Source organism: Seriola aureovittata, chromosome 13 (genome assembly GCF_021018895.1).
Source record: "Seriola aureovittata isolate HTS-2021-v1 ecotype China chromosome 13, ASM2101889v1, whole genome shotgun sequence".
Taxonomy (NCBI): domain Eukaryota; kingdom Metazoa; phylum Chordata; class Actinopteri; order Carangiformes; family Carangidae; genus Seriola; species Seriola aureovittata.
The window spans coordinates 18,632,164-18,753,197 of record NC_079376.1 but is presented as its reverse complement, the minus strand read 5'-3'; the positions used below and the strand labels follow the sequence as shown (position 1 = coordinate 18,753,197).

General features: G+C 39.2%; 7 protein-coding genes across 19 annotated transcripts; 2 read left to right on the top strand and 5 right to left on the bottom strand.

Moving 5' to 3' along the window:
- Positions 1-23,971: 23,971 nt before the first annotated feature.
- ldlrap1b (low density lipoprotein receptor adaptor protein 1b) lies at positions 23,972-56,934 on the bottom strand. 4 transcript variants are annotated; one of them, XM_056392985.1, is made up of 10 exons: positions 56,698-56,934; positions 42,197-42,339; positions 41,063-41,175; positions 37,172-37,286; positions 35,744-35,816; positions 31,149-31,244; positions 28,470-28,603; positions 28,087-28,121; positions 26,235-26,266; positions 23,972-25,493 (listed from the first exon to the last, which is right to left on the bottom strand). In XM_056392985.1, exons 1-10 carry the CDS (start codon positions 56,780-56,782, stop codon positions 25,447-25,449), a joined length of 873 nt encoding a protein of 290 aa, XP_056248960.1. In that variant the 5' UTR covers positions 56,783-56,934; the 3' UTR covers positions 23,972-25,446. The 4 variants fall into 4 exon arrangements, with proteins under 4 accessions (XP_056248960.1, XP_056248961.1, XP_056248958.1 ...); XM_056392986.1 differs by having other exon boundaries at positions 28,509-28,603; XM_056392983.1 differs by lacking the exon at positions 26,235-26,266.
- A 3,733-nt stretch (positions 56,935-60,667) lies between these two features.
- maco1b (macoilin 1b) lies at positions 60,668-73,710 on the bottom strand. 2 transcript variants are annotated; one of them, XM_056392982.1, is made up of 11 exons: positions 73,325-73,710; positions 71,770-71,911; positions 69,420-69,546; positions 68,022-68,145; positions 67,514-67,692; positions 66,565-67,117; positions 64,863-65,021; positions 64,325-64,507; positions 64,069-64,189; positions 63,101-63,275; positions 60,668-62,989 (listed from the first exon to the last, which is right to left on the bottom strand). In XM_056392982.1, exons 1-11 carry the CDS (start codon positions 73,402-73,404, stop codon positions 62,787-62,789), a joined length of 2,046 nt encoding a protein of 681 aa, XP_056248957.1. In that variant the 5' UTR covers positions 73,405-73,710; the 3' UTR covers positions 60,668-62,786. The 2 variants fall into 2 exon arrangements, with proteins under 2 accessions (XP_056248957.1, XP_056248956.1); XM_056392981.1 differs by having other exon boundaries at positions 66,565-67,120; positions 73,325-73,709.
- Positions 73,711-74,584: 874 nt separating this feature from the next.
- rhd (Rh blood group, D antigen) lies at positions 74,585-77,755 on the top strand. The gene is made up of 10 exons (XM_056394231.1): positions 74,585-74,814; positions 75,048-75,228; positions 75,444-75,594; positions 75,725-75,863; positions 76,006-76,178; positions 76,340-76,477; positions 76,559-76,686; positions 76,769-76,848; positions 77,097-77,170; positions 77,323-77,755. The coding sequence occupies exons 1-10, from the start codon at positions 74,664-74,666 to the stop codon at positions 77,347-77,349; spliced, it is 1,242 nt and encodes a 413-aa protein (XP_056250206.1). The 5' UTR covers positions 74,585-74,663; the 3' UTR covers positions 77,350-77,755.
- On the bottom strand, positions 77,537-81,429 carry tmem50a (transmembrane protein 50A). The gene is made up of 7 exons (XM_056394232.1): positions 81,333-81,429; positions 80,697-80,800; positions 80,338-80,450; positions 79,640-79,707; positions 79,274-79,366; positions 78,978-79,038; positions 77,537-78,318 (listed from the first exon to the last, which is right to left on the bottom strand). Exons 1-7 carry the CDS (start codon positions 81,427-81,429, stop codon positions 78,273-78,275), a joined length of 582 nt encoding a protein of 193 aa, XP_056250207.1. The 3' UTR covers positions 77,537-78,272.
- Positions 81,430-82,259: 830 nt separating this feature from the next.
- mgst3b (microsomal glutathione S-transferase 3b) lies at positions 82,260-84,119 on the bottom strand. Its single transcript, XM_056393531.1, has 4 exons — positions 83,876-84,119; positions 83,624-83,746; positions 83,258-83,330; positions 82,260-82,599 (listed from the first exon to the last, which is right to left on the bottom strand). The coding sequence occupies exons 1-4, from the start codon at positions 83,999-84,001 to the stop codon at positions 82,499-82,501; spliced, it is 423 nt and encodes a 140-aa protein (XP_056249506.1). The 5' UTR covers positions 84,002-84,119; the 3' UTR covers positions 82,260-82,498.
- A 1,072-nt stretch (positions 84,120-85,191) lies between these two features.
- On the top strand, positions 85,192-88,655 carry rsrp1 (arginine/serine-rich protein 1). Of its 8 annotated transcripts, XR_008829356.1 has the most exons (7): positions 85,192-85,415; positions 85,852-86,419; positions 86,538-86,716; positions 86,787-86,843; positions 87,172-87,736; positions 87,986-88,063; positions 88,203-88,249. XR_008829356.1 is itself a non-coding variant. In XM_056393223.1 (6 exons), exons 2-6 carry the CDS (start codon positions 85,873-85,875, stop codon positions 88,359-88,361), a joined length of 1,020 nt encoding a protein of 339 aa, XP_056249198.1. In that variant the 5' UTR covers positions 85,193-85,415; positions 85,852-85,872; the 3' UTR covers positions 88,362-88,655. The 8 variants fall into 8 exon arrangements, 4 of the variants coding, with proteins under 4 accessions (XP_056249198.1, XP_056249199.1, XP_056249202.1 ...); XR_008829353.1 differs by having other exon boundaries at positions 87,172-88,063; positions 88,203-88,273; XR_008829354.1 differs by lacking the exon at positions 88,203-88,249 and having other exon boundaries at positions 87,172-87,264; positions 87,503-88,063.
- A 2,499-nt stretch (positions 88,656-91,154) lies between these two features.
- syf2 (SYF2 pre-mRNA-splicing factor) lies at positions 91,155-96,991 on the bottom strand. Of its 2 annotated transcripts, XM_056393229.1 has the most exons (7): positions 96,932-96,991; positions 96,514-96,612; positions 96,146-96,271; positions 95,794-95,911; positions 93,594-93,684; positions 92,916-93,014; positions 91,155-91,631 (listed from the first exon to the last, which is right to left on the bottom strand). In XM_056393229.1, exons 1-7 carry the CDS (start codon positions 96,947-96,949, stop codon positions 91,466-91,468), a joined length of 717 nt encoding a protein of 238 aa, XP_056249204.1. In that variant the 5' UTR covers positions 96,950-96,991; the 3' UTR covers positions 91,155-91,465. The 2 variants fall into 2 exon arrangements, with proteins under 2 accessions (XP_056249204.1, XP_056249203.1); XM_056393228.1 differs by lacking the exon at positions 96,932-96,991 and having other exon boundaries at positions 96,514-96,648.
- Between the last annotated feature and the right edge of the window lie 24,043 nt (positions 96,992-121,034).

The window sequence follows — 121,034 nt, the reverse complement described above, 5'->3', positions numbered from 1 at the left end:
GCATGAAAATGTCAAGAAGCAACATATTGTAGTAAGGCATATAAATATCACGGTATAGTAAGGCTTGAAAATGTCAAAAAACGACATAGTATAATAAAGCATAAAAATATCACAGTATAGTAAGGCTTGAAAATGTCAAAAAACGACATGGTATAGCATGGCATAAAAATATCACAGTATAGTAAGGCTTGAAAATGTTAAAAAACGACATAGTATAGTGAGGCATAACATGTCTGAAATTGCCATAGTATAGTAAGGCATAAAAATGTCAAAAAGCAACATAGTATAGTATGGCATAAAAATGTCAAAAAGCAACATAGTATAGTATGGCATGAAAATATCACAGTATAGTAAGGCAAAAAAATGTCAAAAAGCAACATAGTATAGTAAGGCATAAAAATATCACTGTACAGTAAGGCTTGAAAATGTCAAAAAACGACATAGTATAGTATGGCATAAAAATGTCAAAAAACAACATAGTATAGTAAGGCATAAAAATGCTAAAAGATGACGTAGTATAGTAAGGCATAAAAATGTTTAAAAAAACGACATAGTATAGTATGGCATAAAAATATTACGGTATAGTAAGGCTTGAAAATGTCAAAAAACAATATAGTATAGTAAGGCATGAAAATATCACAGTATAGTAAGGCATGAAAATGTCAAAAAGCAACATAGTATAGTAAGGCTTGAAAATATCACAGTATAGTAGGCAAAAAAATATCAAAAACAACATAGTATAGTAAGGCATAAAAATATCACAGTATAGTAAGGCTTGAAAATGTCAAAAAACAACATATTATAGTAAGGCATGAAAATATCACAGTAAAGTAAGGCATAAAAATGTCAAAAAACAACATATTATAGTAAGGCATGAAAATATCACAGTAAAGTAAGGCATAAAAATGTCAAAAACCAACATAGTATAGTATGGCATTCAAATATCACAGTATAGTAAGGCTTGAAAATGTCAAAAAACAATATAGTATAGTAAGGCATGAAAATATCACAGTAAAGTAAGGCATGAAAATATCACAGTATAGTAAGGCACAAAAATGTTTAAAAAAACGACATAGTATAGTAAGGCATGAAAATGTCAAAAAGCAACATATTATAGTAAGGCATATAAATATCACGGTATAGTGAGGCTTGAAAATGTCAAAAAAAGACATAGTATAATAAGGCATAAAAATGTCAAAAAACAACATAGTATAGTAAGGCATAAAAATGCTACAAAACGACATAGTATAGTATGGCATAAAAATGTCAAAAAACAACATAGTGTAGTAGGGCATAAAAATGCTAAAAAACGACATAGTATAGTATGGCATAAAAATGTCAAAAAACAACATAGTATAGTAAGGCATAAAAATGCTAAAAGATGACATAGTATAGTAAGGCATAAAAATGTTTAAAAAAACGACATAGTATAGTATGGCATAAAAATATTACGGTATAGTAAGGCTTGAAAATGTCAAAAAACAATATAGTATAGTAAGGCATGAAAATATCACAGTATAGTAAGGCATGAAAATGTCAAAAAGCAACATAGTATAGTAAGGCTTGAAAATATCACAGTATAGTAGGCAAAAAAATGTCAAAAAACAACATAGTATAGTAAGGCATAAAAATGCTAAAAAACGACATAGTATAGTATGGCATAAAAATGTCAAAAAACAACATAGTATAGTAAGGCATAAAAATGCTAAAAGATGACATAGTATAGTAAGGCATAAAAATGTTTAAAAAAACGACATAGTATAGTATGGCATAAAAATATTACGGTATAGTAAGGCTTGAAAATGTCAAAAAACGACATAGTATAGTATGGCATAAAAATGTCAAAAAACAACATAGTATAGTAAGGCATAAAAATGCTAAAAAACGACATAGTATAGTATGGCATAAAAATGTCAAAAAACAACATAGTATAGTATGGCATGAAAATATCACAGTAAAGTAAGGCATGAAAATATCACAGTATAGTAAGGCACAAAAATGTTTTAAAAAACGACATAGTATAGTAAGGCATGAAAATGTCAAAAAGCAACATATTATAGTAAGGCATATAAATATCACGGTATAGTAAGGCTTGAAAATGTCAAAAAACGACATAGTATAATAAGGCATAAAAATATCACAGTATAGTAAGGCTTGAAAATGTCAAAAAACGACATGGTATAGCATGGCATAAAAATATCACAGTATAGTAAGGCTTGAAAATGTCAAAAAACGACATAGTATAGTGAGGCATAACATGTCTAAAATTGCCATAGTATAGTAAGGCATAAAAATGTCAAAAAGCAACATAGTATAGTATGGCATAAAAATGTCAAAAAGCAACATAGTATAGTATGGCATGAAAATATCACAGTACAGTAAGGCAAAAAAATGTCAAAAAGCAACATAGTATAGTAAGGCATAAAAATATCACAGTATAGTAAGGCATGGAAATATCACTGTAAAGTAAGGCAAAAAAATGTCAAAAAACGACATAGTATAGTATGGCATAAAAATGTCAAAAAACAACATAGTATAGTATGGCATAAAAATGTCAAAAAACAACATAGTATAGTAAGGCATGAAAATATCACAGTAAAGTAAGGCATGAAAATATTACAGTGTAGTAAGGCTTGAAAATGTCAAAAAGCAACATAGTATCGTAAGGCATGAAAATATCACAGTAAAGTAAGGCAAAAAATATCAAAAAACAACATAGTATAGTATGACATAAAAATGTTTAAAAAACAACATAGTATAGTAAGGCATGAAAATATCACATTAAAGTAAGGCATAAGTGTAATGCCTTACTTTAAAGTAAGGCTTGAAAATGTCAGAAAATGACATAGTATAGTAAGGCATGGAAATATCACAGTATAGTAAGGCATAAAAATGTCAAAAACCAACATAGTATAGTATGGCATAAAAATATCACACTGTAGTAAGGCTTGAAAATGTCAAAAAAACGACATAGTATAGTGAGGCATAACATTTCTAAAATTGCCATAGTATAGTAAGGCATAAAAATGTCAAAAAGCAACATAGTATAGTATGGCATAAAAATGTCAAAAAGCAACATAGTATAGTAAGGCATGAAAATATCACAGTATAGTAAGGCAAAAAAATATCAAAAAACAACATAGTATAGTGAGGCATAACATGTCTAAAATTGCCATAGTATAATAAGGCATAAAAATATCACAGTATAGTAAGGCACAAAAATATAAAAAAACAACATAGTATAGTACGGCATGAAAATATGACAGTATAGTAAGGCAAAAAAATATCAAAAAACAACATAGTATAGTAAGGCATGAAAATGTCACAGTATAGTAAGGCTTGAAAATGTCAAAAAATGACATAGTATAATAAGGCATAAAAATATCACGGTATAGTAAGGCTTGAAAATGTCAAAATATGACATAGTATAGTATGGCATAAAAATATCACAGCATATTAAGGCATAAAAATATTTAAAAAAAACATAGTATAGTGAGGCATAACATGTCTAAAATTGCCATAGTATAGTAAGGCATAAAAATATCACAGTAAAGTAAGGCATAAAAATGTCAAAAAGCAACATAGTATAGTAAGGCATGAAAATATCACAGTATAGTAAGGCAAAAAAATGTCAAAAAGCAACATAGTATAGTAAGGCATAAAAATATCACAGTAAAGTAAGGCATAAAAATGTCAAAAAGCAACATAGTATAGTAAGGCATGAAAATATCACAGTAAAGTAAGGCATAAAAATGTCAAAAAGCAACATAGTATAGTAAGGCATGAAAATATCATAGTATAGTAAGGCAAAAAAATGTCAAAGAGCAACATAGTATAGTATGGCATGAAAATATCACAGTAAAGTAAGGCATGAAAATGTCAAAAAGCAACATATTATAGTAAGGAATAAAAATATCACGGTACAGTAAGGCTTGAAAATGTCAAAAAAATGACATAGTATAGTATGGCATAAAAATGCTAAAAGATGACATAGTAAGGCAAAAAAATGTCAAAAAGCAACATAGTATAGTAAGGCATGAACATATCACAGTAAAGTAAGGCATAAAAATGTCAAAAAGCAACATAGTATAGTATGGCTTGAAAATATCACAGTATAGTAAGGCAAAAAAATATCAAAAAACAACATACTATAGTAAGGCATGAAAATGTCAAAAAGCAACATAGTATAGTAAGGCATGAAAATGTCAAAAAACGACATAGTATAATAAGGCATAAAAATATCACAGTATAGTAAGGCAAAAAAATATCAAAAAACATCATAGTATAGTATGGCATGAAAATATCACAGTATAGTAAGGCAAAAAAATATCAAAAAACGACATAGTATAATAAGGCATAAAAATATCACAGTATAGTAAGGCTTGAAAATGTTAAAAAACGACATAGTATAGTATGGCATGAAAATATCACAGTATAGTAAGGCATAAAAATGTCAAAAAGCAACATAGTATAGTAAGGCATGAAAATATCACAGTAAAGTAAGGCATAAAAATGTCAAAAAGCAACATAGTATAGTATGGCATGGAAATATCACTGTAAAGTAAGGCATAAAAATGTCAAAAAGCAACATAGTATAGTAAGGCAAAAAAATGTCAAAAAGCAACATAGTATAGTATGGCATGAAAATATCACAGTAAAGTAAGGCATAAAAATGTCAAAAAGCAACATAGTATAGTAAGGCATGAAAATATCACGGTATAGTAAGGCTTGAAAATGTCAAAAAACGACATAGTATAGTAAGGCATATAAATATCACGGTATAGTAAGGCTTGAAAATGTCAAAAAACGACATAGTATAATAAGGCATACAAGTATCACAGTATAGTAAGGCTTGAAAATGTTAAAAAACGACATAGTATAGTATGGCATAAAAATATCACAGTATATTAAGGCATAAAAATATCAAAAAACAACATAGTATAGTATGGCATGAAAATATCACATTATAGTAAGGCAAAAAAATATAAAAAAACGACATAGTATAATAAGGCATAAAAATATCACAGTATAGTAAGGCTCGAAAATGTTAAAAAACGACATAGTATAGTATGGCATGAAAATATCACAGTATAGTAAGGCAAAAAAATATCAAAAAACGACATAGTATAATAAGGCATAAAAATATCACAGTATAGTAAGGCTTGAAAATGTTAAAAAACGACATAGTATAGTATGGCATGAAAATATCACAGTATAGTAAGGCAAAAAAATGTCAAAAAGCAACATAGTATAGTAAGGCATGTAAATATCATAGTAAAGTAAGGCATAAAAATGTCAAAAAGCAACATAGTATAGTAAGGCATGAAAATATCACAGTAAAGTAAGGCATAAAAATTTCAAAAAGCAACATAGTATAGTAATGCATGAAAATATCACAGTAAAGTAAGTCAAAAAATATCAAAAAACAACATAGTATAGTATGGCATGAAAATATCACAGTATATTAAGGCATAAAAATATCAAAAAACAACATAGTATAGTGAGACATAACATGTCTAAAATTGCCATAGTATAGTATGGCATAAAAATATCACGGTATAGTAAGGCTTGAAAATGTCAAAAAACAACATAGTATAGTAAGGCATGAAAATATCACAGTAAAGTAAGGCATAAAAATGTCAAAAAGCAACATAGTATAGTATGGCATAAAAATATCACAGTATAGTAAGGCTTGAAAATGTTTTAAAGAAAAGATATAGTATAGTATGGCATGAAAATATCACAGTATAGTAAGGCATAAAAATGTCAAAAAGCAACATAGTATAGTAAGGCATGAAAATATCACAGTAAAGTAAGGCATAAAAATGTCAAAAAGCAACATAGTATAGTATGGCATGGAAATATCACTGTAAAGTAAGGCATAAAAATGTCAAAAAGCAACATAGTATAGTAAGGCAAAAAAATGTCAAAAAGCAACATAGTATAGTATGGCATGAAAATATCACAGTAAAGTAAGGCATAAAAATGTCAAAAAGCAACATAGTATAGTAAGGCATGAAAATATCACGGTATAGTAAGGCTTGAAAATGTCAAAAAACGACATAGTATAGTAAGGCATATAAATATCACGGTATAGTAAGGCTTGAAAATGTCAAAAAACGACATAGTATAATAAGGCATACAAGTATCACAGTATAGTAAGGCTTGAAAATGTTAAAAAACGACATAGTATAGTATGGCATAAAAATATCACAGTATATTAAGGCATAAAAATATCAAAAAACAACATAGTATAGTATGGCATGAAAATATCACATTATAGTAAGGCAAAAAAATATAAAAAAACGACATAGTATAATAAGGCATAAAAATATCACAGTATAGTAAGGCTCGAAAATGTTAAAAAACGACATAGTATAGTATGGCATGAAAATATCACAGTATAGTAAGGCAAAAAAATATCAAAAAACGACATAGTATATAAGGCATAAAAATATCACAGTATAGTAAGGCTCGAAAATGTTAAAAAACGACATAGTATAGTATGGCATAAAAATATCACAGTATATTAAGGCATAAAAATATCAAAAAACAACATAGTATAGTATGGCATGAAAATATCACATTATAGTAAGGCAAAAAAATATCAAAAAACGACATAGTATAATAAGGCATAAAAATATCACAGTATAGTAAGGCTCGAAAATGTTAAAAAACGACATAGTATAGTATGGCATGAAAATATCACAGTATAGTAAGGCAAAAAAATATCAAAAAACGACATAGTATAATAAGGCATAAAAATATCACAGTATAGTAAGGCTTGAAAATGTTAAAAAACGACATAGTATAGTATGGCATGAAAATATCACAGTATAGTAAGGCAAACAAAATGTCAAAAAGCAACATAGTATAGTAAGGCATGTAAATATCATAGTAAAGTAAGGCATAAAAATGTCAAAAAGCAACATAGTATAGTAAGGCATGAAAATATCACAGTAAAGTAAGGCATAAAAATTTCAAAAAGCAACATAGCATAGTAAGGCATTAAAATATCACGGTACAGTAAGGCTTGAAAAGGTCAAAAAACGACATAGTATAGTAAGGCATAAAAATGCTAAAAAACGACATAGTATAGTATGGCATAAAAATGTCAAAAAACAACATAGTATAGTAAGGCATAAAAATGCTAAAAAACGACATAGTATAGTATGGCATAAAAATGTTTAAAAAAACGTCATAGTATAGTATGGCATAAAAATATTACGGTATAGTAAGGCATGAAAATATCACAGTATAGTAAGGCATTAACATGTCAAAAAGCAACATAGTATAGTAAAGCATAAAAATATCACAGTATAGTAAGGCAAAAAAATGTCAAAAAGCAACATAGTATAGTAAGGCATGAAAATGTCAAACAGCAACATATTATAGTAAGGCATAAAAATATCACGGTATAGTAAGGCTTGAAAATGTTAAAAAACGACATAGTATAGTATGGCATAAAAATATCGCAGTATAGTAAGGCAAAAAAATGTCAAAAAGCAACATAGTATAGTATGGCATAAAAATATCACGGTATAGTAAGGCTTGAAAATGTTAAAAAGCGACATAGTATAGTATGGCATATAAATATCACAGTATATTAAGGCATAAAAATATCAAAAAACAACATACCGTAGTATAGTGAGGCATAACGTCTAAAATTGCCATAGTATAGTAAGGCATAAAAATATCACAGTATAGTAAGGCAAAAAAATGTCAAAAAGCAACATAGTATAGTGAGGCATAACATGTCTAAAATTGCCATAGTATAGTAAGGCATAAAAATATCACAGTATAGTAAGGCAAAAAAATGTCAAAAAGCAACATAGTATAGCATGGAATAAAAATATCACGGTATAGTAAGGCATAAAAATGTTTAAAAAACAACATAGTATAGTAAGGCATGAAAATATCACAGTAAAGTAAGGCATAAAAATTTCAAAAAGCAACATAGTATAGTATGGCATGAAAATATCACAGTATAGTAAGGCAAAAAAATGTCAAAAAGCAACATAGTATAGTAAGGCATAAAAATGCTAAAAGATGACATAGTATAGTAAGGCATAAAAATGTTTAAAAAAACGACATAGTATAGTATGGCATAAAAATATTACGGTATAGTAAGGCTTGAAAATGTCAAAAAACAACATATTATAGTAAGGCATAAAAATATCACAGTATAGTAAGGCATGAAAATATCACAGTATAGTAAGGCATGAAAATGTCAAAAAGCAACATAGTATAGTAAGGCATAAAAATATTACGGTATAGTGAGGCTTGAAAATGTCAAAAAACGACATAGTATAATAAGGCATAAAAATATCACAGAATAGTAAAGCATAAAAATGTTTAAAAAAACGACATAGTATAGTAAGGCATGAAAATGTCAAAAAGCAACATATTATAGTAAGGCATATAAATATCACGGTGTTGTAAGGCTTGAAAATGTCAAAAAACGACATAGTATAGTAAGGCATAAAAATGCTAAAAGATGACATAGTATAGTAAGGCATAAAAATGTTTAAAAAAACGACATAGTATAGTATGGCTTGAAAATATCACAGTATAGTAAGGCAAAAAAATATCAAAAACAACATAGTATAGTAAGGCATAAAAATATCACAGTATAGTAAGGCTTGAAAATGTTAAAAAACAACATAGTATAGTAAGGCATGAAAATATCACAGTAAAGTAAGGCATAAGTGTAATGCCTTACTTTAAAGTAAGGCTTGAAAATGTCAAAAAACGACATAGTATAGTAAGGCAAAAAAATGTCAAAAAGCAACATAGTATAGTAAGGCATAAAAATATCACGGTACAGTAAGGCTTGAAAATGTCAAAAAACGACATAGTATAGTATGGCATAAAAATGCTAAAAGATGACATAGTAAGGCATAAAAATGTTTAAAAAAACGACATAGTATAGTAAGGCATGAAAATGTCAAAAAACAACATATTATAGTAAGGCATATAAATATCACGGTATAGTAAGGCTTGAAAATGTCAAAAAACGACATAGTATAATAAGGCATACAAATATCACAGTATAGTAAGGCTTGAAAATGTTAAAAAAAACGACATAGTATAGTGAGGCATAACATGTCTAAAATTGCCATAGTATAGTAAGGCATACAAATGCTAAAAGATGACATAGTAAGGTATAAAAATGTTTAAAAAAACGACATAGTATAGTAAGGCACAAAAATATCAAAAAACAACATAGTATAGTATGGCATGAAAATATCACAGTATAGTAAGGCAAAAAAATATCAAAAAACAACATAGTATAGTAAGGCATGAAAATGTCAAAAAACGACATAGTATAATAAGGCATAAAAATATCACGGTATAGTAAGGCTTGAAAATGTCAAAAAACGACATAGTATAATAAGGCATAAAAATATCACGGTATAGTAAGGCTTGAAAATGTCAAAATATGACATAGTATAGTATGGCATAAAAATATCACAGTATAGTAAGGCTTGAAAATGTTAAAAAACGACATAGTATAGTATGGCATAAAAATATCACAGTATATTAAGGAATAAAAATATCAAAAAACAACATAGTATAGTGAGGCATAACACGTCTAAAATTGCCATAGTATAGTAAGGCTTGAAAATGTCAAAAAACAACATAGTATAGTAAGGCATGAAAATATCACAGTAAAGTAAGGCATAAAAATGTCAAAAAGCAACATAGTATAGTAAGGCATGAAAATATCACAGTATAGAAAGGCTTGAAAATGTCAAAAAACGACATAGTATAGTATGGCATAAAAATGCTAAACGATGACATAGTAAGGCATAAAAATGTTTAAAAAAACGACATAGTATAGTAAGGCATCAAAATGTCAAAAAGCAACATATTATAGTAAGGCATATAAATATCAAAAAACAACATAGTATAGTATGGCATGAAAATATCACATTATAGTAAGGCAAAAAAATGTCAAAAAACGACATAGTATAATAAGGCATAAAAATATCACAGTATAGTAAGGCTCGAAAATGTTAAAAAACGACATAGTATAGTATGGCATGAAAATATCACAGTATAGTAAGGCAAAAAAATATCAAAAAACAACATAGTATAGTAAGGCATGAAAATGTCACAGTATAGTAAGGCTTGAAAATGTCAAAAAACGACATAGTATAATCAGGCATAAAAATATCACAGTATAGTAAGGCTTGAAAATGTCAAAATATGACATCGTATAGTATGGCATAAAAATATCACAGTATAGTAAGGCTTGAAAATGTAAAAAAACGACATAGTATAGTATGGCATAAAAATATCACAGTATAGTAAGGCATGAAAATGTCAAAAAGCAACATATTATAGTAAGGCAAAAAATATCAAAAAACGACATAGTATAGTAAAGCATAAAAATGTTTAAAAAACAACATAGTATAGTAAGGCATGAAAATATCACAGTAAAGTAAGGCATAAGTGTAATGCCTTACATTAAAGTAAGGCTTGAAAATGTTAAAAAACGACATAGTATAGTAAGGCATAAAAATGTCAAAAACCAACATAGTATAGTAAGGCATAAAAATGTTTTAAAAAACGACATAGTATAGTGAGTATACCATAAAAACATCATAGTATGGCATAAAAGACATCATGGTATAGTAAGGCATGAAAAAATCATAGTATAGTATGGTATAAAAATTTCAAAAAATATCATATTATAGTAAGGCATAAAAATGTCAAAAAACAACATAGTAAATTATGGCATAGAAATGTCAAACAATATCATAGTATATAATGGCATAAAAAAAGTCTTTCAACTTTCTCAATATGAGGTAAGAGCTCTAACTACTGGACCACCGAGTTACCCCATAACAATGTTGTAGTAAAGTACGCCATAAAAACATGGTCTAATAAGGCATAAAAATGTCAAAAAACAACATAGTATAGTAAGGCATGAAAATATCACAGTAAAGTAAGGCATAAAAATGTCAAAAAGCAACATAGTATAGTAAGGCATGAAAATATCACAGTATAGAAAGGCTTGAAAATGTCAAAAAACGACATAGTATAGTATGGCATAAAAATGCTAAACGATGACATAGTAAGGCATAAAAATGTTTAAAAAAACGACATAGTATAGTAAGGCATCAAAATGTCAAAAAGCAACATATTATAGTAAGGCATATAAATATCAAAAAACAACATAGTATAGTATGGCATGAAAATATCACATTATAGTAAGGCAAAAAAATATCAAAAAACGACATAGTATAATAAGGCATAAAAATATCACAGTATAGTAAGGCTCGAAAATGTTAAAAAACGACATAGTATAGTATGGCATGAAAATATCACAGTATAGTAAGGCAAAAAAATATCAAAAAACAACATAGTATAGTAAGGCATGAAAATGTCACAGTATAGTAAGGCTTGAAAATGTCAAAAAACGACATAGTATAATCAGGCATAAAAATATCACAGTATAGTAAGGCTTGAAAATGTCAAAATATGACATCGTATAGTATGGCATAAAAATATCACAGTATAGTAAGGCTTGAAAATGTAAAAAAACGACATAGTATAGTATGGCATAAAAATATCACAGTATAGTAAGGCATGAAAATGTCAAAAAGCAACATATTATAGTAAGGCAAAAAATATCAAAAAACGACATAGTATAGTAAAGCATAAAAATGTTTAAAAAACAACATAGTATAGTAAGGCATGAAAATATCACAGTAAAGTAAGGCATAAGTGTAATGCCTTACATTAAAGTAAGGCTTGAAAATGTTAAAAAACGACATAGTATAGTAAGGCATAAAAATGTCAAAAACCAACATAGTATAGTAAGGCATAAAAATGTTTTAAAAAACGACATAGTATAGTGAGTATACCATAAAAACATCATAGTATGGCATAAAAGACATCATGGTATAGTAAGGCATGAAAAAATCATAGTATAGTATGGTATAAAAATTTCAAAAAATATCATATTATAGTAAGGCATAAAAATGTCAAAAAACAACATAGTAAATTATGGCATAGAAATGTCAAACAATATCATAGTATATAATGGCATAAAAAAAGTCTTTCAACTTTCTCAATATGAGGTAAGAGCTCTAACTACTGGACCACCGAGTTACCCCATAACAATGTTGTAGTAAAGTACGCCATAAAAACATGGTCTAATAAGGCATAAAAATGTCAAAAAACAACATAGTAGAGTAAGGCATAAAAATTTCATAATATAGTAAGGCATAATAATGTAAAATAATAACATTGTATAGTAAGGCATAAAAATGTCAGGACAGCAGCTCACCACCGCACTTGCAATTTATCACTCATCATCTGTAGTATTCGGTCATTCATCCATTCTTCACCAGATTGTTCTGCTCTTTACAGTTGTAGTTACTCTCTCAGCCACCCTGATTAGTTAGTGTGACTACAGGATTATCTTGTGATTCAATTATCTTCCCGGTGTTTTGTTTCTATTTACTCTTTGTTCTCCTGTGCTCCAGAAGACTTTCTCATTTGTTGGCTGCAGCTCCTGCCATACTACACTGTCCTACCCCACACCAACAACTTGCTTTTGATCTCCAGTCGTCCCTCGTGCTTCCAGAGTGTCTTTACTCACCTGCCTCTGGTCTCAAGTGTCTGCCATACTCCTGCCTTGTGTTCTCACTTGCATTGTTATTGCTGGTGTGTTCTGTGTTTTGTCTCTGCTCTGGGGTCCAACATCAGTTCTGACAAAACGTAACACCTTACCATACAATGACGTTTTATTACCCTACTATACTATGATGTTTTTTATGCCTTATTATACTATGACTTATGACTTTTTTATCTGACATATATGTCCCTATATATATAAATATATACCTATATTTACATACTGTATGTGTTACCCATAAGAGGATATTGAAGAGACCCATGAGAGATATAGATATGAAATACTCAGAGGAATGCAACTTTATTAAAACAACATGCTTATTAAACTTATATATATTTGTATATGATTTTTCAATAATTTCTTATTAAATGTAAACATACCGGTGTATCTTTTGTATTTACATATATAATATGAACATAAACCGACAGGCTTTGGGATGGATATATATTTATGAAACAAATGTGTATAAAGCAAACAGACATACTAAAATACATGTTTCTATTAGCTAGACATACATGTCAATATATGATCTTGTTCCAATTTTTATCAGGTTTCATATGTAATTTTTACATGTATAGGCTATTATAGGCTATACATATAGCATTTAACTTATATGTTTCATATATGGAAATTCAGCACATGTACATACATTACATTTGCCTATGGACTTTCCTTAATGTAATTCCCTATTCCTTATCAACATCTTATTTGTTAATAAACCGTTTGGTTGACAGCATTAAAAAGTCAATCTCTTTGGTTTAGAGGGGTGTCAGAGTTGGTGCGTCCCTACCAATGTTTAGACCAAACCCACAGCCTTGTGTGAATGAAACATCACTACATTTGGATATCTAGCTATAACACAATCTTCACAGTGAGTAACATTAGATTGCTGCCTGCTTACTTCCTGTTGTTTTTTCATTGGTGGAGGTGATCACACCATTTGAATCACCTCATGTGCTATATATATACACAGACACGTTCTGATAATTACATCACTATAAACTTGTCACAGGACTTGCCTTATAAACTTGAGGTCAGACTCAGTACAGTGTTTCTTAATTTAGTATGTTTAAGTTAGACTAAACAACAGGGGGGGGGGGGCAGTGACAAAGTACATTCACTTGAGTACTGTACTTAAGTATATTTTTCATTAACTGTACTTTCTATTTTTTTGGAAATGTATGACTTTTGTTCTACTACATTTAACATACAAATATTGTGCTTTTGACTCCATTAAATTTCTATTAAGTAATAGTTACTTTGAAGTACAGCGTTTAGCGTGTATAATTTATTTTATTTTATTTTGAACATCAGTCATTAGTTTCTATAACTCCACAGTGGAACAATACAACAATGCATTGATCATGACATACTCCAGTACTTTAAATCAAGTACAAATTTGACTGAACAACTTTCTATACCCTGCATCTATACTTTGACTCAAGTGAGTTGTGTCCTTTATCCACCTCTGCTAGACAAGGCCATGCTCTTGCTGCCAGGAACAAATGTATTGCAGATTATTTCCCAAAACTTCAATAACCTCTTTACACATCTCACCATCCTTTATCATCCTTTATTATTTATGTGTTTACTACTTTTACAAACGACTTAACACTTTAATATTATCTAGACACAGAGAGTAAGTGGGGCAGTTGAAGTAGTCAGTGCAGGATTTATTTTTAGCATTAAAAAAATTCCTCATCTTTACTTCCTGTTACCAGTTTGCTCAGACCACAAGTGTGCTCCACCTCACGCACCTTCACTGGCTGACGAATCACCAGATAATAAAAACACACCTCTTTTGCTATAGAAACCTACATGTACATTTCACTACAATAAAAACATAAACAATTCTCATTCTCAATTTTTATTTTTTTTTCAAGAAAAGCAAGACAGTGTCACATGATTTGATTAATGATGAATAGGTTAAGATTAAAAGACATTATGACTGCACATAAATATCTCACAGCATTATACAATCAAATACAACAACAGTACATCTTCTCTATATTTTCCTCTACAAAAAAACTGCATGGGATACAGTTACATATATTATTGCATCCAAACCCTATAGTGTAATTATATGCATATATAGTTTATAATATATAATCAAAATATCTTTCAGAATATAAATATAATATAAATATAATATATAAACATATAATAAAATAATAATTTTATAAGTTACACCTGGATATAAATATTAGGTATAATATAATATTTTATAACATTTAGTGTTGTATCTAACAGTATGAATATTAAATATATATATATACATATATACTATTATATTTAAAGCCATCTGTGTGTCTCTGTGCGGAGGTAAGTAAATGCTTCAGATACACATTAAGAAGGGTCGCTGTAATGCTACAGAACACTCAAAGGGCACTCCCTGGTGCTGCATTACGAGTCTCCTAGCTTCCACAGCTTTGGTTCAAGTTAACACCACTATATATGGCTCTGACTATATCTGTGGAGGTTACTGCATTGCTACTGGGCTTTGGTCCTCAAAGTGCACTCGCTGGTGCAGCAAAGAGTCTGTCGGCTTCCACAGCCTCAAGAACTATTCAACTGTGCACCGATACATCACAACTGGCTACTGGCTGTGCAGTTTTGACTGTTAAAATACTGTTTTTGTTGTGTTTGCAACACAACAACATAAGACATAGCTTAACTGTGGTTTTGAGGGGAATCTGCTGTATCACTTCCTACAGTAAGGCACATAACAATGATTTTGGCCAAATGTAAATAATAGTACATCAGTAATAAAGAACACACTGCAACTACAAGATTGTGTTGGGAAACATTAAAAGAATAACTGCAGTTTTCAGCAGTAGATATAGATTTAAGGTTGTTATAGTGAATTATCTGAGAAACTAAATGGCAGTCTACATTTACATACTCTAGGACATTACATTAAAAATGGAAGGCACATTCCCAGGCCCAGAAAATGTATCACATCATGACACCACTGTAAGGGATCAAATGGAAAGATGAATCAGATAAAAAGTCATTATATCTCCTGTTAAAAGAAGCGGGTCTCTCTAATTTTCCCCTATCTCCACATCAGGGTCAGTTTTCACAGCAGTGTAACGGCTTTCTCGGTATTTGTAGATCAGGAAAACAGCCAACAGCAGGACGGCAAAAACGACAGCAGGAATGATAACTGCAATGTGGGAGCGGTAAGTCGCTGTTAGGAGACATTAGAGTTTGACAGTTAATCTACCAACAAAACAGTATTTTATTTCAACTCAAAATTTCAGTAGTTCATTCAAATAAGACGATTATCAAAAAGTACAAAAATCTTCTTTCATCTTACTACAATTTTTACATATTTTGAATGTAAATCTACACAATAGGGAGCCATGTAATTATCGTTGTCTTACTGCAAGGAGTGATGTCATCACATGCACTTACAGAGCACACACACAGACGCAGTGGAGAAAGAGTGAGCTGGTAACCACCATGCAAACTGGTAATACAGATGTGTCACATCTCGTCTGCAGGTTGGTGCGCCTCTAAAAGTGTCAAAGCCTCTGTGTGAGACGCTTCGATCTCTGATTGTGCGTTTTAAAACTTATTTAGAAGCTGGTTTCACTCTTTCATCCCAGAGCGGAGTGTAGCAGTGGCATTTCTGGTGTAACAGTACCGTGCTGGACAGGTGACAGGCTACAGTGTCTGTGCTCTGAAAGACGTTACAGCAGGAAAAGGGCGAAAATTAGTGTGTTCACCTGGTTTTTGTGTTTACATTAATGCCGATCGGAGCCAGAGAGTGTCTACTGAAGAGTCAACTGACCCGGTAGTGAATTACGATTGGACCCTTTTCCATTGCGGACAAAAGCCCAATGTTGACTGGTCTTAGAGAGTTTTTTGACCAGTGGAAAAGTGGCTTTACACTCCTCCATCAAGCACTTCAGTAATATTAAATGTTTGGGAGGAAACATGGGGTTGGCTACTTTTGTAAAAATGCAGTTTCTCCATATTGATTAAGAAATCTGCAGCTGTATGTTTGCAAATTCAGTGTTCCCTCTGCTGTGGGGTGGTGGGTACCTCTACCTGCTCTACCTTATCTGGTGATAATAATGATGGATAAAATCTGTAAAGGTAAGAGAAACCATGCTACCTGAAGAAGCAAATGTAGCTTCTTCAAAAACAGCCAACTGCTGTCTGTTATTTATGAATGGAAAATGCTTGAGGGCAAAAGTCTGTGGTGTCACACAGGAAGTACAGACGAAACAACCTTTCATTATCAATGTCACACCCTTAGACTGCAAAACATAAAGAGTGAGAGATTGACCTCACACACCTCAAATCATTTATAATGACTGATTTGTTTTTTTTGTTAAATGTTCCTGTCTTTTCTAGCATGTGACGCATATCTGGTACAAACGTAACTGTGCTGTAATTTAAGAGTTTTAGTTCATCCCTACCGATGATTCTCAGCGATGACACCTTTGCCTTGCAGATGGCTGTAAAAACAAGACATTTTTACATCAGAACATTGGATGAATAGTAATATTTCACTTTAAAATGAATGAAAGAAAAAAACAGGTTATGATCAAAGGTAAGTGATAGAACCAAATCTTTACAATGGCAATGGAATTAAACACAGTAGCATTTACAATGCCCCTCACATAAGGAGTAACAATATAATACAATACTTACTGGTGCAGTTTGCCATGTAAGATGCAACCTACGGAGAAGAAACAAAGAGACAATACTGAGATTATTGTTGTCTGGAGGTCTGCAGAATAATGGTTCTTATTCTTATTACTTCTGAAGTCTAAATTATCACAGCTTATCTGTGGTGTCATTATCTGATTCTCAATGAAAACAAACTGAACTCTTCACTCTCTTAAGCACACAATATTTTAGGCCTAAAGCAGTTTACTCACATAAATCAAAGAATCTTGCTCCTCACTGTACTTTTTTTTTTACATTTCTAATATTTCTGCATAAATAAAACTTAATTAATTTCATGAGTTAGTCAGTGTGCAGTAACATTTATTCACATTCAAAGTGTAATACCTCTGAGATGCAGTTTCGTTCGTAGACGATCCAGTCAAAGCATCTTGGGGTGATGAGAGTGCTGATGTTGTTACTCAAAACCAGTTCAACATTTTTCCCCTTGTGATGTGCAAGCACAGTGTGCTAAAGTCAACATAAAACAGGGAAAAAATAATCAGTCCATCACACAAACCATTTAACAAAAATCTTTCGGCTCAGGTGGACACAAAGAAATGCTCAAAGTAAGCTCAGCTATCATTCAGCAGATAAATAATAATATACTTGTGAGCCATATAACTACAAATGGACATAAGAGTGATATTTCACTAATCAGCTAATCTGCCTTTTCAATGCAGTTAATTTGACATATTATAACATGGCACTTAACATCAATAAGCACGTTATCCTAATTTAATATTATTATGTGATAATAATAATAATAATAATAATAATAATAATGCAGTTACAATTGTGTTTTTCTTGCTGTGACAAATTAAGACATCTGTGATGAGAAGCATGAACCCATGCTGCATGTCAGATAAGTGACATGAACACTGAGCTAAACTATTCTGATTAGATCAACTTACATTTGTGCCAGTTGTGTTGGCCCAAGAATGCTGGCATTGAGATGCGTCCACATGTGGAATGCTGTAAATAGTTTGGTCATTCCCCTGAGTGACTTTGCAGGCCTGTGCACTGGCCAGAAAAACAACTGAGGACGAAAAGACATATACAGTACATCACAAGAAGACAGATTTGTTTATGAAATGCTCATAGATCTATGCTAGTCTAGACAGACTTACACAGACTTCATTTGTGTTCCTAGCAGAGCAGACACTGTAAACAAGTCATTCACTTGCCCAGCTCGGTGCTGGTAAACCAATCTTGCTAAAAGCTCACTGTTTGTGTCCGTGTGTGTTGTCTGAAACTGCACGTGGTGACACCACTGCTTCCGGGTCCGTAGTGGACGGTCAAGCCACTGAGTAAAAGCCATGAGCTAACGTGGGTTGTGTTTTCAAACAACTCTCGAGTCATAACAAAACCTCACATGAACATAGACCAACAATAAAAACATCTGATAAGAATTAACTTTATCGACATTAGGCACGACATGCAGCTTACATATTTTACATAGTTTGAATAAAATAAATTAAAAAATAAATAAAATAAGCACCGCTTACATACTTAGAAAACAATTTCCGTGTCCAGTTTCCTACACTGTAACTTCAACACTACAGGTAACATGATCTCATTGAACACAGTTAACACGCTAGGCTAATGCTAAAATAATATCGCTATGATCAGCAGCTTCCCTCGAAAATACTTTCACATCGTTCATTGTGTACACTTAGATAAAATAAGCTGAGCAGTCTCCTCGTATCTGAGTATGACTGAATGGAATTTTAACACATGGATCACGGTGGTGGTGCAACCGAGTCAATATTTCTGAGTGAGCAGACTAACTTTCGGTTTTTACACTAAAGTATTTTTGCTCTTTGTTGTGCAGTTTACAGGCTTTGATTTCAATTAGTCATTTAAATGAATGAATTACTCACATGCAAATGACAGTACAGCGATACTCCTCCAAGAGGTAGACATGCTTCTCCTAGCCAGCGACTGAAGAACTGATGACTTCATATTGCGTCAGCGACTTTATACCCTTTTTTTTTTCTTTTTCTTCTTCCTGTGACCTTTTTTGGAAAACATTCACATATACTGTACATAGAATAAAAAACATGTGCTACAAGACTAATGATAGTAAAAATAATAATAATAATAAAAAATAATAATAATGGAAATAAAAGGATATAAAGAAAAAAATATAAATGGCAAATTGGAAAAAAACAACTACAGTAGAATAAAACTGTGGGATAAAAAAAAATAGATACCATATTATTCATCTTTAAAGAGTTCATCATAAAGTCTTATTAACAAGGTCAAGAGTCTTAATATATTCTCTTTTTTTTCTCTCTTCTTTAAAAAAATCCCATAAAATTGGGGGTGACCTTTGTTACTCTACATTTATGTATATGAAATTTACCATAAAGGATCATCAAATTAACAATGAATGCAATGTCATAACTAATATGTTCAGAATATGTAATGATGTTTTTATATTCAATATCGAAATTATTTTTACTTTTACAGATTATGTAATTATTTAATCGAGCCCAAAAGGTAACTGAGTGTGTACATTGATTCGGGTTCAATATTACAAAAATTGCTTTTATTTTCGATGTCTTAATATTTGGAGAAATATAAATTTGTTGGATATATATTGTGTCAAATTTTCCTTTAGGAAAACATAACATGAGGTATAACAGAGTCTACTGTTGCTTACACAGTGTCCTTGATTGTCTCTGCTGTTACTCTTTTTCCATCAATGATAGCCTCAGGGCGGCGCCATGGAGTTTTCTTCCCCTCCTTGCATGTTTTGTCAAGTGGCCAGAGCTTTTGCCGACATTGTCTCTCCCAACATGTCAAATCCTCTATGAGTTGAAGCTTCTCCTTCATCACTGTGGTGTTTCTTGAAGCACTCCAAATTTTTTGTCAGAAGATGTGCATGGTGAACTCTATTATCACTGGACGTGAGCTCCCATCTTTCCTGTGACATCTGATCTGTTGTACAGTATTGATGAGAAAACCTAGCTTGTTTTTTTCATCAGGGGCAATTTGACCATGGATTTCGAAGACTTGCTGTCTTGTTTCCTCTGCTGAATCATTGACAGCTTCAGGGACTTTGAACAGCTTTAGATTCCAGTGCTGACTGTAACATTCAGCTTCTTCAATCTTCATCTGTTGATCCAACAACTCACAGCATGTGCCTTTTCATTCATTGTCTTCATTTAGTGATCTATCCCTTCGACATCTTCTCTGACAGCCACGATATCTGTGTTTTATATTTTTTGTTCGAGTGTTGTAAATCTGCTTGTCAACTCCTGGATGGCTTTTAGTACGTCAGCATTGGACACTTTCTCCTCCTGGTTGCTTGGACAGAGTTTTTTGGGATTTGGACTCGACACTGGATTTTCAGGTAAAGGTGAGCAGAAAGGGAGCATGTTTTCATTTTCAATGTTGTTGTAGGTTGGTTAGCTAAACTTGGCTATGATTATCTAGTTTTGTACTTCTTACGAAAAATCCTTGTATTGGTCTAATGACTTTATCAAACTTTTCTATCAAACACCAGTCCTTTAGGTTGACATCTCATTTTTTTTTTTTTATATCCAATTAAAGCAAAAGGACTCAGAACTAAAGAGACCTCAAAATAATACATACACACCGGCCGCCATCTTGCCCAGCCCCAGCTTTTTATGCTCAATACCAAGTGGCAACCCTCCATGGCATCACCCATTGGTTTGTGAACTGCCGTTTTATATACAGTCTATACTCACTACTATGCAATCTACTCACACAGAGTTGTTTAGGAAGTCGCACACTTTGACCTTCAAAATAAAATCCAATAGGGGAGGGTTACTTTATAAGAGGTTGACACCTGCAAGTGTGTCACTCTCCTGCCAACTGATATCAAATAACACACTGATGTCGGCTCTAACATTCATCTGGTGTGTTTTAAGTACTGCACTGGCCTTAAGGAGACAGCTTTGCCTGTTGTGGAGGAACAAACATATTTTTAATAGTACCCTTATTGTCTTACTGCATCTTCACCAGTTATATCCAAGTAGTACTCATGTTATAAAAATGTTTTCTTCCACTCCTGTCCAGCTGTGGTAAATATGATCAGGTGTCTCCATCTCCTCACCAGACATCAAACCTTAGACATCCAAAAGATAAACAAACTCCAGATATTTGTTTTAGGCAAAAATGTGGACAAAACTGTCTCCTTATGTCCTTTGGTAACTATTTCATGTTAGGGGTAGATTCCCATATAAGCTTTAGAGGCTTTCTGCCCAGCCCTGCATATGGCAGGCATACATGTTTGGTTTGACTTGTCATTTTAAATTTGCATGTGCAAAATGGAAACATGTCCAATGCTGATTAACAGTGAAGTCAGCTAAAATACTTCAGAAACTGACACCACCATCCAGTGACAGCAAGAGAAATGCACAGAGTTAAGCTTGTATTTCAAATTAAAAAACAGTCAGTTTGATCCTGAACCTTGTAGATATTTACACTAATTTCATGAACTGGAATTTTCTATTTTCTTCATCACCTTAAGGTAGCTAACAAGCTAATGAACCTAGGTAAAAAGCTAATTAAGTTAGCTAACAAGCTAATTACCCAGACAACAGAGGAGGTAACTATTTTTAAAAAGTTTGAAAGACATTTAAGGATTTATATTCTTACCTTTTCCATGTTTGTGTAGCCACTAGCTAGCAAGTTGTCCAACAACTGTGGGTGCTGTGTGAGCCTGTGGATTTGTCGTGCTAGCATGTGTTGCTCTGTGAGTGCAGGACTGAAATGATGATGAATATTAGGTCATACAAAAGAAGGCACTGGCAGAAGTGGGGCGATGCACTGCTGGGGAGGGGCCCATCCACAAAAACGTGTTTTAGCCACTTTACACCCCTTATATATCGGGGCTCGTTAGCGACCTTTGAGGCAGATTCAACCATATGTTGAAATCAAATTGTTTCTTCTGTTCTGGACAAAGAATAATGACCATCAATAAACAAGGAAATGGTATATTTTTGTCGTTTATGACATCATCATCTTACACATGGGCCGCTGTCACAGTCACTGCTCATGCACAAATGTTTATCTGCAGAGCTGCTGTCATCAAAAACCTGTGTATTATAGAAAATGACAACCACTTGCTGGTCATTATGTTACTGTTGTATTTGCTCATAGACAACAGCGCCATCAACTGGAAAGAAACAGCATTAACTGCTGTCACTTGTATCCAGGCGCCCTTGAAAAAAAAGGTTAGACTCCTAAATAGCCCCACACATTTTTTTTAAAGAGAAAAACATTAGAAAAACAATTACGTCTCTGCTGGACTCTTGAACACACTTTTCCAACATAGACTGTCAAGGTTAGGGTTTTTTCCGTGTGAGCCCCCAAGTAACTATAGGAGTTGACTTGTTGAATGGTATGTCGATGGATTTTAAGTTGCATTAGTCTGAAGACCTGCTGTGGTGAACACATCCACTGTGTTGAAATCAGATGATTCTGATATGATACAGAAATAAGAGAACCAGTTAAATCTAGTTTTAAAGATTAAAAATGAACTAAAATTATGTTATATCATTGAATGAAGCATATATCCTCAGACACAATTCTGTGTATTTTGCACATGGGATTTTAATTTGCAACTTTCTGACCTGAATTCTGCTTGCTATAAACATTAATTTATATCATCACAACCAGCAGTACAATGCCTGCAGGTGCTCACACGCACCTTCACATCTTTTGGTCACAAATGCAATGAATTACAGATTGTGACGAAGGCTCTGAAACACCCGTTTGTCTCCATGGATGACCTGGTGAATGAGATGGACACCAGCTTGTAGTGAGTGACTGGGTTTTGGTATCCTGTGTGACACCATGATCATCTGATTCAATATTCAGTAATAACACACAGATGCTAAAACACTAGTTATGAAAAGAAACAGACCAGCCAGTGATCTTCCAAACACAAAACATTGACCTATAGGCTATATGGAACTATTTACCTTTATTATTGATTAATCTGTCCATTCTCCTTTATTACTAGACTGTTTGGTCCATGAAATGTCAAACAATAAATCCATCATCATAGACTAATAATTTCAGGTTTAATCTCACCCATGGTTTTAATTTACTCTGTTTTCAGCCAGTTACTGCCACAACACAATACTTTGATGTTATGATAATTCTACAATAAAGTACCTCAGTGTTAGATGTGTTTTGAAGGAATAAGATACCTGAGAGATTGCAACGTTAGCCAGTCGCTCAGCTTGCGTTTTTGGTCAAAATATCTCAGGCTTTTTTCTTTGTGATAATTGCTCATGTTAATTGGATTTATGATATTCAAAGAAAATTTTTTTTTTTTTACAATGCAGTACACCACCGGTACCAATGCTAGGATGCTCTGCTTTTGGACTGTTTGTCCATGTATGAGCTTAACATGTTTCCAAACTGTTGCTGTGAGCTTCCAGACATCTCAGCAAATAAGAGTTGTCTGCCTGACTAGAAATAGTTCAGAACAAACATTCACTGCTAGAATATTTCTTCCAAGCTTGTGCACTGGTCACCAAAACTAAAAATGCAAGAATATAAAAAGAGGAAACAATGATATAATGAAGCTTTTGGGACAAGACGTACATTAGAGTTTACAAAAAAATCAAAAATCAGATTTTGGAATAAACATAACACACTTACATATTTAGCTTTTATTGAAATTTATGTAAATTAATGAATTAAATTATATTCATACATAATCAAAATGTCAAAAATAACACAGGGAACCATACCCCAAAAAAATAGTAAACTAACAAATGCAACATTATAATTTAACAAACAGGGGTAGATTGCCAATAATTAACAAACTCAACCCCTTGGACTTCATATTTTGCTTGTTCAACTATTAATCACACTTGATTAATGAGGCCTGTTGACATAATCAAAGAAAAGACTAATGTTAAAGTCAAACAAAACAACTTCCAATCCAAGTCTTGTCCATGATTCTGAAACATTTCAGTCAAACCAGCATCATGAATTCACTGTGATTTAAGTTAAAACAATAAAACCTGAAAAACTCCAAGGAGAAGAGCGAATCGAGGCACTGCATATAAGCCTAAATAATGAGTTTGATGCATTCTGACATTAAATTCCCTTACATGAAATGTGTGCTTTTAAAGATGGATGAATGCTGAGTGCAAAAATAGATTTTGCATTAGAAAAAAAAAAGAAAAAAAGATTGTCACCTTGTTGTCATCCATTTTCCACACAAACACTCTTTGAACAACACATACACACATTTTTTAAAGCTTTTGCCGCCAAACAAAAGGCTGATGCTTTTAAGCACATAGGTAGTAACTTAATAGTTTTGCAGAATATTAAAACTGGTGCATCAGTGGCCTTCACCAGTGAGTTTTAGTCTTTAATCCAGTTACATTTCTCCAACTCTAAGTGAATAAGATATGTGACAGCACAGCACCCTTGTTGACCTTTAACTCAATTAAAATGTTCCACACTCGGCTCCTCATGATTCTGATATATCAGTTTGTACATTTATATACTGTATATCTCCACACACACACACACACACACACACACACACACACACACACACACACACACACACACACACACACACACACACACACACACACACACACACACACACACACACACACACACACACACACACACACTTTCTGTGTACAATGTATACAAGTACATACCACACATTACAAACAGTGAATAGGTAAACAGACACAAAAAGGAAGTAATACACTGACTGTAACAAACATTAAATAACTGCATGTTTTTCCATAGAAAAGGGAGTAATTGGTTTGTATTGCTTTGGCCTGTTCTGTGAGCAGCCTGCTCATGTTATCCTCCTCTGGTCGTGTTGATGCAGAAGCATCAGAGAGCCGCTAGACTGCACCACTGAGAGGACTTGGCAGCAGCGAGAAGGTGGGAATCCTTACTTATGTCACAAATGTCTGTTTTGTTACTTTTCTTCTTTTACCACCTTTTCTCCTCATCTTTCCCTGTTTTTCCCTTCTTGGCGGAGGCTTCACATTAGCACCCAAAAGTGTCTTTTTGTGCAGTGAAGTCTGTGTCCTCTTGGTCCCATTTGCCTGGGGACAGGCACTCTTCAGTGTTGAAGTCCTGAGGGTTTACCCCAATGTCCAGGACCTGGGGGTTAGTGCGAGACTCAGCGAGTCTGGAGGAGCAGACAAAGAGAGACGATTCATTAGTAACCTCTTTGATGAAACCTGGGTAGTGATTAAAATGTTTTTTTATTATAAATAACAATGCATTACATTTAAATAGCTTGTGAACAATGACATGTACAGAGTGTACACAAGGTATGGACATAAATGTGGATTCTAAGCATTCCTATTTGTAATGAAGAACAAAGAATCATGATTTTAAAAAGAAAGAAAGAAGCAAAGCCATATGTGGCCAGATGTGGCAATGAAATGATTCCCTTTGTGAACTGATAATAGCAAGCCAACATCATACAACATGCCTATTTAAATACATGTTAGACCCGCAGTACATACAGAACACACACCAAATTCATTCATCAAGACATCTCTTGTTCAGTGTCATGGCACTAACAGAGTGCTAAGCTGATGAGTGTGAGGCAGAGGCACAGAAAACATTTGTGATGAAGACATGGACACACTGGAGGACTAATCAGGTTCTGTGGCAGAGAGCCTCGACTTATGAAGCTCAGGGATGGATCAAACTGTGGAAAGACAGTGGGAAGGGGGTTTCCCCCTTTCAGTGAGTCAAACAAAGGTTCTGAACTATGTTAATGGTATATCACCTTCAATGAAAATGTGCAACTACATGTGTCTTGAATATTCTGAAATCCAGGCAGATGAGCAGGCTTGAATGTTGGGTTGACTAGGGGAGAATGAGGTGAAGTGACTACATCCATTTATGATTCTGTTACCTGAGTAGGATTCAAAGCTATCCAGACTGTGGCTGGGGGTGCAAAGGAAACATCACAAGTCAGGCAACATTTAAACTCCAAACTCTTATAATAAAGTGAATGGACAGTTTGACTTTAAGTCCAAATGCTGGTGGATTTAAGGCCAAAATTAGAAAACAGGCCCATTTTCTCTTTGCATGACAGAAAACACATGTAGACCATATTGACTTTTTCCTCTTTTTGATCAACAGGCACTTCAGAGGCGTTTACATCTACAGCCAGCAGATGGCAGTGCAGTCTCTCAAATAGCAACAAAAATGATCTGAACAGGAATTTATCTGCAGTTCACATCAAAAAAGTACAATTACAGATTGCTCCTGTAAGAGAGTGAAATGTCACTCATCAAAAAAATAAAATTTAGGAAAAAACACTTGGAATCCAAGAATAAAACTTTCATGTTGTGGGAGCAGATGTTTTGTCTGCCTGTAAGCCTGTTACATGATCTCCAAGGTGTTTACACAGTGTGCTTTGATCAAATTTAGGACGGTATAATCTATGATTCAAAAGCAATGAAGGATAAGAAAAAAATCTTTCCTAGTCTCAAAGTATCTGTGTCTGATGTATCTGTTTCTCAAGCTTAATATAAATTACACCCTATGGCCAATAATCTCTCATGTTTATAGTCATCTTGTCTGAAATATTATTACGGGGAGTTCACTCAGAAAGGCACATTTATGTAACTAAGCTATAAACAATCCATTAATCTGGAATTAATTTCAATCCCTATGCTAAAGAGTATGTGCCACACACCAACCATCAGGTGCAGTGAAGATAATACAGACACTGTCATTCTGTAATATTCTCATTCACAGACTCATGAATTGTTTCTGCTGCTTCAGCTTCTCCTCGTGGACAAAGACATCAACCTGTCCCTCAGCTCCCTAAACTTCCTTCAAGTCCAGAAATCTACATGTGGATGCATCTCTGTTTATGTAGGCAGCATCCTCATTAATCACAGAGCGGCAGCTTAACGGCATTAGGGTGTAATTACATTGTGTGCAGACAAATAATCATCTGATAACAGGGCTAAAATGGCCTCCTAATGCTTGATTAAAGAGACTGTGGAGCCCATTCTCCCCTTCACTAAATGGAAGTGAGAGAAAAAGACGACCGCTGTCGAATTAGCAGAGGGAATGAAAAGCAGAGCCAAAGGAAATAAATGCACTAATATAAGGTTGAATGAGTCTTTATGGCAGTCTGGAACAAATAGCTGTAAACAGTTGCACTGTGCAACCTGACAGCAGACCACCACAGCTTATCTGAGTGCTGCCGATACACACTAAATTGAAACATTAATCACACTGGATTCCAGCTCCATTCTGATTGGTTTGTTGACGACATAGACAGAGTTTAAGGAGTTCCAAACAGCTCAGACAATGGACTTTCCTGTCAACCTTGAACAAAATTATGAGACCGGATCTTTTCCTTCGTTTTTTTCCTAATGCTGCAAAATAAGTTACTTTCCTATGGTTTTGTGATATAAATACCAAGCAATGTGTCCCTCAGCAGCACCCATTGGTAATCACAGGCTACCCAAGCTCATATGAAATCAATGTGGAGGCCTGAGATGATGGCAAACTGAGCCTACAAAAGCAGTGTGACTCAGGGAGGGTGTCGGCCGTGCCAGGGCCTGTAAACTGAGCCTGTCTCCTGTCTGTGGGAGTGCACAAGGGTGAGCCGAGTGGAGGGAGAGGCAGTGTTTATTACAAGAGCAGCCCAAACCACATGCGGCTATTTCCAGAACAGCAGCTTGTGTGGCTGTTCAGCAGACACCGGACTTTGGCGGAAAACCTAAATCCATACTGGTTCTCACCTTGAGAAAGCCTCGTCCAGACCGTCCTCCAACTCCTGCCACAGAGAACATACACATATTTGTTAAAGTTAGTGTCTTGAGTGATGATAACAGTTCTTACTGATGAGATGTTAATACACTCACATATGAACACAGTCACCTTTAGCCACTTTTCCTCTAACCTACAATGGTCTTGGGAGGTTAATGTGGGCTACTTGCAGCCCCACACCCTCTCCAGCTATGTGACCATTTCATGAGGCCAGTTCTGTTCAATAGGCTATTGTCTAACTCAGCATCGCAGCAGTGCAGCTGCAGAATCCACTCCCCTGCACGTTATCCCTCTCTTCCTATCTTATCTAACCTAAACAGCTGAATCTCACTGACCAGCCTGACTCTTGTCTTACCCATACAGTATTGTTGTTCTCTGTTGCCTGATTATGCACCATAAAGGGATCCGATTCGGCCTGCTTTGTTCCTGAGTGGACCTGTGCCACGTTAGCTCCCTCGGCCAAGTCTAGAAGTTTCCCCGTGGCTACCTCTGCAACATGAAACAAACAAGCAAGATTTGAGTTTTACATATAAATGCATTAAAAATCACATGCAACCTTTCAAATCACCCACTACATTCAATTCCTATATAGTTTAAAGAATGCACTGTGTAGTGGAGTCATAACAATGAAGATACATTTTCTCCACATAATCGGCTCCTGCGATTATCATAGCCTCATGCAACAGTAAACAGCAGGATGCATACACCAAGTATAATGCCATGGTATTCATTAAGGTCCCCTTTTTCCTCTAATGTATCTCATTAATGCAGCCGTCTGTGGATTGTCACTTTGTGATAAGTGAGCATGGAGTAACCTCCTGACTTGCACGTCTAACCCCGGTGATACGGCTGATCTGTAACGGGATTGGTTTGTAATGGCCCTGCCTCATGATAAATGTGTGTCAATAATATGTGTCGACTGTAATTTCTGTCGAGTCTTTAGGCTAATGTGTTCCGCTGAGAACAGTAAAACTTCAATGACTCTTCTGATGCTAGCACAACCTCACTCTGCTATGCACACACCTCACTGCTGAAACCTGGCTATCCTTAACTGACCTTTTCCTCAACATCTATGTTCCTCAAAACACTGGCTCATAAAACAACTGAGTCAGCATGCAAAAGCAATTCCATCCAACCTGCCCCTTCTGTCAAGACCGGCTCAAAGGCGTTTAGAGTACTGTGCTGTTATGCAATATTGTGGGGCTGGGACTGTCATTCATGTGGAAAAGGAGGGAGGCTCAAGGCTCGCCTGATGGTAATGCCCTGGAGTTAACAGCTTAGGTGTTTGCTAAGGTGGAAGTGAGGCTCTGGGAGCAAACAACCGGCCGGCATATTTAACTAGAGCTGCTGCGATTAGTCAATTGATCAGTTAGTTGATTGAAAGAAAATTAATCAACAACTATTTTAATAACGGTTTGTTTGTTGTTTTTCAAGCAAAATTCTCAAATGTGAGAATTTCTTGCTTTTCTTACTCATTTATGACAGTTAATGAATGTCTTTAATAAATTATGTGACAATGACACTTAACATTACTTTTTTTAAACTAGTGATTGATATTTTAATTATAATCATAAGCCCTACATTTAACCCTGTGAAGAGGGGCAGGAAAAACCTGACAACAAACAAACACAGGAAGAAGTGGCATTTATATTTTGTATCCACTGTAAGACGCCTGGCGCCAGGAGAGAACTGAGAGTATCATGTCTCCTGAATAAAGCTGAATCACGGCTGACAACACCACTGAAGCTGACAGTCCCTCTGACTCAGTGGCATGCCATTTGATCAGCTACAGTGAAGGGTACATAAATGTAACCTTGTGATAGCTCTAAAACTCTGCTGTCCCCAATCACTGCTTTAGGGCTGGCAGTGAAAACCCCTGTCAGGAGAGAAATGCTCAGCCTGTTTCAAAAGGCACTCAGATGCTTCTGCAGTACTGTGTATTACTCTGCTGTACAATTACGCCAATTTGCTTTACAGAAATCCAGTCCACTGGCAGCTCAATGACCCACAGGATGGTGAGTGGGATAATGTTAGTCCAAAAACACACACCAAGCCTCTATGTTACCAGAATCTGTTTCTATGTCCGACTTTGTTGAGTCTTCTCATTGGGGATCATCCTTAAAACCTGTGTCGGTCATAAAATGCTACACATCCAGGGCCACAGCCACAGATAAAGTATCAGAACAGATTTAGAGAGATCCCTCTCTGGCTGGAGGCCACCGCGCCAGGCAGAGGAGGAAGCTCAGTGCAAAGCTGATGTTTTCAGATGCAAAAAAAATACTGCCTCTGTCTCAAACAGAAACCTCCAGTACCAAAAGGATCAGAGGAAACTCTAAGAGTGGCCGCTGGCGTTTTAAGTGTGACAGGAAAAGGGCATGCACAGACAAACAAACAAAGAAGAAAGCATTGTGAGGCATGAGTGTACAGACATTTAGCCGCAGGCAATAGGATGCTCGTCATCTCATTTCATCTTAGGCTGTGGACAATATGTCGAGCTAATCATGCCTTAAGGTCATCTGGCTCAGTGGATGTCAACAACATGCTTCGAAGGTATGAACTGTGTCTTAAGTTGAGGAATCTTGGGAAATCTGATGGAACACTGGGGACACAGAAAATGTGGGCCACTTTCATGCTTTTTACACAAACAGAGTGGGACAGAGTAAGACTGTGTGTCCATGAAAAGTTCTCCATTATCATAAAATGTCAAGGAGATCGCTGAACCAAGATTTGTTTTTAATGGATCCTCAATGCAGCAAGGGGGGGTTTAATATTTTCAAATTAAACAGAGCATCATCATTACCATTATCATCATACATAATCACCTAAAAATGTCATTTGCTGTTCATTGTAATGATGTTAGTGAGAAGGAATAACAAAGAGAATGCAAATTGTTGTCAGCTGACCTGCAGCCTTAATATAGGCCAACCTTTGACAAGTGGCTGAATACTCTTCCTTCCCCTGAGGCTACGACTGCAGTGACGGAGAGGGTGAGGGAGAGAGAGAGAACGATGTGATGATGGGTGACATGACTCACCTCCTCCCTTCAGGCTGCCCAGGCTGGCCGAGCTCTCTGACTGAGAGTTGCTGGCTCCTTCCCCGTCTGAACCTGACTTCACTCGTTTCTCTTTCTCTGTGCAGGGGGAACGGCGAGGGGTAGAGAAAGACAAAAAGAAAAAAAGAAGCATGGGCATAATTCAGTAACTTGTAACCACACAGTGAATGCCCTCGCGGTGCAACCGCTGAGGGAACTGTTTACTTTTATAGCAGTTGAAAATGTGCGTATTAAAATGTTTCACTAAGCAAGCATATAATGTGTGTAAACAAATTGGCAGCAGCAAATTGGCACGTAAGGTTAAGGCCATTAATCAAGCCATCTGTCAGCTGAAACTTAAAAGGCCTGCCTGGGCTTCAAAGATGGGAACACACTTCATATTTTACGCAGCGGTAAGTACAGCAGCATTCAAACAGAGTAGGCATGGCATCTGGGTCAGACGGATAATAGGCTTTGCTCGCTCTAAACATTCTCACCTGCTAAGAAAGTGGTTTAAAACACAGTGCAGGTTACTAAGTGCAACTGAAAACAGCTTTCATTGTGCTTCCTGTACAACACCGCTCTGTTGCACTCTGGACTAGTAGAGTAGTTTGAAGGATGGTATTTGTCAGCAGAGTTACTTACTAGGGATTGTGTTCAAAGTTAGGACTAAAAACACTTCTACTTCAGGACGGGACCAGAGGCTAGTTTATGGATTGTCCAACGCTTATTTTAACCACGAAGCAGGACTACTGCTTGGACAGAGACGCAAAACTCAGAGTGCAATAGTACGTCATGATACTTCCTACCAGATCTCACAGTTTTGGTTTGAAATATTAGTTTTAAAAATTGATGATTAATTATAAGATGATATTTATAAATGTGCCATATAGTAGACTGTGAAAAATAAACATGGCCTAGTAAGTACATTAAAACAGGAGGCCATTAGTCTCAGCTGCATGAAATCTGCCCCATTCAACCACATACTTTCACAGTTCCCTTAATAGTGCAACTTGCACATTTTGCACAGGAACATGTTGCAAACCCTCTGAGTGTTGTGGCACAGTGCTCCATGAAGAACTACACCCTGTCAACTACACCCCTTGTTAACTTGCCCAACATGTGGGGAATAGTCATTTCTGTAAGCTAACATATTGTTAAAGTGAAATGCACTGTAACAATATGAACATACAGTATATTGCTATGGTGCATCTATGGTGTCTTCTTTCAAATATCATAGCTCATACCGGCACATACCACATAACTGTAACATCCATGGTTCAATTATGGCTATGGATGGATATTTTTGTTGCTGTTGTTATAGCCTACATTCTCTCCCCCTTGTTTCCTGTCTGCATGATCACAGTTTTATTTATTACTTCCGAAACTGTTTCTTTTGAGAAATTCATCACTGCTGCTGCTGCTCAGCTGCATTTTGTGTGGCAAATGTGATGTTGTGAGGACATCAGTTCCTGCAGGCTCAGCATGTGATTTCCTGTGGATCCAACTCAAGGTCAGTCTCAAATATTATTCCATTTCTGTCAAAACAATCTTTCTATAAGCTTATTATTATTATTATCATCATCATCAAGCATTCCAAAAATATCTCTCCTCTCTCTGAATATCTCTGTGTGAACACCATCTCTTGGCACCTTTAAACAGACCTCCTCTGGAGCTCTTTCAAATATCAGCAGAGACAGAAGTGATTTCCTAACAGGAGTGTATCGATTCTCCAAATCCACGGTTCGGTTCAGACCTTAGTTTTTGAATCATAGTTTGGTTCATACCCCGGTTTTGCTGTCCGGCACTGCGAAACAGGTTCATGGAAAATTGTATTATGATTTTGGTCTTGGTTTCAGAATCATTATCTCCCTATTTCCTAAAAATGTTCACAACTAAGCTCCTACTCCTTTGTCCTAAAAGTAGAATAAAAAATGTATCAGAGGTTTCGGGCAGTTGGGAGCATTTTCCTACTCTGCAATGCTTGATAAATACAATACATTTGTTTTGAATGACTGATGACTCTGAGTTTACTCATAAATGCAAACACCCATCACTGTCTTAACTAAAATATCACTCCTCCCCATGAAGTGATGGTTAGGGCTGATGCTTAAACGAATCCAGAAGCCACACAGGAAAACGCAAGACCTTCTGCACCAGTGTGATAACTCCCTGAGGGGCCAAGATGCTGACCCACTCTAACTACATGGCTGGAGATTAAATGTCCATTTCCGTCTATCCTAAAGAGACCTGTTTACTGCAAGGAGGTGTTTTTATTTCATCACCATCCTTGGTCTGAAAAAAAAAAGAAAAAAAAAAAAGACATCTCATTTCCCATGAGCCCAGGTAGCTTAGTGATGGCAGTGTTTCAAAAGATTTCCCCCAGCACCTGTTCTCTGCTCATGGCCTTTCCAGTGTGTAGTTTTCACTGTGACTGGAGCTCAAACTCCTGCTAAACATGGAACCAACTCAAAGATATGCAAGTTCAAAGCTAGCTGCAGTGTTTACAGGGAATATTCTATCAACACGGATTTATGAACAGAGATGGGAGGTGTAATATACGGAGGAATGTGGGTCAGGAATGTGTGTTGGTCTGTGGAGAAACACTGTGGGTGGTGCAGGGGAGTTTGTAAAAGAAAAAAATACAGATACTGCAAACTAGAGAGACATAGGGTAGATACCCTTTCTTCCTGCCCTGATCCTCAGGGGTCTTCTAACTTTAATGAAAGAGACTCAAAAGGATTTTTTTTCCTCTCCTGATCTCACTTTCTTCTTCTGTGCCACAAGAGAACGCCACTACTTCTTTCTGAAAAAACAGATTCCTCCTTTCCCCTCCATAACCTCCCACCAGCTAGGCATCATTTCTCATTCATCAGAGAGACTGTACTGAACTGTAAGAAAGCAGTTCTACAAATTAAAAGAAATACTAAACCCACCTAGAAAATGAAGATGTTGAGAGGTGAAGAACAGTGAGAAAAGGGGGAAAAAAGATGCATTGGTAAAGTGTGAGATAAATAGAGTAAGGTTAAAGAGTGAGGAGGCAGTATGCACTAATTTGCAGATTTTATATTCAGCTCAAAAATACAAACAGCCAAATGAAGAGGCGTGAGGCAGGGGCCTCTGGCCTTGATCTTGGAAAAAATAATCCACCCCCAAAATGGAAATATGCACACATTAAAACATTCTTAAACACCACAGTAGAACAAGAAGACGGGGTAGAAATGTGGAGTGAATGAAAGAGGCGGTTGGAATTTTCATACAGTGAGAGTGTGCGTCTCTAAAGGACTGAATAAATAAGCTCGCCTTCGCACGAGACAGAATCAATGGCACCGACATTGAATCTGTCAGGGGGTTGAGCTCCCACTGACACACGCATACAATCATTTTCCTTTCTCTCTTACACACTTGCCATCCCAACACCCCTTTCTGCCCCGCCTTTCATCCTCTCTTGCCCTCTCTCCTTATCCCCATCCCCCCTTTCCTTTGCTCTCCTCCTCTTCACTCCTCATAATAAACAGAAGCGAGTGCTGGAATGGGGGGAGGAGAGGGAGAATGAAATAACTCGACTGGTGTGGGGTGAGGGGGATTAAGGTGCCAGGTGCACAACAAGACGGACAGCAACAATGGATAATCACAAAATTCAAAGAGCACCAACACAGCAACATGCATGTAAAAGATGAGGAAGATGGGAGTGGGGGGTGGTGTTGATGAGGAAACCAATATTATGTGGCAAAAGCTGCTCATTTACACTGGAGTCACACATGCAGTAAATTACATGCATGTTCTGCTGAGCTGTACAAAAGAATGTGTGTGACACGTCCTTACACAGCACTTTGATTACGTGTTGTGCTCACTGTGGTGCCTGATTATCTCCGTACTGTGCACTGCTATTGAGGGTGCTCACAAATTCAAAGAGGATGAATGCTGCTTACAAGTTTGACATAAAACAGAAAAATATAAATACGGTGTTTTATGAGGAGAAAAAAGATCATAGATAAAATATATAGAGGGAAAATCCCAGTGCTCACACATCTGAGTCCTGCTCTCACCGTAAAGGGAACAGAGAAGATCTACTTCAGTCAGCCCACCTCTGCCCCAGGCTAACCTTAATTCCTCTCCACCCCTCCCCATGTCGATACCTAGATGAGTCTTTAACCATGACTGAGCTCCCTGTAATAAAGAGGCGTCACTGAACTAAAACAGGTCTCAGTGCTCTCTGGGCGATGATTTAACCACTGTGTGAAGAGCTGGTCCAATCAATGGGGACATTCCTCTACTTTATGCAAGTGAGTGAGAGTGTGTGTGTGTGTGTGTTTGTGTGTGTGAGAGAGGGATATCAGTGATGGGCAGGAGCAGCCAAACAGTTCTCCAGTAGTTCACATGACCCCTATAGAGGGTGTCAAGGTCAAGACCAGGAAGACAGAGGAAATTTTATGTTTCCACGTTTTCCAGGAAACCTCAGGATAAAAGAGAGGGTCACTGTATACTGGACATGTACAGTAAGAGTAGAGGTTAACAACAGTGGGGAGTGGAGGGAAGAAGAGAGGAACGTTTTCACTCATCCGTCACACTCTGGTCGTCAGGGCGACCATGCGTACCTTCCTTGGCAGCCTGCCAGAATTCAAACGCCACTCTGAATGCCTGAGCCACCGTGAGGGTTACTGCCTGGGCCTGTTGGTGGGAAGCAGAGAGCCAAACAAGAGATGAGACAGATACAAAGAAAACAAAAAAGGAAGATGAACAATATTCATATGCATCTCATCCACTGGAGGGAAAACTCCAGGAAGTCAAGGAACTATGACCGTGATAAAAACAGGAACTGACCACTAATACAAGGAGGAGTTTCTTCACAGCTGCTTGAGGAGGAGGAAGAGAAACCTGTGGACTCTATGACGAGTTGTTTATGTAACTGGGAGGATACGTGGCCTTTTGGCCAGAACTAAATTAGTGAGAGGAAGGAAGAGGAGGGAGTGGTTCACTCTTTCTACAAACCTCCAGGGATGGAGAGAATGCCAAGAGAGGGATGACAGCCTCCCCGCCCTTCATGTTCTCACTCCTTGTCTTTCTCCTGACTTAATACTTGGACATTTGCAAGTAAAGTGCGACTCAAAGTGGCAGTGCAGTTGTTCCCTCTGCAACATATCTGCATAAAGTTCTTTTCACACACTGCCAGGAGCAAAAGCCGAGTGCAATACCTGCATGCGAAATTCACAGCATGAAGAATCTTTAGTCTACATTTGTAGCTTCAGCCATTAGCTATATTCCACTATATATTTATTTATATGTAACCAACAGCACTGATGGAGAGAGTTTGACATTTTGGAAATGTGCTCATTTGCGTTCTTGCAGAGAGTTAGATGAGAAGATCAATAACACTCTGAAGTCTGTATGCTAAATATAAAGGCACAGCCAGTAGCCAAATAGTTTAGGATTAGGACTACAAACTCTGTCCAAATCTAACAACATCCACCTACCAGAACTTCTGAAGCTCAATACTCAACACATTTATTCAGTTCAAAAACTTAAGTGTAAAAACAGCAGGGTGTGGTTTCACAGGAGGGGTCCTATAAGGGACTATTTCTTGGCTGGGAGACAGCTAGTTGCCTGGCAACCTCACCATGATGACAAGACTTCTGAAAGCTGACCAAGAAAGAGTTGGATATAACGTGTTGATTAGTGAGCTTTAGAGGTGCTCGTGCTAACCCTAACCCTAGCTTGATATTCAACACACAGGTTGTATCAATGTTTGCGTCCAACTCGGCAAGAAATTGAATAAGCGCATTTTCCAAAATGTTGAACTATTCATTTAATTAAAAAAAAAATTAAATGAAATGAACAGTAAACATTTTTATCTAATATTTAGATTCAGGTGGTTTCAGACTCTGTGTTTCCCCTCACAGAAGGTGAGGATGTTCAACTCTGCCTTTGTTGTGAACGGGTTATCAGACTACGTTGGATAAACAGCCTTCTTCTGTACACAGTGGACACACTCAGACACACTTAACCGCACAAACTCATTTACTCACCATTTTTCTCTTGGTGCAGAGGAAGGCATGACACTCGAGAGTCTCATTGTGTTGGCTCTGGACAATGTAGGCAAACACTTTGTCATGCATCTTGTCCGCCGTGCAATATGATATTCTGAAAGAAAAACACACAAACACAAATAGATGCACATACTTACTATAATAAAAACACTAAGACCTTACAGAGTCTTCACAGATCAAGTGGGACCATCATGCAACTTCATCTGCACTAAGCCCTTAAGCTAGCACAGCAATCCGATTTAAACTGTTCAATCTAGCATTTCTCTAAAAACTATTACCAAAAAAATCCTAAAGCAAGCTGCACTCACAATCTCACTGCTCTACACGTGTTCAAATACACACCCCAGCTGTGTGTGTGTGCAGGTACAGGGCTGAGCAATGTCATGAAATTGAACTGAATCATGCACAGTGGACATCTGTGTTGTTCTGCCAAAGGCATGCCATTCCTTTCTGCTTTTTAAAGCAGTTACTTCATCCCACTCCCACTGTGCACACCTGTTCAACAACCTCCACACAGAGTTTTAAATTATGGCTTTTAGATTAGGTCTGGCCCCTGTAAGGTACATAAAACAGACACAGACAGAGGTGATTGTGCTTGTCTTGTTGTGGTGTAGAAGGTCATCTGCTGATGTGAGATTCCTCTATGTCACATGTTTGTGAGGTATCAGTCTCGCTTGTCAGACTCAGGTGTAGAGCAGGGTTTAATTTAAGCTGTAATGCTTCACAAATAGCTTTTCTCCACTATTTGATCATCATGTCATTACCCTAATACCAAAGTGATGGGCACACGGGCCTGGAGGGGACGGAGACCCAAAATGAAGGAGAAAGGCTGTAATGAATGTCTGCCATCTGTCCTTCCTTTCTCCTTTGAGCATCAGCGCTGTGCTCCAACTTCACTGTAGTATAGTCGCACACTTGGTTAACTAATGGCTGGGAAATGTATACGGTTTGTAATAAATAAATGAATGAATGAATGAATGAATGAATGAATGAATGAATGAATGAATGAATAAATAAATAAATAAATAAATAAATAAAAGCGAGGGAGGAAAAGTTTGGAGAGGTTTGAGAATCACAGCTGCGCTCTGCACAACACAACCAAGATTTACAGGCAAGCGTTTGGGCGGGAGGGCGTCAGGGAAATTGGGTGTCTAGGCAAATCCATTTCTTTTATTGGTCATCCATCTTCTCAGCAGATGTCTGGGGAGGAGCACTCCAATGGGGTGCAACATACAACCAGCTGCTTTATGTCTTCACACCATCCTGAGGTTACAGCTGGACTCACCTCACCCAGTCAGCCTTTTAATTACTGTACTATTTACGTACTTTATATTCTTCAAACGACAGAATCTATTATCAGTGCAAGGCGAACTGCATGAACACAAACACTGTGCGACAAATTTGTAATGAAGACAGCATCTGTAGAGTTGAAAAGATAAATCTAGAAGTTTTCAGACATGAGGCAAAGTGAGTCAAGGTGAGACAGGTGCATGTCGGTCCTCTAAAAACAATAGGAAGTTAGTTATCGTAGTTTGGCCTGCTGATTTTGCCCACTCATCCACTTAGTCAACAGTTGGAGCAGTAGCAGCTGTGACAGAGCTCACATAAAGCTCACTCGTGCCTCCACACACAGCTCATGGAGGTAATTAATGTACCGAGGCTACTTCTTCGGAGAGACATATTTCTGGTTAAAGAATCCACAGATATTATGAAAATATCCTTAGATTCACTGTGAAAGTTTCCAAGAATATCTCTTTTCACACCAATAGTTTGTTTGCTTGGGTCTGAATCAGTTGATGAGTTTGTAAATTTGGAGCATTTTCCTCTTGGTTCTGTCTCTTTTCACAAAGAGAAAAATCCAAGCAAACCAAAATGCATCACTACAAACCGTGTGAGAATGTTCACGCTGCTTATGGGTCAGACGTGTGTGCTGCAGGAGCAAGAAAGTTAATACAGAAAGAAGGTCCTACGCTCTGGACTAGTGCATATTTCTCAGAGAAACATCGCTCTGCAATTTAACAAGGAGCAACTAGTAGCAACTATGCAAGCTGCTACAGTTCATCCCAGAATGCAGAGCAAACCTGGCTACAGGAGTTGTTTAGCTCAAACTTGTGGAAGCTGGGTTGGAGCATGGATTACATTCCCACCACAAATTAACCACTCCAGAGATTGTTTGGGAGTGGACCAAGACCAGTTCCTTTAGAGGGTCCGTACCCGAGTGAAATTACTATTTCACGCCTGCCCAAACAAATTACACCAAGGGGGAAAACCAACCAGAGTCTGATTTAACCGGACTAAAAAGTAAAGATGTCAAAACACCCTTAGAATAATCATGGTTTTAAGTTTTCTTCATTTCAAACAGGAACTGCTTATAGTTAAATTCAGGAAATACAGGACAAAAAAAGGGGCTTAAGGTGTAGCCCACAGCTTCATGACAACACTTGACAACTTCCTGTTTACACCCCCCCCCCCCCCCCCCCCCCAAAAAAAAAAAAAAACCTTAAGGAAACTGTAGTTCTAAAACTTGGTGTGGGAGGGGTGGTGGGGTCTATAGTATCAGACTTTGAAAAATCCAGAATTTGTTGATAAATCAGCTGGCTAGAAATTAATCAGCAATTTTTATAATCCACTCATCATTTAAGCCATTGAAAATGCAAAACATTCTCTGGTTCCTGCTTCGACTGTTGGTCAATTTTCTGATATTTAATATACAAAAACATTAATCAAGACAGTTAATATCAGATTAATTTAGGATGAAAATGATCATCGGCTGTAGCCCTAATTGTCAGTGAATTAAAACTGCACAGGAAATATTACAACAGTGATGACCAAGTCTGTTCAGTTTGACCTTACAGCAATATACACATCTTATCGACATAATTTTGTCTTAGCCTAAGACAGCAATATCTGTCATCCTGCCTTTCCCTAGCTTTGATGGACCTTAGGTTGTTCAAGTTCAATTTGAAAAAAAACAAAAACATCCCAGACTAGATTTTTAATATAGATAAATGCTGTGAGTCTGACAAATTGACTCCATCTTGCACAGCCAGAAAATGGTTATTCCATGACAAGTGATGCAAGATTGAACAGGTGGGAAGACTTCTCTCTAAAATAGCTAAACATCCCCAGGTGACACAGCAGAGTTGGAAACATGGTCAGTGAAGACAACTTGTCAATTAAACTGCTCTGAAATAACTTAAGAAAACTGTCAACACTTGAGATTTTCTCCTCAATCTGCCAGCTTTTAGAAGACATTCTTCAACGTAAGCCTAGCCATGCTTGGAAAAACGATGGAAAGTCCCATCTTGACTTGATATGTGGACTCATAAATGTGGAATTTTAGAAAAGTGATTCAAGCTTTGCTCATAAGCTTGAGGCCAATGGAGGTCGGGCAGCTTTAAGCGAGCAGGCTGTGGCAGGCAAGTGATCTCTGTAGACATTTACTAGAGAGGAGGACTGTGTGTGTGGTGTGTGTGGTGTCTGTGTGTGTGTGTGTGTGTGTGTGTGTGTGTGTGTGTGTGTCAGTAAGTCACACCTGAGGTGAAAGCTCAGGCATACAGCTGTTGTAGTGCTCCCATGAGAGTTGAGATTGATGAGACATGCTGCTGATGGACTGCCTACTCTTCTCTCTGTCTCACACATATACAGAAACACTTTAGGCTGCTTTGGAGTACCACACCTCCTTACACACTCACACTCACCCGGTGATGGATGAGAACAAGAGAGGAATAACAACTTTTGTTTTATTGCAAGTGATAGGGAAAAATTCAGGGTGGAGCATTTCCTAAATTGGAGCCGCCCAACTGAAACCAGGACACGAAATGTGTGAGAAACATTAGGAATCTCCTGATGAGCTGGAGGAGAACTGACCTGTATATGGAGATGTTTTCTATCATCTGGTTGGAGGCACTGTCGTAAAGGATGATTCCTCGTGGGGAGACTGTTAACGTGACTTTCTGGAGTTTTTTTCCACTTGCTTTGGCCTAGAAGATAGGAAAGGGAAGATGGGTGGAGGAAGAGAAAACATGGTATGTGAGATAGAGATAAGAAAAGGAAAAATCAATCTAGCTGAGTGCCAATTACAACTCAAACTGCTCATTTCTAAATCAGGCCAGCCAATCAAAATACACAGTGCCAGGGATACCAGTATACAAAATCAATCAAGTTACAAAGCAAATATCCTGTCATCAAGCTTTCAAAAGAAGCCATCAAAAACTCATCTAAATACTTGGACATCTTGACAGAGTGTCTGGCTTGATTAACAGTATAATTATACGTATCTGACATATAAGCCATTTTAATAAACACATTAACAAATCTAAATAAAGAGTTAAACAAGTTTAACAACAACCAAAGAGACATTCAGTCCAGAGTAAATGAAAGCTTTTCAAACTATGCTATGACAAAATATTACTTTACACCAAGTCCACCTGTTCTACAAAATGACAAGTAAAGAAAAATCAAAATCTCCCATTCAGCAGCCTGACATCCTTTTCAGAGGGACACCAAGGGCAGCCAACAGATTATGCCCAATCAGAGCCTCTGCCTCCCTCTCCATATATCACCGTGTCCCAAGTCCCACCATTTTGCCGCCTCTAACTTCATTATCCACTGAGCTGCCAGATCCAATAACATTAAGTCTTTTCTACCATGATAAAGCTGGCTGAGCCACACAATGAGCAACAGTGTCCAAACTAATTGCATCCTCCTCTAAATGTCAGCTTTGGCCTCAGGGGGGAGGAGGTGGGGGTGTCTGCAACCAACCAGTCACTTTTCACAGAGGTGTCAGAGAGGTCATGAACAGGAGAAAACTACTGGATAACCAGGAGTTTCAAATGGCTGAGGTGATGATGGGGAGAAAATATTAGAGAGAGTCCCTGTGGGAAATGTTTCTTGAATAGAAGGGTGTTGACAAAAGACTTTGGGCGGCCTGTGTTAAAACTATTTCAGTTATGTGTGTGTGTCTTCGCTGCCGAAGGTGTGCAAGTGTGTGGCGTCTCTCACCGTGGCCACTATCCTCTTGACAGCAGCTGCAGAAAGCTCCTCTCCTTTGGGCTGCTCAACCATCGTGACCCCCAGGTACTTGAGCTGGAACACCATGCCCTCCAGTAGGGTCTCCCTCGTGTCCGTCCAGTTCTCTGGAAGCTCTGCGAGATGAGAGACACGCACCAGTGATACTACTGCTCACCAACAACACTGCTGCTTTTTCTGTAAGGCAAGCTGAGACGTGTCAGTGAAGCATTCTCTTGTCCACTTGTAGGATGATAGACTCAGCTAGATTAGATACGGCAGCAGCCAAACCATGTCCTCATTATGGCTGTGTGTAATGAGCACATGCTTTTGATATTTCTTCAAGCAGCACAGCTAAATCAAGTGCTCTCATGGGCTAAATTGTGCCTATTTTCACAGAAATATATGTAAACCTACTGCTAGTTGTGATGGCAAGTAAGAAACAAGCCACTGAGTTTTCTTTCAAATCTAAATAAAAAGGTGAATCATCTTTTTTGGCTGTCCAAGCTGTAATCCTGCCAAATGTGGCATGGTAAAGGCAGTGTAAAGTAGCAGTTTTCCTAAAAAGATTATAATAAAATATAATATCCGGCCATCACTGAAATACCCAGAAGGTTGGAAGAGTTTTTGAGGATTCAAAGACTCTTACAACCATGAAAATGAAAAAGATTTTTAACTCAAATTCCAAATTGCCACCATATTTCACATCCAGGTCACAAAAAAATGATACATCTCTTTGCTCGTTTTTTACAAACCTAGAAAAATATGAACTCATTATTATGTATGAAAATATAAGATAACAGAAAATAGAATCAATGTAGACAAATATAACTGATAATAAATCATTTTGGCCTCACAATGTAAAAACTGAGTGAGGGCATATTCATTAAAATGACATTAAAATGGAGGACATGGACATGTAAATAGAGATGAGTACCTTCTATGTTAGTTTTTTCATACTTGATTTTTACTTAAAAAAATATTTTCAGGTTTTTTTGAAAGTTACTTATCAATGCATCTGTTCTGTACTTCTGCTGCTGTGACACTTCAATTTCACTGTGTGGGGGGAATAAAGTTTATCTTATCACATATCATATAATTAAGCTGGCCCTGTCTGCACTCCACTGTAAACCCTTAATTTTCTCTCATCCATCACTCCATGCAGAATACGGACTGATCAAGCATTAATGCCATAAAAACAAAACGAAAATAAAATGTGAAACATCACTGGTGGTATATGGAGTAATTATGTTTTCAACAATGTGTCAAATACAGGTTCAAGAGATTTTTTTGAATTGGCGCACTTGACCGTTTGGCAGAATTCATTTACAATCCTGCCGACTGCAGGCAGCAAAGTCATTAATAAAAGATCATCTCCTCCAGTTTATGAGACAATGACACTTATCCACAATTCAATATCATACATTTTGTTGAGACTGTGATTTTGGTTTATTTCATCAGAGAAAACCTTGGTGAGCTGCTCAAGGCAATGTGAGTGCAGTGATAAAAAAAAAAAAAAAGAACAACTTGTGTGACCTGACCAGCCGTCCACATAAAACCAAATCACTGAGACCCATGTTCAATTTATGCTGACAGTCCACACTAAATCTCCTTTCAAACTGACCAGACTTGAGTTGATAAAAAGAACCAGCTGTACAAACCGTGGGAACAATATCTCACACTGGAAGTTCATGCAAGAAGACAACAAACTGCCTCTTCAGTATTCAGCCATTTGCTACAGCAATAAAGATGCTAACTTCTCCTTGAAGCTCATAAAAAGTTTATGGACTTGCAGCTCTGCTGTGATAGTGAGTGGAGGCCAATTGTCTCTTGAACAACATCACCCCTCCATCCTGGGTGGTCTTCATGTCACCCAGTATCTTCAGTATCTCCTAGGATACATGCAGCCAGCTAAATAAATGACACCATCACATAATTTATACTGAAATAGTTGGTCAATTTAATGATCGGTCTTTCAACAAAAACTTGATTGGCCAAGTGATTCTCAAAATCACTTCATCGTTTAAGTAAACTTTTAAGTAAAAATGTTCAAATTCACTGGTTCCTGCTTCTTAAATATGCATTTTTGCTACTTTTCTTAGTCATGCGTAATACTACACAGAATATTTTTGGATTATGGATCACGAGTCAGACATAACAAGACATTTAAATGTGTTAACTTGACCTCTGAGAAATTTTGATGTACTTTTCCACCTAATCAATCCAGAAAATAAGAGTTGATTAATTGAGAAAATGAGCGGCTGATTAATTGAAATAAAAATTGACTTATCTGATGATGTTCAAATAAGTCTTTGATTCATTTTCCCCATTACAAGTGCTTTAATCTTCTTTAGCAGCACATGATTGTGTGCAGTTTTGAATGAACAGGCTCATTCTCAGCACCCGTAAAAACTGTTGCTTGCTTCCACGTGTCAGCTGTTTCAGTTTTCACTGAGTAAATTCATTTTCTATTTTTAAGCTTTTGTGGTAAATCACTGACAGTTATTATTACTGATGAGCAAATGATGAAATTAATGGCATAAAACTATCATTTCAAGTATTTTAACTACACAAGTATTTCCAAAGCTTTGTGAATGCATTTATACTTCGTGAACACCATCACTTGGCTGAGGAAACCATATCGCTGAGGGAACATAGACCATTTGAAAAAAAGCAGCAGGGATTAAACTATAACATTCCTCTCCTCTGCAGCCAAACCAGACCAACTGTGAATGGTTATGGAGAATGGTTTTTAATGGTCTAAATGCAGCTCTAACCAAACCCATACTTAATGGGTGAGTCTTAACAGTGAACACCCACTCTAAGGTCAAGGTCTCTGCGCTCTTAAGTGTGGTGAACAGATCAGGCGGTCTCCCTCTGCTGTTACATTAGTGTCTGGGTAAGTAGCACCCTTACTGTAATATAATCAGTGGCGAGGAATCACTTGCAGTTACACATGACCTAAATCAAGTTACTGAGTGGTCCAAGTGGACTATAAATGTCCATTACGGGGTGTAGCCACTTAAGGCATTTGCAAAGTTACACAAATATGATGAGGATAATGCAAGCTTAACCTCAGCTGCCATGACATTTCTAACCTTTGGTGCTTGCTTGTGTTTGTAAAAGCAGCCATCCAGTCCAGAGACTTCCTGTGTGTACAAAAGGAAACGTTGCTGACTGATCTGCCATGCTGAATTGCAACAATCTGTCAGACGTGCTTTGAAAATGCTCTGACTTATTCAAGGCTTAGGAGAGATGTCATTCACATAATACACACAAGTGCAGTAGCAGGCTTGCGCTGGTCCAGCAGCGATATCAGACACAAGCCTCTCTACTTCAACTGCCCATACTAATGCTTGTAGAAGGCAGGTCTCCAGGGATTACCAGCCTGTTCAGCCTGACCGCGGAGTCTTAGGAATACCCGATCCCAAGAGACAGAGAGGAGGCTACTGTAAGATTAGACTACACAGATGATGGGATGTCTTTAGTTTGGCCTGCCAAAAATATTCAGCAAAAAAACAAAAAACAGATGAAACCTCTGCAACCTCACTGTAGCAGCTTTAGTGAGCAATGAAACAACAGCTTTCTTTAAAAACTGACACAATGGCAGTTCAAATGAGCAACTCATGAACCACAGCTATTTTTAGACTGGTGCATATACCCAGAATGCTGCTTTGTATGGAATAATAATCCATTTTCATATTGGTTACATTTGCATTCACACAACCAACCCCCCACCCACCACCAGCACCAGCCCCAGCCCCAGCACCAGCCCCAGCCCCAGCCTCAGCCCCCTCCACAGCAGCTCTCTGCAGCTGCCGTGCTGATTAGAGCAAACTTCAAAGGCTTCTTGGCTACGCTGGAGCTCTGGCTGGTCAGCGAGTGCTGCTCGCCTGGGTGACACTGCCTGTAAATAGGCCAGAGAGACCAGGCGACTGAGCACTGATGTTTGCTGAGTGGAAGGGGATAGGATTTGCAGGGACAGGTAGAGGGCTACAGCTGCCGCCAACATCAGCGAGTATGGGAAGTGTGAGGGTTTGATTAGCCAATCATCTTCAAAGAATGGTGTGGATAATAAATCATTGTGGTTCATTCAGTCTTGTTCTGGCTCCTGCTCTGCAAGTCTTTACAGGGCCAGGAGCATGCACCCTGAACCTCTGGAAAACAGCTTAGCGCACGCACGCACGCACACACACACACAATTACATAAATATTAACCACACTTCAAAAGAGATGCTCATGCCAGATGACGGAAATATGTATTATGGAAGAAGGGTCTGTGAATAGAAACAAAACAAATATCTACTGGACTACCAGCAAATGACGGAGGGATTGAAAAATAAGAATTAACTTCTCACAGTAAGTGTCAAAATCTAACACGTCATTGCCAGAGTAGTTTGTCTGAAGGTCAAGATAAGCCAGAGATATACTTGCTTTTCAACCACATGTTGGCATAGATGACCAGCTGCATCGTGAACATAATCATTCAAATAATCATTCACGTACTTGCTTCAGAGGGAAGGAACTGACTGAAGCTCTCCTCAATGAAAACTTGCAAAAAAAATCACCTGAAAGACTCTCAGACTATGGTCTGATTCTCTGGTCTGATAAAATCAAGTTTGTCTGACAAACCAGACATGACGCTTGGAATTGGCTGTCCTGTCCTATGGGATATTGAGTGTAAATAAATGAAAAAAAAATTTTTTTTTTTTTAGTATAAGACTGTAACATAACATAATCTGAAAATATTGAAGGGGTTTGAGTACTTTCTGAACACAATGCATCTACGCCATTCAGGTTCATAGTTTTTAATCGGGCAGTTAATGTTGCACGCTACCCCTGTAAAATGTAAGAACTGATCTCACTGTACAGAAAGAGAAGCCTGAAACTGTTAGGAAGTGTCCAAAAGTTGTTGGTTTTTTTTTTATTATTATCACTTAAACCCATCTGGTAACCTTTGACTAATTAGTTTTAACTGTAAATGATAATATATTTCATGTGTAGTTTGTGATGTGATAACAGTACAAGTAGCAGTAGGCAATACTCATAACATTGAAAAAAAAAAAAAAAAAAAAACCTTGCCAGCCCACTCACTGAAGCGTGATCAGCCTGAAATCACAGTGTGTGTCAGCATAAAGTCTACTCTGCCAGTCAGATGGAAAGTTTCTCCCATCCACGCCGTCTTCTCCTGCTTTGTACAAGTCTCAACACCACACTGGTAAGACTCAGCCAGGAGAAGAGGCAGAAGAACAAAGAACATACATGCAGTTACTTCCTCACCCTACAGTTCACCTCGCCTGCCAAGTAGTGAAAGCCTATGAACATTCAAAAGCTCTACATCACACTGTCAACAGAGCAGACTGTGAGCAGCAGACATGGGTCTTATTGTACAGTAACATCAGACTTCTCAAATGTTCCTGTAAGTGGATGTGATAACAGGTCATTAAAGCAATAAGCTTTCTGCACAAAGAATCTGTCTGATGGCATTGTGCACAGTGTGAGATAATCATGTGTCATAATGTGTTTAAGACACATTTCAATTTCCTAAAATCTGTGGTATTTCACTGTATTTTAAATTTATGATTATTTCCAGGAGAGGAGTCTACACGTCAATTAAAAGAAAAAGAAATTAAGACATCATACCACCTTTTCCATCACCTCTACTTTGCCTGACTTTTCTCTGATATGGAGAGGGATAGCAGTTATTGCAGGCTATACTGTGTTCTACCAACAGTATCCAGTATTTGTAGAATTCAAGCAAGTTATTGGAGCTGTGAGGTTCAGTGAAGGGTTAGGGTTACAGCAGTCTTTCTGTTGTCAGAGAGCTCTTAGTGTCAGGCCAAGCTGCGGCCATCTGACCACTCTGGTGGTTACATGGCTGTTGTAGAGGAAAGAGTACTGAAGAGGTCTTAACCCCTAGTTTAAGATCCAATCGTTTGAGCCTATGCATAAGCTGGGTCTTTACATGGAGTTTTAATGAAGCTACTACAGAGGCAGTTAGACCCTTTTGATGCAACAAGAGATCTAGAGAGGCAAGACAGCACAGAGGTCTAAGGGAATTGTAATCAAAGGGATTTGAGGGCTGAGCCTGTGCAGCAGGAGAGCATTACAAAGGTGGTGGATGTGGTGGGTGTTTGGTCAAAGCCATGAAATGAAGAAATGAGGCAGGGAATTTGGACGTGGGAGGGTCAGAGAGGATCACTATCGCTATTCTTGTCAACAGCCAGCGACAGTGATAGTAATGAGGATCTGCTCTTCCTGGCCTGGTGTCTGTCTTAAGAGGGGGAATTATGACAGACGACAGACAGACAGAGGGGTAGAGACAGGGAGAACAGAGAGACAGAGAGGCAGCCAGAAATTCATAAATGAAGTACAAGCTGATAAAAGAGAAAAGGGAAGTGAGGTAATCATGAAATAGAGTCGAATATCAAGAAATTATGCAAATGATGGCAGCGAGTCAAAATTCTCACCATAAATTCACACACATAAACCCTTCGCACAACAAATGTAATGGACAATTACAGAAATGCAACAGTTTAATCACCGTGGAAACAGGAGGAGCACTCTGCTATGCTGTGAGTGCAGGCTAAATAATGTAGTTAGTACTCTGGGGCTGGCAGAGGGGGTGATATGCATGCAGTGATACAGGGATAAAAACACAAATCACCACAGCACTATCCTGACAACTTAGTTGCTTTATCACTGTGATCTAGAGCTTGCTTCCAGCCAACATTATTAGTGTTTCTCTGCTTGAAAATGCATCTCTAAATACAAGATATGACTGTCCAATGGTTTAGGAAAGACAGAGATGAATTAAAGATGAATATGCCCACTCCTCCTCACAGTCAGTGACACATTTCTCAACCGAAAACAAGTTCAAAAGGTGACTTGAGTGTGTGATCTAACATTGGTGTGACTGAGTCAGTCAGCTGTACTTTACACCATGATTAACTATCACATGAAATTGTGGAAGTTAATGTTCTAGCACTCTCTGGGAAAATCTTTTCACATCCTTGTTGTTGACATCAGTCTACAAGTGATACCAGATTATTTCAGTCAAGCCAAGTACATGAGTGAGCCACTGCAGTTAGATATTCCACAGAAACTGTCACGAATGATTATTTTGGGGATTCTCTCGAAGGGGAGGGGTCTAGCAGCAAAGTGGCCCAGCTTGGTTTAACATACAAACACAAATAAAGACTTTCAGGTCAACAGTCAAAGCCCCGCCGCCACTCCACAGCTCCAGCAGGCTCCACGAGTCGAGCCTGCTGCATCAACAGTTTCCCCTTTGTTTTGATTGAAAGGAGCTTCTGAGCACTGAGAGCTCTCCGCGTGGTGTCGCATTGGCTTCAGTGAATGAGCAAAAGGAGGGAGTCCCGGTGCATTCATCTAAGCCCTGTGGATCTCTAACTGTGAATGACTCATTGTTTTTTGGTCTGGCTGGATGCAGACCTGCCCACCTGCATACCATCTCCTGAAAAAAAAAAAAGGGAAATGAATATAATCTCCACTGGGCCTTCTGCTGTTCTAAAACACATTTGTGACCTCGCAGTGAAACAAGCGCTGATGCCTGGGAAATAACAGGGTCTCACTTCTTGCTTTGGTTGGAGAAGTGCGTCACCTTGGGATATTGGGAAAAGCTGTGTTGTGTGGCTGTCTGTCACGTGGCGCTCTCAGAGGATCAGTGTTTAACTATGGACAGAGGTTACACTATCTGCTTTACAGCCAGAGACACTCTGTGTGACCATCTGCAAGTCATAGTCAGTCCTCAATCTAAACAAATTAGTATAGGAGGGAATACGTTGCCTAATTCTTTGTTTCTTATTGTTAACAAATCCAATAAAAAGACCAAAACCAACAATGTGCTATTCTGTCTTTCAATATTATCTCTTTTTTCTCCTCTATGGCACTCCATTTTCATCAAACATTTCATTTTGCAAACAGTGTATTTGCTGGATTGATACACATTTGGTGCACTCGTGACTATTTCCAACAGCAGGATGGTGCATCTGGAATCTACTCAAAATAAACTACATTGTCCATGTTCATCATAATAAAGGAACATGTCATCCAGTGCAAAGATGGGTCTGAGTGATGTGCTTTTAATAGCTTTTGTGCAGCAGTGGAGATCTATTGAACAGTGGCTGCAGTAGTAGGGGTAGTATCAATTCGTTATTGGGTTTTGTCTTTTCAGGAAATTTGCTGACAGTGAGAGAATATAGAGCAACACCAAGACAAATCATAAACAACCTTTGAGGACAAGGTGAGTTTCTGAAAGATCAATAGTTTCCTGTTTCTATGATATAGGCCAGCTGCAACCAATAAGCAAAGCAAAATTTGCTTGTGTATCTTCAGCTATTTAAGGCCTCAGGTGACCTGCGCCTGTGGTGTGATGACCTCTTCTTATCTCACAATGACAAGACACGTGCAAAAAAAAACAAAAAAAAAAAACAACCTATTCCAGCATTATTAGATTCCAATCAGGACACTTTGGGCTAATTTAGAAACGGCTGAGTCAGAAGAGAGAAGATGCCTGGAGGGGCACACAGACACACTGCACTAGGCTTTTTAAGAGAGAGCCCTGGACAACCTGTAACTATGGCACAAAAAAGTTAAGCCCTACATTTCTATTGCAGACTATTGACTGTGGTCTCATGTAACCATGTTCTGTACTGTATGCTTTGTGACTGTAAGCTTGTATGCTCTGTTCAGGCTGTGCAGTGCAGGATAGAGACGAGCACCATCATCACTAATTCCTAACAACACACACAGGCATTATGGGGAAAAAAGGGTGAGATAGAGAATTGTTAAGAAGAGAAAGACTGAGTGTTAGTCAAAGGGAAAAAGTGTGTTAGTACACATGGGGTGATTGTCACTGTCTGTCCCTGCCTGGTGCAGACTGATCCAGGGCTATTGTTCCCCCCTCTTAACCTCAGCTTCTGCGGAAAGGACACAGGAAATGTTTTACATATTATCTGTAACCCAGGTCAAAGTCTCTGTGTGACATACACAAATAACACCATTAGACAAAAATGACCAGAGACATAAACTACAGGCCAGTTCACTAAAGGAGTAATCGATACAAAGTAAGTAAGATGAACAGTCAGTGAGGATCCTTTATGCCCAGCAGTCTGTGACCCCTTTTGTCTTTGTCCTTGGGCACCAGGATGCTTCTCTAGTTTCGTCTTCTACAAAAGGTTTATGATATTCTTAAATATCTGTGTTGGAGCATTTTCAGAGATACAGAGGAAGCGATGAGTGCACAGCTATCAGTATTTAATTTGATGACCATTCAAAACAATTCCAGTCGGGTGAAGGAAAAGGATTTGCAGAGGATAAGAGTCTTATAGTCATGGTTAAAGTCCTAACATTGTGACACGTGTCTTTCAGTATTGGCTAAATCCACTCAAAGAAGGAAAGTGAGGAGAGGGAGAGAGAGAGTTGGAATGAGTGGTCATGCCAGTCAGGGATTACAGCTGATGACCAGCTGAGGCCAGAATGTACTCTCAACAAGAATCAGGGTTATGAAACTGATCCCTAAAGCACCCTGTGCACAGCAACACTGAGCAGGAGCTGGATTCTATTGCAACTCAAATAATACTGACAAATAAGGATGCCATATCTTCAAGTTGATGAGCATAAGCATACTTACGTTATGAGATGTATAATAGAGCAGCAATGATTAGGTGATTAATCATTCAGTTGATTGTCAGAAAAATAATCGCCAAAAAAAATTCTGATAATCAATTAATATACATACACCAAACTAGATGTCTTCACAGGACCCAATACCTGGACCTGATCAGAAACAGACTTGTGAAAAATCTACGTTAAAACTTGCCACCAGCATTATGTGCCGCTAATTTATGAGCAGCTGTGATGGAAAAATATAGAGCTGAAATGATTGGTTGAATGAGTTGAAAATGAATAATTTCAGTAATTTTTTGAGCAGAAATGCCAAACATCATCTGACTCCAGCTTCTAAAATGTGAAGAATTTGCTGTTTTTCTTAGTGAAGTTTGTTAGTAAACTGAATATTTTGGGGGGTTTACACTGTTGGTCGGTCAACTGTGATGATTATGACACACAACCTGATAGTGAGTCCATGTGAATCTAGTCGGGTAATAGACATTCTGACACACAGACCCAATACCAAGACCTGCAGCAATAGAACTGGACCCTACCTGGACCTTGTTAAACTGAATTTACTTTGGACCAAGCCCAACTCAGGCCTTTGTCAGGTCTCAGTTACTTGGAACCAAAACAGCATACAGCAAAAACAGCATAAAATGAAGAATAAACCCTTTGTTTGCTTAGACTATCTGAATCTTTGCTTTAGTCACATATTGCCCCAGGGTTTCTCTTGTACAACCAGTCACTGTTTGACACACAAGACCACAGATTTGCGCAATGTGTCCCTCTAATCTTGGAGGTGTGTACCTCAGCTGCAAGTCTCTTCTCTGCATCATTACTCCAATACGCTTTTGTTTTTATCCTCAGAGACATGTTTCAGGTTGTACTCTTGGCAGTCATTGCAGTCACACAGGTAGTTGAGAAAAAGAGAGTGAGAGGTGAAGGAATCTTCCATTAATGAAAATAATCCCCCTTGCATTCCAGGGGACTTCATAGAAAAGATGAGTTTATGGGAAAGGGTGTGCCATGTGAGGTTTCATAAGATTTTATTAATATTGGCAGGAGACAACGGGGATTTTCTCCAAGCTGTAGCTCTGGGTATATTGGGAACTTAAAATAAAAAGACACAAGTTTTGGAACAAGCATTGGTTTTAGAGCAGGTCTTTAAAACTAGCAAGTCTTACCTGAATTACATTCTCAGCAGAATGAGGGGAGGGAAAGGAGTTTAATTCCAGGCTACTGGTCAAATACCCAAAAGACATCAGACCTACAACCCTCAAAGCTTGACTGACAAGTCAGAGAAAATGGGGCTATTCCTATTGTAGGTGCCCAATAATATCTTACTCAGGCTTTAGGAGCTGTAGACCAATGCTCTCATCAAGCCTGTACTAACATTTAGTAACACTGACTCACTTGCTCAGAGCAGATTAAAAAGGGAAGGAGTTATAACTGATGGGAACACAGAATAAGCAACAACGTAACTGCTTCCAGGCTGAGATAACTGTCTAAATATACTTAATTGGGATTTGTAGGCTTTAGTTTTGCTCAAAATGGCATATATTTAGTCACTAGGATCTCCTACTGACAATGAAGCTAAAGAACTGTGAACTACCACACTGACCATATGTCTAGACATATGGCTCAAGGGGATTACATCAATTATTTCTTACCAGGAAGGAAGGTGAACTGGTTAACTACTGTGCTTCATGTTCACACTTCTTTACTGGTTTCACAGTATGGCATAGTCTTTCAAATGAGTCTCTACCATGAAAAAAAGTGGGGCAAATTAAAAAATACTCTATTTCGTTGAATAAGGAATGAAACAAAGGAATCTTCTGCAGTTTACACAGAAAGGAAAACAGTGTTCACTCAGAGATAACAACACATGGGAATAGATGTACATTTTTCTAATCACAGATAACCAAACAGACCAAAGTAGAATGAATAACAGATGCAAATACATCTGCTCTTGCTTCAAAAATTTATCAAACTGCAATTCAGCGCTCAATTTAGCCTGTGCCAGTTACTAGTTTAAAAACAACAATTATGATGTTTTAAGTGTCATATTTTTCCTGCTGTGTCAGCTGAAACAAAAGAAAGTTAAACATCTATTTTGCCTCAGGATTAAAAATTGTCCTCATGGAGAAACGGTGACAAAGCATGATTGTGCAGCCCTATCCACACACACTCACACATGACTCCATACACTGAGAAGCAGCTTACAGATACAGAAGATCTAACAGGGCTGTAAATCAGTGAGGACTTTACAACTCCATAAAGGAATCCTGCAGAAAGCAATCTCCATTACAGCATGGTAACCTCCTTTGGATGACTTTGTGCAGGGGGCACAACACTGACTGGCCAGAGGAGGGCCAGAAGTTCAGGTGGGACTGGCCACTGCATACCACACAGTGCATGTTGTAGAAATGAAAGGTACTCATAGCATTATGACATGTAAATGAACGCTACAGGTGTAAACTTCTGTCACTGCAGTGATGCTATCTGAATAATGTACAAAATCCAAATTAGTCAACAGCTACATCAACTACCATCTCCGGTGGCTGCAACCACAACATTGGTTCACAAATCTACAGTGGCAAATATGATGCAGTCCAAGTGGTTTGAGATCATACACACCGCCCATTAGCCATCTGTATGGGTCAACTGACATCCTGATATGTAGCGGTTTCAATATTGACAAGCCCACAGAAGACAGCTCCTTGACCAGGAATGTGGGTGGGAACGTCTCTCTTCAATGCAGACAGGGATTTTCTACCACCCACACTTTCCAGATTGGCAAAGAAAAAAAAATGGGCTTTCATGACCTAAAAAGATGGTTGATGTTACATACCATTTTCCCCCTCTGCAAAATGGCAACTATTTGGATGTAATGAGAGGGCAGAGAAACACTCTGTCAGCTCAGCACACTGCCAAAAAGCAACTGAGCTGTTCAAAACCATGCAGGAAATGACAGAGCTGACACATTCTTGCCCGTGCAGAGGAACAAGACTGCAAAAGCAGGGCCAACAGTGCGAAGCAGGCACTAATGTCAGCCTGCTTTTTAAATGTTGATGTGCAGTGATCATTACAGAGATACGGGCAGTTTTATGAAAACAATACTGGAACCTGTTACAATACATCAGTGACAGTGGGAGAAAAGGAATGCATCATTGATAGATGCCAAAGAAGTGAATAAGCTGCTTTGACAAACCAAGCCCAACACAAAATCGTATTGTAGACAACTTTGCCTCAAATTATGGACCCATCTACATTCTTATAAATAACAACCCATGTTGGAGGACATACTATCAAAAGAGCACAAACAATTTTCATTGTGTGGTCTAAATTACAATATCTGCATGCATCAAATGGAAAAAAACTGGGTCCACCTTGGAGCAGAATCATACTGACACAACAAGATGAGACAAGTTGCTGTTTATTCTTGACACAGCAGTTCACTGGTGCCCCACAGTGATTGCATCATTATTATATCAACCAATTGACAATGAGAGAAAGACAAATGTTTACTTAATCATAGTAACCTCCAAATGACAAAATAATGTAGGTGAAGAAATGATATGACAGATATGAAATAACTGACAAGATCAGCATGCCTCTGCTAGCTGTGGTAGGAGAAGAGAGGATGTCACTTTTGCCACAGACTGAATGTGGAGTTATAGCAAAGTTCAACATCATTGATTGATTGCTCTTTAGTCCTCTGTGGCCACTGCCTGGTCAGATGCGGAGGGACCATGCTTATTGTGCATCACTCTCCCCCAGAGAGGAGTGGACCGAAACAAAGCATCGTTTGCACTATCTGGCACGTGTGACATCTTGCTGCCAACTGCTCCATTGTCTATGCAATAAAAAACAGGGAGAGGCATGGGAGCAGGGGACATTCCCCCTTTGTGTAAGGAAACATAAAAGGGTCTATGCAGCTCAGCTTGATGTGAAAGCCTCGCTAGCATAGTCGCCTGGGTGATGGTTGTACACACTGGAGAGACGAAGTCGAGCATCATGTGGAAATCCCAAGTAAAACCTGAGCTAGTGATAATTAAACCCTTGATTTGCACTAGGCACCAGGCTGAACTGGAGACCTCTATAAAAGGTTTAAAGACTCCGCAACCACTCCTTGCACAGCCTCTCATTTTTGTTTCACATAGTGTATCGCCTAGCAACAGTGCGTTGCTAGGATTGTACAGCCTTGCCAGGAAGACGACCACTCATCTCTTCATTCCTTTTCACGTCTGTATCTCCCCTAATTTCTGTCTACAGTCGCTCTCAGGTCCAGATCGCAGTATTTCAGCTGCCCGCTGAGCCCCTCTGTTGTACATTTCAAAGCCGTGTCCGTCAGTCGGCTGAGTGACGTGGCAGACAACAACAGGATTTCACGGGACTCTCAAACTTTTGTCGTGACATGCGTCCACTTTTGGCCTCAGGCAGCAAATAAGAAGGACTCATTCGACTTGTTGGATATGTGGAGAATCACTACGGGAGCTGAACTCACAGTTCTCTGGGCAAATGCCTCAACTGGAGTCAGTTTACGAGCTGCGGGCGATGCTGTCAGTTTGAGCGTCAAGTTCGATTGCAAAACAATACATTTCCGACTTTAAATACCCGCTCGTATCCTCAGCTTTGTGCCAAGCTTATTGTTTTTCGAGTTTCTGGGTCTATAAAACATCCTTCCCTCTGACAGCTGTTTTGTCCACAGCAGCTGTAGCTGGCGTCCACAGACGAGTTGTAAAGTGACGCTAAGTAAACGCCGGTTGTAATGTTAGCTACTTGTCGAGGCTAGCTTGGTTTAGCCCAAATTAGCAACAGCTAACGCCTTCGCGTGATGTACTGAATAACTGAATACTTACTTTTATGTCTGCCCGCACCCCAAGACTGTTTTGCGATGCTGGGGCTCCGTATAATTGCCCTTCCAGCGGATTTCAAAGCGTCCATATCGTAATCCAAAAGTGGGGCAAAGAGCCCGATGAGTGCCTGTTCGTCTCTGTCGAAACACTTCGGATGGTTTAAAACAGCCCTCTCCCGTCCAAACTTTGTTTCAGTGTTTTTTTCCTCCCCTCCGTAAGGTTAGCTTTCAGGCGATGGTAGATTATCATGTTCGTCCCCCTGGGCGGTGTCATGTATGTAAATTAACCGGATAACGCGCGTGACGCCCGTTTGTGGAATCACGCGAGTCAGGTTGTTGCAGCAGCAGCGCTCACATCCCGGGCGGGCGGTGCTGTAACGTTGTTACTGTTACTACAAGGCACAGTTTCACTCACACCCAGTGTTTTTTGTGACACATAATTTGGTAGTCATTTCACGGGCAGTGGTCAGACCTTACATGATTAATTTAGCCACCAGGCGTCTTCTTTTCTGAGCTGCATTTCAGCGGAAATATCATGACCAAGTAGGTTGGAGGGCGGAACTACTTTAATTCAGTTCTCTCACCTTTCCAGCCTGATACAAAGCAATATAAAGCAGCTAGATTTACATTATGCATCATTGTAAGAGGTAAGAAAAATCACTTTCTTAGAAATAAATGTTTTTTGTTTATAAATGTGAACATTTTCCTCATGGTAACAGGCTGAAAGTCCTACTTTACTCATATATTTAGTTCCTCAATAATGTCCATTAAATGCCTTGTTCAAATTGAATGATCTCGCTGATACACTACATACACTGAATATAATACTATTATTTTCTGAACAAGTGCATCCTGTGCTGTATGAAACCCAAGCCACCATATTCTGATGGCCAGCATCATTCAAGTGAACAGCTGTGTGTGTGTGTGTGTGTGTGTGTGTGTGTGTGTGTGTGTGTGTGTGTGTGTGTGTGTGTGTGTGTGTGTGTGTGTGTGAGTGAGAGAGAGTGAGAGAGAGTGAGAGAGAGAGAGAGAGAGAGAGAGAGAGAGAGAGAGAGAGAGAGAGATTCTGTCATGGACCACTTTTGGGGACAAAAGAAAATTAATGCAAGGCTGTGTAATGTCCACAAAAGTGACCTATCACTACATCTGTGTGTGTGTGGTTGGGGGGGGTGGCTGAGGTCAAGAGTTCTTTCTCGGAAAAGATGCACTGTATCAGTCATTGTTCAAAATTGAAGCCACAGAGTCCCTGCTGGACATATGGAGGAGAGGGGTCTCCTGATGAAAAAAAAAATGATGTTAGGGAGATCCACAGATCCAGACAAAGATGTCTCATTTCACAATCCCGTAGAAGAAACTCTACTGAGCAGCCAAGAGAAATTCATATCATATTGGCCTCTGTTGTGCATGATTAAAAACATATGTTTCATGGGCAAGAGGACAAGCCTCGGCCATCTACTATTCTGACAACTGAATTTTCTAAGATCAAATACCCACTTTCTGCAAAGCCTTAAGGCTTTTTAGATGATGCAAATAGATCAATATCATAACCATAAATAACATTTTTTCTATCTATGCATGGGTCAAAGCTCTATACCTTATAAACGCCAACCTAAGTCTGCCCATAGCACATAGTGTAGCACTGATTTAGCCATTCTTTGATAACATCCTTGTTTGTATAATAATGATGCTGATTGTAGATTGTTTTTAGGAAGTTGAAGTTCTTCTTTTGTTGCTTTTAATATCCCACTAAATGAACTACTCATGTGAATGGCTTTCAAAAAATCTTGCACTACCAGATTTCATAGGAGATGACAGACTCGGAGATAAAAGTGCAAAAGGCTCACACGTCCCTAAGGACATATTAGGCAACACCACCACTATCTTCAATGTGAATCTCACGCAGCAGTGCTTAAAGTACTGGTTGTCTTCTGCACAAAAAACAGATCCAACAGAGAATTATCATCACATCAGTGTAGTGCTGTAAACTAAACGATCCCTCTGTTCTCAGAGGTGCATTCCTTTTAAATCACTGTTACTTTGTTGGCAGCTACAACCATGCCTCACTGAAAGGCTTGAGACAAAAGAGTGCACTCTCTGCTTGTAAATCTGCCAGTTACTGAAGCATACAAGACATATCTAGACCTTTAAAGCAGCAACATGGGAAATAGAGTAGGTGTGTTGGGGAAGAAAAATCAATGAGTTTCTGCAGGTGGGGAGAGTGGAGGGGTTCACCTGCCCATAAAGAGGGGCACGTGAGAAGGTTGCCCAACATTAAATAGATGATTCTACATTCATTTATATATGACAACAAACACAGGTAAGCAGCCTTAGCCATGGGAGTATATCTGTACACACTGTGTTGCAAATTTACTATGTCTTTAGTGATCATCTGAGAAAACCAATTCAGTTTTAATCTGTTTTCAATGTGTTTCTCTTTCAGAGGGACAGATACAGAAGCAGAGGGATGGAAAGTGAAATTCCACCAAGAAAATTGCTCATGGACTTTATGTTAATTGAGCAGGTCAAGAGAAGCAGGGGAGCTCTACCTGGAATTTCTCATTTATGGCTTGTTCTCTTCAGACAGCTGGATTTACTGTAGATTTGTGAGGTCTAATGGCATTGCGAGTACAGTTGGGCCAAATGTCGACTGCTAGAAAAGACCTATTATAATCTGTTAATTCCACATGCTTTACTCTGCCAAACAGTGTGGTGCCATGCTGGAAATGTGAGAGCAATAAAATACTGAGGGTTGACTGTAAAACAAATTCATGCCCAACCTAGGCACCGTTTAATGTGGAGAAAATGAGTGAGGAGCTTTACCCACATTTGCCTCGCTGTACAGGTTAATCATGTGTATTTGGGGAAGTCTGGCATGTGACAGAACGCTGAGCAGAGGGCTTCTTTCATGCTTTGAAATTCTGTGTCCTTGGCAGAGGGATCCTTTATCTCCCTCCCAAATTCCCCAAGTGCATTAAGAGAATTATCACTAAAATCAAAATGTGTGGCAGCCCATAATTTGCTCCCTTTTATGGACCAATCACTGAAATCTCAGGCTCAGAGGTCAGCAGAGCACAGAAACCCCCTGGTGGGTGATTATGTCTGAATTTGAAATGCAGACAAAGGGAGAGCGTAGAAAAATGCTTTAAATGGTGCACACTTCCAACTTCATTTACCTATCAACCCAGTGCTGCTAGATAGCATTGTGGAAGCACCACTGGTTACTGTGTTTTGACTAGCTGGCTGAAATGAAAAAAAAAATTCTTAATTCCTTTTGTCCGAGCTGAATGGGATTTTTATAGTCTTGAAAATAGGGAATTAGTGGTTCTTGACAGTTAATAACCAGAGTCTCTGTGGACAGAAATTATCTCTTTTAACCTACACAATGAAGATGGACAGTGCCTCCTAGTGGCGATGAGATGATAGGGCATGTAGTGAATCTCCAATACCAGGATAAACCAAGCAAAATTAACAATCTTATGAACTTCTTTCTTTTGGTTAACATCAGATCATGTTATAATATAAGCTATATTTAATATAAAAGTATTTCATTAGTGCAAACTCACTCAATAAAAAGCAACAATGAGATCCTTTTTCCTTCAAAGATGACATTAGAATAAAATTAAACTAATGGACTGACATGAATTCCTGCACAGCTGCACGCCCCCATAATGTTTAGAGACTTACAAGAAGCAGTTTAAAAAAACACAATGGTCAAATTGAAACGACAGAGGCTGAGATATCCTGGCTTTTAGTCTTTAGTATGAATTAAGCTACATTAATACTGGATTCTACATTTCCAATAATGCCATTCAATAGATCTTCTATGAGATCCCCTGATGGCAAAGTTTACAAAGCGAGTAAACTTGATGTGTAAAATCTGTGGAGTGCACCTTTAACAAAACAAACTCTTAGAGCTGACAAGTTGTTTTGAAATATCCCGACTTATGTGAGTCACACCAACAAGCAGAGACAAGTCAATTTGCAAGAAAAAAAAAAGTTTATTCCTTGCAAACCTCACAGAGCGAGAGCGCAGCCAAGGTCAGACCTGGGGAGAAACAGAGCAGTGACTGTGGGCATAGAAAACAAAAAACAAACAAAAACACTTCTCTAGACTTTCAACAGTCAGTTGACCAAACAACTGACAACTGTAATTTTCACAACTTCTTTTTCCCCCAGGAGCCAATGTCAGCAATCTGAGCAAAAAAAGCTTCTCCATATACAGTAGGTGAAAACCACACGCACAATGATCATTTCAGATGATGGTGAAACCACATCAAGCGATTTTTTCCCTGCAGGAAAATAACAAGACCAGAAACAGGAATAAGGAAACTGCTTTAAAACAGCCACTTGCCCAACAGTTGCAAATACTGTAACATTCACAAAAAGAAATTTGACTCTCTAGTCCCTTACTTTAAACTACAGTCTACTACAAGCAGGTGACCACTTTCTCTACCTGCTTAACAGAAACTTCCATTAAGCAATATTCAATTGGACTATTTGACGAAAATGTCAGCCAATGTATTTGCAGTACATTCTTGAACACATTACTAGAGAAACAAGCATTCCAGTCTTGGCACATGAACTGAAGTGGAAGATTGATTAAATAAAATTATTTAACTGCTATATTCAAGTTGGCATTTCCAAAGCTTCGTGTACATTGCTGTCCATCTTTACAGTTTTCCCTTTCAAACAGCGTATGTGTTTTCCACAGTGCAACTTTCAATTGGAACTCAAAAAAGAAAAGAGGGGGCAATAGATAAGCCGAGGGGTTTGGGGTGTAACAGTAGTGTAGATGACCTTTTCTGTACGGATGCGTTGAGTCAGAGACCTGTGTGCAGGAGACCCTGTGGTGGCTAACATCGTGTCAACATACCGACCATAGACAAATAGGCGTACAATGAAGTATTGGAAAAATGTGACTTGTATAATGAGGGACAAAGCTGCCCTTAAGTGCGCACGAAGGATCAGCTTCCCCACCAGTCTGGAAATCAGTAGGGGGCCTGAAAAACCAAATCAGTGCCCGAAAGCAACTTTGTCCCACTGGACTGGACTCTTATCCATTCCAGCTTAGCCAGATGTTTCACAACTAAAATCAGAGGGCCTGAACCATTTCTCATTATCACACTCACTCTATGTCCACAACTCAAGGCACTGTGATGACAACTGTTGAGAGACTCTGCAGAGTACTGAGAAGCTGTACAGTCTTCCCTTACTGCACTTCCTTCAACTCAAAAACTCAAAGCAATGGAAACCAAACTGCTGTTTTCACTTGATGCTGAACATATGGAGCTGCTTGGGTTAATTTCGTTTCAAGGTCTACGTTTCTGTTTACAACACACAATTTTCCAGCTTGTTGAAATCAACACTTGAATCTTAAAAGAGTGAACAAACAGAACCACACAATACACTTTAAAAAACTATTTACCACCAAACCCCAAAGCAGCTGAGGGAGGGTTCATTTTCAGTGTCTGATTGTGGATTAAAAGAATAAATTAAATGTAACAGGGGCGAGTCTGTGCCAACTTTGCACTACATTCCTCTGGTTGTACAGATGTTCCCAGACTACCTTGGGAGAAAAACAATCTGTCAAAAATAAATTGGGATACAAGTCAGGCTGTGTGATGAAGGAGAACTGTTTTCCAATTTTAGGAGGGAAAAATCAACCTAAAAAAAAAAAAAAAAAAAAAAAAAAGAATAAAGCAGCTAGTCCCCAGGGCCAAAGAGCAGGTAACTGGTTGCAGGTGGTTGCAGTGGCGGTGGGGAAGGGAGAGCAACACCCTTGAGATGAAGACACATACCCGATTCTGTGAGGTTTCACTAGACACTTAAGAGAAAAAAAAAAAAAACTGGGACGTCCTAGTTGACATGTGATGTCCGTTTTAAGTTTTTTTTGTCTTTTGTTTTAACTACAACAAATACAGTCACACAATATAACATCCTTCTGACCTGGCAAGGAGAGAACAAAAAAACCCCAAGAAAAAACAACGTTCTCAGCTGCAGACATGCCGAGCAGATTGGGAGGTGGTGGGCCTGCAGGTAAAATAAAAATGAGGGGAGTATGGATGGAGGAGAGGGGGGGGCGGGACGAAGCGTTCACTTTTTGAGTGGCTGGTAAACAGAGGCGTTGGGGTCTAGGCCGGAGGGATTGGTGTCCATGAACTTGGAGGAGTAATGGGGGGCCACGGGGGTCATGCTGCTGGTGTCGGCTGTGTAGGAGATGCTGGGCATGACAGCCATCACTTCGGCTATCTTCTGCTTCAGGTCTTTGATCTCCTGGTCCTTCTGCAGGATTTGACCTGAAAGCAGAGTCAGTCCAACAACAAGAACTTTGAGATTCTGATTCAAACCCAGAAATGATTTGTACATGTTCTCACACTCCAAATATTCTGTTTGTGGATCAGGCTGACCTTGTGCAATCTCCAGTTGTCTCTTGGCGTCTCCCAGTGCAGAGAAGAGGTCCAGTTTGATCCTGGTCTCTGCACTCAGGCTGTTCTCCAGGTGCTGGGTCTTGTCTTGCATGGCTGACAGCGCCGACATCAGCACCTCTGTGTCTTTTTCATTCTCTTTATATTTATGAAGCTCCTGAAAGATGGAGAAGAGATACAGTCAGAGTCAAAGTCAGGAAGTTAGCATCTGCGACTGGCTGCTTTAGCACACTGTTGACTGAATGTTCTGTATTTGGCTGGGTAAGCCGACATGTAGGTAGCACTCTGTGACTGCTGTCTGACATAAATAAAGGCTGATAATAACTGCCTGACTTAAAAAAAAAGTATATGGTATATACAGTGCAACAGCCTGTAGCTGACTGCTTGTTTAACTTCTGCTTTACCGCCTTGTGTATGAGCACTGTTGTTATACGAGACAAAAAAGTAAAATAGGTGAAGAAATTATATTCTTGATGTCACCACAAAAACATGAACATTCACCATTTTCACACTGTGTTCATTTGACTTGTACACCCCAGGCATTAGCTAGTTTTGGGAAACTGTCTAGAACAGAGTTACAAGAAATGCTCTGTCATGTTGTATTTGGCTGTGTTACTTCTGTCTTTTCAGAAGCTGAGTTAAACTGTGCTCCAGGTTTTTGCAAAAGCTATTTGCATGCAAAACTGGCTCTATGAGCAGCACATCAAGAGATCCACGTTTCAGGAATTGAAACTTTCCTGGATCAATAATCTTCTTCTTAAAGAAGCTTCTTAATAAATCGCAAATTTGAAAGTCAAGACTAACAAGCACCTTTAGCTCACCTATTGCACCTCGACATTACACACAACCAAAATATATAAATACACAAAAGCATTCAAGACTTTTTTTTTTTTTAAATCAGCTTGGTAATAACAATTCTTATTAATACTTTAATCAAAAAATAGGCTCACCTGCACTTTCAATTCAAGCTCTCGGATCTGGTCCTCCTTTAGCTTGATATCCATTGTTAGTTTCTTACACTCTATTTCTAATTCAGTGATCCGCCGCCGCAATGTGTCTGTGCACTCCCCTCTAAAAAAAAAGTATGACAAAAGTATTGAATTATATCAAACCTAATAATAAATGATACCTTGATAGAAACAAGCAACAAGTCAGGAGTAAAATGGTTGATGAAAACTAGATTGGTAACATCAGATGTGCACCTACCTGGATGCTGCTGCTAGTGCTACTGCTCTGGCTGCTGTGGCCTCCTCTAACTTCTTTCGCTTCTTTTCGTCTGCAAGCTGTTTCTCGGCGGTGGCTCGAGCCTCCTGCTCTGCTTTGAGCCTCTTCTCCAGTTGGCCCACTGCCTGTTTGTCCTTTTGCTTTGCCTGCACAGCATTATGGAGCCTACAAGTGCACAGGCACACACATAACAGAACAGCACTTTAACAAATAGGAAATACAGGGGAGGCAGAATCAGTATTTCTTATCTGAGCTGTATGTATTCATCATCGTTTTATGTGTTGTAGCATTAGTTTTAACCAGCCAACCTAAATGGCTGGTATCAGAAACTAACTTGTGAATGTAAAGCTGTTCAGCAGCAAGTGTTGATGTGATGATGAAACTGCTGTTTTCCTATAGTGTTTATTTAAACCAATGCATGACAATGAACACCCTGAATTATCCAGATAGTAACAATTCTTAACCAAAACAATAACTTGCCTAACCATGTTCAGACCTGTTGGAAAGTAGCACCACTCACTTGTTCTGCAGCAGCTCGTTCTCCTGGCGCAGTTGGCCAAGCTCGGTGCGTATGGAGCGCTCAGCACTGCCCAGCGAGCCGATCTGGCTGCGCAGGTCCTGTTCCACCTGCCGGCTGGCCTGCAGGTCTGCCTTCAACTTTTTAACGTCCTGCTCCAATCTGTCCAAGGTGGGAGAGTGAGCAGAGGAGATGCATTGATGTGACATTAAATATGCAAATATGCATTAAAAAATGCACAACGCCATTGCTCTAAGCACAGATGAAGTTGCATTCCAAGTAATGTTACACCTTATTAGTATAAATCACAGTAGAAAACGGGTGCCACAGCAAAACATTGCTTGAGTTATTACTGCTGCCAAAGCCAGTTCATTCAATCTATTCTGACTTAGAAATGAAATAAAAGACTAATTTAAAAGATTCTTTTAAATGAATCTCATTTAAAAGATTCTTTTAAAATCATTTAAAAGATTCTTTTAAATGAGTCAAACACACAGCATAACTAAGAAAACTACACATTAATGCTTCTGTGTGTTTTCATTCATTCTTACAGGACCTAAGAGTGGGTGAAGGAAGCTTCATAACCATTTTTATGTCCTACTCTCCGGAAAGAAGATCATCAATCCTAGTCAAACTTTCAGCATGAGAGTCTAAGATTTATGATAAAAACAAGGTGAAACCTTAAAGCAGAATCTGATGCTACAGATATTGTTATAAATTCATGTTCTATCTGCTGTCATCTCAAACAGCCACCAAGCAAAACCTGCAACAAAAATCCACATTGCAAAAAGTAAACCAATGACAAAATGAAATAGAAACCAGACAGGGAGGCACTAAAACAATGACAGACACTGTACATCATGCCCAATACCTTTGACATTTTAAACCCTACACTAAACTTGCTTAAAAAACACAACATTAAAAAGTTTTTAAATCGACTATGTTGCACACGAAAAATTGCAAACAACAAGAGTGAGATTACATTTTTCAACACCCTCAGTCCAATTAAGTCGCACCAGGGATAGGCGGTCTTAATGACCATCTGTTTGCTTTGTGCAGTTTCTGTTATATTGTCAATGGCCTAAGCTTGGGAGGTCAGCTGAACAGGGACAGATTCAGGTGTTTTAAAATGGATTTGTTTTTGCTATATATAGCACGATCAATTTCTGATCCCCGTTTGCTTGCTCCAGGTACACCAGCTGTCAAAATGTAATTTGTGCACTCCATAAAAGCACTGGAGCCACTTTGGGTGAAGCATAAAATAAACAAACCAGAAAATAAACAGCATCCAGCCATCACATAGTATAGCCAGGCTTTACCTTCCTAATGCAGAGTTATTCAGCCGTCCAACATTTTACTACTTTACTAAATTTAATGGAGTACATGTACTTTTGGCTTAGTGTGCAGTGTGAATTAGAATTGATACCATCATCAGGATCAATGTGAACTGGACATCCCTAGCCTCAACACATACTTCACAGTGGAAGACAAGCTTACATTTGACACAATATTTGATGTGGCAAAGCCTAAGTTCTCTCAAATAGTTTGTTGCAGTATAGCAGTGTTTAAAATATAACATGTATAGTATGGTCTTAATGAGTATGTGTCTTGATGAATTTGTCAAAGTCTAGCCTGACTCAGATGTAGGCCCTGCCACTGGGTGCTTACTGGGAGACTAGTCATTGTCTGACCATGTGCTTCTTACCTAACAAGTGCTTCTGGCTTGCTCAGCTGGTTGTTGGGGATACAGTTGTCTGTGGGATCCCTGTGGGAGCCACCTGATGTCCCCTTCCCCACTGCAAACTTGTGCTTCTTCTCGTTCTTCCCCGCTGAAGAGGATGATGGTGCAGAGGAGGGCACGCTGCCGTTGGTAGCACTATGGCCGCGGGGTGAAGAGTTGAGTGTTGCGGCATTGCTGCTAGCATTTTTGTAGTTTTTAGAGGAGGAGGAGGAGGAGGAGGAGCAGGAGGAATTGTTGTCCTCTTTAAGCAAGAGATTCTCTGTACTGCCCAGCTCTGTGGTCAGTCTCTTGTTGTTCATATGGTTCTCCATATACTCCATCTCCTGAAGTTTAGAGTCCACTGATGATGGCAGGATGCTGTTGTGCTGCTTTTTAGCCTCCCCACCGCCCCTTCCCTCTTTCCCTTTTTCCCTATACTCTAGTTCCGGCAGTGGTGCCGATGTCTTTTTATTGGCTAGGGCGCCATTCTGTGACACTGGAGGTGTATCCACTTCAGATATTCCTTTAGCTGCTGCTGCTGCTGTAGGGAAGTAAAGGGGACACTTATGAAATATATATATATATATGACAACTGTCATGAAACTTCCTCTCAAAGAGTCTGGTACGTACCTGCTATATCCATCAAAAGTCTTCACTGACTGAGAGGCAGATCTTTCAACTACCCATGGATGTATCATCACTGACTCAAGGCAACAAGCTAGCCAACCAGACACAGGCTACAAGATAACACTACACACCTACTTGTATTTGCCTACTCTATTTTCAGAATTTTTTTTAGGTGTCTAATTAATCAAATTAATCAAATTTTATTGTTTAGATCTAGTAGATACTGTATGTGAACCTCAGATTTCATAAACCTAGTGCCTCATGTGTGCTAACAGTATATAGGCATGTACATGGATTTGAACCATACCTTCTTCTGCTTCTCGCTCTTGCCTCTGAAGCATCTGTTGCTCTGGAGGCAGAGCCTGCTGCAGGAGCTGCATGTAAAATTCATTCTCCTTTTGCACCTCCTTCTGCTTCCGGAGGCGCATCTTATAGCTCACGTAGCTCTTGAAGCCGAAGCCCAGTGTGACCACTGGGTAGCCAATGCTACAGAGATGGAGATAAACAAGTGCACTCACAAGTCAACTCTTGGCTTATAAATCAAAAATTACAAAAGTACTGATTTAGTCAAGGAAAGACTGCTGCAAAAATTGACTAATAATTCTTCTTCTTTATGTAGTGTTAACTAGTGAATGAGGTTGTGTGAAAATTTATATTCATATGGGCATTTAATCCTGTCTTTACTTCACAACATTCCTCTGCACCATGGTGACACATTCACAGTCAACACTAAACGCAGATAAGTCTTTCGATCAAAACATGCCTGTCAAGGACGGTGTTCCGCTGCCCCTAGTTAAAACACAACAGTGGCTCACCAGTGTGCAGCAAAAGGACGACACAGGTCCACATGGAAGTTCTTCAGGTCTTTGAATCTGATGGCTGCCTCTATGTACACAAAAAGTATCCATAGAGACACTGTGGGCAGACAGACACCTCTCTCTGGAAAAAAGAAAACAAAATAAAGCAAGACACAGATGTTAGACGAGGGCATCGAACCTAACTGTGTCTATAGCAAAGATAATCAAAATCTGCCAGAGCTGTCACCGAATGCTTGGTCATTGTTTACTTCTTGTTTCATTCGATATTACCCAAGTTTTTCTCATGCAAACATTCTCATGTCTTTCAGTGTTAAAACAAGGCATCTGAACCTTTTTCTCTCAATGACAGAAAAACAGTTTGGTGCAAAATGTGTAAAATGTGTTATTCTTTTAGTATCCATACCAAAACTCAGGTATGATACTGCTTTGGTAGAATTAAGTGGGTACCCAGACTTGCTTTTAGACAAACACTCCTGACTTAGGCCTAGTGCCCAGCAGATGATGTGGCAGGCAACCACTTTGACTGTCCCAAATCAATTTTCTTAGAATATGGATAATGACGGGGTCATTAGACTCAATTAACATAGTTCTGCCTTTCTCTCCCTCTCCTGCACACAGTGCACGGCCAGAACAGGTTTAACAAGCTGGTAAACTTCTGCAGTGATTTCCCCATTGCCGCATTACCAGTGAACCAGGTGCCTTATGACAGAGTGGTCAGGATACAGACATGACCCATTGTCACCTTGGCTGTTATACACTCAGACACCTTTAACCACCAGGCTGTGGAGTGGCAAGGGATATTAATACTTGTGTGACATCCTATGGTTGTGAATGTCACTGGTGAGTTAAGTTGGAAGGCTCAGAAAGCATCTGGGGACCACTCTGTTTCTCCCTCCCCCAACTGGCACTTGGATTTCAATCTGACACCTGGCCTTTGGTCAACACAGGGGGATAACACTAAATCAGAGTGACAACTAATCCGCAGATTGCAGCTCACTTACACACACCGTGCAAAGTTCTAAGAAGCAAGCCAGTTATTTGCAAATATGATAACACAATGTACATGAGTATTGCTTTTCACACCTGCTTTTCATAGAAGCACTAAGTGGAAGTTCTGAGAAAAAGTGTGATCTGTGACTCCAAAGGAGGATTTATCTTAATTATCAACTGAGTAAATAAACTGAAAGCTTTTTCCTTCCTTTCTTTTTTATTTGCACTGTTAAACAGAACTTTTATAGACACAAAGGTCTTAGCCACAGGGTAGCTTTTGTTCCTCATCTATGTATGAGCCCCTCGCAAACCATTCTTCAACTTAATCACCGGCATTTGCCAATTTCCCATATGCAGTATTTTAACTACCAAATATGAAGACATCTTAACAGAGGAGGGCCATACCTGTGTGCCAAACATACTGCACCCACACATATGTACTGGCAGCGAAAAATAGCCATTGCACCGGGATGAAGAGGAGGCAAATGATGTCCGAGGTAAACGCCACACACACAAAGAATACTGAGAAGGCCTGTTGGTGAGAGGAGAGGTGGTTATGATAAAGAAGCAACATATGCAGTAAAGAGAGATGTAGGTTGCTTGTCTCCGTTAGTATTTCATGCTTAACTCTGACAAGTGAAAGTATCAAAGCTTAAACCATTCCCATAAAAAAGAAAATCTAAATGGTTTCCAGGCCTCAGTTGTTGGACGCCAGGTCATGGAAGGCGGGTTGCCATACCTTAATCAGTTATAATGGAAGTCACCTAGTCCTGGGTGATTAAACTCCATATTTCATTGATGAAAAATTCTACCATGAATGGTTACACAAGCACTGCATTTTTGGATCTCTATTTCTACATCTCAGTGAGACACAGACACACCAACACACACACCTACACAATGCATTCAATAAGAACAAGGTGTCCAGCATCAATGCTAGACCCAAGGCCAAATGAAACTGACATATTAACATCATCATAGAAAACTTAGATAACACAGAGACTAAAGAAGCAGATGTGTAGTTTGTATGTCATGTCAGGTGAGAGGTCTGATCCAAGGAAACAGCAAACAAGATTACGGTGAAAACAGCTTTTTGTTTTTGTGGGTGTAGAAGAACTCAACTGAACCAATGGCAAACTGACTGAAAGTTCAGATTCCTTTAGGAGGGTGCTACGTTCATACTCCGAAATGTGATGTTCATTGTACACCTAGTGCAGCACTCTCCTGTACACCCAGCTGTCTTCCAGGTTCCTTCTCTAATTTTGTTTGTGTTGCACTGTCTCTGAATCAATGTTATATGGGTTATTTTGTGATCCTGAAGGGATCTCTGACTCTCGACTCCTCACTATCACCTTGTCTCTTGTTATTTAAATGATCATTGATCATGTTCACATGCCCATAAGAAAATCAGATTATTGGGATAACTCAGGTAAGACATGAATTCACTTCTTTGAGTCAAAGCTCCCACATTTAAAGCTTATTACGAATAAATAATGCTACAGCAAGTTGTTCATTTTTTCAGGTTCTGTAATGTGAGGACATTTTTATCTTACTGTGTACTTGTGTCTGTACTTAAGTCTGATTTTGGATTTAATTACTATGGATACAAAGACCCACCGCTTTGTGTTCTTATCTTTCATTCCAATGCACCACACTTCTGTCAAGGCAATACCTTCCCTGTTCTGGTTCTTCTTATTCATGCACACCTCTTGCAGAAGCTCAGTTAAGCATTTGCATAAATTACCAACAAGTCATATTTCACCAACAGAAATGTATCTTGGCTTATCTATCCTTCTTATTTACATGACATTTAAGAAATCAAGTTACTGCAGAAAGGAAACAACAACCTGTGGTGCTGAGGACTTTCAAACTAAACATTTCGATGGTAAAGTCAGAACAGGAAAATAATCCATGTCTATAATTATGGCAAGTCTCTGTAATTGCTCATGAAGCAGAACTTTAAGCTTGTACATTCAACGTTTAAAAGTCGAGTGTTGAACAGAGAAAAAAAAATTCTGGTATTATGTTTCTCTGAGCTGCACATAGGCGAATGTGCATGGGGGTTCCTCATACACGTGCTGTTTCTTTTATACTTGTACATTTATGTTTGTTCTGCATCTCAGTTTCAAACCTGCTTCCCAACCAGAGCTGAATACACCATCATCTTGCTTGACACCAGAGTTGTCACAATATCAGATTTTCACTACGTGATTATTGTGGCCAAAACAATTCACAATATTGATATTATATCTAGAGAAAATAAAATAATAATAATACTGCTATCTGCAAAATTATTATTTAACTTCATTTATTATGTGTTAAGTCTCTTTTTTGGCAAACAAATTAAACTCAAATACGAGTGTAGGGAGGTGGAGAGAGATCCCGTGACCCTAACTGTACAAAAACAATTACACTTAATGGATACTACAAAAGCAACCTGAACTGATAAACAAAAGATCCACAAGGCCTAACATCTGCCATCATGATATTATCATACGAGTAATATTAACACGATATCAATATTTCATTTTTTAAATATCACGGTTATGGTCAATACTTGTTTACTGCAACACCCCTACTTGACACACAGGTCCACAAAGCACATAGTTGAGATTTGAAAGGTGTGTGCACCGTTTACTCTGTGACCTACAGTTAGCCATAACAGCTTTCTTTGCATAGTTTTTTGTAAATACAATACATGTTTCTTTGGAAAATCGCAATAACAGCAGAAGACAGTTAGGTCATAGCTACTCACCAGCCCCTGGTATCTAAAGGAGTCGTACACACTCCGGATGAAGAGCCAGAACGGCCAAAGGTACTCGAACCTGAACTCCAGCACAAAGTCTGCCAGTAGTACCAGTGCCCACACCACCAGGAACTTCAAGTACAGGAAGGTACTAATGAGAAGAAAAAACAGATTTCATGAGATGAATGCAAATACTCTACAACCTTCAAGAATGTGTTTTTTTCATAATGATTTTGTGATTTTTGTGAACAAGAATAGTACTTATCTTAACCCTCAAGAATCAATATATGGCAAGTCATCATTAAGTAAATACACTGAAAAGATTCAGCTTGATTGTGAGTGTGTGTGTGTGTGTGTGTGTGGGGGGGGGGGGGTGAATCAAGTGCAAGATGCATGTCTGGAGCTGCAGTTTGATAGATTATGTGCCTATGTGCACTGCAGTTGGTCTAAGCAGCTTATGTTATAAGATGCAACTGGGTGTATATATAGTATATAGATATTTAAGAGATTTGTGAGGGCATTCTGAAAGAGGTCTACATCTGCACATAGTTATATTCTTATGTCGTGCTGCTTAGAACATTTTAACACATTGACAAGATACAGTTAATAGATGTCTTTAGGGTTGTGGCAGTAACACATGCACAGGGAATGCTGTTGTGCTGGTTCTTTCTCATAGTCACAATTCGTGTCGATTTAATAAGATAGAAACATTTGATGTCAGTTGACATTTTTGTTGATAGAACACTGGTGGGGGTGTTCTTTGATCTCCAAAGCATGACTGTTTTGTGATGGGGGCATCTGTTCAATAATTCAAGGGCCGCCCCACAGCTCTAGGTCTAGATGCCACGTGTGTAACTAGTGCCCTTTAACGTTTGGTTTATCAGGTCACATAGAAGTAGGACCTGTCAGGTGTTGCTGGAAGGACAACCAAGCAACTTAAAGTTGTCCAAACTAAATAGCGCTACACAAGCGCTTAAGTAGTTAGGCTAACTGACTGTAGTCCTATCAGCTCATGTTTACAATTAATGTTAACATGGGTTAGGATATTACTGGATAAGTGAGCTGTATGTGGTGAAGTTGGCAATGAGAAGACAAAGCTGCTGTGGTGCTAGCTAACAGAAGTTACATTAGCTAACAGGGAAACAGCTCATTTTGACGCGGCAAGCAGATGACAACTGTCGCTGGAAGACGACAGATAGTCGGCGTTGTTTAATCAGTATCCAAAAACCCACTACAAATTAATTCAGACAGTAACGTTGCTATGAAAGAAACCTTGTGACATGGTTCAGAATAGGCTGTGCTGCGGCCTAGCGCTACAACTAGCTTAACGGCTAACGTTACCTTCTAACTAATGTACAACGAAAACATACCGCTAGCATACACTACGTTGTCACTGGCAGCTAGCTAGGTTAATAAGAGTTCTAGCGGTGGCAGTTCATTAACACATCAGTGGCAACGTTTGTAAGTTTCATGTTCTGCAGCTATCAAGCCGCAAGCATCTCCATTCAGTGGCCCCCATTATTGTCGTGAGGAGGACCCCATCGTCAGGCTCCACATAAGTTACCTGCCGTATATACCCTCGGTGATTCGGTTCCGTTTCAACGGCCGTCGGAGTTTGCTGCAGTCCGCATTGCGCCGCTTCATCCTCCTCCGCTTGGCTTTGGCCTTCGAGTAACCACTGTAATCTTATCCAGTTTTCTTGTGTATACGGACAAAAATAAAAAATGAAGTGCCTGTGGTGTATGTCGCTGTTACTATTTTTCTCCACTGGAAACAAAGAAATAAATAAAGGACTCTATTCGGGAACCTCCTCTTTTCTGTGAGCGCAGGCTCAATAAGCCCAAACCGCGCTGTATTTTACGTACGTCCAGTTGTCAGACGGCTGGTATATCCAATCAGTCTATCCGCCGAGGCCTCATACTTTGACGGCTACAGACATGAGCCACTTACGTTGCTCCGTTGCCGCTCACTCACTTCTCCTCCGCCAAAGGCAACAGGACAGACCGAGGAGGCGAGGGCCGCTGTGTGCGAAGCGTCTCGCCGTTAAACCAATCAGATTTTTGTGGACAAATCGGGCACCGCTGATTGACCAATCAACTGATCACGGAGGCGGGCTTTATGTCAGAGGTCTCTGCCTTTGGTTTATTATGGGCAGAAAATATGCAGTCTTCGGGACAAAATTCCCTTTGTGTCAGACATGAAAACATCCACTCCAACACACGGGGTTATTTATATCAGAGCCTTTATGTGCAGTTCGTTGACAGACTTGCTCCATGGCCTTGTTTGCCATCTATGTTTTGTAACCAGGTCAAAATGTGTACATTGTATATGAGCGTGTGCGTGTGTTTGACTAAAAAGTGTGTTGCTGTTATCGTTGCTTATAATTATGATTTACTTAACCAATGGCTGTTTACCGTTATACCATTGTCTGTAGGCCCAGAGTAAAGTAACATGATGAAAATAAAACTAGTGAACTGACCTCGATAGCATTCTTTAAAGAATATAAAAATAATTTATAATTGCTGTCTGTAAATTAAATATCCTGTGAATGTTTTAAGCATTTTATGTCGTTCCTCCTTTGGTTGACAACTCATAATCAAGCATATAAAAATGTTGCCAAGCTATAAGGACCTCACTTAAATATGCAATTCAACACTTATATATGAGTATACTACCTATATTTTCTCTTTTATAAAATTGTATTAAAGAGAGGATTGGTGCTCTTAGTTGAGATCAAATGTGTGTTTCAATGAACATTAACATCAAACTTCACTCATGTGTTCCTTCTGCTGGCACAGCAGCTGATAAAAACGTAAATGTTGTTCTTGAGGATGCGCCAATTTTCATAGCGCCAGGGCTTCACATGCGTCAGTTGGAAGAGAAGACCGCAGACAACATCTCCAATGGCTCCTCGGTACACACCAAGTCTTCGCTCCCGTCTGGCACCCATGCTGCTTTTCTTGCAGCTAGGGTTCATTGTCATTTTTGCCTTTTACACTGAGATCCAAAGCAGAGGAAACGATTATGGAAAAACTTTCAGCAACATTTACCCCGGTGAGTAGTGACATTTTAAAATTCAGCAGTGTTGGGAGGTGCTGCAGTTAACCCTGCTGGGCATTGATAAGCTCCTACAGTTGCTGATTCTTTTAGAGCAGATGAACTGTGGTGTCCCCTGAGAACTGAGCTAACAACTGAAATACACCAGAAGTGACTGTATTGTCTGGGTCTGTATTGTGATTCAGATATGTGACACTTTTTAAAAGCTCCCTACTTCTCTTCTCTTGCAGAGTTCCAGGATGTGAATGTGATTGTGATACTAGGTTTTGGCTTCTTGTGTACTTTCCTGGTGCGGTACAGTTTCAGTGCCTCTGCCTTCAACCTCCTTGTGGCAGTCATGGCCACCCAATTGGCAATCATACTCAATGGTATTGAGTATAACAGAGGAAAGATCAGGCTAGATTTGAGAAGGTAGGACATCACACTTCAGAGTTGCTTTCATGAGTGATCTCTTTTGATTCTGTTGGTCCATATATGTCTATTATACTGGATATGGCTTGTATAAAATAAATTGTCACTCCATTGATCAGAGGTGTATTGAACAAAATAAAAAAATAGGTACATGATGTTATAGGATATTTTACAGTTCTAGCTTTGAAGTCACTGCTTGTAATGTTTTTATATAGCTTGGTAGAAGCTGAAATGTGCACAGCTTCTGTCCTCATTTCCATTGGAGCTGTTCTGGGGAAGACCAACCCTGTTCAGCTTATCCTCATTGCCCTGCTGGAGGTGTCGGGGTTTATCTTGAATAAATGGGTCCTCCAGACTCTGCTGAGGGTGAGCGACATTTAATTGAGCATTTCACCCTTTCATCAGATCTTCAAGCCAAGCATATTCACATCATACAGTATACAGTGCGTGATATGTACGTAGGGTTTGTCCTGATGATAATGTTTCCTGACGGTAGGTCTGGCTGCTGAACAGCATCATGGTGCTTCACATCTTCGGGGCTTTCTTTGGACTCATGCTGACCTGGATCCTGCATCGGGAAGGGCAATTTGAAAAAGAGAAATTTGACCACAAAACAGGATTATTCTCCATGTTGGGTGAGAAACTTTCTCTGTTTTTCCTGATGTTATAGTATTTGTATGATTGCACAGTAACTGGGATGGTTACCCTTCAATTGAGGATCAAACCCTGCGTAAGCAAGCACAATAGAAATCCGGTTTGATGTTCTCTGTTTTCCAGGGACTGTGTTTCTGTGGATGTTTTGGCCCAGTTTCAACTCAGTCCTTGTGGACGATGGTACTCCTGGGAGGAAGTTAGGGGTCGTGTACAGCACCTACCTGGCCCTGGCTGTCAGTGCTGTAACAGCAGCTGCTGTGTCTATGCTTTCCAGTCCCAAGGGAAAACTCAACCTGGTATGATCTGACACTTGAGATCTTCACACATAATTATGCCACTATAGGCTGGACTGAAAGGGCTGGTGCCTAGAGATCCACCCAAAAACCTAACCAATCAGTCAATATGCTTGATACCAGCGTGGTCTGACTGAGGGCGTATATCTTCACTCTTCTGTCAGATCCATATGCAGTCATGCATCCTTGCTGGTGGTATTGCTGTTGGGGTCTCCATGTCAGTGGTTCATCAGCCATGGGAAGCTATGACAATTGGATTCACAGCTGCTGTTGTATCAAGCATTGGATACCGTTACCTCAAGGTTCTGATCACCACATGGACATTTTAGCCTTTGATTAATTAATGTATACATCAGAATTGCTGATTACCTCTTATTTTCCAGCTCCACATGCTATTTGCATTTGACTGCCATGACACCTGTGCTGTCCTCAGTACACACGGACTCCCTGGTCTACTGGGATGGGTAGCACATCTCCTCCTGAAGATTAAAGACTGTGATGATCACACAACGTAAGAATGCAACAGTCATATGACAGGCATTAACGCACACATACACTCAAAAGGTGTGACACACTGTGTCCTTCATTTGCAGGGCAATCCGGTTTGCTGTATTTCACATTTGTAGTCTCCTCATCACCATCACCTTAAGTCTGTCCATGGGAATCATTACAGGTAAGTTTCCACATTCATCACCTCCGCACAATCATAAAACATGACAGAAGAAATAAATTTTCATTTTGCACTATCTTGTAGTTACACAAATACGTTATCAAATAAGTTTTTAGTATTTTAGTGAAATTCACTTGAAGTTGCATCTTTTACAGCATCCAACAACACACTGTACTGTATATCAATACTAGTTTATATTTGCCATTTGTAAGCTTGTTTTCCTAATGACCTTTACATGTAATTATTAAAAGGACTTCTACTCAAGTGGAATTTGTGGAGACCAACCCAAGACAAGAAATGTTTTGATGATCAGGCTTTCTGGGAGGTATGCAATCTGTTATTTTCCTGTCTGCATTGAAAAAAAATGGTCAGTGATACTTAACAGTATTGTACTTGGCCTTATTTTGTGTTATGCTACACCTTACAGAGCCAAAATCATGACTACCCTCTGAAATAAAATGTTTTCATATTTTACAGTTCCCCCATCTTGCAGTGCGCAAGTAAGGCAGTGGAGACAAGTCTGGAGTCCTGGAAGTACAAACAATTTTCTGCATAAATTCATGTCAATGTAAATAATTGATACAATTATTCTTATTTTAAATGCAAAGTAGTTAATAGAAACTTTATGAGTCCAAGGCTGGGACAAAAAAAAAAAAAAGGTTTAAGTGGAAAAGCATGAAGAGAAGAGTCATTTATTGTTCAGTATGTTTATGTTTAATGCTGCCATGGCTGTCGGAAAATGACCTCATGGTCTGGATATTACATAAGCAAAATGGATAAGTGTAGCAGTCAAATACAAATCTCCAATACACAAACTGCATCCTACAGTTGTGAAACCTTTGTTGACTTCAGGTCAGCAGTGTGAGCTAATTAACCCTCAACAATAAATCTGGATGATTGCAACGTTTCAGAGCTGACAGAGCGTTATTTCAGGAAAAATACAAACAACCCCATATGGTTACATTCAGTATATGTGTATGTGCACAGTATTTTGTGACGTTGTTCTCAATATATTTTGTACCATAATAATTTATGTACTTTCCAGTCAAACAGTTCAAATTAAATGATGTCATAGAAGTCAGTATACCCAAAGAAACGTAGACAGCTCAGGGAAGTACATCTCCCAAAATACACATTTTGTTATACACAATTTGTAAACCATTCTAAGTACATGGCTACACAGTCTGAGTGCAAACCGACACATTTAAAGATGTGCCACATTTGAAAATATTCAAACTTTCAGGAACTCTATTAAAATTTGTGCTTAGTTATGATTTAGCCATTATAAAGCAAATGACATAAATTAAACATGTTAAATTGAATGCTAAAAAAAGTTATTATACATTAAGTGAATAACCACTAAAGCATATTGTCTCATACAATATAGAAAGCAAGCTTTATAATGGTGAACATAAAGACACAGTCCATTACTGCCACAGATCCTCTGTGCGTCCAAACTTGAAGACCAAACCCCTGTACCAAAAGACAGGAAGACAGTGTGAGGATGTGAAGGGTAAATATGAACTGAAAGTAAGGCTAAGTCCACACTACTACATTTTCGTTTTAAAACACATTTCTTTTCCTACATTACCTCCTGCCGTCCACACTACTCCAGAGTTTTTGAGCCCTGACAACAGAGAGTTTTTGGAAACATTTCTAGCCCCATTTTAGTTTGAAAACTCTGGGGTTGTGTTGTAGTCTGGACGGGCAAAACGAAGACTGTTGGAAACGATGATGTAGACACCTGCTGTCGCTCCCTGAGTGGGTCTTATCAGCCTTGATTACCAGTGGTGAAAGCAACATGAATAAGGAATTAATAGCGTTACAGGCCTTGTTGTTTTGGCTAGCAGCTGTTGTGCAGTTAAATACTACTGTTCCTCGTTTGTACTATATTGTGTGACTTATCAACTGCAGAGTAGACAGTCTGCTTCTTGTTTACACCAGCTCGAGCATGCTAAGTGAATGGTCATGTATGTTTGCGTTTTCAGATGTGTCTGGACGGAGATCGTTTCCGATACGGAGCTAAAATGGTCACCTGGACCGAGATTGTTTTTGTTTTAAAATGCCATTTAAAAATGAAAGCGTAGTAGTGTGGACGTAGACTAAGATGCAGCCGTGGACTACCGACTTACCCAAAGAAAATGAATGCGTTTTGGAAGAAAATGGCAATACCAGGGTACACAACAGGCTTCTCTGTAAAAGACACAACAGGTTTACAGAGGTTATAAAATGATGCAACATGTATCGTTTTGCACATGTACCTACATTCAGTAACTGCATCATACTGCCTTCTATTTAATCTCACTCTCTTTTTAAAACACTCTTCTGAGTTGCTTAATACTGTAAAATGACTCAATGTCACACCCCAAACTAATTCCTAAATAGTTGGTGCAAGTTGTGCTGTGCCAAGCAGACAAACAGGACTTACGAGGCACTACGAATCCTCCAAACAGAATCCACATGGAGGCAATGAGAGAACCAAAAGCCAGCATGAAGCCAATGAAGAGCCACACTCGTGCGCCTGCAAACAGAGATAAGAAAAGGTGGATTACTGGGTGAGTCAACACTGTGCTTCTTTATGGGTTTGTGTTTTACTGCATGTATGTTGTAAGAGTAATACAAGGAAACAGTTTGAAAATAGGGCATACATACTGTAGAAACCACATTTAACAGTATTAGAATACTTGGCTGACTAGAGAAGAAACCATCATCACAAATGGGAAAAATGAAATGTGCATGGGGAAATATGCTCATAATATAGAGTAGTTCATCAGGTATTTTCTGTCACACACACCTGTCTGTCCCATGCAGCCTTCACTGTAGCTGTCTCCTCTCACTTGGCCATTTGAAACAGCATTTATCCTAAATGGTTCAAATGAGAGAAAAAACAATTACAAACATATCAGAAGCTACTTAGTAAGTTATTTTTTTACCAGATTGCTTATGTTGAAAAGAAGGTAATAAGAAATTTTCAACGCCAAAACTGAAGAATCTAATGACCTGAGGAAGAGCAATATAACAAAAAAAAATCCTCATCCAACGGTCCACTAACTTAGTATTTCTGAAGCTTTTCAGCCACGTCTTGTGGCCTTCCTTGGTTGATGTAGTTGTTCAATTGTCATGGAGATGATTTAGTTGCTATCATGTAGCCTAAGTATGGAATTTCAGTCACGTGATAGCAGCTGTATGTGGAAAACAGATCAAAAACCACTGACTGACTGGAAAAGGGCTAAAGCCAGCAACCAGGACTCAGTGGACGGCCCGTGAAAGATTGAGGCGGTCACCCACAACAGAGACCATCTTTGAACAGGGACAGGGGTAACAATCTCTCCCCATATACGACCACCTGTTATCTTGTGACCGGAATGTCATATTTAATTCATGTTATAACAACTAAACCATCTTAGTGACAACTGATCAAATTCATACACAGTGGAAACTGAAGGAGCTAAAACTTCCTGTGACAGAAACAGTATGCAAAGCCTGTCTTACATTAGAAAGGCCACTGTAGCGATGACTCCACAAGTGTGATAGGCATGATGAAACTGTCCCTGATCAGGATATTTCACTGCTGCATCGATGATGATCCACCAACCAGTGAAGAACTACAACGACAAGATCCATAGTTAGCCTGAGGAGTTCATTGACTATTTTCTCACATGTGAAGCTTTAATGAGAATGTATAACAAATCTTCTTGTTGACTATTTACAAACGGGAATCCACAATTCTGAATATGTTATCATTAAAAGCTAGAGGTAAATACAGATCATTAACATGACTCTCAAAATAGCCCACATTACCCTACAGTAGCAACAGTCTGTATGGCCTAATAGGAAATCAGTGAAAATACCAGCACTCCAGCAGCGATAGATGCAATGGTGTTTCTTCTCTCTCCCCAGTCCACATTGCACTCGCAGTCTCCGCACCGGATTCCGTCCAGAAAGCCTGACATGACTGTGGGAGAGGGCGTTAGGTCCAACAAGGTGTAAAAATGAAAACAACTACAGAAACACCTTGTCAGCTTGACAACATAAGTCTTTGTGATATACAATCGCTAGTATATAATAGCTAAAGTCAACTCCCCCCCAAAGTGATATCTGAAACCTGAAAAACAATTTTGTGCGCAGTAGCGTAGCTGTACAGTAAGTGTGATTAACCCCACACCAAGCAGCAACAAATCTGTAACTCCACGCTTACACACTAAATGTGCAGCTTTCTAACACCTATTTGACAACAAAGCTGTCGACGTATCAAACTTAAAGGCTGCAGAAACAGACGTTGTCTTCATACATCAGATAAAAACACGTCCGTGTCGATTCTTTTGTTCATCGCTTTGGCACTAGCAAACATTTCCTTGAAGTGTTCTTCTTGCTACAAAGTCGCTGAAAATAATGTCATAACTCAAACGACAGTGGTTGTACCAAGTACAAACATACAGAGACACGGCATTATTTGACAGTAATGACATTCTCAAAAGATTTCTTACCTTTTATTTTCGGTTTTTGATGTGAACCTCTTGGATAAAGCCGACTTTGCTTCCGAAAGAGCTCGGTCATGCACATGCGCAGTTCATCCACACCCATTTGATGAGGGAACCTCTGAGACGCTGATGATGATGGTGCCTTCAGGTGCTATTGGACTAAACGGCATTTTTAAAAAGATAACATTATAAGGACATTATCGATTATTAATCGACTTAGATATAATAAACATATGACGTAAGCTATAAGCAAGCCCATGGAAGTGAGTAGTTCCAACTTGCATACAGTTCATACTAAAATTGATTAAATATAAAACACGCATTTACTGCACGTACCAAACTATACAGGGTAGACTTTGATAAATGCTGTCTTAAAGACCATATATCTTTGACATTTACTTATTAAGTCATTGCGTATTGAAAAGAAGTACAATTTCCACTAAACCATCAAAGCAAGTATCAACAACAAACACTTAAATATGATCGAAATGATATTTAACCAAAGAAAAGATACATAATTGTGAGATAAAAAATGTTGTGTATTTTCTTCTCTTGTATGTAGGCCTGTTTACATTGGAGTGCTTAATCTGTGGTTCAGTGGTGTGGGTGCAGAGCAGCTAAACACATGTTTAAAAACAAAAATGTTTATTGAAACAAATGGATTGGCTGATTTTACACCTTAGTTATCTCAGAGGAAACAACTTTCTAGACACAGTCAACAGAACACTATCATAGATTTAGTATTGATTAAGATGACGTGTAGATGGCTTTGAAGCAATTTACTGTATGCTCCATCTAATGGGAGATTTGTGCTTAGCTGGTGCATCGTGTGAGTCACATGGGGTCTTCAAGTCTGCTACTAAACCTTTTATTAGTCACATGGCAGCAGTGCTTTCAACTGTGGACTATAAAGAACACATTTGAGGAAGTAGCATCAGTTAGTATGTACTTTATTGTCAATGATTACACAGAGTAAACATTCACAACATGGAATAAAAAACATCAATATCAAGTTAGTGGTCCATAAAAATATGATTTGCATCATAATTTGAAATAAGCATTTAAAGAATTGTACAGATACTTTATTGTTGATACATTTGAAAATGTTATGCAAGCCAGTGTAAATGAGCAAACGTGTAAGTCAGATGGGCAACTAGAAGATGGCATTCATCTTAAAAGACACCAATCAATTGCAAGGCTACAGATATGGACAGAATAATGACTCCAAAGTATCCAATGTAGCCATAGGCACCATTCATCCTCTTGGCTGGATCTGGAATAAAACATAAAATAAGACAATGTAATGTACACCAATGCAGACTTATATGAAACATATAATTACTATTTAGTAGGAACAAGGAATTCTACATTTGCTAGTGGGGGAATTAATTTTATGGTCTGATTTTGCAACTCTGGACATCTAATGTTTTGCAGATAACACATTAAATGAGTGCATTAGTTAACCACTTAACTTAAACAATTACCACAATGGAGACCTCATTGATATATGTCTTAGTTTCATTACCTTTTGCTCATATGATATCTTCTGTAAATGATTAAACTAAACTAGGTGAGGAAGAGTCACTGCCCTGTGACCTACACTTTCAAAACATTATTTTGTGGGATATACAACCAAATTGTTGCATTACAGTGGTAGATAAGAAGCTGGATGAATTATGATCATTACAAAGCAATGAAACAAAAAGTAAATTATTACACTTTGCATTTTAATCCCTAAGCGCCCCTAAACTCATACAACCTTTGATCCATGTACTATTACATCATAGTCAACACTTACAGAGAAATAATATTAAGGAACAATATTTTAAGTTTATTAAGTCAACCTTTATGAATGAAATTTTAGTTTCAGTTTAGGTGCTTTCTTCCTCCATTACATCCTTTCACATACATTAGCATAATGTCAGTCTTACCTCCTGTGTAGTACCCCCAGGCATAGGAGAACCTGCTGGTCACCCAAATAGCTCCCAGCACAGATGCTGTTAACTGAGATTACAAAAAGAAAATCAAAACAATGGGGATACACAAGGGTTTTTTAGTTTGAGGGAAATGTGCTTAATCATCATGACACTGTCTTGTGGGCTTGATTGTTATCTGGAGAATTCATGCCAAAGATCATTTGGATTGCTTAAGTTGCTCCTTTCACACATCTGACATAACATGTGCAATCAGTTTTAGTATCCACCCCAATGCTCAGACAGTGCTGGTTGTGACATGTTTTATATTGAAAAACACAAGCGTTGTTACCAGTATTATTGTAAAGTAAAAATGATACATACCGGATAAACAAGAGCTGCAATGGTCTGGAAAACAAGCCACTGAGGATACACCTCAAGAGTGTTCTGGTGTGCTCTCTGGATACAGTTGAACACTTTCTCCTTGTCACTGTACATAGTGGGATACTACAAAGATAAACATTGTGATTTAGTCACATTGTGAAATAGTCTACAATTATAAATACTCAGACAGACAGAAACAGAAAAAAATTCACAGCACAGATTTCCATTGTCTTTAAGTCAAACTTTAACTACCTGAACATCGTACTTCTTCCTGGCAGCTGAAACCTTGACTCCTAAATACCCCAGCATCGTCCAACTGTAGAGGTAAATAAATATGACATAACCGAAGCTGGACGGCAGCACAGTGAGAATATCCATCTCTGCTCGATGTCTGGGCTGTTTTTCAGGTCTCAGATTACCAGAACACGGCAGTATACCAACGAACCGATAGGCAATTTAACAACCAAGTGAACGGTTGGAAGCCTCCAAGTAAACAGGGCAGACGTAACATAAAATATCGCGAGATTTCCTGTCAAGGTAATTTTTAAAGGACAACACCACCAATTTTTGAACCTGAACATTTGCATGATCAAGTTTGTAATCTTAATAATAATAATCATCACCATCATCATCATTATTATTATTATTATTATTATTATTATCTTGAACATATTTGAACTGTATGTTTTACCATACAAGCAACAGAGAAATAGGCCTACCAGAAAATACCAAATACCAAAATACCATTAAATCATATTGATTTATCATCAATTTCATTTTATTTTGCAACAGTCACATGCATGCTCAGGGACTTCTATCGAAAGACTGTTTTAAGAGCTCGAAATGCAGTTCTGTTTAAAGCTGGTTTGTTTGGTCATAATGTGATTGAATTGATCTTGCTTATTTTTGACATTGTAATACTGCATTTTTCAAACACAGACGAAGAATATATGAGTTAACAAGCCTGGCTGAATGCTGCATTTTTTACACATAGGAAAGTCGGAAATTACAAGCTCCGACTCGGAAAAAATTATTTGAACGCATGAACAGATCGGATTTTTGACTCGGAACTCGAGCCAACCATGCCGAGGCACCACTATTTATCTCTCGTGGGTTTGAATCTTTTTGTGTCTCTATGTTTGAATATAAGTTATGTATGTCATTGATTGACTAACTTTAAACCCCCACCCTAGAAAAATGGCGTGTTCATGTTCTTGTTGCGTGCATATACTCAAACTCTATAGAAGTTGTGTTCAAAGACATGTATTTCTATAATAATAATTTGATTCTTTCAAAATTTCGAGTCGAACGAGCCGACACTGAATCGGCTAATCCCCAATCCAGGTTCACACATTGTTATATAGGTGTGTATGACAATGTGACTTTTGGAGATTACATATTATAGACTTAAAAAATAACTAATTTCACCCAGAAGGCATGGACTAGTTATGTTTGTACCAAAGCAGGTCACCAAAACAGTGATTAGTTCAAATGAGTCCGATCGTCCGGAAAAAGGGAGGAACACATGACTGGAATTTTCCACTGACTACTTAAAGCCCGTTGCTCCGCCCGCTACGCTTTCATTTGAGTGACGACGACAGAAGCTTCAACTTCGACAAAGAGACAACTCTTGCGTTTTCAAAAACATTTGGCTACAAACCAATAATTTGTAAGAGCACTTTTTAGTTCTTTTCATAAACTATCATCCCGTGATTTTTGAAGGCGACTCTCTTGACATATCTCCTTTATACCGACGTTACCAGAACAAAGGTTTCAAGCTACGGTCGAACTGGTAAGTAATACAATGTCAGCTAACATTAGCATAATTTTCTTTTGCCAGTCTAGAGTTACATGTAAACTGTTTTAGTCGGCCGTTGTGAACATTAATGTGTTCATGTAATTGTAATAATAATTTCAGAATCATTTTAACCATAAGGTAAGGAAACGGATATATGAAGTACGTTGTAGTAATAACAGATGTTAGCTCATGCTAGTCAAGCTATTCTTAGCTTGCGTCATACTGGAAATTTCCAGTACTCTGGTCAGCCATTGTAGCCACGCAACGTAAGTTTGCTCACTAGGGGCGGCAATGAGGTAACAACTGTTATGCAACAACAGCCATAGACTTAAACATACACTGTGGCTGGTGTCATCAAGGCACTTAAATAAAACAAAAATAATTGTAATTTTGATTAATACTCATACAGATTTTCTTTTCTCTCCACCAGCCCTTGGAACAATATAAAATAATGACCAAGGGAGAAGACTCACACTCTGAAATGGCCCATGCTCGTCAGAGTGATGGCATCAATGTGATCTTTGACCAAAACAGCCCTGCCTCATCTCGCTCCCAGTCCCAAAGCAGCAGTGGCAGCAGACAATCCTCTGGCTCTGCCTGCTACAGGGGGCGAGGTAGTCACAGGGGGCGTTCTTCATCTTCTTCGTCATCTACATCCAGAAGTAGGTCCTCCTCTCGCCCCAGGTCTCGCTCTCACCCTCGGTGCCACAGACGTTCCTCTCGCTGTGGCTGTGACAACCATCGTAGATATGGCCATGGCCGCCACCGCCGCTCCCCACCACGCCGTTACAGAGCCCACTCTCGCTCCTACAGCCGCTCGCCCGTGCAAGACAGATCCCCAGGTCGCACACGCTACAGGTCCCGCTCCAGGTCTCCCAGCCGTTTGAGCAGGCACAGGAGGACCGTGAGCCAATTTAGAAGCAGGTTTTCCAAATCCCCAGCCAGAGGATACAGGAGCCGCTCGAGGTCCACATCTTCAGGACATTTGAGTTTGGATGGTAAGTTGATTGGATCAAATGGTGAAATTGTCATGCCCAGAGAGGCAGGCTTTAAAGGTGGAAAAATGATAACTTTGCAACTGATTAAATCTTCTTCCAAATCTAATCTGTTCCCCAGATAAAAGAGAACCCCTTGAAGCTGCAAAGGCCAATGCTTTGAATATCCTAGGTGTGGAGAAGCTGGAACTTCCTGAGAGTGTGAAACCAATCCCGTCAGAGAAGTCAACGGAATCCAGATGGGTGTCACCAGAACCAGAGACAAGGGTGAGACAAGACCTCGAAAAGACTCTGTTACAGGTGGGTGTCTGAAAGTGAATGTCAGCTCATACTGAACACATCATGCACTAAAGATGCTGCTTTATCACAGATTCCAATTGAAGGCCTAGAAGTATTTTTCCCATCTTGGACTAGATGTAAATACAAGGTAAGGGGTGCTGAGAACTTTAGGGACAGCTAATAGTTTTTCACACCACTTGTGCATAACTGCACTGACCATCCATTAACTTTTGACCTAGTGGTCAGTGGACTCCTAGGTCTTTGGCTGTGCATGAAATTTTTTTCTTTCTCCTAGCTGTCACATCTTTGTATATCAAAGCGGCAACAAACACAGATTATATCAAGCAGAGTTTAATGTCTACAGATGTCTGTTGATAAGCTTGAGGTCTATGTTGTGTTGAATTTCCTGTCTTGTGTTAACCTTTGGACCCCTGAGGGAACACACATACTCTCTGTATTTATTCCTGTCTTCATAGATAACATGACAGTGGTCTCCTTCACTCATCGGCACCTGGGATTAAAAGGCTGTCATGTGACTTGGGTGACGACAATATGTGTTTGCGTGAAAGGTTAATTAATAAGTCTTGTAATGTTTGCAATTAAACCAACACATATGTAGATTTAGCATTTAGACATAATGCACACAGTCCATTCAAATGCTAATCACACACATAGATAACTGGATCATTGACAACCAATTCAGATATTGTATTACAATGACTACACTTCATATAACAAGGCAATAGAATTTTGACATTACAAATGTATTCATGCTTGCAGTTGAAATGGGTCATTGTTATTTAGCAGAATCCTCCACTTGCTGATGGAGCGCAGGCGTGTGGACTGCGTTATAGTGACTATTCCTGTCAAGAGAACTAAAAACAGACGAAGAACTCCTCTCCGTATGCCAAAGATAAGTTGGTACACGAGGCGTGTGCTGAGGGTCTGGGAAACCTGCATCTCCATCATTCTGCCACTCTAGACAGAGAAGACATCCTTTTTACTATTTTGTTTGCATTTTTTTGTTTTTACTGTTTCAAGGTCTGTACTTGAAGCACTCATTTAATGGTTGAGCCTAGTCTTTGTGTGGGGGGTGGGAAGTGTGCATGAGAGCTGCAGTTTGTTGAAGCTAATTCTGAAATGTATCTATGCAATAGAAGTGCTTTACAATATTAGTAATAAATCCTATAATCCATCTATCTGAACTTCACAAACTGTAAAAGCTCACTCTACTATTAGTTCTACACCCAGTTCTAACTAGGTCTGTCTTTCTTGTCTTTTTTGAAACAGAGCAACGAGACAGAGCCTGATGACGTGTCCAACCTAAAGATGTCCCCGAAAAGGAAAATAATCTCTTTCAGCATTAATGTAAGTGGCTTAAATTGTTCCTGTTTTTACTAAACTCTTATTGTTAATAGCCAGACCAAACATTGCTTTACAGCACCCTGCATGTTGAATAATGTGTTTTTAAAGTCTTTGTTTCTCTTGTAATCTTGTTCCTTTTTAGAATTCTGTGGCCAAACCAACAACAGTAGCACCATCCTGTGCTAAGGTAACTCCCAGAGTGGACAGCTATGAAAGCAGGAAGCCCTACGGCCACTGGGTTCCAGTCAAATCAGGGCGATCCTCCAGCGCACGCAAACACACACTCACCAAGGCACACTAGTGTGGCCGAGTACATGGACACTGTAAATACTGTGAATATTTTGTACACATGTTCATTTCACGGTCGGCGTTTTCTTTCAGATGTTAAAGAATTAGGTGGGAAGACATGAAGAATTCGTTTCAGGTGGGATATTTTTTTTCCCCTTCGTTGTGTATTGTGCTGTAAATAGATTGAATAAAAACGTTTATTTGATTAAAAAAAAAAAAAAAAACTGCTTGTTTTTCACTTTTTTTACCACCCGTAAATCACAGGTCTGCATTAAGCCTGTAAAAACTAAAGTGTTGAGGGGAAAGGTTTTAGTTTGAAGTGGCTCATCAGAAGAGGGGGATTCCGAATTTCCAAACTGGTGGTAATTATATTTTAATTTGGTGACCAATATGGAACTAATCAGTTACAAGTATCAAGTAATGGTGTGTTCAGATATTCCAGAAGGGTATATGGGGTACACTGATAAGGGTTCATGAATACACAATTATGTGCGACTGAATCTATACAAATCAAGGTCAACTCCATACTTGTAAGTACTGTATTCACATAATTTGTGTGATGCCAAAACAGAAGTCATAGCAGAAAAATAAGTAACTACAATAGTGTGTGAGCACATGTACAAACATGTCGGCAGACAGTTGAGAAAAACGACTAGGTGGAACAAGTGCCTCACTTTACAAAGACAATGGGCTTGTTGTCTCTGTGCTGCCAGTTGCATGTTTGCAAAGGTTTGCTTCATCAGTCCAACCAAAGTGTGTGCAAGGATACGCATACCATGATTTGCTGTAGTCTGACCAAGCAAACGGACAAATACGTCAACACGATAAATGGATACAAGTTAACTGCAATTTCTATAATGACCACATGGTGTCAGTATTATATTTTTTCATTTGTGTATCACATGGTTATTAGGGGTGGGTGTTATTTTTTATTGCAAGAGTTTGTCTGAGTTTCCACACATCTGAATAACTCCAACAATAAATCCATACAATGGTGTATTACAGTACAAAGGTATTCTCAAAAAAACTACTGATGCCTCTGAATCATTCCAGAGGCGAGCGACGAGGTTCCTCATGATTGGTAATTGACCTTGGTTTTTATCAGTTTACCACAGACATTTTTTTTTAACAGACATTTTGACACAGCACGTGTAAATGACAACATTAATGATGATACTGTCACGGAACAGTTGAACAGAGTCATTGTTAATGTCATTAGTAACACCTGTGCTTTTCCTACTATGACAAGTCAAAATGTCTTGAGGAGAAGACCTGTACTAATTTATCAGTCACTGTCCTGGAATCACAGCCACACTCACAATGGGACGAGCACAGACAACTGCGTGCTAATGCAGCATTTGAACAGGTTCCTTCTAAGGCAACTTGATATAATCTGCTGTTGTGGCTACTGTGCTACTTACCCTAAAGCTTGAGTGTATTTAGCTTGACAAGTTCCTGGCAAATGTTTAAAATAAAAGTGAAATTACTATAAAGAAGGTAACTTCTCTATTGGGTATGATAACTATCTATTTAGTAAGTGATACATTTTAATCCCTCCAAGATTTTTCACACTGGTATTGGGATTCATGTCAAAATCTGTTGTGATAAAAGGGTAAAGTCACACTGATTTGAACGTGTCTTAATGCCAGACTGTGTGTCTCCTGCTGTAAACTGACCTATTCACTCTGATTAATTGCTTCGATATGAGATAAAGCATGCAAAACGTAACACAGTGAGTCTTATTGGAATTGGAGCAGACGATACTAGAACACAAGTCAGCCCTGTTTATCAATATACTTCAGTGGCCTTCACATTCACAAACACACACAAGAGTTGACCTTTGTAGTTTTACTAGACAAAACGGACTAGACAGGTTTGTCTTATTATTGTATGACTCAGTTTCATCGTGAATATCAATGTTTTGTTTTTTCTTACAGACAGAAGTAAAAATTGATGCCTCAAAATCACCTGCAGAATTTTGTGTCTATGAAAAAACTCACCTGTTAACCCTGTGGTTTATTCAGTTATTTTGTTTTGCTTATATTTACAGGGAACATTTCAACTGGCAGTTGGCTTTAAAAGACTCAAAGGTGTCATTACTTGTGAGACACAACATTGGATTTATGCACTGCTGTTCCTTACGAAATCCCCAGCCAATATCCTCAGGTGAATCAGATAAGACTACAAAATATCAGAATCATAAACCTGAACACTTATTCCACTCCCCAATTGATATCAGTCAGATATCAAAAGACCTTTCCTACCTTTCATCAGTTGAATACAAACAACGTGTGGCATGGCATCTTTGCACACCATCTTTTGGGGGAATCCCATAAATCCAGTGCCTGCTCACAGGGAAATACCACAATATAATAACTATAGATACAATTCAATGTCGGCATGACTGTCCCTACACAAACTAATCAGTCTTTGCCCTGTAGAGGGTGCAATGCCACTACATTCAGACGGACAGGATTTCAGAAATAGGACACTTGCATGGGAACCTGTTTTCCTGTCTTTTATCTCCTCTCCAGTCACAAGGCTTTCCTGCTCATGTCACAGCTCCGGGCAAGTTGGTTAAACTAAGATGTGGACGATAATGAATAAATTCAATTGCTCAATTGTTGGTCCTTATCTCTCTGTGCACCTACACTAAAACATTCTTTTGGCTGGCATCTTCTGCAGCTAAACTTGCCCTGAGGTTTGATGGTAGTTAATGGTAGTTCATTCTCACGCTCAAAACGTCTCTGTCATGAGACCACACGCAGTAAAACCCACAGAAAAACCAACAAGTGTGCAAGATAACTGGATAATTGGAAGTGGTTTATTTAAAAATAAGGATAAGAACACTCATAAAAAAGTGTTGTTTTAACTTCTAATACTGTACAAAGAAACACCACACATTACATATCTTACAGATAATTGAATTATCTTTCAGCTCAAAATAACCCCAGCATGATATAAGATGTCTGAGGAACTGCCTTACAATACACTGGCTATTTTAGCATTTTGTGAACATGTACTCCTGGTATGTAGAAAGTATAGAGAAGAAAAAGCTTCACCCAGGACTCTGGAAAACTGAAGCAGTGAACATGTCCACTGAGGTGACTGGACTGACTAGACAGCCGTGCCTCTCTCCAAGTTTTGTTTGATCTCCGCTGTGTATTTGCCGTAGAAACGCTCCGCCTTCTTGTTGAACTTGGCATTCCTCTCGTTGATGTAGTCGATGTCTGCGTCGTCGTTGTAGGCCCTGCGTCGGCTGTACTTGGCCCGCTTCTCGATCCTGACAATTGCAAATAAAAGCAGTTTAGGGAGGATTTCATAAACCAGTACTGCCACTATCCATGCCATATCCATTAACAGTAATTGGCTACAGGCAATAATTTGGCAGTGTGCATTTAAATTTGGCAAGTAGAGTGGCAATGGAAAACCTAACGCACACATACATACATACTCAGAGGAAAATACTGTCAATTTGTGAGCTCCCAGTCTTGATTCACTGTGTCTTCAAAGCATTGTTGTGCGTCATACCCTGGCAACTGAATCCTTGTCTAATGCCCCACAGTCACATCTCTAACACAAGCCTTAGACTGTCTCAAATATAGAACAGCTCAGGGAAAGACCAGGGTAATCTAACGTGAAAGGGACTTCTGTAGCAAAGACAAAAACAAAGAAGCAGTGGAAGAACAAAACTGTTTGAGGTAAAAGTCAGTTAAATGTGAGGGACACCAAAGGTACTGTTTGATCTCTATGTGTTGTGACTCTTATGTGGTTTTCATAAAGGTTGGAGAACCATCTACCCACATCCACTTACCAAAATACTTATTATTGTTACTTGTGGTAACCATAGGGCCGTTTCTTTGACATACGGTTATTTACATAATCTGCTATGGTTTGACCAGGAGTCTGTTTAAGATGCTCCATGACCCTGTTCAGATAATAATAAGGTGCCTCCTATCAGCTGCTTGCATCGGGATTTCCACTCTGGGGCTGATTTATTTAGCTCAGATAGTCCCTGGTTCACACAAAACAACCCCCTCATCCAAATTGGCAAAGACATTACAAACTCACTCTTTCCACACATAATTTATCACAACTGAGATAGTATCATATTTCCAGACCTATCTCCACACTACATTTGTGGTGCGCCAGTTCCAGAAAAAAAAGGTCTGACTAAACCCACTGTCATTCAGAGATGCATGAAAGAAAACATTTTGGTTTGTTTGAATTGCTTGAGCCAATCATAATAAGCAAGGTTGGCCTGAACAGTGCTGAGCTCACCCATGCTTTTCTTAAATAAAGTCATGGAAGGATGAAATTCTATTGAGGAGGGTTTTACAAACAACTAATGGCCTGCCTTATGTACAGTTCATTATTTTGTCAAAGTTTCCCATCATTAGCGTTGAGTTTGTTTGTCTGGTACGGAGCCTCTTGTTATTTCTCACTGGCAACATCCAGAGAGCAGAAATTAAAGAGTTACTTTGTGCTGTATAAAGATTTATCTTAGCGGTCTGCCCAGTGAGTCAGACTAATGCTTAATGCGCAGACTGAGATAAAATTGACCTACTGTTTCTCAACATCTTCCACCATGCGGTCAATTCCTTCCTTTGTGGGGACGTGTGTCCCGTGGATCAGGCTGTTGGACGTAGGGTAAAAGTCCTCACCACTGTGGAGCACCAACAAATGGAATTAGAAATACATAACCACAGATAATTGCCATTTTAACATATTTAAACTGACTTTTCTATTCCATCATTGTGATTATGGTCATCCTAATGAGAAGATGCTGTGGCTTTAGGGCAAAATGTGTTGGTGTATCATTCACAGATCTACACGTGGCAGCCTTTAAGGGTGAAAAACCTGCAGGCACTGAACTTATCGTTTATGCCTTTCGTGAACACTTTCCGATCTTTAAATTATTTCGGGAGTGTGCAGATATGTCAACACTTACCCCAGGGCAAATAAGGGGGCACACTAGTTAACATATAGAAAATGCTTTGTGCACATGTGATGGGTGAATGCTAAGATGATTACGTCAAGCGAATTTCACAGTTATGGTTGTAATAGCAGAGATGTCCTCATGAATTATTTTATGGCCCTGCTAGGGGGACAGCACAAAGATCTTTTAATGCCAGAGCACATTTCTTCCCATGTTGAGTTGTCTGTCTTTCTTGGTAATGTATTAAAAGACACAAATACAGTACCATCACAGCAGAAGAACAAGGGGACAAGAGGCTCAACTCACCATTCCTCCCGCTGTCTCTCATAGCCCTCTAAGTCTGGTCTGATCTGCTTGGTAAGCCTCTGGTACTGTCGGAATTGGGCCTCAGCATAACCTGCAGTCCATTTTGTGAGACAGAGAAAAAAATTTGACTGAGTTATAATTACCGGAACAAACAGCAAGCAGGCATGAGGCTAAGCAACACAACCTGCGGCTGGTTAAGGAGGGACGAAGAGGGAATTCTCCTCCTGCCTTCCTCTGCTGAAGACCCTCTGGTGATAATTTTCTCCCGAGAGGTTTTAATTCAGAGGAGGTTTTGATGCAACAGATGGCAGCCATATTTAGGAGACACAGTCATTTTTTTCAGTAGATTAAATAGGGAGCAATTTGAGAAGATTAATATCCCAAGGGGTCCTTACATGCAACTGGTATTGCTCTATGCACTGCTGCTATGTAGGACTTAGATTTTTATTAAAATCCTAAATTTAAACAGGTAGTCTCATTGAGATAGGGATCTAATTTTCAAGAGACCAGTGCACAAAAAAAAACCCCAAAAAACATAGACAGACACACAGATAATTCCCAGACATACATTATACATTATCACATTTAAGAAAAGCATGTGCAAGAGTGATTGAATACATAAGTACAACCTTTTAAGATGTTCCAGTGAAATAACAGAATGTAACTTAATATTTTTTGGAGCTCCTTCCATTTGCAGCAAAGTTTTTGAACCAAGTTTTTCCAAGTTCAGTTTGAACAAGCAGCTAATGTTCAAATGTCCTGTGACTTGACACTGTATTGTACTGTATTTAAATGTAACCAGAGAGCAAAGGTAACCAGGCAGTTTTTGCAGTAGAGCTTTATAAATAAACAACATACAATGCTGCTCCCTTCTGTTTGTTAAGGAGGACTATCTCATCTTTTTGTATGACATGCGATGGTGAGTGAGAGAAGTGTCACCTGTGATGAAGCACAGTGCACAGATGGTACCATCTTTAGAAGCAACACGTCACTGTGTGATAAAACTGTGAACAACCTCTTAAACGATCACATGCTACAGAACCGTAAAACAAAACAGAAGACTAGAATCACGGTGCACCACTTTTTTCCCCACAGTAAATTGTATTAAATTACTATTTACTAAATGAACAGACTGAGGTTCCATGGCGTGACAGGAGGGTTACCCACGCCTTAAATAAAGCAGTTTGATCTAATCACCATTTGCCCTCAATGTTACTTCCTGATGTGACTAAAAATGCTTGCAAAGGGATTCCAAACCTAATATAGTCATTAAGTGACAATCACTGCAGTGTGTTTAACAATGACCGCAAATCATATTAGGTGTGAAAGGGACAGAAACATATTTTTCTCTGATCAATAAAGCAACATGTAATCAGTTTAGATTTCTTCTAAAATTTAAAGATAAATAAAGACTCCAATCATTTGTCTGTACTTTGATTTTAACTGATTCACACAGTTAGTTAAGTGAACACGAGGCTGGTGACAGTATGTGTCAGGTAATCTAAAAGTGGCACACGTTGGTTGAAATGTCCGTATGCATACTGATCTGTGAGACTGAAGTGCAGGAGGAGGTCATTGTGCTCCAAGCTCTTTTTGTATCTTATATTGATTAAAGCAATGTGACAAATTTAATAATTTCATTGAATTAAGAAGTTCTGGTTAAGTACCATGTCTTCTGTCCTCTCATGATGACAGAGAGAATCTCTAACATTCATCCAAACCAATGTGACAAAGCGTCAACAGACTAAGAGGTGAACTTCAGTTTACAAATCATACACTGAGCTGCAGGTACACAGCAGGTAAGAAATTATAAGAAGGTGGCCTTTCATCTCTCCCACATCTGAGATGCTACCAGATGGATAAATTATTGTTATTTTGAAGAAAAGGGCCATAGCCAACACGATTGAGGTAAACTAACACATACTTAATCTGTCAGTATACGGATGCGACTGGCAGAAAAAAACAAGCAGGTTGACAGGCTTAGTCCCACTCATTTGAAAACAAAACACCTGTGATTTCCTATTATGAAGAAACTGAGGGGGACCCAAGCAGACCAGGATGCAAACTCAGGGTTACTGTACCAATGAATAAATTTGTACCCACTTCATGACATGTTTCATACCATTTAAACCAAGTGTACTCAAAGAGCACACTGCAATAAAAATTGATGTATGTGTTCATTGGAGACGCTGCCACCAACCTGCAAATCCTGTGTCTGGGTTCTTCTTCTTTTTCTTCCTCTCCCACCGCTCTGCATCATCAGCAGTAATCTCCAGCAATTTCACTCTGTCATAGTCCTCCCCTCTGTCAGCACATTCCTGAAAGCCAAATATTGTTTTAGTAAACACAAAGCATGACTAAATGTATACAAAATGAAAAAGCATGCTGTTTGGGGAGACTGAGATTCAATAAACTTCTAAATATAAAGACGCGTGAGAAAAGCGATAAAACGACAACTGAGTTTACAACCTTGCTAGTTGTTAACACTGTTATTCCAGTTGATCATCATAAAAATCTTGGCAGCCTGGTCAACACCACTTAGACTAAAATACCTTTTTCTTTTGATCTTCAGTAAGCTCCCACTCCAGTCGAGCTTTCTTAGCCTCCCAGTTAGAAGGGAGTTTGAGTCTCTTGTCCTCCTCCACAACCTCCTGGTGATTAAGCTTACGTGCTTCATTCTGTAGTGGAAATTAAAACATGATGATTGGTTGTACAAGTAGCAGTGTATATATATGATCTGATATATCAGAAATACACACCCAAGCTTGAGTCAATACAATTTCTCGAACTGACACTAAAACATTATTAGTGCGGCTCGTGTTGGATGTGTCGTTCACAGTTGCGAATCAGTTCACAGCTTAACGAGATCATAAAATTTAGTCATCATCGCGTTTTTACCAGGTACAGTTACACAACTCACCCGTTTGAAATGTAACTCTCGAAATTGTCGTAGTCTTGCTTCTCTCTTCTGGGACGCAGGAGTATCAGTCGTTTCCTCTTCAGTGACTGTAGCAGATACCTGAAAAACGACTGCTGCCATTAGATACGAAAAATATAACTAACAATGATACGTTTTAATGGCCATGTGTAACCTACGATAGACAAGACAGTCGAAAACATCAGACAGAATCACAGGCGAGCTAACGTTAGCTATCTAGCACTCGCTAACATCGGTTAGCTTAACGCAACAACATGTGATTGTAAACAAGTGTGGAACAGAAACACAATCTCCGCGAGAGAAATGTAACATCGATATCAAAGAAATTATATTAATCAGCTATAATATACCACTACATCAAAATATGCGAGTAATTTGAAAAAAAAAAAAATCAACTAACCTCACTGCGGGACGCCATTGTTATGCTACACGAAGGAAGAAGACCGGAAGTGTGACGTTTCTACCGGATATTGAAAAGACAGTAAACGTAAACGGTTTTATTTTATTATTTTGTAAGAAAATATTTCGATAAATGTATGTTTGGTCGAAGACTTCCATCTCTTCCAATAACCATGACTGAATAGATAGAGGTAATTTTTCTGTGCAGTCTAATTTTGAATATTTTTCCTTTCTTTTAATTTCAAAAATATATTGCCCTTCATTATTCTGTCAGTGAAAAATAATTTAAACATCATTCAAATTATGTAAACTGTATTTCTTTAACATGAAATAAATGTTATTATTTTCAACCACTATATTCAATTCAAAATATTTATTTTTATTAATCATAAATACCATCAAGTCCAACTCCTGACCTTCTGTAGACCTCGTGCATAGTTCAGGGCTGTTTTTTGTGTTTTATACTAAATAAGAAAGTACAGGAGCAGACGGATTTAGTGTCCTGTGAGAGATAGGGAAAAAACTACATACAATGGGTGCTGTAGTTATTGCTAATAATGAAACTGTGTAAGGATATAAGGCAATTTCTTAAGATCAGATAAACACCTATGTTACAAACACATTCAATGATGTTTCCATTTTGTAAAATGAGATACTGTCATACACACTGAACCCTCTCACCCCTCTTTTTTTCAAATTATTTATATGTCAGTGAAACAGTGGAACACTTCATCCTCTACCAGCCTCCTGTCATGAAAATAAATGTAGTGTAATGTAAATGACATGCATATTTAATTTGTAAAAGAGCTGAAGGATTTTTCTTGTTGAAATGCTGTTTGAAATGTTATTTTGCATCTGCTCCTGTTCTTTTTTATTGTCACGAACTGGCTCAAAGTCAAACTAGACTTGCCGCCTTGCGGTTGTTTGCCTCCGCCAACCAGTCAAGTTGGAAATATGGTCACAATCGCCCCTTCTGTTCCTGAGTTAGAGTGTTGACTAATACCCAGAACTGTTTTTGCAGAACATTACGATGTCACAGTGAAATTGACCTTTGACCGTTTGTATATAAAATGTCATCACTTCATTATTTTGTCCTATTAAAAGTTTGTGTTAAATTGTATCATAATTAGTGTGTAAATTCTAGAGCTAGAATTCCCTCCCGGGACCCTATATGGATAAGCAGTGTGGATAATGGATGGATGGATGTATAGGTACTTTCAGTAATGGATGCAGAACGATGAGGAGTGTAGTGTGTGGTGGGTGCAAACGAAACAAAACACAAAACCTCAACCAAACTGGCTGGTGGATGCCTGGAAAGAAGAGAAGAGAGAGAGGTTAGACATGAAGCCACTTAAATGGACGCAGGTCCAATTTACTCAGGTGTATGCTGTTTCCTGATGTCCCTCCTTACTCTGCCCATTGGCTCCTGAGCCAGGAAGCTAAACCAACTATACAAGCAGCAGGCAGAGTGGATGGGACTTGCAGTTACTGTACACCAATACAAATGCATAAATAGAGAAATGAACTACCTCCATCTCTTACCTCAGAGCAGATGTAAGAGAGGGATAAGCATAATCAAACGAAGGCATGTGGGAAAGCATCAGTAAGTACATCTCTTTACAATTAAGAGTTTGATATGTATCAGTAAGGTGGTAAGAATAACACTCTTTTAAACATTTGGGATTTGGCAGAGAATAGTGAAACTTCGGTATGAACACTAGATGTTCATGTCCTGACCCAAAATACAGTTGAAATGTTGAGCACAAAATTTGTCCTAGCGTGTCCAACCAAGAGGTCTGCAGTGGGACAAAGCAACAATGCTCAAAATACTTTGCCTTTAGAAAATTCCAGCTATCGAAATATCATAAAAACTGGATTTAAAGATGCTGAACCAAAGAAGCAAAACAAGCTCCTCTAACCAAAAGCATAAAAGCTTACTAGCCACAAAAATGTCACAAGACACATGTGCTAGCACCACGATGACTTTACATCAACAAAGCTAAAACCCAAAAACTCAAAAACACGTGCTTCTACCAAAGCTGCTAGACTTCAACCTGAACCCAACATTCAAAGGTAACTAAATCAGTTTTATATAAATTCCAGTCACCTACTTCCAAAAACAGTTGTACGCCTGATCATCCTGAGGCGTGCCTGACTCGATTTAACCCCAAACCATGTTCAGTAATAGCCCAGCTCCTTGCATCTACTGCTCCTTCAAAAAAAATGTGCAAAATGTATCATGGCCCCCTCATTGAACATGGAGAGCAGGCAAGAGCTACTGGAAAATAAAATCAAGAATCTGGATGGGCAATAGGCAAACAAGAATTAATAGAACTAGAAACCATTTAGAAACCATTTTTAAAAACAAGACAACAAGACTAGAAATACTAATTCCCCAAGCAGCAGACAGAGAGGGAGGGACATCACAATCTTATTTCAAAAGAAACTCTTAAGCAGCTGACGATGAACATGAACTGGTGTTTTGTCTGGAGTTATTTTCTCTGACAGCCTTCTGTCCAGTTATTAGATATAAAAACAATGGCAGACCAGTTATATCACCACTAAGGACACCTAATTACTTGCTGTAATGCTGCATTGGTTGTGTGAAAGTTTTTATCATAGCACCGTGGCACAAGTAATTGCCAGGCATCTTGTATTTTACAGTAGGGTCTTTGTGTATAATTTTAAACCAGGCCATCGTGCTTCCTTTTGAAGTTTAAATTAATCGAAAAACACTGCTAGACTAATGGAAACTGGCATGACGCACAGAGACAGCAATTATGAATATGACTGGAGGTTATACAGTGAGAGGCATGAAAGGTCAAGCATAAAGTCATTAGTGTGCCACACAGAGAGTCTGTTTAGACTCCCCTAAACTCAATTGTTATGGTCATTTTCGCTGTAGAGAAATGGAATCACGTATGTATTACCAGTGCCTCTTATTTTTACCCACAAAAAACAAGTATCAATCAGGGCTTTGGAACATAACCTTGGATCTCCAAATATGATGCTATGATCTGATCAGAAGACAAAAGTAAACACTTTCAAGAGCCATTTGAACATGTTTGACTTGCAAAAATGGATGTCCTCCCTGTTTGATTGCATTATACTAATAGAGCTCTTTTGGAGGATGTAATTAAGTGGAGTTTATAGTCTTAGATTAAAGCATCCTCTAGATCACAGGCAATGTTAATGGAGTGATGCATTTTCACTTGAAACCAGATGGGAGCACATCACAACAGAACAAAACATCATTGGCTGCAGAAATGGGCAGGGCTCCACTATTACCATGCAAAAGAGAAAACATCTTCATAATAAATGACTCTCAAATGAGTAAGAGAGAGAAACAGTAAAGCAACAAGAAAAAAAAAAATTTCCTCTGCATTTAATTTAAATGAAAATGTCAGTGTGCAGAACATTTGCAAAGGAGGAATAGAAGACTGTGAATATAAGTTTTAAATTTGAACTAATCAATAGAAAACAAGCTCATGGGTGTGTTCGTTTGCTTCAATAGCTGTTACTGTCATCTCTTTCTTGACGTTGCTCACACGTCTTTTGCAGTTCTCAAGTATTCTCACATGTTAACCAAACTCCCCTCTGGGTGCATTCACTCACTGCTGTGGGGGCTCTAACATGTTTTGCTTGGGAATGATCAGAAATGCTGGTTAGCCAGAACTTATGTAGTGATAACTGTAACTTCATATTTAGTGTTCATGCCATTGAAAGAAACCCAGCAGTTGCAGTTAGCTTCCATTTTTAGCAACAGTTAAAGGAGATTCGAGTAATTAAACATTAGACCTGAAATCAGTCAAGAGAATGTAACATTTGCGCAATAGGAACATGAGCATTTACAGTGTGTGTGAGCAGTATTCAAAGATTACTCTGGGTACATACTGTAACAGTATCCTAGCTACAATTTGGTGAAGGCAAAGGAAAAGAAATCTTTCTGCTCATTCCTGTGCCAGTGCTTGTCGTGGGCCTGACAACAGCTTCATAAGTTTCAGCAGAGATTGGTTTGATCTAAATTTGAAATACAAATTGGCTTAGTGACAGGTAATGTGATCTCAGTAACGCTGTCACGGCCATTTAAAGGATACTGAACTTTAGCGCAGTACGACGTGTATCTCACATGTGTTGGGGCCACCCAAAAATGCTGAACAGCCACTCCTCAATATTAACTTTTCCAGTCAGGCAAATCAGGCCTGAAATAGAGTAACATTATATCTGCAAATAAATTGCACTTTAGGGGCACATTTATAAATACAGACCAGACCTCATGGTACTTCATAACTGTCTCCCATTAATCAAACTGGACAAGATATAAGTTCAGTTTGTTACATGCTGTGAATGAGATACTATATGTTTTTGTACATACAGAAATACATTTGAACAGGGCTGTTATCTTGCTCTTAATAAGAGTCCCTCTAGATAGCACATGGGGGGGCAGGGCCTCTTGCTGTGCAGGCAGCTGCTTCACATCTGGAACTTAATATAAACATCATGGCCAATAAAATCATTCCATTTCCTTAATTACTATTCCTGTCATTTCCGCACTAAATGAAAAGTTATTAATTCAGGGCCAACACAAACATGCTTCTCCAATACAAGGAGCTGCTCCTGAAGCGTCGCCACCCTGACTACAGGCCGCTGTCACTGGACTGGAACCACAAGCTCCTGCCTCGCTCTGCCAGTGTGTGTTTTGTGTGGATCTGGATATGTGAGTGTGTATGTATGTATGAGGAACAGAGGCCAAGGCGCTGCAGACCTGAATGGAACACAAGATGGCGTCTTGTTTTCCATCTCATCCAAATGTTCCCACTGGTGCCAGTATAATCATGACAGGCACAACCCGTCCTGTTTCATCTCTTTCCGTCTCCTTTCCTTCCCCCTCCCCTCCACACTCCTCCTCTTGTTCTTTTTGCTGTTTCTCAGTGTGTTCAACACATGCTCTGCCACCCTTTCTCCACCCCATTTATACTCTTCCCTTACATCCACTCTCTCCCTCAGGTTTCTCTGACATGCCTCCCATGTTGGATAGCAGGCTTGTTAACATGATATATAGGGTGATGATAGGACTTTGGAGATGTTCGGAGAGGATCTGTCTGTAATGTTGCCAAAATAAGTACAAATACTCACTGCAGCTATACATGTTCTAAGGGAGAAATTGCAATCTCGCACAGGGTCATATGTCATCAAGCAAATTTTCAGCTGAAACGTTCCTCACAGCGCATCATTATCATCCATGCCTGGCAGTCAGAATGCTTCCCATTGATTTCAAAGCTGCTGCTGCTGTTAGACATATCCAAAGGGCATGCATGAATGGAGTGAATATAGAGCCATTTGGATGGGACTCTTTGTAAAACACCACATGCCAAATGCATCTTTGTGTCAGCACAAATGCCAGTGTATGTGTGTCCTTGTTGAGCTTGACTCACAAATTACCATCTTCCCCTGTAGGCAAAATAATGCTAATATCATGTAGATCATGACGTATGTGATTTGACACGGTGCTAGCTACTCTGATTCCAGCCGAACCCATTCACACACCATGAGAGGAAGAGGATTTGGTGCGCGACACATATACTTACACAAAAGACGCATGTATGCACTCAGATACCACCAGTTTTGTAGTCAATGCTTTTGCTCCACCACACACAATTAAAGTCCCAATTAAAGGCCATTATGGGTTTTCCACTAGCAGCAACCACAGGGAGAGCAGCTCCACGGCTCGCACATTGCGGGCACACAGATGTCTCCTGTGTTGTCATCCAAAGGAACTCAGACTCATCCACAAACTTTATGATCATAATTACTGATCAAAATTTAAGTGCAACAACAATATAAAGTCAGAGGATGGCAATAAAAAAAAGTTGGAGTGATTCCGGTAAGTGGGGCCAAGTGGGACTATCAGAGGGAAGTGTTTGTGAGATGTTCATCCTGAGGAGAAAAGTGTGATGACAAGCAGTGACTGAAGCCATTTTCTCCTACAGCCTATTCATCTCCGATGAACCACAAGAGGGAGGCATTTCCCTGGTATTTTACTGAAAGTGACAGTTCTATTAAATCTGATTGAGAATATTAAATAAAAAGGCCACATTTTCATGCTTATCCTTTCTTACGCAATTGTTTCTCTGTTTCCCACAGCCACATTCACCAATAGATTTCAGTTCTCCCCACAGATGAAAGCACTGGGCTCCATATCTGCTGTGAAGCATCCATTCACCACCATACCCACACACAAGTTCAACACGAGTGTCTCCCCTTGAGCGGGGCCCAAAATTGTCATGGGTTTCCGCTTCTGAGTTCCCATCCTCTTACCCAGTGACCTTAATGAGAGAGTTAAGTTCTCACTTGGCTAAACAATACGCTGTTGTAGAGGGCTGTGATAAGAAGTGGCCAGTCAACAGCCTCTGGACATGCAGCTGTGTAGGCGAACAGACTTCCCTATCTGTCCCCGGCATGACACGCAAAATCAGTTGCTAGATCAAATAACTTCACACACACAGGCACACGTGTCAAAATGCATGTGGCTGCGCACAGTTACACACACACACACACACACACACACACACACACACACACACGCACACGCACACACACACACACACACAAAAGTGAATCCCATTCCCACCCAATATTGTGCTCTGAGAACCAGCAATCTGTTTAGCACAAAAACTGCAGAGGCTCCTTTCATCTCGAGTTCAAGGCACAGATGATCTAATTCCAAATCTGATGATGAACAAACCAGTGCCAAGTAGCTAAAACAAGTGTCAACAACAACACCACTGTGAACTGCTGAGTGATAAATGAGCTCTTTCTTCGTGGTCAGTATGGTTTATTCTCTGAACTATTTAGGGCTTAAAAAGATCTTTTATATTCATGAACAAATTTATTTTGTGAGCAGAAAATGTTAATTTAGTCATTTTCAAGGTGGAGAGTATTTTCCCCTGGGAATATGAAAAGTAGAATTTGTGGTGTGAGAAAATGCAACAAGATATTGGTATGTTTTAAACGTTCTAATTTTTTTTTTCATTCATTCATTTTACTAATTGACCATGTAAAAAGCAAAGGCTCCAGAACATCCCCTAAATGGAACATTTTTATACATACACTACAACTAGTTCACAGATCTGGTCAAAAGGCAGTCTTTCAAACTGCAACAACAATTAGAGCAGGTCAATAAGACCAGCGGACCACGGCCTCAGTCACATCAGCATCAGCTGAGTTTGAACCAAACGCATTCATTCTAATGGATTAGCATCAAAGAATTAGCACAGAGACAAGAAGTATTTGTGCTGTGCTTTCATATATAGATGTAATTTGAAAAAATGGGGAAAAGCTTAAGAATAAATCAGGTATTTTCTCCATTTCTATACCTTTTTGGATTGGTCGCACAAACCTCCATGAGTCCCAGCTTTGTTATATATGAGAGAGGTCTCTCTCCTACCACTGGGTATATCCAAAGAAGAATCTTAACTTGCATTGGCATTTATTTCAGCATTAAAGGTGAACATAAATGAATGAAGTTTAGCATGCTAACCAGCTAGTCCTGGCCTGTTGCCATTACATAACACTAATTTGTACCTCAAGAGACGATAGTGAATCACTGTAGCATCCAGTCTGCCCTCAGCTCAATATAAGAGGGTGAAGAAGTAGGGCTGGCCAGAGGCCGTTTTCTAAGCCCTTGTCAATCATGTTTAAGTTATCGAACAGTAAATGCAACAATGGCTGAAACGCTTGTCAAGCGACCATTAGCAACCCCACCACCCACTCCCAGCAAGAAACCACATTCAGTGGCAAAGAAAAACAGTGATAGAAATAGAAGCATTGTAATATTAAACAATATTAACAATGGACTTCCCACTGCTGGAGAAAGCTATTGGCATGTAAATGAATGAAGTTTGATGAACTCACAATGTTATTTTTAGACTTGTAAGTAAACAGCTGTTAATGCGAACATTGGCTATGTAGTGATAGAAAATATTTACATATAGCACCTTTAATGACTGATTAGCCAGCACTGGAAGAGCCAGACAAAGCCAGATTTTGCTAAATGGTTGAAATTAATGATGGACATAGTCTCTTTTAAATCTCTGATCTTTCTATGAAGTTTGGTCTCATTTTTAAATTGTATATAAAGAGAATTAAATATTTCTATTATTACTATTTTTATTTTGAAACTGTGCCATCCAATTTTGTTGTATTTATGTATTTGATTTGTAGTTTATATGTGTATTTATCTTGTATGTGTATTAGCTCATCAGTTTCACCGTGCTACTCTTTGGTATTACCAAGCACTACAGGCAGTGGTCATCAGAGCAGGTACAGGGAGGCAGTATCTAGCACAAGGGCTACAACACTGAGGTAACATAGGCATCCTGGCAAATACTGGCTGAGAGTTGCCCTATAAAACCATTGTAAAGGCTTTTTTAATAATGAACAGTAGAACGGGCAGGAGACTGAGCTGTGGCTAGAAACTCAATAGTGACGACTGTTGTGCAGGTGAGGAATGGCAGGCCTGAGGTGACAACAAAGGCCACTACTGTTTGCACACAAAAGGGATAAATCAGAGGCAGAGGACAGAGCCATGGCATGCAACCAAACCATGACAACTGAACACAATTAATGACAAAAACAATTGCTGGTATTAGAACAGACTTTAAAAAAAAAATGCTTTTTTAAAGTGTAAAAATTTCCAGTGTGGTATTGGCACTATTTGGCCCGTCAAGTTATAATGGGTCTGCGGGTGACTTGTAGTCATTAAAACCAGACGCACACGTGGGAGCGCTGAACAGGACAGGGAAAACAATGACGGATATTCCAGAGTCAATGAACTGTCTCAGTCAGACAATCTGCAGCGATGTAGGGTTATGTGTGTGAGTGAATGAGGTGTTTCCCCTAATGTGGGCTATAATCTGACCCTCTTTGGAGGAGCAGGCGGAGTGCTGTGGAAAATATTCAGCTCAAATTCAAACTGGAGGTCCATTTTTAAATCTTGTACATGCAGGGGAAAAGAGAATTGCTATCGAACCAGGAAGAAACAAAAAAAAACAAGAATGTAGAGAAAGACTAAAAAAGAATATTTGCAGAAATGGAGGGATAAAAAAGGAAAGAAAAGGGGAGCATTAAGCAGTACAAGCTTGAGCCATGTGTAAACAGAGTATATAGAAACCAGATAGGGGCCAATCCTAAAGGTAATATACAGAGAGAATGTGTTTAGCAGAGTCCATTAAAGCCAAAAGCCTCTGAGGGAACGTTTCTAGCCAGACATGGGACTCTGATGGAGGTAGCCAAGACACTCTAACTCCAGGTTAGCCTCTCACTCTGAGTAATGGACCAGGGTGTTTTCAGACTCCCATGGCCCCTCGTGAGCCCCTCCGAGCCCCTATGATGAAGTTAGAGAGCCAGCAGGAGCGTCACGGCAGAGAGAATGAGCTGTGCCCGTCTCCTGTTGCTGTTGAATGTAATTTCGGATCGTATTGCAGCGGAAGCACAACTGACAGAGGAGGAATATATCGAATTCAGCTCAGACATCACAATAATATTGAGTCTTGTTTATAAACACACTTTCAGGATGCTGCGGGAGTATCATTCGTTTGAAAGCCCCGGTGCTGAGCAGAGAGCTTCAGCGTCCTGACAGCAAAGCCTGAAAGAGGTGTGATATTATGCCATTTGATAAGGCTGCTGTGAATTTGTTCTGGGCTAACAAAACATAACTGATCCATAATTTAGGTATTTGGATAGACATTTCTTTTTCAGCATATCAATACAGTTTTAACAGTCAACTGGTTATTTCACTGCTAAAATATTTCATATATACTTCACGGAAGGAATTCTATTTGTTACGAATGGATAATACACAATAATTCTAGTTCTGCCAATAACTTTGTATATGTGAACAACAGTAGAGTCCACAACCATGCTAATGGTGCTATGGGAATGGATTTAGACACAGTGGTCCTTTGAGCTCAATACTAATGTCAGATTGCTAACATGCTTATGTTGACAATGCTAATTTGGTATATTGTTTACTCTGTTCCACATTTTTGCTTAGTATGCTACTATGTTAACAGTTGCTAATTAGTACTGAACATAATTCAACTGAGGCTAATGGGAATGTCAGTGTTTTATGATGAAATACTTCAGGGATCACCAGAGTTATGAAAATTCATCCTGAGAGGAAACATTTGCACTAAATTTGTAGACAATCCATCTACTAGTTGTTGAGACATTTCACACCCCAAACCATAATTATTAATCTCATGGTGGCATCAGGCAAGAAGTCAGGGGATCAGCAAAGTCATTAAGATTCATCCTCTGGGTGTCATGGATATCTGTACCAATTTCCATGGCAATCCATGTACTAATTATTCAGATAAATCAGTCTGGATCAAAGTGATGTACTGACTGACTGACCAAAATTGGCATCCATAAAGCCACGCTGGTTAGCAAAGCTAAAAACAAGATCAATTAACCTTCACCTGACAAACAAGATAAATCCTCCCTCTCCTTTCTTGTCATTCACTGCACCCCCATGCCTTTTCCTCAGTGGTTAACCAATTCTTGGCTCGTTTCTCCAGTACGACGCCATCGCTATTATAATGCCATCATCCCTGCCTGCCAAGCCATAGAAAATGATGTCACTTCCACCCTTGGTCATGGTGGTTTGGGTTTGGCCACTGGTGCATGTGACAATTTGTGCCCTACTAGGAAGCCCTGAAGCTTCCAACTTGGCACCCAGCCAAGATATCCACACCCTCTCCCAGCCTCACAGCAAGGCACCCATTGATGCAGCTGAATGTTTTAATTCAGCAGACAGCTTCTGACTATGCCCTTATTTTTGCATACGTTCTTTTTAATACTTCCATGTTAAATATCCCCCCCCCCCCCCTTTTCTTTCCCCGTCATGCTGCGCATCGTCTCCACTCCTGTCATTTAGCCCATGGCTTTGTAGTCGTGTTGCGAGGCGGAAAGGAGCTGGGCAGGGCGAGGCGCAGGCCCAGCGGTGGCTGATCTATGACTTCTGGAGAGGAAACACAGCACAGGCGATGAGAGAATGTGGAAATGTACGCATGGCACAATGCCCGCTGGGCCCAGCCCACTCTGCACTGTGTTTAGAGGCAGCCTTTCTTCTCGTGCCAGGTGGGTGGGGGATGAAAGAGGGCACTGGGGGGCTGGCGGGTGGACACAGGCCTGGGATCAAACACCAGAGAGGCAGTGGAGGGTGGTGGTGGTGGTTGTGGGGGGTTCGGTGGTTGTGGGATGAGTGTGAGGAGTGGTCAATTGGCTGAGCGGCTTTAATTTATATGATTAATTGTTGCACAAATCGTCCATGCATTTCCTTTGGCTTTTTTTCTCCCCTCTGTTAGTGTTTATGAGGCTTCTCCATTTCTGGTTTTGGAATATCTCTGAGGCCATTAATGCCCCATTCATTAAAATGTTACATACTGTGTTTCATTTCCTTTTCTGATACCACTCAAAATGACACACAGCATTCAACTGAAAATACATCCTGTGCTGTTTATCCTATAAAAGGCTCCACAAAAAGAGGTGAGGTATTTTTAGTTTCAGTCATGTTTTAAATTGCTACTTCATGTGTACTAGCAAGCATATTCAATAGACTATACCACTTTTCACCATGACGATGTCTGTAATTTGCCACCCTGCAGCATCACTGTCCAAACTCTGATTCTGCATACTGTATTTGAGGTTGGGAATTTCACATACATACTTGCAATGTGACTAAGAGCAGGGGCAGATGCCTTTGTTGTCCCCATAGTATCTCATTATCCCGGCCCTTGCAGCACAGGCGTGTGGGTTCTCAGCGGGGAACCCCATCCCAGAGTGTGGTGGCGAGGATGGAACAAACCAACCACCACTCGCAGGCTACGGCCGGATGGGGAGGGAGGAAGACGACACTCATCATTTGGAGGTTTGGGTCTGATTGCTTCCCCTTGTGAGGGACTTAACTGTCCCCACTGGGAATGCGGTCCTTTTTACACCCACGCCTACAGACATGGAGGGGGAGAAAGAGGTGTAAGAATACAAAATTAAGTAAGAAATACAGCCATGAGGAGTGAAGCTGACAGTGCAAAACAAGCTCCCTGAGTCGAGTCTCAAAAAACACATGAATAAAATATGCATGAATTCAGTCTATAAAAAGATATATATATCATATTGTGGGAATAAGTCATGGGAATGACTGAGTACTGATTATTGTGAGGGAGGAATTTAGCTTTTTAAATATTCTACCAAACAAAATGACTCAACTAAGTCCATTCAAACATAAGATTTTTTTAAATTATTAATTATCACCTATCTCTTCAGTTTCGCTCAACTATCCAGACCTTTTTCGCGTCTTTCAGCTCACTGGTTTGGTTTTCCAGCCTGCAAGTTTACTGTTTTGGTTCACCTTCACCACCGTCATGTTTTTGGCCACAGCAGGCAGCTGTTCGCTCGCTAAAAAGACTGTTATGTGAGTTAGTGCAGACGAAAAACAGAGATAAAAGGAGAGCGAATATTGGAATCCTAATATTGCTCCGTAACTGATGAATATATAAATAGGCAACTGTTTGTTAACAATGCATCAACTTAGAAGGTTATGAGACATCAGTGCTGTGTTCACAGATTGTTTCCACTGCCCCAAGTGACTAAAAATGTGTTATTCCAGGTTTAACATGTGCACATACCAAAAGCACTCACTGATGTCAAAGTGGAGATTTGGTGGAAGTTACATTATTGCATGACAAAAATGTCAGTGTCTGTCAGTGATCGAAACCAGACATTGTTTGGGGGATTTCTGACTGTACCTCTGAAATTCAACCATGTTTGAAAGCCAACCATATTTCATACAGAAATCCATGGGCTGGAATTACATAATCAATGTGTTGGTAGTCGTTCCTGTTCTGAAGCGGCGGGGCCTTGCCAGTCGTCGTGGTTACTATAAAAACTAATCATTTCAATTTCCTTGTATCTTATTTCATTCATTTACTTTAATCACAGTCTGTGGGAGGCGCCAACGTTTCCTCATGAGTGGCGTCTGCTAAAGAGAGCAGAAATTTAGAACAGGTTTTTTTTCAGCTGGCACTGGGGCAGAGACATCCATACTACTGTATTTAATGACTGCACTGGAGTTCAAGCGATTAGAGCTCATCTTAGACAAGCGGGATGTCCTTTTGATCTTTGAATCCTGCAAACGAAGTCAAGGGGAGGGACAGAGACGAATCACCTGCGGTTTTGGAAATCATTTACAATGGACTGGCTTTCCAGACTGATAGGGGGTGAAAAAGGCTTGATCTTTGTTGGATCTACTGTTTCAGATTCCCTATCTCTCTGTGTCTCTCTTTCAGCAAGTGTGTGTGGGGTAAAAAAAGAAAGAGAGAGAGAGAGAGACTGGCTTGGGTTTCCCCGAAGACTAATAGACATGAATTCTTTCAAATAGAAAAAAAATGCACTGCAGTAAAACAATGTAAGCATGAGGCCAGCAGCATGTGGATGATTGTGATCGCTGAACTGCCTGGCACTGTGGCAGTCTCGGGCCAGTGAAGAATTATGGCCTTCGTCTGCTCCATTAATTAACAGCCATTCAGACAGGAAACCAGAGCCAGCACTACAGTTTGCTTTCATGTCTCATCCCATTTGCCTGCAGAAACCTAATTTTTCATTATTTACTGTATCACTTCCAGACTGATGATCATCAATATTGCGTAAATGAAGGGGTGGGGGTGGGGAATGGGGAGGGTGAAATCTTTTAGGAAAAGGTTTGAAGTGCGTAATAGTTTGCTGCTGAAATATTGGCCTGCGGTACGTGCCGTTAGTGAAACCCTCAGTGGGCTGTCACAGCGTGACATGAAAAAGGCGGCCTTGTACAGCCACACGTCCAGGCGTAACAATAATGAACCTTGGGGACTTTGAGAGCAGAAGGAAAGTGGATGCAAGTGTTTTATGATCTGGCAGTGCCGCGGACAAAGCAAATAATCGCCAGACACAGAGGAGCAGGTAGTTTCACTTAACCTCTGCTCAGGGCTGAGCGCCAACTTAACTGGAAGCACATGGCTGCAGAGCACATTAGATAGAGGGAGAGGGGCAGAGAGAGACTGATTATTCCTATTAACTGACCTCCCAATTAAATATACATTACAGTGCAGGTGTAAGAGAGCGACCAACCTAATGACTCTGTTACCACACAGTAGCCGGCCCTTTGTCGCTGTATATAAGCCTACTGTAGACAGTTACTCATGTTACCCAGGTCGCACCGGCAAGTGGTAACAAAGAGGATTTGAGAAAGTCACAGCTCTGGCGGATGCCTCGGTGTACCTGCACGGTCAAATGGAAGAGAGAGCATACATCGCGTGGACTGTGGTCTGCTGTTTACTGGATGTCTGTGGCCTGTGGCTTTGTCTCCCTCCCATTAGTGTGTTTGGTGTTGTTCGCATGCCGACTGGCCCTACAGTAAATGCTCCTTATCGGTCGGCCACTCCTGAGGGCACCGCAGCCACAGAAACCCCTGAGATGGTGTAGGATGGATGAGGTGTGTACATGAGGGCAAGCGAGAGAAAGTGTGTGTCCAGGCATGCCTGTGAGTGCGCATACATATGAGTATTCAAGTAAGATGACATTATATGATGATATTGTGTTGTTTCAGTGTGATGTTGAGGGTCAGACTCAGCGGTAGTGACCATCCATCTTACAGGCCTGGAGCTGCCTGTCGCACTGCCTAGGTTAACTTCTCCTCTGGCCAAGCGCTGCTATCAGGTTCCCCCATGTGGTTCCACTTAGACCGCCAGGGGCTCCAGCTACAGTCTGCAGACAGCCTCGCAGGCCACAGGGCAGGAGTGGTGCAGGGAAGGGCCCCACTGAACTGGCTCAATAACCCACATCGTGGCACACATCTCATTGCTAGCAACCTCTTTGCTGCTTGACTGCCCTAAGTGAATGTGTTACTGTCCACTGATCATTACTGGGCTTCTTTGTTTTCTTGGGATGATAGGATCAGGTCAGGTTAGAGGGTGACACTACAAAGTAAAAGATTATGCTGATTTTAACATCAATGTATCAATAAATAATAAAAAAAAAACCACACATGATTTGGATGAAATGCTTACTTAACTTTAGTCAGACGCAGCAGCAAAATAAAATTCAGAGGAGAAATTTTACTAGAGTTATGATTTATGGGACCAATGCACAGTTTGGTGGTGAAATTACAGCTTTCTTATGACACGCCCTACTGTATATATTCCCAGCCCTTTCTGCCTCAGCCCGTCCTTCTGTCTCTCATCCCTCCTTGTCCCCCCTCCACCACTTACAGTCTATCACTGTATATTTTTATTGATGAGGCGGGACAGCGCCCCAATTCCAATATAGCTGGGGACATTTGATATGCACACCCCACCCTTAAAAACAAAAAAAGAAAAGAAAAATGTACCTCAGCCTCCCTCTCTCAGTCCAGAGACTCAACTCCATAACAGCATGGCCCTAATTTCTCTTTCCAGTCATGGAATATGATAATTTTCTTATTTGCAAGAAATATCAATTGCTCAAGGCGGACACATAATCATTGGGGAGGAAGGGAGAAGCTACCTGTGTAATGTGCTTAACAGGCTAACCCATTTAGCCACAGGCGCTGTTTGAAAATGAGAAAGTGCTGATGGTCAAAATCAATTTTCCCTGTGTCCAAATTACTCCCTGCCCGGCTTAGAATTTCACCTAAATGGCCAAACCTTAAAACACTGATACTAATTCTATCATATTAGAGCCTGGTCATATAGTTGAAGTTATTGCTAATGCTATTTTGCTGTATTTATTGATGTAGCTAGATGACTCGAAGGCCAGGGAGCAGAGAGTTCTGTTACTGCCTTTGTGTTTGTGTGTGTAGATGCATATCAGTACAACTCATGCACTGTACATGTAGCCATCAGGTTTTAACAAGGATGTCGGACTCTCACGGGTTCATACATCTCAAATATCATGAAAGAAAAACCATATAAAAGGTTGTAATTTCCATATTATACAACACTGAAAGCTTCCAACAGAGCAGTGCCTTTAGTTGTCCCTAAACAACAGATCACCATCTTTATTTTAAGACTTCCTTTGTTTCTTAGTAACTGTTTATAAAGGAGTTTATTTGGATATGGTAATATCTTCAGAAATTTCCTGGCATTATATTATAATTACAGCGAACATGAACAACAAGTAAGAAAAGTTAAGATGGGGTTGTGAGAATATATTATTTCTAAAATAATTCAGTCAGAAATGACTTCGACCTACAGGACCAAAAGGTTGGTAGGCTAAGCTTCTAAATTTAGACCTGCAAGTGACCTAATACTGTACATTGTCATTGTACCTACGGGTCAGTATGTGTGTGGTCTTTTGATCAGCAGCCAAAAAGTCAGCTTGTCAAACAACAAGTTATAAGCAGTACAGTTTAACCACTAATTGAAATTGAATTGTATGCTTTTAAATTTCATTGTAAATTAACATTTAATCTGAACTCTTGAGACTAGTTTGACATTTTGGTAATTATCCATATTTGCTTTCTTGCTGAGAGTTAAGATCAATACAACTGCCATGTCTGTGCCCTATGAAGTCACAGCCAGCAGCTGGTTAGCTTAAATTAGCATAAAGACTGGAAGCAGGGAAACAGCTAGCCTGGCTCTGTCCAAAGGCAAAAAAATGTCTTTCAGCACCTCCAGAGCTCACTAATTAACACATTTTACCTCATTTTTGTAATCTGCACAAAAACCAAAATGTTTATGGGCAGAGCCAGGCAAGCTTTTTCACCCTGCTTTCAGTCTTTGTGCTAAGCTAAGCTAATTGTCTCCTAGCTCTAGCTTTGTATTTAGAGCACATGTATGAGAGCGGTATCAATCCTCTCATCTAACTCTCAGCAAGTATGTGAATGAGCATATTTGCCAAAATATGCTCAGTGTACAGAAAAGACACTGTATGTACCAGTCCATTAATCAACATTAAACAGAGAGGGTGACAAAGCTTTTCCCACTGTAGCTCTGACACTGTGGCAGAGCCTTTCTAAAAACATTGCACAGCAGTCTGTATTTTAAACAGCCTGCGAGGACGTGCTTGACTGACCTGTCCTTCATGTTTGTGTGTCTGAAAACTGTCTGTCATTTGCTTTGTTTATATTAATGACATGTGATGCTCGCACTAGAAATGTGCTACAACATTTAAATAAACTTTACTCCCTCACTCAGTGGATCTCTGCCTCAACTTTTCCAATTATAAAACCAGAATCCTGACAGTTCTTTCCAAGAAAATATTTTTAGACATTAACAGCTTCTTATGAACTCAATCAAACTGGCCTCTTTTATTTTTATGTAACTACTATATAATTACTGGACTTTTTCTTAGAAAGTTAAATAAACAGGCCTTTACTGACAGTGCCTATTGCACTTTTCCTCCATTTTGAATATAATAAATATATAATAATGGTTCCAGGAAACTTCTTAGTATAAACTCCTTTCTTAAAATTAATAGGAAACTGAAGGGTTTCCTAATTTTGTCATGCACAGTGTGAGATTGAATGTGAGTAAGTGAGACAGATGGTTTTCATGTCAATTTATAAATCTTAATATTCACATGCAACATTCTGGTTTTACATGTAGACTTGAAGTCACCATAATCAGCACACGTTTTTGAGCCCATCTAGCCATCGCTGTAAGAGTAAAGGTTATGGCATCACTGTCAATGATGGTTTTTGAAGGACTTGAACTCAACTGGTGACACTATCTAAAAGAGCTTTAAGACCTGCGTTGTGACTTGCAGTTTGCTTTGGATAAGATTTGCCGTGGACTTGTTTGTACTTTGCTTGGGACTTGCTGGGACAGACCTGACTTGTCTTCCCCCTGAGACTTAAAAAAAGCTCTGGTCAGGACTATAGATCTGTGGATTCGGGGTTAGGTTGGCTTGTGGCCATGGCCCGTCCACCTGGGCTTGCCACATCATAAACAACAGCTGTGTGTCAGGTCTGCTACTGTATCAACATCACCACACTGGCCACTGGCTGGAGCCGCACATAGGTATTATATCCATGAGACTTCCTGCTGGAGGACAGCCCTCTAAACACCAAGGCCACTGTCCAGGAAGTCTGGTACCCCATCTGACACCAAGACATTAAAGGGTGACTGCAGAGCAAAGAACTACTCAAAGACCTGTCTCAGTGGGTGTTTGACTTAATCTATGATGGTTTTACTTGCAGTTTCTTAATAATTAAATGACTTTAACATGCCCTTGCCCCCTCACACTTTCTCTGTGCAAATTCCCATGGCTTGAGATAACATATCTGTTGCAGCTCTGATTTATCTGTTGGGCCCTGTCTGCTGTGCAGAGTGCAGGTCAGCCTAATAACCTTTGTCAGCTCTTTAGGCGTGAAGAAGGTATATTGTAACCATTTGGGCAGAAACGGGCCGGCTTTCCCGATATTGACTCAAACACACAGAGGGGAGAAGGAGGGGAGGCGCAGAATAAAGTGACACTAATGGAACATTGATGACAAAACAAGGCGCGCACAGGGACCACTTTCTAACGTTTTTAATTCTTAATGTCGTCGCCTCGGGTTTCAACATATCTTGGGCCGAGGCAGCTGCTTGCGCCCCGGACGGATCTGGCACGAGGATTAGGATTTCTTCGCGAGGAAATGGTCACGTGATTTACTGTTGCTGGAGAGGCGCTACAGGTGCCAGCGCATGAGGAGGGAGGGATAAGATGACCGAAAACTCGTCTCTTTGGAACCACACTACGCTCTTCTCCCTGCTCCGGAATCAGCTCTATCGTGACTGGGCTGAGAGATCGGAGCGTCACCCTATACTTTGAAAACACACTTTGATGGCAATTAAATATTAATATGGGGAATCATAGCCTGAGAGCTGTATCCACATTACATGGAGCATGCAAATCGCTCCAATCAGTGAGCCAACCGAAATAGCATCTGGAGAGCTGTATAAATAAGACCATGGTTATCTTTAATATCATTAATATGGACTAAACCAACTGTGGAGGGAAAAAATAATATAAAACTGGGAGGCAGTTACTGTAATTATTATTATTTTGTTTTAATTTGCATGTGAGTATGCAGTGTATAGTTGCGTTGACCTTGCCTATGTCACTAGCCACTGTTAACTGTCTTTGTTTTCTCCATTAGACTCAAATGTCAAAATAAAAGCCTTTCAGATATGTGGACTGCAAAGAGGAAGGGTGTGGAAATCAGAAAAAATTCTCTTCTCTCTCCTCTTCATCTCTGTTCCACACAAACACACGTTCAAACGCAGTCATCTGCCTTTTCTCTTGGTTTCTCTCTCCCCTCCATAATCAGGCCTGGTTTCCTCCCAATAGGAAAACATCCCTCTTTCCTCCTCGCCTGCGTCTGTCAGCGATTCTGTGTGGGCCTGGACTCAACTCAGGCTGTGACCAAAAATATCCCCCCATGGCTCCTCTGAATGCGACCGGCCACATAGACCACAGGCACACAGCCCTAAAAATACAGAGCCGCTCAGCCACAGCTCCCCTCGTTCATTCATTAGCACTGAACAGACTCGGGAGCTAACAGAGGGAAAGCAGAGAGATGGCTGTGTCCATGAGGTGATGCATTGTTCAAACAACTCTCACAGTAGGTGTGGAAAAATAATGTCTGTCTACTATGAGACAATTTCAGATCTCATCCACGCCCAAGAAAAAACTCATGTCTTTTGCCAAAAGAGCGCATCTTCAGATCAGTGCCAGATACCTGCCTTCAGATTTTAGCCTGGAGACAAAAACTTCCTCTAGCTATGATTCAATATCTAGTGCCAGTGGTGGCGTGGGAGAAATTCATTAAAAGTCGTAAAGCAGTCTCACCAAAATGATTGATTGCCCTCAGGCTGGCTCTCACAGCTAACTAGTGTCTCGTCACATAGTGCCACCCATCATCTCCTTGATCTGATGATAGTGAGAGAGAAGGAGAGAGGTGTGTTTAATTGCAGCATTATTGTTGAATAAAGAAAGGTTATTTGTCTGCATTCCTCTCCTTCTGTTCAGTTGCTTCACTTCCCTGCTGTGTGTGATGCCAACTCAAGTGTTGGGCGGCTGCTCGATGTGTGGGCACCGTTACTTACACATTCCGTTCCTCTAACTCGCCAACAGACGGGACAGGCCCGGGCCAAATCACATGATGTGTGTGTTTGCGTACAGTGTGAGTGGAAGAGTCTATTTGTGAGATTATATTTGCAAAAATATGAATATGTTTTCATGGAGGCTGAGTTTATATAGATGTGTTCTGTGTTTGAGTGTTTGTCTGTGCGTGTAGCAGAGAAAGCCTGCTGCATATTTGTGTTTTTTAAGTATGTGTAAGAGTGTGTGTGTGTGTGTGTGTCTGAGTGTGTGTGTGCGCATGTGTAAACAGCTGGCAAGCCTGCCTGTGGTGCTGTATACACAGAAGTGAAGGTATTCTGGCTGAGGTTACGAGGTGGGTGGGGGGTATGCAGGGGCTGAATGAGGCATTTAGTGCTGACAGTTAAAAATACACCTAGCAGGACTAGCGGTGCTGCTCGAGCCGACCCAGTGCCGCTCGTGCCCCACACACACACACACACTCTTCACATCAACCACCTATTTCAGGCCTGATCTGGGTTGCAGCCTAGCATGCCAGACCTGATGTAAGATAATGGTTAACCAGAAGTATGAGTGGAGGCCAGGGAGCCCTCCTAGACATGAAGACATGTGGCTTCTTCATTGGCACAAATTAAGATGTTTGATATTCAAAACTAAACAAGGCCTTGTCGAGCAGGGTGATATTGCTATGACGTGTCTATCTACACTCAGCAATATTAAAGGCAGAGGATGGATGTGTAGGGATGATATGTATAGGTCACATATCACTACAGGGCACTGGAAGTGACGAGATGGCATTTATTCAGATAAATAAAAAATTGAATACTTAAATACGTAGTGTAGTGCAGTGAAAATAAATAAATAAATAAAATAAAATCTTCAATCAGTTGATAAAAAAAGAAATGGCTTCTTATTTTAGATTGATAGAACACATCATACTTGAACTATTTTTTATTTTAATCCCTTTTTTTTGGATTGGAGGGTTTTTTTTTTTTTTTTAAAACACCTGCTTTTATGATAATGAGGTAGGCATGTCCACATCTCCCAGGCCGGAACTGATCCAGAGAGTGTGTGTGTGTGTGTGTGTGTGTGTGTGTGTGTGTGTGTGTGTGTGTGTGTGTGTGCGTGCGTGTGTGTAAAATGCTTTATATGTCTTTTTATATTTCATTATAACAATATTTACTGATGTACAGTATTCATTATATATTTGACGTGTCCGACAACCTTTTACTTCTATTACTATTTTGTCAGGTTCCATACTGTACAGTTACCTGGAGTTAGAGAAATTTACTGTAAGTTCCCATTGGCTCAGGCTCGGCTGCTTATACATTGGTACTGAAACAACAACTTAATTTCACTGATTCAATCTGGCCATTAAATCATTTTAGTCGAGGCAAATGGAGAGCTGTTTGCTGTTTATCAGGCTGAAAGGCTTCCTCTCGCTCATTTAATGATAGCATTACAGTAATATAGGTGTTTACGATAGGTATGGGGCTTATTTAGAGTTAATAAAACATTCTCTTTCCTATGTAATGAAGGATGCTATTTGACATAAGTGCTTTTTGTTTGTTCTGTTTGGTCTCAAGTGTGAGGAGAGGACCATTAACTTGAGACAAACATTTTTACCAGTGGTTTGTGAAAGCCTTCTCTGAAATTTACCGGAGGAAAGGCACTGATGCAGAGTTTCTCGCCTGTCTTTGCTCAACTCCAGGCGGCAAAACAGTGGGTGTAATTGAAATTCTTAAAGTTAGATGGACCTTTTTGAAAACTGAGGTGATGTAAACATAAAAATAAAATGAAAAGAAGATTTCGATAAATTTCGGCTCGATGCACAACGTAGCCTTTGCAAAGCAGTGATTAGGGCTATATAAAGGTGACTCACATAATCATTTCACATGAAACACACCAGCACCTTTCCAGGGAATTGATTACAAGCGTGAAGATGCTGGAATACAGGAGGTGGAGCTCTTGTAGAAAAATGGCGCAGTGTCTTTTTAGTGGGGTTGGGTTGGTACGGGGGATATGGTTGACAAAATATAAAACAGAATGTGTGTTTTTGTGTTAAATTTGATAATGTTTCCCTCGGGTTTCCAGGAGCCCACGGATTGGACTGAGCGCAGAGCGCACGACAGAGCTTCAAAAAGCAGCTATTTAAAAGTCTCAGTTAACAGGACCCTCCAAACAGCCAAACCGCTTCAAACGTCAGCCAAACAAGATCCACATTGTTCAATGGCATGCCCAAAGTGGCCATAACCCAAGCACGGGCCCATAAACAACTCCTAATTGGTTTAATTATCATATAATTTTAAAAATATGTTTTAATATAGGGTCTATCCTTTTATTTACCCAGAGTGAAGTGGAAATAAGACTTGGGCCCAGTAACAAATTCAATATGTTCATTATGTAAACACCTTAAAGAGTTCAGAGAGCAAGGCAAAGAGAATGAACTAGTCAAAATGTAGAGATTAAATAAAAGTGGAGTTTTCACTTCAGTGCTGCACATATGCAAAAAAGACTCCAAAACCAAATGTTTGGTGCTTTGCAAGATAACACAAACACGCTGATGGATAGATAGAACAATGTCCAAGACCACTTCTTTTTTTTCTTGCTGTTTTTCTCAGAGAGCTGACAGATGATGTTCAGAGGAAACCGGCCGAGTGTTTCACATCAACTGCTTCCTTCCTGAATGGAGGTATGAGCGGCGGAGAGGAGCAAGAGAGGAGAAAAGGTCAAAGTCGACAAACAGGCTTTTCAGCAAAATTTGCCGGCTCCTCTCTTCAAATTGCGAGCTGAGGAGGAGAATAAATAAACCACATGCAGGCCGCTCACGCCTGATCAATACTCTCTCTCTGGGCCATAACTGTCAAGTATTGACATGCAGACGGCAACATGTGCCTCAAACAGTGGCCCAGAGACGTGTGGGAACACACTGTACCACAATCACAACACACAGGAATGTTCAGCATGTTTACTTTAAATGCTCCCTTATTGGCAGTCTGACGTGCATCGCCACAAATCTCTGCTTGGCACAAACACAATGAAAACATGCAAATGAGATGGCAAAACCAAAGCGTGGCCATGTCTGTTCATGTCTAATGAGGTGGGAGCTGTGGTTACAATCAGAACACCTATTACAGAAATACTACACAGAATTAACGTGTGGTGTGTGGCACGTTTTGTAATGAAGAGCTGGAGGGAGTTAAATTTCACCATAGGAACGAGATGTTTTCAAATGAAGTGAGAATTTGTGTTATTGTTTCTGCGCTGATAACGTTAGACCTCCGTGAATTATAAAACCTAATGAATACCCCTGGGTTATTTTCAGAAATCATTAGTGGCTTTCAGTTGCGCTTTACTTGAGAGTTTTATTTTATTATATTAATACTTGGGTTTGACAGAGTTTACATACAGTAATCTGACATTTTTACTGGATCACATCAATAATGTGTAAAACAAATGATTCCTTCTTTGATTTGGCTGCAAGTGTGAAGTTACTGAAGGTTTTATGCATAACGGACGAGAGAGATAGAGAAAACAAAATTAATTAAAGGAACCCTGTGGAGTTTTTGACCACTAGTGGTGCCATGGAGCAATGTTTTTCAGTGCAAATCCCCATTTTGTTTGTATCTGTATATGCACACGACCATGGTGGTGAAGTAAAACACACTCACACTGCTGTTTTATTGCTATTCCACTGATCGACCATTGGCAGTGGTAGTGTGCCAAAAAAATGCAGCAATGTACAAAGTATGTGTATGAAATTCGCTATACAACTTATACAACTTATACAACTGCTGAACAGCAGCCAGTGGTTAAAGTGGTTAAAAAAAACAAAGTAGTGTGACAATCAAGCCCCCAGGAACAGCACTGAGCTGTGCAGCAAATTTGGTGGAGTGGATTTAAGGGGTACTTCAACTTCTGTGTTCATCACGTGAACATGGAAAAAAAAAAGACACAATCTCACAAGGCGAAGCTATAAAATGGTGAATACAATTAGAACCTCC

Coding starts and splice junctions, on each gene's coding strand:
- ldlrap1b (XM_056392983.1), bottom strand. CDS start 56,782: ATGGACGCTTTGAAATCCGCTGGAAGGGCAATTATACGGAGCCCCAGC. Junction 37,287..41,062: donor GAAAACATCTCCATATACAG/GTCAGTTCTCCT, acceptor TTTTTCTTTCAG/AATATCATATTGCACGGCGG. Junction 35,817..37,171: donor TCTGCACCAAGAGAAAAATG/GTGAGTAAATGA, acceptor TCCCACCAACAG/GCCCAGGCAGTAACCCTCAC.
- maco1b (XM_056392981.1), bottom strand. CDS start 73,404: ATGAAGCGGCGCAATGCGGACTGCAGCAAACTCCGACGGCCGTTGAAA. Junction 64,508..64,862: donor AACGAGCTGCTGCAGAACAA/GTGAGTGGTGCT, acceptor GTGCACTTGTAG/GCTCCATAATGCTGTGCAGG. Junction 64,190..64,324: donor GCACTAGCAGCAGCATCCAG/GTAGGTGCACAT, acceptor CTTTTTTTTTAG/AGGGGAGTGCACAGACACAT.
- rhd (XM_056394231.1), top strand. CDS start 74,664: ATGGCTCCTCGGTACACACCAAGTCTTCGCTCCCGTCTGGCACCCATG. Junction 74,815..75,047: donor TTTCAGCAACATTTACCCCG/GTGAGTAGTGAC, acceptor CTTCTCTTGCAG/AGTTCCAGGATGTGAATGTG. Junction 76,687..76,768: donor GACTGTGATGATCACACAAC/GTAAGAATGCAA, acceptor CTTCATTTGCAG/GGCAATCCGGTTTGCTGTAT.
- tmem50a (XM_056394232.1), bottom strand. CDS start 81,429: ATGGGTGTGGATGAACTGCGCATGTGCATGACCGAGCTCTTTCGGAAG. Junction 80,451..80,696: donor CTATCGCTGCTGGAGTGCTG/GTATTTTCACTG, acceptor TTGTCGTTGTAG/TTCTTCACTGGTTGGTGGAT. Junction 79,039..79,273: donor TGGAGGATTCGTAGTGCCTC/GTAAGTCCTGTT, acceptor TGTCTTTTACAG/AGAAGCCTGTTGTGTACCCT.
- mgst3b (XM_056393531.1), bottom strand. CDS start 84,001: ATGGATATTCTCACTGTGCTGCCGTCCAGCTTCGGTTATGTCATATTT. Junction 83,747..83,875: donor GGAAGAAGTACGATGTTCAG/GTAGTTAAAGTT, acceptor TTATCTTTGTAG/TATCCCACTATGTACAGTGA. Junction 83,331..83,623: donor TTGCAGCTCTTGTTTATCCG/GTATGTATCATT, acceptor TTGTAATCTCAG/TTAACAGCATCTGTGCTGGG.
- rsrp1 (XM_056393223.1), top strand. CDS start 85,873: ATGACCAAGGGAGAAGACTCACACTCTGAAATGGCCCATGCTCGTCAG. Junction 86,420..86,537: donor AGGACATTTGAGTTTGGATG/GTAAGTTGATTG, acceptor TCTGTTCCCCAG/ATAAAAGAGAACCCCTTGAA. Junction 88,064..88,202: donor TAATCTCTTTCAGCATTAAT/GTAAGTGGCTTA, acceptor GTTCCTTTTTAG/AATTCTGTGGCCAAACCAAC.
- syf2 (XM_056393228.1), bottom strand. CDS start 96,633: ATGGCAGCAGTCGTTTTTCAGGTATCTGCTACAGTCACTGAAGAGGAA. Junction 96,272..96,513: donor GAGAGTTACATTTCAAACGG/GTGAGTTGTGTA, acceptor TTTCCACTACAG/AATGAAGCACGTAAGCTTAA. Junction 91,632..92,915: donor GTGGAAGATGTTGAGAAACA/GTAGGTCAATTT, acceptor TGCAATTGTCAG/GATCGAGAAGCGGGCCAAGT.